The following is a 144,179-nucleotide window of genomic DNA, read 5'->3' as shown; positions in this document are numbered from 1 at the left end:
ACCAGCAATCAAACATATGAATGAAGGTCGACAGCACAGCCATAATAACCTCACACTTTGACGATGCTCTCAGAGTTCCCTTCATCTTCCGTCTTTCTTCTTGTATCTACCGTGTTTGCAATTTGTGTTTCTAACCGGGATCTTTTGTTCATGTATGTTGTTATCAAGGGGTGTTGCATTGAGAGCTCCCTCACAGAGCAGAACCTTTTGTAAAATCAATGTGTTGACTTAAATGTCTCTGACTGAAATAAAATTGAGATGTAATATGTAAGTGGAGGCGTATTTAAGAAACAATTGTTGAAAATAGTCCGTAATGCTTCGTGTTCTATTAAAAACATTTCAATTGTCTTTCACCCTATATGCAAGGCAAGGCAAGTTTATTTGTATAGCACATTTCAACAACAAGGTAATTCAAAGTGCTTCACATAAAACCATTAAAAGCATCAAAACATAAGGCAGAAGAAAAGGAGATTTAAAAACAATTAAGAGCATTCATTAAAACATTAAAAAACAGTGCAAGAAATAAAATGCAGTAGTAAAATGCAGTATATGGATTTTTTCATATGAACTGAAACTGTACACGTGCAAGTTAATACTTAATTCACTTCACAGACAGCATGTGCATTTGGGAAAAATAACAATTTAATAATAAAGACAGGAACGAGAGAGTGAGACAGAAATACAAGAGGTAGCTTACTGTTGAGGGACTTCCTTCACATGGAATGTACTGCAATATGCCCAGAGAAAACAGAAAAGCAAATAACGCTGTATTTATGGATCACTGCAGAGAATTCAGAGAGCAGGACATGGTGGCTTATTAGGCCAGCACTGTGCAGTGCTGCTTCCTGCTTCGGCTCTCTCCAAGGTAACTGTGGCAACATCCATTTGAACAGGAAGAAGCCTGATGCCGGCCAGCGCTGAACATTCTGTGTTTCTGTGTTGCACCTTAAGGGACAAGGCAGAAGGCGCTCTGTTGCTGTGTCAGCGCCTGATAGAATGGGCAGGACGAGAGGGGTTGTCTAAGATGGAGTTCAGTTCAGTCCTCCGCCTCTCCTGTGCTAAGGCCTCCAGGGCGTTCAGCCTCAGCCCTGCAACAAAGACAGCCTTTATCCCCAGCTTGTTCGTCCTGTCTGCATCCCCAGCATTGATGTTTTCTCCCCAGCAAACCGCTGCACGCAGCAGTGAGCTAGCCACCGCAGACGAGTAGTCTGAAAACCCCCAGCCTCTTTGAGAAGACACACACCGTGTGCACAGTGTCCTCCATGTTATCTGTGCCATCCAGAAATGTGCTGAAGTAAATGGAGAAATGCTGCAAGACCACCGTTTTGTATTGTGGTTGTGTAGAATAATATGGATCATTGGGATTTAGCGGGAGTTATAATTAAGTCGTATCGATGCAATACTGAAATGAAACATCGGGTTTGAGGATTATCTGCGAAGGTCAAATATGATTAGCAGGAGGAAACAATAATCAAGATAAAACAATGCACATTGCTTCAAAACACATTATAAGGACTGCCCATGTGTCCATTCCATGAAAACTACTGCACGACTACTACGTCTGTCAAAGATGTCGTGACTCATCTGTGCTAAAGTATAGCATTGTGATTGATACATCGCTGACATATTTGTACACATGATTATACACCAAATGTTTCGAGAAAGTGGAGTTGTTTACTTGAGAGAGTATATGTACAGTATATGTAAGTATATATATTGTATTTCCTGGTAATTGAAAGATACGCCTGAGTAACCATACTGAACTTGTGACTTTTTATGAGCAGGTATTTTTTTTCCTCATTCGAGTAAGTATCAGACCTTTTGAGAGAAAGGTGAATGAGGTCAGTATCACAGGGCGATAAGTCACTGTTCACAACAATACAATTCAAAAACTGGCAATATTTCCTATGCGATGCCATCCCAGTACTGTTGCAAGGCCTTGTCAAGCTTGTTACTGAGTTCAACTATTCTCAGTCAATGGGTTTGTCATTGTTTTAATTGGCTACATTCGACTGGGATGGATGTTAATGAAAGCCCTTCATCAATCATTCTTTTTTATTGTTTGATATTACATGCAGTGTTTTAAACTCTTCATATTGTCACGTTTTTCCACTATATGCTCCACAATGGGTGTTTTTAACTGCAAGTATTGCGGCGGTACTACTCCATTTACAAAGTGTAAAAGACGAGGGCAGAGTTCATGGTAAGAGATGGCTGTCCTGGTGTGTGTTGTGTAACTAACGCCTGTAGAGATGAGTGGTCCTGTGATGAATGGTGCCGTCATGCGCAGCTATAATCACGCCTACGCATGGCTTCCTGCATAATTGATTTTTAATCCCCTAATAGAAAGTAAATCACACTCGCAAAGCCTGCTTCAGCACTGCTCTGGAAAAAAAAGAGTGTATAATAGCAAAGAGAAAGAAAGTGAGGGAGAAAGATTTTGGAGAATGAGATGAAAATGAAGAGTAAATGTGCGTGAAAGCATTAAATCTCTTTTAAAGTTGTTGCATTAGAGGTAAAGAAAGAAAGAAAGATTTGCTATATTTGCCCCTACACTGTAGTTGAGGGGAGCTTTACTAAAGTAGCCGTACATGATACCCCTGGGACTGAATTTGTTTTGATGCCTTGTGAATCTCAGCCAAGATGATATTGTTTGGGAAGAGTAATGAGATATAGATTAACCCGTCAGCTCACGGAGGGACAGATTGCATCTGTCATCCAAAATAAACACGGCAGACACACCACTCGTAGGCTGGACAGCACACGGCCAAGGAATGTTTTGTGTTTGAAGGGTGATATTTTAGAGAAATATTTGAAATGTGCAGGTGTCACATGAGCACTTCTGTCAAGAAATGGTTTTCTACTGTTTACACAATGTGTCATCATGTAGTTCACTGGAGAATTGAAAGAGGACAAATGCTTTACTACACTCAGCCAGAGCTTTAGATATGGAGATGAGCTGGTATTGATTTTAATGGCTGCCCACTTGGGATGCAGATTTACATCCAACACACTTGTTCGCTGCTTGTCCTATTGCGGTCGCGGAGCAGATTACTTAAATTGACAAACTGCTCTTACTGTAAGCAAGAAGGCAAGGAGGAAGAACGGAGTGCAAACACAGCTCTGATAATTGCCAGCAAGCGCTCGGTGCTACGAAAGGGAGAGCCGGTGTGAGATGGAGCCAAGGACTTGCTGTCACCAGACGTGCCAGCCACCCAGCCTGAGGAAGATGGAGGACAGAGGAGGAGAGAAAGACAGAGAGGAGAAGGGAACGAGCGCAAGAGATAAGAATGAAACGCTTCAACAGCCGTCTCTCGGACTGTCTCCCTAACTGATGAGATTAGGGCGGCCGTGTAATTGCCTCCAAAAGGTGGGAATTACAGACGGTGTTTTATTGTGAGCAATGTCAGGACAAGTTACGGAGGCGCCAAAAGCTACATTCTAAATTAAATTTCAGGAAATAATGGAGTAAAATAAATGTCAGCCATACTCTATGTACAAATAATTCAGATTTGGAAATGCATGTTTGTAAAAGAAAACAAAAATCCAGCTGAATAAAGTACATGATAAAGAATACATTATCGCAAACAGAGAGTTTGGGGATCCTGTGGAGAGTTTTCCTCAGAGGAAACTTGTCAACCTGGACGTGCAGGGCTTCAAAATACAGCAGCTCAAATATGCTGCCAAGAGAAGATGACGTCTCATTCTAAATGTACTTCAATTAGAGATCCAGAGCAGAACAGTGCTGACAGAGCTACATTGCGGTCTACTTTCTTGCATTTTGTATTCTATATTTAGATATGACAAAAATAATTGCTATCAATCTGGGAAAAAATATTCATATTGTGACATGAACTTGATCCTGGTAATGACCCAACATTAATCATTGTTTAAAAACACCACTATAACATTGAACAACTCTTTCACATCGTTGCTCATCACAACCACACATCGAACTTTATTTTAACAACACACAGATTTCTCTCCACAACACTTATGTTACTTTATTGCTGCTCTTTCTGAACAGTAAGTAGTTTTGACCTCTGTGACGAGAAGACAACTCCACTCGGCTGCTTTGTGTGTTTGACATCCTGCATAATGGTTCGTGACCGCATATGCCTCCCCATATTCACCACTCTGCCAATGAGTACAAAGATGTTTATTCACTTGGATGCGTCACGTAATAGAAATCCATCATTCGAGCAAGGGTGTAGCTTTATTTATGTCAAGAAAAACACAAAGTCCAGGCACCAGGTGACATATAATACAACACATTTAGGCATTCTGTGTTGTTGATTTAATCTCTTGCAGACCAATTTTTCAGATGAATGTCATCTCTGCTGATATAGACTCTGGCAACAATTATGGATGGTATACGAACAGCACCATTCCACAGGATGGATCAAAGACATCAATATTAAATGTAGATGTCATAAAGAGGCAGTGCTAACTCTGAGCCCTTTGCATTTGGGGAAACGAGGGAGGTTTCCATCCATCTTGTTTGGGTTTAATCTTGATGTTGACACTTTGCCTTCAGCACCCAGATTAGAATAAATAGCCCTCCGAACCAATATGCCTCAAATATAGCAATGGTGAACTGGGCTGGTTGGATCAAATGTAATGTCATATTAATAACTTCCCTTGTGTACACTGCTCTCTGTAAGTATGGAATCACTTACACTTCCAGGAACTTTATAAATGAAAGTTGTGCTTTATTTGGAGTTTCATCCAGAGTTACTGTTCTTTATGTTAAACATTTGCACATAGTCACACATTTCTGACTGTTAGGCTGGCACGCAGCGCCGGACTTTGGAAGTAGGAGGACGGACACAGAGAGTACGTGTACCCAACCAGGTGTTTATTTCACCGACAAACAAAGACATGGCATAACTTTTCCAGGGACCACGGGCAGCATGTGGTCCTGGCAGCAACAGACTAGATGTAATCATGGCAGCCTTATATAGCCTGCCACTAACGAGGACCTCCACATCACTTCAAGATAGGCCACTCCGCCCCTCACTCTACCACACAATCCCCTAATCTACAACAATACATGAAAATAGATGCCTAACATTCTAAAGGTCAATTCTCTATCTGATCTCTATTGTGGTAAAACTTCACCATAGAGATCATCTCTAGCCCGAACAGAGGATTCAATTTTCCTACCACCCCTCTAGTAATTCCCACATGGTACATTCCCGGAACTATAAAATGGTGGTCTTGTACCCTGGTGACTCTTTTAGGACGAACACCCTGGAGAGGAGACACAGCAGAGATAAGTAAGAACATGCATGTTATTTGACAGCACTATTCCTATATTCAATCATTTAAGTTACAGATAAGCAAACTAATAATATTAGTGATGGTGAGATGAAGCCTCATGAGGCATCGAACCACTTCAGCCAATTGGTTCGAGAAAGGGTTCATTTCTCGAAGCTTCATGTGCACACGAAACCACCTACTGGCCAAGTGTATAATCACAGGCAGCTGTATCTGAACCACATAATGTGATGCATTGCATTTTTGTGTCTGTTATGGCTGTTGGGAATGACTATGAATTACAAAAATGTATGACCAAATAATTTCTGTACATAAATGATCACACATGTGCATAATAAAATATTTTTTGAATGTGTTCTGTGTACATTTTCCCAAAATGGTAGTATCATATGCTATGGCAGGTTGTGTAATGATGTTATTATGTCACTTTAGGAAAATGGCATGGGCTTAAGCAGGCAGAGGACAGTGAAAGTGCTTGTGGAACTAGGAAGAGGGGACTGAATATGCTTGTGTAACTTGGACAGTGATGTACAGGACACGGGACATTTTATTCATTTTTATTCAGAAATAACAGTTTCTCAACAGTTTTTGGTTTTAAACTATTTTTGACACAACCTCGCCGGCCTTTGAAAACACCCTTTCACAGGGTACAGAAGATGCTGGCGTGCTCAAAAACGCAAGAGCAAGAGGGGAAATCCTCCTCTTCCTAGCTGGCTCCATCTTATCACCTATCCTTCCCTCCTCACTCTCCTAACACTCCAAACTAGCTCTCTCTCTAAACTCTCCAAACTATATATAAACGCCATCCAAACTAGCCAAACTCTCAACTGACTGCAACTCTCCACCAACAACCCACATTTTGAATGGAGCCTGAGGGGTTTATATTGCTGTCAAACCTCCCGGCAAAATCTGTACCACTTCCCGACGCAGTCACGTGGTACAGCCGCGCAGCGAGGCTTCGGACAGCATCATTCCACTACTCGGCACACGCTTCGAAGCCTCTGCACATCTCGTAACATCACGAAATAATATGTTTGTCTACAGGCCCGACCTTCAATAATTACTCCTGAGACCATATCAGAACCTTACAATAAACATTCAACTCAGTGTGTGAGTCTCTTATTGTCTTGAACAGTCAACAAATGTGTGCAATGGAGAGGGTCTTTGTCACACTGACCAACGGTTTGATTTACTCTGTATTTTCACATTGTCCACACAGGCTACCGCAACACAAAAGAACTGCCGGTACTATTGAGACATTTTCAGCTTTCTGCAGTAACCTGATTTTTTTTTTTTTTTTAAACCTGTTAACGAGAAACTATATCAGGAGAAGTGATAGAAGCCCAGTTAACAAGTTCTATTTTTCTCCGTCATGTGTAAGTCCTTAACCAGGCTTGAAGACTTGTTTTAAAAGACTGCGTCTGACAAAGACTTGAAACACGGAACTCTTCACTAAGGTGTTGTCAAATGAAAAGAAACATTGTTCAGAGTGCTGAATCCTGATGTCCAAATTACATCCAGAGCCAAACTACAAAGTGAAACAGGCTAAAATAACACCAAACGAGTTACTAGAGTACTATATGAAAATATTTGCAACTTTGAAAAAAGACAGGATGTTGTTGCAGGCTATGGTGGTAGCTATAATTATAGTTCAGATATTATCACAGCAACTGTACTTTTCTTTTCTCCCTGACTTATTCTCACACAGATTCTCGTTTATCCAAAAGCTTCCTGGAGCAATGGAAAACATTGCAGGAGATGATATTACAGAATTACATAAATACATTCATAGCGTAATCGCTCCTGCAGGAATTTGAATCCTGGTGATCCAGTTTCAACTGCAGGGACTTCCAGTCGATTTACGTAGGGCTGGAGGATATGGAGAAAATCAAATATCACATTATTGTTCACCAAATACCTCAATATCAATATTGCGGGGTGTAGGGTTGGCCATTGGTGCTTTCACTAATGAGCTTACACAATGAGATTTTTGATCAATAATTATGGGTAATATGCATATAATGACTGAGTGGCTAAAGGCAAATAATAGAACTGCTTGAAGAGTCTTCAGCAACTTGCATCACTTTACTGTAATGCAGCCCTTAAAACCAGGAAAGGCAACACTTATGCTGTATTACAATGTTACCATAGCTAAAATCTAAGACGATATATATGGATGTAATACCCCAGCCCTAGCTGCTTGGCTAAGTAGGTCTTAAAAAAAAGCTACATGCAGATTAGTAAGACTAAAATGATAGCGGCCTTGGTTATTGAAAATAGGGGGGAAATGACAGGGGAACAATCTGATTGCTGACCATCTGTATTTTATTCCTCCAAGCATCCTGGTTCTATTCTGTTCACACTATGAATCCCTTTGTTAACATCCTCACTTCATAGGACAGTGGTGCAAGGTAAAGCCAGCCTAATGTGAAAGCCTTGAATTAAAACTGACATAAACCCAATGGAACGGAGCTCCAGTGGGTCCCTCCCACTTACTGCTGAACCTGGTTAGTCGTGCATGCTATGGGGAAGGGAACAGAATGCAATCACCTTCTCTTTTTTTAATGGAGCTGTCAAGGCAATCGCAAACCTATACTGGCCGGAGCGGCTGAGGGTGTATGAAGAGGCAGCTAAGCCAGCTGATGAGCCCTGCAGGCCTGATCACTTTGCTTACCAATTCGGCACGCATGATGTTACGCATATCGGGAGAGTCAGCGTTGTGAGCCAGAACGTGTGCTGCATGTGAACACTTGGTTGAAACGCGTGTGTATGTAATGGAGGGAATTCACTAATGTTTTGCGTGTACTGTATGCGTGCCTATTTACACACACACGCACACCTATAATACTTAAATGCACATCTGGAAATGTATATAAAAAAGCCGTCAGTCAAATGATTGACTTCGCTGGCGTGCGGATGACACCGACTTGTCACTCGTGGTGGTCTCGTGATAGAGTGGCTGAGGGGGATTCTGATGAGATCCTCGGACGAAGAGAGCAGCATCTTCCACGATCAGCCTTTCAAGTCGAGGGCGGTTGGGTCACACAATGGAAATTAGGCTGGAAACATGAGCGGTGGGGCATGCTGTTACGGATATGAGCCGACATTACTGAAATGTACGAAGAAGCAGAGCCATCACCAGGGGAAAATGCCTCTCAGCTCAATATAACATGGATCAGATTATACAGTGAGGTTGGATGGTATGAGATCATGTGCAGAAGATGTATTTGATTATTAGATTAAGTGTTGTTGATAAGCTATGCGGTCATCTGGTTTACTCTCTTGCAAGCAACAAAAACAATAATAACTGTATTTAAAACTGCAGGATAAATGAGGGGGCTACATATAGAGATACTGTATATTACTGAGAAAGACACAGAGAAGATGGGTGCATGAATCACATTTAATAAGGTTAATTATCAATAATTGAAACCACTGGTGATTCGATAAAAGGACAGAACCTCGTATAACCTTGATTACAATATCCTTGCTTCAGTGAAATAATTCATTTTGTGCAATGATTAAATCACAAGATGGGCTAGGAAGTATTATAATGAAAGGTTGTGGCTAGAATGTTTCATCACGTTTATTCTATTGTTTGCCAAGTAAGGTTCCTGTTCAAGTCATTGAAAAGATGCCAGTGTCATTTGTCTCTGTATGAGCCCTGATTGATGTGAAACAGAGAAGAGACACCGGCTCATTATTTCTTTAATCGTGGAAATGTTGAAAACCGCACTAACGACGGCTGACTGGTTTCTGCACTGGATATTGCAACAAATTGAGTAATTTGTGTTCAAGGCAAGAATAAATTGTGCATCTCTTTCTATATTACCAAGCTAATTTTCATATTCACGCAATTTCTACATGTGTATCATTTGAATGATAGATCTAAGCTTAAACGTAGTCATTAAGTGACATTGTAGCTGTTGGTGTGAATCATTGTGTGCTCTTCGTCAGTGCAAAAAGTCAACATGCATTTCCATAGATGTAGTTACTTGGATGATAACACCAAAGCTCTTCCCAACAGAGAGCTGGCTCGTCTGAATATTAAAGCCGGAATATTAAAGCACAGTGTTTTTCAAATGTATTCAGCACATGTTGTTTCCCAGTGTAGCTCTGACCCTGCAGTGGAAGCTGTCTTTGAGGATTCACACAACCCCATCGCAGAATTCAAGCAGATTGCGCCCATGGGGACCAATATCAAAGGCTTTAGTTTCTGTTACCAGATTGCATGTTTGTGCTGTGCTTCCTTCCCTTTGAGCTGATGACCAGCATTTGACCGAAGAGAACACCATTCTGTTGTCACTTGCTTTAATTGAGGAACCTAAAACAACAACAAATATTGTTCAAATGCAAAGGTTACAGTATAATCATGAAGTTGCATCTCTTTCATATGCTGTTTGATATCAATATCCCCCAAGATGGAAACCGAGTAACCAGCTGAGGATTGGACACTATTGCACTCACGATTTCTATCTGTGTTTGTTTGCAGTTTTACACAGTTGTATGATAATGTGAAGTGTTTTATGAATATATTGGTGTAATTTGCACTGTTTTCAACTGCCATGTGCACCTTGATTTGACAAGGGTATTGAATAATGTACTACTGTGTATGATTTTACACTAAGTCTAAATCTGCTGAATACATCCAGCTCCCCTGAAACAAATATGGATTTTTATTGGATTTTTAAAAAGGAAGCACTCCTTTTTAATCTCCTTAGTTTTTAACACAAAACCTACGTGACAAACTCGGGTGTGGGGTTTGAAAGAAGTGGGCTTTTAAACGGCAGAGGGGATCTGATGAAATATCTTATCCATGTTGCAATGTGTTTCCAGAGCTTGACCCATACTGGAGATGGTCAGGATCTTTTGCATTTATTTTGATCATTCATTTTCATGCCTCCGCGCTAGCGTCATCTATGTCCAGAGGTTTTCTTTTATGTTTTGGGGTTATTTGGCCGTTTGTACGTCGCGTATATTCTCGGGAACACGATATCTCAGGAACGCCCAAAAGGGAATTTCTTCAAATATGTTACAATTGTCCACCTGGATGCGCGGATGAACTGACTAGAATTTGGAAGGCAATTTTATCGGCTTTGACCTGGTATTTTGTACATCATAAGCCATCTAAATGTTATTTCTTTCTAATGAAAAAACTAACGATTAATCCAAAGGAAGTCTCATATGTTGCGTGTACCGCCAGGAGAATGAGTTCTCCTTCAAACAAACCCACTACCTTGAATCATCCATTATAATACAGTTCACCTCAGATGGCGCCGGACCACAAGTCGAGGGAAAGATTAGTTTTCCTCCCCATAGAAGTGTGGAACAGAATGATGCATGTCTACTCGTCTCCTTCTCATCCAAAACTTTTTGGCCTTATTCAGCACAAAGTGTTTCACTACCTGTCAAAATGACTTTCGCAGAACTCGCTCCCATGACGATGTTCCCTTTGTGGCGTTCCCTCTTATTCACCTGATAACCGCTTGCAGAACTCTAAACTGAAAACTCTTGCTGGTGCCTTCACTACATCTCTCAGCAGCAGAATCAGAGTTTAGCCTGTGGTTAAAATACAGAAATTGGAATAAATCACATTTCAAGTTAACTTAAGTGTGGTGGTATACAGATAAGCCAGTACTACCATTATGGATAGTGGATGAGTGGATATTAAATGTATTTGAAGGAAAGGAAGGTATTTTTCTTCCATGTATTTCTATTACTCCATGTTCTAATTCAAATGAGAAAAGAATGCCTCTATGTTTCTCTAATTGACTCCACATGCTTTTCATCTTGGTCCCCATTGTTTTCTCATTATATTTACATTTGTAATATCTGATGGTTGAGCAGCTTTCCTAAGCATTTGCCTTATGGAGCTCCATCCTCTGTGACACAGGGACACAGAGACAGTTGGCACATTATTTGACAGTCACAAACCGGTGGATCCCCGTGTTTTATTCCAGTGCATTTAATTTGATTCACCCTGGGAGACGCAGCAGCAGAACACATGCTGTCCACCATCTCAGTGAATCAGAGTGAAATGCAAGCTTGAAACACAACAGGCATGTATTTGAAAACAGTTGTTCTAATAACAGAATAGACTGTTTGACTTCATATATACTTTTGCAACTATACCAACATCCACTGAACACCCGCTCAGATAAATGCATGAGCAGAAGCCAAAATATGTTTTGTAAGAAAGCTAACGACGCTTTTTGATACGCGTAACGGTGGCTTTGTTTATTTTAATCCACTAGAATATCTCAGATGTGAGGAGGTTTAGTGCATTCGATGTCACTGAAAGATGACTAATACCCTGGCTGATCTGATAAACAACTGACAGGTGTTGCATCAAAGCATGCGCTTTTTAACATCTCCTGTACTTGTAGCTCAGACCATCAGCTCAGACAAAAGCGTTGATACATGTGATTGAAATGTTAAGGTAAAAGTCTTTGCGGTGATCATTTTAGCTTTGATAACATTGCCTTGGAAATGTTACTACATTTCACAGAAATACAAAAAAACGAAAAATGATTTATACTTTTTATTTGACAGTTTCATTTTCTTCATTAACCAGCCGTTATGCAAAGCTTAGGTATGTCAGCGGTGTTAAAATATATACCAAGGTTCCCTCGTACTGTATTCATCCTTCACATTTTACTCTGAATTACCTTTCTGATTGGACTGATGAAATGTGGCCTTGACGGAGGAGGCAAGAGAGAGAAATATTCTTTGCAATGACAACACAATTTTTATTTCACCCAATTAACAATGACCTCCATCCATCAGTGAGCGTAAGCCACACTGGTTCGTGATGGGAGGAAGAAAGACTTATTCTGGTCTTGTGTAGTCTCTAGTATTTTGGCTGTACTACATTAAAAGTCTTCACACATTTTAATCCTGTATTTATATCATCATGTTGTTGTTTTTTTAAATGGAAGAAAATGTTGATTAATGTTTTCCAAGTCCATGATGACTTCCTGAAACAGTTTTGTCCGCAACTCAACGATATTCAGTTTACTGTCGCAGAGGAGTAAAACAAAGAAGAAAATATCGACAGATATTAATATCACACGTTTGTTTAGTCACGCTGATTGATCAATTGTCAAAATAGTTGAGGGTTAATTTAATAGTTGCAGCTCATCGATTAATTGTTGCAGCCCCTAATCCAGTGAAGCACAAATCATACTCCAAGCTGACTGTATTAATGGCCAGAATATTTATAGGTTCCAAATTTCGATATATTCATATAACAGCAAACAACGACTGGATATGTAAAGATATAGTGAAGAAATGTGTGACTGAGCTTCTCCATAAACAATGTGTCAGCAGCACTGCTGAAGTTGTTTGCACTGTTAGCACGGTTACCATCTTTAGCTGCATGAGCCGTTGCAAGGGAGATGTTCCCAATCTCGTATTTAGCAGCTGTAAAGTCCAATTCAAATCACATTAAGTCACCCATGCCATCATGAAGCCTAAAATTACAAAATAAAAATTTCTCACCTTTGGTTTCTGTTTTTTGTTTTCCTCACAGGAGTACAAAAGATGTGTATGCTATGGCAGATAAAAAAATGAAATCTTTCCTCACCAAAATGCTCCTTGCTTACTGTACATTCTTTTCTACCATCTCTCAGAAACTCATAAAAGCTATATCCTCTTTCTCTGCCTCCTCCCTCACACACAAACTGAAATAAACATTTCCATTATATATCTTCCACCCCATTGTTGTTTAATATTGTTTAAAACAATCTATCCACGTGTCCAATCGAAGCTCTCGGCTTCCACTTCACTATCCTGACAGTGAGCTTGATTCGTACCGGCAGCCATGTCATTGATTCCTTGGCAGAGGCAGAACTATGGCATCCATCTAGGCTGCAATATCATCACCTGTAACGAGACACCTCTGCTTTTACTCTTTTCATATGCATTGCCACACACACACACACGCACACACACACACACACACACGCACACACATACACACAAACACTTACATTTGCCTGTCATTCAAAGAAGTCTGAATTGAAAGGCATATGATGTGGATGGGTGCTTGCATGCTTGAATTATTGATTAGAAGTTCATTTAAACATTATCAATGACAGAAGCCCCACCGTCCCAATGGTACATTTATAGAGAAGAAGCTCAAGGAATATATTTCCCCTCCTTATTCAGTGAAATATGTTTCTTCCATTGGTGACAGCCTTTTCTTGCTGATCTTTCACAACGTTCCACTCATTTTGTATTGTGCATGAGCAATCAGTGCTAATTCTTAAACCTGCATCATGCAAAATTGCATCCTTGGCTGAAACCTATAAGAGGTGTTGAAGTGTTGTGGGAGATATAATTATACACCATAAACCTTTGGCTGGTTTATGCTGAAGTCTGTTTCATCTGGATGATCTGATTTTCTTTCTGTCTCACTCCCAACTCGTCAAATACCTTTGATTGGTCAGTGGCCTCTCCGCATCTGATACCAAGGCACGTAGGCACCCTGTAGTGTCTATATGCGAAGCACTGCACTCTAAACTAACGCCAATGTAAACCCACCTGCGTCATTATTAGACACTCAGAGCAAGATAGTCCACACAGGGCCACACAATGTTCATCTCTTGTGCGCAACAAAAATGAACTGTTGACATTTAGTTATGTAGGTTGTTAGTCCTGTGAGTCCTTGGTGGGACACACGTGTCACGTGACTGATGTGAGTTGCTAGTCACGTGATTAAGGAGTCACAGGAGCCATGAGCAGCGGCAAGTCAGTCAGGATATCGTCAACCATGCTGTTTTCCGAAACCTAACTAACTGGTGTTGTTGCCTAAACCTAACTTCCTGTGAAGACAGGAGTTTATTTTGAAAAAGAGGGTGATGCAGAACAGTAAGACTTTCTGAACAGAGACAATGAGTAGAAGTCTGTGCGTGTGCGGGTGTGTGGGTGCGCGCGTGTGTGTGTGTGTGTGTGTGTGTGTTTTTTTGCCGTCAGTGTCGCCAAAAATGCCTTCAAGAAACTATGATGAATCTGAAAAAAAAGAAAGTTTGATAGTTTTGAGGGGACATTTCACCACCTATAAAATCACGTAATGATACAAAGGTAGATCAGTGAGTGATAGATGGGGGATTGGTAGAGCAGATCCACTGGTAGATTATTTATTGATTAGATATCAGAGACCCAGGGTGAGGCAGTAGGTGTCTTAACAGTGACCTCAATGTGGACATGGAATAAATTGCTCGCATAGCGATTCAGACAGAAGTTTGGTCTTGTGTGTTTTTTCAACACAGAAACTGGTTTTCTAAAACACATGCACGCCACGTCTTTAAGAGCTTAGTCTCGGTTAGTGTTTGAAGTTGGGTAACAATGAATCTGTAAGAATGCCCTGCATTAATGTAGCACCACAGAAAGCTTGACCGTGTGGGGGGCACATTTTCCACAGTTGACACCAGAGTATTAAAATCACGGAAGATTTGCGACATGACTAACTAGGTAAGGCACAGCGGCGGCAGCTATGAAAATGACTATGTGATACTGGGCCAAGTGCTGAAGCCCCATCAATTACTCCTGCTAATGAATTGATTTGCGTATTTACCGTCTTTCTCGGCCCATCCTTTCCTCTCTTCGGCGCACACGGCAGAGACACCCGAGGCCTTCCTCCTCTGCATCCATAATGCGTGACCTCTTTCCGTCACGCTAGCTATACACACAGAAATGGGGTCTTATGTAGCTCACGATGCACCGAAATAACACACGACGCAGAAAATGTATTCAGTTTTCATCAAATTACTGTCCTCAGCATTAATGAGTGCTGGACATTTGCATCACCCCCTGATGCGAACATAGAGTTCCAACACCATCTGCTATTTGTTATATTGCCTGTTACCATGCCTGTGCTCCTTTGAAGAGGTCCTTTTAAAAGGCATTCAAATATAAAAGGCATTCAAATATAATGCTAAATAGCTGTCACTGTCGGCGCTCAGACACAACCAGAATACAAATGTGCTACACAGACGAGGAGAAAAAACTCTCACAGAATGAGTTGCAGCAGGGCCAAGTCCTTCCTGGGTGATTCCCCGGGGGGGTCCAGGGACCCACAGGTTGAGACCCTGCTGACCTGTGGTGCCACAGCGCGTGAACCACCCTCCCCTGCTTTAAAACAGTGCATGCATGCATTATGAAATGGTAACAGAAGTAAGGAATATTGTTTGGATCTGCATAGCGTCTGGTTGAATCAGATGATCAATATAGATACGACAAGGTTCTGATTAATATGTACAAATTGATTGATAAGAATTCCAAGTTATGTTTTGTTTACTTGTGTCAATTGTGAATACAAATCAATATCTTCTGAAGTCTGTGGCCTGTTCTGCATGCAAAAGAGCTGTTGATTCAGCAGAATAAAACAGGCTGACACTAAAGAATCTTTGTGATGCAAATTATATCTGTAGCATTCTGCTTTCAGCCACAGTTTTGCATTGTTGATTTTTTGTAACACTTTACTCTGAGACTTTGTTATTCAGCAGTAGTATACAAACTGCCATAACTGTATTATAACTTCTCCTATGAAGACGCATTTCATATTAATACAAAAGTGTTTTGCTGTAGATGAGTTTTAACTGTCATTGCACTACAGGTACTGAGACAACGCAATGCATGATGTTGTTTATTATCTGTTTATATCCAAGCCAACACTATTCAATTCCCACTTATATCTCTGCTTTAAATTGCATTATCGCATATTATAAGCCATTTATTAGATACTGCTTACAAATGCTATGAATAGTTCAATAATTTTGAGTGAAATAGTGCCAATTTTAAATGAACTTCAAAGCGTTTTTTTTTATATAAACACTAACAAAATTAGTTTTTTTAAGATAATAAGCCCTGACATTATCAAAAGCGGAATATTGAACCATTATTATTCATGGAGACTACAGAAAGCCAGTAAATAATCTTGCAACCTATGGTAGCTACACCGACATCTCCAGTATCTTGCTGAAAAAAACTAAATAGCAACGCTTTTGAGGCCTCGCGTTGGCTAACTACGTGCCAGACCAAGTGACAGGAGAAGGTGGAGTACAACAGAAAGCTGAATATGACATGTTCAGGTGACCAAAATGTTACAATTAACTGTCATGTACTGAAAACACACTGTGATAGGGTTCAACTTTTCAAACTCGGAGGCTGCCGCTTGATATTTCACCATCTCTGGTGATTAAACCAGCTTCCTCTGGTCTCATTTGAGGATGATGATGATGATGAAGTAAAACACATCTTAGCACATTTGTTAAATGTAATTAATAAGTAGAATATGTACTTTTCTACAACAGGTTAAAAAAAACTTCTCTGGCATTAAATAAACAAGGTGATTTGTACACAATATAGTTTCTCGGGACAATGAAGCTTGATGGAGGGGCAGGCCAAGCGTGACATTTGTAATTGGGACTGGCTGTCATTGTCACAGTGATTTATGATAGTATTAATGATCAATTAGGTGACATATTAGGGTGGTCTTCTTTGTTTTTGCTCAGAATTTGTTTTGCAGTTTTTTCTTTCACACTAAGACTGAAGACTGCAAATGCATACTGTAAATGTTAAAAGCATACACGAGTGCAAGTCTAAACAAAAATAAAACAAAACTGTTTTCATATACTTATTTATCTTTTGGTTACTCGGGGCAAAATAGCAACTATAAATGTGTTGGTTGTTTAAATGTTTTTCTTGTATACAGTGCATAGTCTTCGTGTACTTAAAGCATCTAAGACTTACGACACTGACATAATATATTTATTAATATATTAATAATTGAATATATTGCAATTTCCTGCAACCATACTGAATTAGTTTGTAGTTTTTTCATCCTATGAATAACTTGTGCCTATGTCCACGTGTATGTTGTTTCAAGTTAATTAAAACACAAGTAAACCAATGCCCTTGGAATTTATCCACTTTGGCGCCTTCAAAGCACAACAAAACTGCTTTGTCTCTTTGAACCTGTGCTAAGGAGTGCTGCAGCTGCATGCTTCATCACCCAGGCTTTCTCAGACTTGACAGAAACAGCGGGAGATATCGATAAGCTTTCCCACCACCTCCAAGAAGATGAACTTGGAGCGTACCTCAGAACATGCAGCCTAAATTTCTCTCACGAGGTTCAGCTCATTAGATAATAAACCTTAATACTCCTTCCACAACCGCGATACAACACCAACATCAAAAAACAACAACCGGTTGTGTTCTTTACTAATGGCAAAATCAGCTCAGGTTTGTTAACCGATCAATCACCGAACTACCAAATCAAATAGACTCCACACGGCCAGATACGGGCCTCAGGTGTTTGAGCAAGTCACCTTTTTACTGGACTGCACTTGTTTGATATTGTGTTATGTCCGGTAGAATTGACAGTTCCAATTATTGTCCAACCCACAACTGGTTAAATCAGCAAGATACGGAACACATGAGAGAGAGAGAGAGAGAGAGAGAGAGAGAGAGAGAGAGAGAATTGGAAGATCAGCTTTGCTTCTGTTAAACATTGTTTTATCCCTCACATCCCTTGTTTCTGGCCACAATAATGAGAAAGGTTTCTGCCTGAACATTGACAGTCCTGCTGCTGTGAACACAACTGAGCAACAATGAGCATAATGCAGCATATCACTCAGGAAAAATAAATACTTTTTCTTTGTTTTTTTATTACATGTGACGCAGTAGCACTTCACTGGCAGTACTAAAGAACCCCGGGTGGATACAAAATGACGGGTTCTCTGCCTTTCTCCGTACCGATTCTCACTCGGGCACTGTGATATGCCTCAAAGGATCCCTCCGCCACACTGTGGTTGAGAGATTAATCGGTGGTCACCTGCTGTGGGTTGTCAATTGAACGCCTCAGGAAGAGCCATATCAGCATAACAGGAACCCATTTTCAGACATATGTCATATTCTATGAACGCAACCTGCCCTTGCTTTTTCTTTTCAAAGGGGATCTCTGCCTCTTTGCTTGTTGTGTTTTAAGATTAGAGTTCGCATTAGGGCCTCATGAAGCACAATGGCAATCTGGCAGTGCAGGCAGCGGGGGGTGGATGAGCTTTGTTTGAAAGGGAAACTATCGATAAAGAACAACACACAGCAAGAGACAACAGCTACCCGCCGGCTATCGGCTCATGACAGGCGAAATATAAAGGACTCTTCAGAATGCATTTGAATTCTTCTCATCTCGAGGGAACACAGAGATAGACGCACCCGGGAAAAAAACCCCACTTCATACAGCCACCCTTCCCCCCCCTTAGTTTTTAATACTGGTAAAAACAATTGTTAAGTACTCCAGATAAGGTTTAAGATAAGAAGTTGATTTGTGTGCCGCCACATCTAAAATGCACCGTGGTACCATTTAGATGTGACTGCATCTTTTTCAAGGAACACAGCTTCAAAATATATTTTACTGAGCTTGCATTTGCTCCAGGGAATGCCTGAGGATGTGCCAGCAGCACTTCATTCATGACTAGATACATTTAATAAGGGTAAGAAATATCATGGTTATCATATTTCCTAACGAGGCCTCAAATGTATACAGTCATGTCATATTCGCTGTCCATTACTCGACAATGAAGTCTTCCATAGACACCTGCTGGTAAGTCAGGCTCCCTGTGGATATGATAGATGTGTCATCTATAAGCTGTGTCATTTTCTAGAACAGACAGGATGTGGTAGAGCTTTCAGGTTCTATTTAATCAATTTCTCATTATCAAAGGAATGGAATGTTATTAACCTTTTTCTATTGCATATATTCATGTGTCTGCTTGAATCATGCTACATCTATCCTTAATGCTTGTAAAGTCTTATCATACCAAGAGATAATTCCATGGTAATTAAGTAAGAAGTTGTGAACATTAATAAAGCAGCAAACAACTATACGCTATGTAAAGATATTGTGGAGTAATGGCGTCCTGAACAGGGGTGTGTAGTCCCAGATTATCTGTTCCTTGTTTTGTATACTGCCGTGCAACTATATTAGTGCATATTAGTACATGCGAGTCACTGTCTGTGACTCCAACGGGCTACCCGATCGTAGCTGCTCTGCATTACGCTCCTACGGTGGAAGCCTGTTTGTGCTGATAGCTGACTGCTCAGCTACCTCCATGTTGAGAGCCGTGTGGAGGCAATCTCTAAATCATAGACATTCTCTGAATGTCATATGGAGCTCCTTTAAATTGAGGTCATTCACTGCTCACATGATGTAAAATAACTCTGATGATACAACCTACGACATACATTTTATTTTTTTCGTCATGCTTTTTGATGTCATTCAAAGAAACGAAACCCTCACATGTATCGAAAATAGTTTCAACAATTGAAAGAAGAAGAATTACAATGAGCATGCTGATGCAATGTTTAATGCTCACGCTTGGATGTTTCAGAAATTGAAACTGTTTTTTTGTTCTTTTTTGTTCAAAGAACGTGAAATAAAAGGAATTGAAAACCACAGAGCTCACACACATCAGGCCTCTGGCTTCAACGCTCTGTTTCATCTTAATAAAAAATTCTGAAAATGTTTTCTTCTTGCTACAACTTCTCATTCTACAACCCGTAAAAGTACAAAACTGTGGTCAAGTGAAGCCCCTTTGATTGCTTCCAGTGTGCGGTAAATGCACCAAACCCACTGCTTACAAATGATTGTAGTTTAATGAATTCGTCTTGAACAATTTTCTGTGATCAGAACAGAGATTTTTCTTTTCTACATTTACAGTACTGATAAGATGTTGAAGTTCACCGTTTTCATTCACGTTCCAAGAAGCTTGTGAACAAGCAGGGGAAATGAACTTGTACTTGTACAGCGATATTCTTGTCCTGCGACTCGTGTTCATTCATGTTCATTCACACACTGAGGGCTACCATGCATGGAACCACCACCAACATACATACATACTATGTTAGTTAGTCCGTAGGCACAGCTACCCGAGGACACATCACTCGCTCTACCAGCCGAGCCACAGCCGCAGCAGAGCTATCGGAGAATATTCAGTTATTTAGGGATTTTGAAATGTTTTAAATGTAATGAAAAACATCACTGTTATTTCAAAAAAACTGTATTTTTAGTGCATTTTTATAAGCCGATTGGTTTTGGAAATGTCACTGGCCAAAGAGGAGCATTTTCTTTTTAAAGAAAAAGAGAAAAGGACTTAAATCAGTGGTAGAGGGCTTTTATAGTTCCTGTTCAAGCAGCCAACAGAGTGCATAAAGTGCTCCCCGGAACAAGGAGTTCTTCCCTTTCACCACTTCTACGAGCCTACGCCCTGCGTCACACACACACTGTGGATTATACATGTGAGATATAGTACGTGATGTTGTTGCGTGGAAGTGAGCGAGCAGCAGAGTGAGATAAAAGTGAGATATCACATCAAGGAGATACATATTTAATCCAAAGCAATAATGTATTATTAGCTTTCTAATGTATTATTTTTCTTTCAGTGAAGCTTGTTTCAAATTCAGCCACACAGGGAAGGTTTGATATCTGATTTTTCCAGCTGCAAAGAGAAGTTCAAGAGTATGTGATTATATTGTGGAAGTGTATCCACAAAATGCTGATTTGATATATTTTATTGGAGTTTACGAGAGGAGTTCCACACTGCCTTCATTTCATAGACGTATTTTTTTCAATTTTACAGCTTTGGGAAATTAGATGGAGGCCTGATCTCAAATCTCGCACTCTGATACAGCATATTAGTGGTACTGGTGGGTTGTTCCTGGATGATGTGATGAATGCCGACACTCAGCTGAACAGGGAGTTCGTGGAGAGAGAGAGTCCTTATTGCATGATGAAGAAAGAAGAAGAGAGAAAAGAGAGAGAGGCCGTGGACAGAAAAGGATATATATATATATATAGTCGAGGAAACGGAGAGGAACGAATTAAAAAGATGAAAAAGAGTGTAGTCTTTAAATTGAATTTCATTTACAAAATTGCAATCAGAAGAAAACAGCAAGCAATATGCATCATTAATAATAACAGCGAGATAGAGGGCGGGCACGGCTTTGTGCTCGGCTGTGACTGCAGTAATTGCATCAAATCCTAAAATAAACCAACTGTCAAGAACAATATGTGTATGTTACAGTAGATTTAAATTATGTTTGTTGGCATGTGTGTCACGCAAAAGGGCTTTGAGTCGAATTCATGCCCTCCCTTGCTCTGTGCACGTTTGAGGGTAAACTGAATGAGCGGCTAAATGGCCGTGTTCTGAGGTTTGTACCTGTGAAACCTTGGGGAACTGCCTGAAAAAACGATTTCACCAAGATTGACTCTGCAGAGAGGGATTGGGAGGGGAAATAAAGTTAGTTGTATTGTTGTGCGTGTGTATATGAGGGGAGGATAGTAAGAAATGGAAAAGCATCTTGCTTCTTTCACGGTCTTAAAGGCACAGTGCCACACACAGACCTTTCATTCTCCCTGGGACTCGGACCAAAGGCTATGTCTTTATCTGGCACACACTGAACACCATATTTGATCAATGTCTCCACAGGAGGCACTTTTGCCCACTCCCACAGCTCTATCGTTGGCCCCAGTGGCTCAGCACAAAGCCCACATCAAGAAGACCTCATCATAACTGTCATTGTTTTCACTCCGTCGCTCTGACTTTCAAAGACTTTCCCCCGCCTCAATCACTACCTTTTCCCCCCACACACAATAAGCCCTAAATGCCATAATCAGGGGGTATCTATCTGCTTCTGCCTCTTCTCGCTTTTGCCCTCCACAGTTTTTCATTTTTTATATTTGTTCCCATGTCAGGCCACAGTTTCTGGTGGGGTAAAGTAGGAGAGTAATAAGTAAGACTGTGCTTCCACGCTGGGCTAATGACAAGGGCACGCCGTCCTGATGGTCTGTGTACTCGCTGAAGAACAACTGTCCAAGGAACAGGAGGTAACAGGGTCTAATCAGCAGAAGATGGCACAATGGTGATGCTATTTCATGCCTTTCAGTGAAACACACCAAAGGAGAGGTTTCAATCCAGTGTCCCACATGATAATAATCAAAGGCAAACATCAAATTTCAGGCTTTTGTCTCAGTTAACTGATAACTGTGTTTGGGGAAAACCACATTGAATCTCTGTAGCAAAATGTGTTTGATTTCCCCCAACATGTGTCTGCTGCTTGTAGACACATGTTCAGGTTGCTAAGCAGCAGGCAGAGAGAGGGAATGAAGTGACAAAGCATACAGTGGTGAAGATGTATATGGTTTGTAGCTCCTTTCGAGGCGATAAACAGTAAAATTGAGTTGGTCCTTGCAGGATGTATTTCAAGGTATTCCTGTTCAGATATTCAAAATACGAGAAAGTGAATGAGAATTTATACAAATGCAGACAAAATTGGAAAAATAGCCAATTGTTCATAGTACTTATGAAGGCCGTTATACTATTTGTTAAATCTGTTTACAGATATAATCATGTCAAAAGAAAAAACAGTTTTTCGAATCATTGATTTGTCGTATCTTATTCAGTCACTGGTCTTTTTGTTGAGCTGACAACATCAGGCTATTTTACCATTCCCTCATATACAGACTTCCTATTGTAAGATGAAAGCAAGCTGGCAATTCTTATAAAGTATTCTTTTCAACCAATAAAACAGCCCGCGCGTCATCACATCTCTTATAGCGGCACTTCATGCAAATCAGATAATATGCATCTGGGCTCATTTACATCTCTAGTCCTATAAAGAGCCATGTAAATCAAAAGACTGTGGTGATGCAAAACTATGCACCCCGAAAGTTGATTTCGTAAATATCCGTGAGTGGGCATTAGGGCCGTCTCACACAGTGTCATTAAGCCACTTCAGTCACAGTCGGTCCTGCTTGCATCTGGATAAACCTCCAGCATGTACTATATTGTCAAGAGAATCAATTAAAATGAGATCTGTGTTTCATGCTGGAATTTCTCCATTGGATCTTAAGTCATTAAACCCACAGACAGTAAATCGGTGTGCCTCTGCCCCTTTCAATACTGTGCTGACACTAAACGTTTTGTAGTCGACACCGTATCCGCTATCTGTCAAAGCAGTGCTCCTCCACCAAGAGAAAACATCACATCGAAAACACCATGCGCATGTGCTAACCTGGAGGGATTTTAACTGCTCTTATCGTGTTTCTATACCTATACATACAGACACAGAATTTATTTTGTATCTTGTGCCTCTGAATCCCCCTGGCTAGGTCGCATTGTATTAAAAACAGCATGAGGTTGTGTTGGGGGGAGGACCTCAGTCTAGGCTGCCCCCTCCAGTGCCCATGTCATGTCTGGTACTGCCTGGGACAACAATCAAATCAGACAGATGGAGGGGCTGTTTGAGGAGCAGAGAGAGAGCCCCCCCCCCCCTTGCCAGTAAATACTGGCAACTCTTGGATTTAATTACATTCACAGTATGGTAAACAGAACGGTGCCACGGGCCCCAGAATACACCTCTGCTTCGCCCCTCAACAGCCAAGTGAGTGACTTCTTTTCATGAAAAGACTAATGAAGAGGTATGCATGACTGCAGGTATGCTTCTCCAACACCCACAGCTATGACGTCGGAATATCAGGGTTTGTAATGTGTGCTCAAAATAAAAGATTCATAATACAACTGCCCGGTGCAGACTTTGTCTGATACCTGTCATGCTTTTAAGTATAAGGGCCAATGAATGAATAACATTTTCTGCTCCTTCTAAATGAGCCAAAAGTGGAGTTCAGCATGGGTTATTCTCAACCTGACCTATGACTTTACGCTCGAATGGCAGTGCACGCTCATCATGTGCTGTTAGTACGCACTCTTCCCTCACCCCAGCACGACCCTGACTCTGCTCGACAGGCTCAGGACCCAGACAAATGACTGTGTCTCCAAGCTGCTCTGTCCTCTGGGCCAACCATTTCCTCTTATTCATACCCCATTCCCTGAAGAGGTGTCTGTCTGTCCGCTAATATCGGTGCGGCAGCAGCTTCCCACCTGCAGGGTCATTGGAGAGGTTCCCATGAAGGCCACAGCTGCCGGATCATTACATGAAAGGATTGGGTCCAGGTTTACGTTGCTGCCAAAAACAACCACTTCATCACCACTGGGGATGATGTGAAGGTGGCACTTTGAGCATCACCTACATTGGATCTTCCTGTAGGATGGAGAAGAACTGGATATGTTGGAAACACAACTACCGGCTCCCTGGCTCCGCGGTGTGCTGACATGGCTGCACTTCACTCTTCATTAGGGGAGCCTCCTTGTGTGTTTTTTGGCAGAGGAGAATTTGAGCCGTATCTGATTAGAAGGGGGAAATCAGAGCAGAGGCCTTGAAAGCCTAATTGATTACCGTCTTCTTCTTTCTTATCCCTCTGCTCCCCTCTCTCCACGCACCTCCTCTGAAATAAAGTGAGATGGATACATATATAGGCGATGCAGGACCACACACCTGTCACCTCTGAGCTGCTAATTTAAACCTTGCGCTCTGCCGCTCACCAGCTCGATCGTGGGCAAAGTTTTAAACACTAGATTTGTAAACATTTGCCTTCCGGCAAAAACATTTTCTGCAGAAAGACATTGCTGAAGAAGACATGGGAAGAAGAGGAATATTTCTGGCATTATATTCAAAATGACAGACATTTTAATGGAACAGCTGAAAGAGACAGGCAAACCAAGGCCAGCTCAGTTTAAAGTAGTTTTTTTAGAGGAGGACATTGATTCTGGACAGACATTTTGTAAGCAGCATCTACAGTAAAGCTAGCTAAATCAGCCATGCTCACATGGCTGCACAGAACTGAATGAGCCAGCGGCTTATCGGGACAAACAGACATTTTAATGAATAATTAAGGCACGTGAAGACATTGGGGAGTATCTTCAGCAATTCTGCTGATGTTGTTGCACTCTTAGGGAAACTTGACACCATATGCAAAAACAATCCAGTACATTGATTGTAAGTTTACAAGAACGGTGGCAGTCATTAGCAAGGTTAAGGCACCAACAGTAGGACAATATGACCCGGGAGAATTCTTGTTGATGATTTTCAACAAGTCAATTAAAATAGTCAGCTAATACTCGGCTAGAATGTTAAGCCCAAATCCATTTGCTGCTCAGTCTCTCGCTCTCTCTCGCTAATAGCACTCTGTTGTTAGCTCTGGAAATGAAAACAATTTGTACACTTGTTTTTTCGGCTCTTCTTGTTAGTAGTCGCCACAGTAGTCATCTATTTCCATCTAATTTAGTTGGTAACCCGGGCCTCGACTAATCTGGCATCGAAATCTGACTATATCTGCATGTTTGATTTGGCATAGGATTAATATTTTTAACTCTGAGGAAATGCAAACACAGGGAGAACATGCAAACTCAACTGTGAGGCGACAGTGTAAACCACTGCACCACGGGGCTGCCTGGAAACAACTATCTCTGTATTCATTAGTGCTACATTTGATCAAATCTGTTAGACTACCGGGAAAAATAAATACAGGATATTTCTCATGTAACACACTAGTTGTGCACACTGATCAGAAGGGAGTAAAAAAAAAACATTGATGAATTGATGTAATCAGTGCACAGTGCATTGACCTGAAAGGGGGAACATATCTAATCACTTAATGAGGATGGCTGGGGGCATCCTGGGAGCCTTGTGGTTCAACTGTATACTTAAAACAGCAGCCTCTAGTTAAATTCCACACAGGCGTCTTGTTTCCTGTGTCTCTGCTAAATTAAGGCTAAATGCAGTAAATTATCGAAAAAGAAAAATGTGTTCCTCTGGCATAGACTTTTAAAAATGCGTTCAGAATAAAAAACATTTTTTAAATTGTTTTAAAATAATTTATATTTATTTTAAAAAGTAATTTGGAATGTAATGAGCTCCTGTATGAGTGCACAATCATTTGTGTCAGAAAGAGTGAAAATATTGCAATTTGCTTCCTTGAAAAGTAGACAGTCAGAGCAGTATGGAAAAGTCTTATATAAATGGTTTAGTCCTCGTGCTATTTATTGACACACTTAATCATACAGTTTCTGTGTTCTCACCCCAAATTATACACTGCAGAATTCATCTTTGATTTCTGCTGTGATATTCCTATCACATGTGGGGATAATGTACAAGCTAAGTATTATTATGACATATAATAATCTAAAAAATGAGAAAAGCTGTTCAGCATTTCCCTCTGAGTTAAGTACATTTTTTACAGATGTTTGCATCAACATTATGCTCATAAAAGGAGCCTAATAATACACACTGTTTGCTCTCCGCTAACAGTGACAGCCATAAAACATCAATCATGTTCTACTTAGTGATTAAAGTATTTTTAAATGTCAACATATCATCAATTATTAACACATACTATTATCCCTGTTGTTTGCGCTGCAAGAAACCATTTCATTTCTGCCTCTCTGTCTGCGTTTGTGTGTCCTCTCTCTGGCCTTTGGCTTCTTTCTGCTCTCTGAATGCCAAAATTTCAGCATTGTTTTTCTAGTGCAGGGAGCATCCCACTGAGTGGGAAGGTGACCATCCCTTGTGTCTCTGAAGAGAGTGTGTGCGTGTGTGTGTGTGTGTGTGTGTGTGTGTGTGTGTGTGTGTGTGTGTGTGTGTGTGTGTGTGTGTGTGTGTGTGCGTGTGTTACTCATGTTGTGAGGACATCAATCTGTTTACACAGTCACATTGTGGGGACTCGCCTTCCTTTTGGGGACAAAATGCAACTCCCAATGACATCAATTGTTACATTTTAGGGTGAAGACTTAGGGTGGTTAGGGCGAGGGTTAGCATTAGACAAGTTGCGGTTATGGTCAGGTTAAGTCCAAAGAAATGAATGTAATCAATGTGATGTCCTATAACACGACTGTGTTTGTGTGTGAGCAACAGACACAGTGTGAACTTGAGGTGTGAAGGACTGTGTGGTTTGCTGTGTTGTGTTATCTACATTTCAGATTGTGAAATGACTAAAGACGCGCAAATAATGTCAATAGGGATAAAAACAAATCTGCCTGCCACTGACTGTATGCATGCTTAAGGTAGATTCACTGAAAGTCTCTATGCAGTCGTATTTTAGAGGCTATCTTCAGTCCTGTTCCACATATTTGATATGACATCACTCTCGCGTAAAATATCCCCAATGAACAGTTTGACAATAAATAAAAGTCTTGAGGGAATGCATCCGTAAATGTGATATACTGTTGAATTGTGTAGCTTGTACATCCAAGGACTCCTGTTCTGACTGCAGATATAAACCTTTACCGCCACTTTCCCACTCAGTAGGAGAGAGCGCTCTTTCTCCTCGCTTCTAATTCTGTTGCAGAATGCTCCAAGAGGCCACGTCAAACCTGGTTGAAGGATAATCAATGACAGGTACGGACGTGCATTACGATGCACATGCTTTTGAATTGGAAAGAACAATTTTCTGCAGCACTTAGACGTGAACAAAGAAGACAAATAGTGACTAGGTTTCCCGTTCACCAAAGGAGATGGAGAAATGAATCAATGAAGTTTGAATTTGAATACAGATTGACCACAAGCGAATGTGACTTGTGTTATAATTCAAAAGATTAAAACCCACCACCATGTCATCATAATTTCACCACTTGGACATGCAAATCCTCAAGTCAATAGCTTGTCACAAATTACTCTGAGCTTATGTTATAGCATATCTCACAACAACCTCTTCCATGCGTGATCTTTAAAAACTAAAGTTTACTGCTTATAAACTTGTACTGTGTACATTTGGTGTATAATTTCTTCAGTCCATCGTCAATAAAAGCTTTGACACTGATGGCGTAATAATGGTGTTTGGTTCATGTGTCAAAGACGTCGTCTCCCGTTTAATTTGTAATATATATACAAAGCCTCCTGCAACACATTTATTTGTGCTGGAGCATCTAAAAGTGGGACTCTTTATAGACGCTTGCCTTCCTTCTCTTTAGCCAGTCAGCAAACAAAGGGCTACAAGCTAATCTTATCATTACATTATGTATTTGTGCAGCTGAGATTAGCCACATAGCCCCTATAGCTTCCAGAGGATATACATGTCTAAGATAAACACTCCTTAAACCGATGCCTTAGACACAAAAACACGCACATTCAGAGTAGCTAGACAACAGCCATGCACAAACAGTAGCCCTATGTATATATGCAAATTTTCTGTTTGCTGCTGCCTTTAATTGAACCACATTCAATTAATATATTAATCAATTTCCTGCATTTCTGCATTTTACTACTGTATTTTATTTCTTACACTGTTTTTTTTTTTTAAATGTTTAAAGGCAATGAATGTTCTTAATTGTTTTTAAATCTCCTTTTCTTTTGCCTTATGTTTTGATGCTTTTAATGGTTTTATGTGAAGCACTTTGAATTACCTTGTTGTTGAAATGTGCTATACAAATAAACTTGCCTTGCCTTGCCTATATTGTGTGTTGCATGCATACACAAAATACAATGTCAACCAAAGCAATTTAATGCAATATAAATGAGCTGGCTATTTACACAGTAACGACTGTGATATGGGAAATGCTGCGCTCACACAGTTGATACACTCTAATATCGCTCTTGTACTCAGGCTGTCGGCATGCAAGTGTAACAGAATTAATGATTCCACTTGCCATCACTGGCCATTGGTTGCTAGTATTACTATATTATTTAAGTTATTGCTAATCCTTATCATTTTCATATTATTTCCTTGTTTAAATATCATTTACAACGTGTCATTAGTTCCCCATGGAGACAAGTGGGTTGTGTGTAACAGCGCCCTGTGCTGGCTGCTTGCAGACTCTAGTGGTGCGCCCAGCTTTCATGAACTGAAGCAAGCTGTTTTCATGTGTTCCGGAGCTTGTGACCACAACGTTGTCTATGAGAGTCACTGAAGCTGTTCTGTCTTTTACCAGCTATATTCTGTCCGATGAATAAACGTCTGGTTGGAGCCATCAAAAGATATCGTGTCCTGAATTAAACACAACGCAACGGAGAGTACGCAACTGCTACACAAGGGCAAATGCTGTGGATGCATGAAAGACAGTCACACATAGCACAGCACAGACCTACAGTTTGTCTCTGAGATAAGCACAAGTCGACTGCCATCCGAGCGAGAAGTCACTGCAAAAAACACCGAAATAAACCAACATATATAACATGCAAAGCAAACCACTGCCCTTATCGTAAGCTACATTGTATTCCAATAACCTGGTCCTAAAATTGGCTTATGCTCATTTTAGTGCCAAACATTATATTCATCCATTTCATTTTTGACATAACGCGAACATCAAACTTGTGTCTGCTTTGCAGCAAGTCCTCCAGACTACAACCAAGCGTGTCAGTGTCCTTCAAAACGACACATCTCACCGCCCGAACATGCAGGTACTAGAACTACTTGGTTTCGGATGGAGAAGGATAGGTGTAGGTATAAAAACTTAACTTGTTGTTAAGGTTACAAAAAGATCATGATTTGGGTTTAATCAAGACTCAGTGTCTATGGCTACGCTAGCAGCTCTGTGAGGAGGCACAGAGGCACTTTGAACTAAATTCTTATTTCAGTATGCAAAAGCTTAAATATTATTCATTGTACATCCAGTACTATGTCAATGTAAGAACAATTCCAGCCTGCACAGGTATGCCGTCATGGCGGCTATGGACACTGGATATACAGCATAACCTGTTTTTATGGGGTATGTTGGTGGGTGTATCAGGGTTGGAGCCTGTGCGTAGTTTCTGTTTTTGATTATACTTCTAAAAGTTTAAAATGGAAAAAAAACATGCGAGTTGGGCATTTTCCTACCAATAATCAATGTTGTTTTAACGACAACCATGATCTTTCCTTTATCTTAACCAAAACGTTTTTAGTCATTCTACCAGCGGGACTCTACACATGAGAATATTGGATAGTCTACCACTTTAGTCCACACTGAAATATCTCAAAAACATAGGAGGGATTATTTTTAAACTTGGTACAGATAGTCATATTACTTTCAGGATGAATAGTAATAACTTGGTGATACCCCGACTTTTCATTTAGTCCCATCATCTGGTCAATATTTAAATTTGTCCATGTACACAGTCTGGGTCAATTTGTTTCCCAATAATTATACTTAGTCAGCAAATGTTTTTAACTTTAGGGGCAGGCCCAGGAAAGATGAGTCAAGGACGCCTCGCTTGATTTACATTTTTCACACACTGATAAAACCGTATGCATGAACATGAATGTGATGCATGACATTAACTGTATAACTGAGGTCTAGCATTAATGGAAAACTCTTTGATCAAGTCACACACGTTTTTGATTAATCCACCCACCCTGACCCCCTCTTTATGAGGTGTTGTGGCTCTATCACAATATTACACCACTTGCAGCTTCGTCATGCATTTCTTCGAACAACAAAGGCTGTTTTCTTGTGAGAACAGTCTGCTGCTCAGAGTGGAAATTTGAAGATTTTGGAGACGCATAAATATTAATGAACTGTCTGGAGTTAACATTAAACAATTTCCGGTGTTGAACATAATCCAGGGTTTTGTAGAATTCAATATGTATGTTCTGTTTGGCAATGTGGTTGGTCTACAAGTATGAATATATATATTTTGCAGAACAGCTTCATACAAAACAATTATAATATTGAAGCAACAAAATATTGCCTGTGTATTCGAATATGTTCTCTGAGTACAGCACATCTGCAAACATGGCTCACAGTAACCTACTTTTTATGGTGATGGGCAGTTTTTATTTCTGTCTCCAGGTGTTAATGTGATAATGCCCGTGTCTGTCAGTCTCTGTGGGGCATGCGTTTTACAAGGCTGTATTATACCCAGCATAAAGCCTTTCCACAAAGGACTCACACTGCCATTCTATGGAATTGTAAGGAGGGGAATTGCAGGCTGCACTCCACTCCTATGTAATAATTGTATTCAGCTGCCCAGAGAGCACCCCACCTGGTTTTCAAACAATGCTTACAGCAAATGGATTCAATTGAGCCAATTCAACAGCACAGAGGACGCAATATACTGCAGCAGGGCTGGTGCCTAAATAATAGGAACAATCTGTGTCGCATCGATAGTGCTCGGTTGATGTCAATGATGATTTGCATTTAAAAACTCTGGGTGTAAATGTACATGAGTCGTCAAGTGGACACATTTAGGCAATAAGGAATTTGACTTTTAAGTGACATAATCCTTGTGTGTGAATGAATCTTGTGCATTAATAACAAGGTCTAAATCTGACAGAGTTACAGCACCAGACAGGTCTGACTGTACCTGAGGGTTTCTAAAAAAGGCAAATTAGATTTGCTTTTATCAATAGTGATATCATATTTATGAACAAAAAAAATGACTCCAACAGTTTCAGAAATCATCAACAACAGACAAAAGGCAGCAGATGTTGTTTTTCATTCTGTCACTGCTAAAAGGTGATGATAGCTTTTTAATTTGCGACTTCAATGACTCAGCTGTTTTACTATATTTACAGTTTCTGTGGATTGGAGTATACAAGTTAGGTATAAAGGAGTAAATTAAAGGTGCTTTTGTGTTTTTCAAAGAAATCATGGCTGGTTTGAAGATGCAATTATTTCAAACAAAGCCATTCTGGATAAAACTAATTTAAAATGCCTTCAGCGCCCTAACATATTGGCCCAGGGATACAAAGCTGGAAGGAGTGCAGTTATTATGACCACAAATGAGTCTCATAGACGGACAGAGACAGTACGTGGCTCCAGCAGATGACTACGCCCCTAGAATTAATGCCGTCAGATACGCAGAGCAGGTCATTGCAGCAGTGTTTGGTGGACTCTTATCCGATATCACACATTCATATCATTTATCAGCTCATTTACGATAGATTGGAACAACAACAACACGGGTCAATTAAATTCAATTTATTTTTGTACAGCCCAAAATTACAAATTTGCCTCAGAGGGCTTTACAATATGTACACATTTGACATCCTCTTGTCCCGGGACCCTCACATCGGAACAGGAAAAACTCCCTTTAACGGGGAGGAAAGAGGAAGAAACCTGTGGGAGAGCAACAGCAATAGAGGAGGGATCCCTCTCGCAGGATGGACAGAAGTGCAATAGATGTAATGTGTAGAACAGGATAGTAAATTACAATACAGTCAATGTAATTACAGCACATTCAATGTAATTACAGCACATTCAATGTATGACACAACCACGACAGGAGGCAAGACCTGGTCCAGGTCTAACCCGGATACACAGGAACCTGTGAGGCGAGAAAGCACAGAGACTCTGGTGAAGAAGCAGGTCAATAATGTGCATTAATGGTATCGGTAATATGAAATAGTAATGTGAGTAATAATAAAAGTGATATTAGCAGTGGGTCACCCACTACCCAATCCGTATATCCTATGAGATCAGTACTGATGTGCAATTCTCAACAAAAAAAGCACGATAGCTCACTTGTTACTACCTCCATCATCAGCTCCCGGAAAAAAAAGATTGCTGTGGTGCAATCAATGGTGGTAGAAGCTAAGTAACCATATAGTTTAAAGTTGCTGGGCTCGGTTTAGGGAAACATGGTGATATTGGACCAAATTAATACTTTGGGGAACTTCATCTTCATGGTAAAAAATAACCACATGGTTAAGATAATAAACAATCTTGGTCATGCTTTAAAAACAAAAACATTGTCGGTCAGAAATGGTTAATTAACAGCAGTTTCCCATGTTGAAGTCCTATGTTTCAGCTCACCAAAACATCCCTTTGTCGCACCATAATAACCGTACACTTCCTCCTTTGCGTCGTAATTACAATGGCCGCTATGGTCTTTGTCACTTGAAGACACTCCAGTACATCGTTTTGGGAAGCTGTCTCTAACAACTGAGTTTTCTTAGCAATTCTAGGTACAACTAATGCTAAAAATGGCTTTGAGATATAGAATAATCGCCATCTATTACAAAGACAATTGGTAGTATGATAAATATCAACTAGACAGGAGGAGTCAGGGGTGACGGAGGGAGAAAGTAGCAGGTACAGAAGGAGAATGTGACATATTCTGGCAGCAGCACTGTTACACAGGGAGCAGCTGGTGGAAAGAATGAGGAGTTCCCAGTTTAAGCTGACTACTTTGCTTAAAATGTCAATTCATCAGGATCAGCTGACAGTCAGCTTGTGTAGCACATATCGACCCTGCTTGTATTAAATATAGTATTATATTTAGTTATAGGCTTGTAAGAATGAAACTCAATGTTCGGCACAGCCAGCTATTTCTGTACAGGAAAAGCAACCGGCTGTGATCACGTGATGACTCCTGTCGTGAAGATCATGAATGGCATCCGCTCCAAAGCCAAACAACACAGGATATTCAGAACTGATCATTTGTATAAACATGGGACAGAGTTGATTTATTGATCATGATTTGTTCAAAAATGTTACAAAAGTGGTTAAACAAGACATGATTTGAAGATATGATCGTTAATGATTTCATAAAAAAATGTTAGAAGTGATAATTTGTACAAAAATATAACAGGTGTGATTTATTTTTTATCCAATTGCTACAAATGTGCTGATTCATACAAAACTGTCAAGAAAGATATTTACAAAAATATCAGAGATGTGATACCTCTGACTTTCAAATGTTGAAACAGAATAACAGAAATAAATGTTGCTTGTTTAAATAGATCTGCTTCCTACCATCATTGTTGTGGAAGTCATTGTTAATAACTATTGTGAGGAATAATTAACATTGACATATGATCTCTTCACATATATTATGATCAATGTTCCCTCTAATTTTTCATGTGTCTGGGCATACACACAAGCTCCCTGAGCACACTGAGGACCACTGTGAGCAACATCAGATGTGCACGCTGTGGCCACACACCAGTATCACACCTGTTCAAAACCTTGGATCATAGCAAGTTACATGGCTTATTAAAATAATCAAATTACAGCAGCAATTTTCACTAGTTTACTTTTAATATAAGTGATTTGACAAACTTTAAAGGAAAAAGACAAAAATCTTGTTGTTCATGAGATGTGTAGTATGTTTTATGTGAGAGTCCTGCTTGGCCATGGGAAGAGTCTTGCTTTGGCCTGTGTGAGGTCCTGTTGTGGCCTGTGTGAGGGTCCTGTTCTGGAAGAAATGATACATATACACCTTTCAGACATAACATTTTGTTCACATTAAAACATTCACATTTTGCACAATGACGTGTGCTGTAGCTTGTGATACAGTGTAACTTCCTGTAACTCTGTCTGTAAAATATGTAATTACTCAGTTTTTTATTATCATTTCTACTACCCATAAATTATCTAGTAGTAACATAATTTAATGATTAATATCCATAAGTAAAAAATCTTAATAAATGTCACTAGAATATGCACAAATCTGACTTAAATTTTACCTTATTTTTCACGTCTGTCATTCTCACTTCTCCAATGGTTGTACACTTTGTCCAGGTTGATGGCTTCGTCTGCTTCTTGCTTTGACTTTATGTCGCTGCCCGTTCGTTTCGCCATGATAAGGAGTTAGCATTTGCAACTGGTAACTCCGCCGCACTGTTGTTAGCTAGCTAACCTGCACGGCGCGAATGGGCAGGGCAATAGTGTCAATGCTATGATTGGCTGCGTAGCGTAAGTGAACCGAATCGTATCATTGGCTGGACACCTGTCACTCACTGAGTTACGTTGCAAAATAGTACAGAAAACAAAATTATTATTATTATTATTATTATTATTGGTTTAATTGATTAGATAACATTAGGACTAATATTAGATATTAATTAATACGTTTATGTTGAATTTTATTTTATGCGCTGCATAGATTTTCTTGTGCGCTGAGAATGTGCGAGCAGTGCGCGATTGCTCAAGCGCGCAGCTTAGAGGGAACATTGATTATGATTATTATTATTAAAGGGTGATCTGTGCAACTTTGTTTTTCAGGAAGTTTGAATCAAACGAGTGGCCCTTCGTACTACTCAGTACCCTTGAAGTAGCTCTCAGTTTCAAAAAGGTTGGTGACCCCTGCTGTAGGACATTCAACTTATTAAAAACGTAACTGAAATCTGAATATCAGTCGGATTAGATGTCAAATGGTGTGGTCCTTATTCATCAATGGCACTGCCAACAAAACGCTGCCTGTCCTTGGAGTCCAAGCCAGTCAAACATCAATCCACTTACTCAGAGGCATGGAGGCACAAAGGCATTTCCAAATATCTGTGCTTCTTTCATTTAATAGCGTGAAACACATTTTACCCTGACTTTGACTTGTTTTCGGACTGAGAAAAGGGCTGGATAAGCTTTTTGAACCCTTACTGAAGATATAATCTTACCAATACAGCAAATAAACTCGATGGCAGCTGGCCATAAAATGAATAAGCTACTATTATGTGTGATTTAGTTTGACATTTTTTATTTAATTTTAATTTATTTCTTTAAGGAGAGCAATGCTACTTTACTGCCTTTGAAAGCAAATAAATATGTTCAGGTCTAGTCATTGTGTCTATGTAGTAAGAGAAACGTGTGAATAGCGATGGTGTGCGTACTGTGAATAAAAACCACAAAGCATCACTCCACGGTGACCCCATGCCATGTGTCATGAAACTTATCTGCACCTACTTATGTAAGTCAATTGAAAAACGACCACCTCTTGCTCTGTCATTCACCTGGGCTCTGCTATTTCTGTGTGCCACTGCAATAAAAACATCCCCCCTGACTTTCTGAAAGTGACTTTCAGTGCCTAACCATGTGTAGGCCATGATAATGTTGGCTATTTTCATAGGGGGGGGGGGGGGGGGGGAGGGTACTTGGCTTTTTCAATAAACCTCTGATGTGTTTTGTAATGCATTGGTTATACTTCACAGTAAAAACCCATTCTGTTCCTTCGCCAGCGAGTGCACTTCTCCCTAAATTGCCTTTTCTCCAACTGCCATTCGTTATGCTTTCCACTCCGCTGCTCAGATATCATTTATTTATTTTATGAAACAACAACCCCCGTCAAAACAAAACAACCTCACCCCCTTACCACCTACAGACTGACAGTGGGATGGATGGACGGACAGACAGACAGATCCACGGATGGATGGATGTTTGATGGATGAACAAAGGTGTTATTGGACTGGATAATAGGGATGAATGAATGGAAGAATGGAAAGATCAATGGCAAGAGGTAAGAAATTAACATCCAGTCTGTTTGCGTATTTACCAAACTCTGCATAGCAGGATGGTGGAAGCGGGAGAAAATGGAGCGGGAAAAGCAGTGGTCCCGAGTTAGTGATTCTCCATTTTGTGAAACTCAATTTTCCCTCCTGCTTCTCTTTTATCTGGTGCCATTATGTAGACGGTGTTTGTCTGGTGGCAGGGAAATAGGCCTGCTTTGTTCAGACTAGTGTCAGCAATAATGAAAAAGCACCATCAACTCAGAATGGGGGCTCTGTGCAGTGTCTATCGCGACACTCAGCAGATAATAACTATTGATTGCAATCGAGGGACTAGAAAAAAGACAGAGTGGAAGAAAGAGCAAAGGAAGATAGACATGGGAGAGAGAGAGGACGTGAATCTTTTTTTCCCCTCTTTCATCAATTATATCTTAGCAGTGAAAATTAACTTGCTAATACATGAAAACCATGCAATAAAACGAGTTAGACTTCGAGGAACCATCATTCACAGTCCTCTAACAGATAATCAAACGCACGATGATGATGCCACATTTTTATATTCATCAGAAATCTTCAGCAGGGACCAGATGTCACTTTATTCAGGCAAAAGTGTACAAGATAGGCAAGGCAAGGCAAGTTTATTTGTATAGCACATTTCAACAACAAGGTAATTCAAAGTGCTTCACATAAAACCATTAAAAGCATCAAAACATAAGGCAAAAGAAAAGGAGATTTAAAAACAATGAAAGAAACAGTGTAAGAAATAAAATGCAGTTGTAAAATGCAGAAATGCAGGAAATTGATTAATATATGAATTGAATGTGGTTCAATTAAAGGCAGCAGCAAACAGAAAGGTCTTCAATCTTGATTTAAATGAGCTGAGGGTCTCAGCAGACCTGCAGCTTTCTGGGACTTTGTTCCAGATATGTGGAGCAGAAAAACTGAACGCTGCTTCTCCATGTTTAGTTCTGACTCTGGGAACAGAAAGTAGACCGGTCCCAGACGACCTGAGGGGTCGGGATGGTTCATAAGGTAGCAGCAGATCAGAGATGTATTTTGGCCCTAAACCATTCAGTGCTTTGTAAACCAACAGCAGGATTTTAAAGTCAATTCTTTGTTGGACAGGAAGCCAGTGCAAAGACCTCAGAACTGGAGTGATGTGATCCACCCTCCTGGTCTTAGTGAGGACTCGAGCTGCAGCGTTCTGAATCAGCTGCAGCTTTCTGACAGACTTTTTACAGAGACCTGTAAACACACCGTTACAGTAGTCCAGTCTGCTGAAGATAAATGCGTCGACAGGTTTTTCCAAATCCTGTTGAGACATAAATCCTCTAATCCTTGATATATTCTTCAGGTGATAATAGGCTGATTTTGTAATTGTCTTGATATGGCTGTTCAGGTTGAGGTCTGAATCCATAACTACACCTAGATTTCTGGCTTGGTTTGTGGTTGAAGCTGAGCGGTGATTTTCAATTGTTCGTCCTTGGTACCAAAAACAATTACTTCTGTTTTATCTTTGTTTAATTGAAGAAAATTCTAGCACATCCAGTTGTTGATTTGTTCAATGCAGTTACCCAGCCCTTGTATGGGATTATAGTCCCCTGGTGACATAGTTATGTAGATTTGTGTGTTGTCTGCATAATTATGATAACACACTTTGTTGTTTTCCACAATCTGAGCTAGTGGAAGCATGTAGATGTTGAACAGAAGAGGCCCCAGTATTGAACCTTGGGGAACACCACATGTCATTTTAGTCAGCTCTGATGTGTAATCAGCTACAGACACAAAGTATTCTCGGCCCTTCAAGTAGGATTCAAACCAGTTTAGTGCTGTGCCAGAGTCCCACCCAGATTTTTAGTCTTTCTAGGAGTATGGCATGGTCGACCGTGTCGAATGCAGCACTGAGATCCAGTAACACCAAGACTGAACTTCTGCCATTGTCTATGTTTAAGTGGATGTCATTGAAAACCTTAACAAGAGCAGTTTCAGTGCTGTGGTGCTGTCGAAAGCCTGACTGGAAAACATCAAAGCAGTTATTTACTGTCAAGAAGTTGGTCAGCTGTTGGAAAACCGCTCTTTCAATTATTTTACTTAAAAATGGGAGGTTTGATATTGGCCTATAATTTTTCATCGTTGCGGAGTCTAAACTAGCCTTCTTTAGGAGTGGTTTAATAACTGCAGTTTTTAGGGCTTGTGGGAAGACACCTGAGAGAGGGGATGTGTTTACAATTTGTAAAAGATCAGTGGTCATGTAGTTTGAAATATTTTTGAAAAAGTGTGTTGGTAGAATATCCAAGCAGCAGGAGGATGACTTCAGATGTTGTATAATGTCTTCTAGGCTTCTACGGTCGATTTAATGAAATTGTGTCATGATATTTGAATGGATGTTATTCAGAGATCGGGACAACACATATCCTGTGGTTGATGTGGAGGCACTGACTGCTTGTCTAATTTTCAGAATTTTGTCAGTAAAAAAGGAGGCAAATTGATTGCATGCCCAGGTGGATTGGAGTTCAGCAGCTACCGACACTGATCAACGTAGCATTTCTCCAAGGAGATCTTTGCTTACCCGAGACAACCTTCACTTTAGTGGGTGCAATTGCATCAATAATATTTTTAACTTTAAAATTGAAGCCATCTACAAGCTCATTGACTGAGAGACAAGAGAGGGCTGGTGTGGAGGAGAACGTCTGAATAAATAGTTCACTGGTGTTTTCAGAGATGTAACGCTTTGTCACAACCTTGGTTTGGACATTTGTGTGCAAGGAGATTGCACTCTCAAAGAAAACACAGAAATGATCAGAGAGTGCAACATCAGTCACAGCAACCTTGGAAATGTTTACACCTTTGGTGATGATTAGGTCCAGAGTGTACCCCCTGTTGTGGGTGGGTCCTGTCACATGCTGAGTCAGATCATAGTTATCAAGGACACCACATAGTTCTATAGACTCTCTGTCCTGGGGATTATCAACATGGATATTAAAATCACCAACAATAACAACACAGTCAAAATAAATACAGATTACAAACAGCAGTTCAGTAAACTCATCAAAGAAGGTTGCACAGTATTTAGGCGGTCTGTAAATGTTTAGGAATAAAGCTTGATTGGAATTCAGAGCCACATATTCAAAATAACTAAAATGACCAAAGGGCATCTGCTTGCATTGAAGAGAATCATGAAATAAAACAGCAACTCCACCTCCTTTCTTATGCGCTCTTGTTTCGCTCATGAAACTGAATTTGGGAGGTGTTGATTCAAGAACAGCTGCACTGTTATCTTGATTTAACCAAGTTTCAGTTTTAAAAAAAATGTCCAGTTTGTGCCTAACAATAAAATCATTGATTAAAAATGTTTTTCCTGACAGAGACCTGACATTTAATAAAGCTAAGTTTAATGTGGTTAAAGCTTTCTTTGCCCAATTTATTTGGACAGGCTGACGAGGAATGTATGCTAAGTTTGATAAGTTTGCATGTTCACTATTGTTTCTTCGCAGCCTCACCTTTCTTTTTCTATAAACTTGCCGGACAGGAATTGAAACGGCTAGCTGCATACAGGGCCCCGACTTTTCCTGGAGAGAGTCATTGGTATCATTAGCCTTGTAGCCTGGACCCAGAAGATATCAATTATTTAGGGGAGACAGAGGATGGTTGTAGTACCGTCGAGGAGTGGGGACCCGAATGTAGGTGCTGGGGAGGGAGGTAAAGACTCCTCGTCTAGGAAGGGTGGGGAAAGTGGGAGTTGCAGTCCAAAGTATGGACCTGAAGTAGGTGCTGGGGAGGGAGGTAAAGACTCCACGTCTAGGAAGGGTAGGGAAAGTGGGTGATCGGAGGCAGTCCCTGATGATGAGGTTGGAGACTCCTCCTTTTGGCTAAGATAGGTAGTGTTTGACTTGGCAAATCATTTCAGCAACACTGAAACCCACATAAAAGGCTTATTGCCGTAGATAACGGTGACACTCTATGAACTCGTTTTTTACGTACGTTAGAGGCGGACTCTACGACAACACAATAAATCAACCTGACCATACTAATTATTTGTGATCACTGATTTTCCATTGTTACAACCCGCTGTGCCTCCATCGATCCCGGTGGTTTTCATATGTAGACACGAGGTGAAGGTGGAAAGTGTTAAACCGGTACGACAGCTGGACATCTAACTGTCACAAGATTTGCAAGCAGTTCACGTCAGTTCAACATCAGAACTCTTTCAATCAACAGCAACAGTACTCAAATCGTTTTTGTGCAATGGTTCAGCTAACTGCATGCAGTGGGCTCTGCTTAACTGGGTTTACAGAAGTGACTTCCTCATCAGAATTTTCATTTTTCATCACAGTGTCTTTTATTACAACGATTGTAGGTGCTTAACAAAGCATTACCTCAAAACAGTTTCATAAAAACATTTATTAATTTCAATGAAGCTGTTTTTGCTTCAGCATGTTTTGTATTCATATATATGTGAGCTCAGCTACACCGAGGCTTTAGATTGTTTTGAGCATGTATCTGCATGTGTTAATGCTATTTTGCTGGGCCTCAAATCCAGACACCGAATCCTGCAGATTACATTTAAGCAGCATGTGTGCAACCTGACACGTCCACTACCAAATGCACTGTGAGCCTTTATTTTAAATTAAAATAAAATAGAAACCAAAGGATTGAGAGATGCAATGCAGATTATTTACATAATTACAGTTTCATTACATTAACATAAAGGACAGGGACACAAAAACATCTGTTTTATGCTTAATTGAACCATCCTGATATCCACTTTACTGTGTATACCATTTGTCATGATGTTTATATACAGTAACTGTGCTTTAATTGAGGATCATCTGATGACTAATTTAAATGTATTTTTTCCGTGTTATTCAGTGAAATATAAATAATAATTATCTTATAAAAATATATTTCTAATTTGCATGTACTGGACTGAAAAACAAGTTGTGTTACACACAGGCTTTTGCCTCCAACAGTCTCAATATGTTTGCCTACTCACTCCTGCAGTTGAGGGCGATCTGTCACTCAGAAGCAATCTCATATGTGTGGTCAGTTGCATTTCCTGTCTTGCTGCTTCACAACCGCTACAGGTCATGTCTTAACTTTGATCACTATCTGCAGCACACAGGTTGAGCTAAATATCACCACCCCAGAGAGGAAAGATATGAACTCCTCTTTCTCAAGGCACATCTGTGTGATCTTCTCTGAGGATGCAATATGGTTTTTCCAACATAAGGAGGAGGACTGAGCCCAGTTTCAGTCCCGCAACCTACTGCCATACAAATCCACACTTTAACCTTCATCCATCGCAGGCTGACACAGAGATTTCCCCATAGAGTGGGAACGTTTTGCAGAACTGAATTTGGCATATCCGCGGTTACATAATGTCACAGTTTCATAACCGAAATCATTGCAGAAGCTACGATATCTATGGTGTAACTATTCCTGTATTGTTGGCCTGGGAAAACAAATCTTGCAATTGACTTTGCTTGTGTGAACGGTGAAATCTCCTCTCGCACAAATCACGTAAGGTGTCCCTGGCTGTGTTTTTCTTTGTATATAAAAGAGTCATGCTGGCTCGTGCTGCCGCTCACCTGAAGCAGCGAGAAGAGGAGCTGTGAAAATGTCAGACAGAACTGAGATTCCAGCCTTATAGCCGCAAAAAGGCACCTTAAATCCTCAGTGTGCAGCATTTTGGATGTTTACAAAACGACAGAGGAAAGTGCTTCAATTTGCTTCCTCATCAAAACAAGCCGAAGAGCTAAACCATGCTGTGGCATATTTCCAAGGACATGATGCCATTTCAGATTGTGGAGGAAACTGGATTTCTTCATATGATGAAAAAAGGCATCAACCACGATACAAAGTTCCAGTGAGAAGTTACTTTTGCACAAATAAAATCCCACCGATGTACAAGGACTTGAGAGCCAGTGTGGAAAAACAGCTGGAAAAAGGTGAATGGTTTGGTGCAACAACAAATGATTGTGGTGGCTGGTGGAGCACGATATAACCTTTAAGGCAGTGATTCTCAACTGGTGGGTCGCGGACCCGTTTTCAGTGGGTCCTTTGCCTGACAAAAAAGAAAGAAAAAATAAAGAAAATTGTGATTTTATTTTGAAGGGCATTTTTTTTATGCAGCGGAATTATTCCAGCATTTACGACACTTGTTCAGCGGTGCAGGAAAAACACAGACCAATGCGTTGTGAATCACATCACGTGATGAAGCTCAGACAATCAAATATGAGTGTTCTGACAAGTTTCCTGACTTGAGTGAGATGTACACACACCGTGACACACGGGGAGAGACCCTCGTCTCTCATACAGAGAGCAGAGCAGGACTATTGAAGTGTGAGTCGTGAAAGTCAAATCATAGAACGATTTCCAAAAGAGAGAAATATCCAGAGAGAACAGAGTCATTCAACTCTGACTGGACAGACTCATAGAGGTGAATTCTTCAAACACTAATTTCTCTTTTTAGAAGATGATAAAAATATAATATTGTGGCTTTTTCACTTCACACTGAATGAACTGAATTTAAAGCTGCAGGGCAATTTAGTGAAAATAAGTTCTCGAAATTGAATTTCGTTACGTAATTTGTTTTTTAATCCAGCCGTTATTTTACTTGAAATGAGAAGAACATTTATTCATGTATTTCTATGTATTATTTATAATCCATCCAGTTGAATTTGAAAAGTGAAAATAATATTTGTTAAAATATAATTGGTGTACTTTCTTTATTTGATTTGACAGCTGTTTACTACACAGAGACGTTACTACTACACAGAGACGTTACTACTACTAGACTTCTTGAATATAGATATACCCAAATTATATATATATATATATATATATATATATATATATATATATATATATATATATATATAATTTGGATAGTGGGTCCCGGCTTGTCATTAAGGGGTGATGGTGGGTCCCGTAGCCAGACCAGTTGAGAACCACTGCTTTAAGGATCACTATGTAACCTTTGATTGGCAACTGTCTCACCGCCTTGAGACGCCGTAATCTACAGCTGGGAATATTGCTGAACTGGTGTAAAAACATTCCAAGAATGGAAGATAAAGACAGAAAGTCTCTCAGGAATCAAAACTGAGAATGCCACGAACATGAAAAAGCCCTTTGAAAATATCCCTTGCGTTTGGTTTTTGTTTTGTCCACAACTTTAAACCTACCAATTTTCAAAGTCCTCAAGGTCCAGAGGCTGGAATCTGCATGTCTGAGCATGCCCAAGTCTTGATCCAGGGGTTTTCTTGTAGCTGGAAATGGAAACAAGGGTTGAAGAAGAAGCAGGCAGACTTGAACCACCATCAGCATGCACTGATTCACAACATGGTCACATGGTGAAATGATCTGTATATTCTTGGAGCAGCAGCAGGCTGTCTGTGGAGTGTTGGATGGAGACAGGAGCACATGCAGACATCTCATGCCCAAAGACGGTGATATCAGGAACCTGGAGCATGTAGCTCCAGAGCCGTCTTCCATGAGTTCACTCTGTCCATGGCCTCTGAGAAACCAGTCACACTGTCCTCCCTTAAGCCAGTACCGGAGCAACACTGAAACACTCAGAGATCAAGAAGGAGACCCCTCTCTCGAACCCCCGCCAGTTATGAAGATGCCCGCTTACTGCCAGCCCACTTCCTTTCACTAACTCCAGCTTGGAAAGAAAGAAGAAAATCGGAGTGATGGTGGGAATCAGGACCTCCTGGCTCAGTTCAGCAGACTGGTACGGTCCATTTAGTAACTTTGCAAAGACATTCCTTCACCCTTGCTGCTAATCGCCCTTGCATCACTCCATTAAGCACCGTATCCCTGACCCTACATGACAGATCATGGCGTGGGAGAAAGCTGCTGATTGATTAGTGGTCTTATTCCCAACTAAAAGTGGATTTAAGAGAATCTGCAGTTTTTAAATCACTTATATCACCAGATAACAATGAGTGGCTTTTTTCCACACCATCAAGTGCAATCATCTGTATGGCTTTCTGCTTTATTGCAAAATGAGCATTGATATTACTAACTATTTATTAAAGTGTGACACATTATTATATTAGTGCTACAATTGGATTTTTGAACATTTACCAGTGAATATGAAGTTGACAAATATCTCCAAGAATAAACAGGTAGGGTCAATTATCACAGAGATCATCAATAACCTGGATATTTATCAAATATTTTTGACATTTATTCCATCACCAGTATCGCCAGCAGCAGCAGCTGGTCCCAGTTGCTCACCCCTTAGTCTTTTCCTGCCCAGGTGTCTGGCCTCAGGCCAAGGTCACACCAACAGGCCACCTGTCTTCCGTCTGCTCGACTGCTACGAGTCGTCACAGGGTTTAACGGGGGCAGAGCACTTGTTAAGCAGCCTTCTGTCGGGACCTTCACCGTACAAAAAACAGCCAATATTCTCCATCCATTGCATCAGAATAAATGTATTTCTTTCCCTACTCTTCCTGGGAGCAGTGCTTTCACACAAAGGGATAGACAGGTGCAGAAAATCTGCTCAGGTGGTCAATTGTGACCGCATCCATAAAAGGGTTTTTTTCTCCTGGAGTGGACAAAGACTGTCCTCCCAGAGGACCAGACACAGAGCCACATCCTGATTCAAAGACAGGGGGCAGTCCCTATTGTATATTTTATAGTTGGCCCTTTCTTTAGTCTAGAACTCAGTGCATGGAAATTAGACAGATTCAGGCACAGGATGGGGACCCAGCAGGAGCAGAGCTACTTGGCAAATATGATAAGCGCGAGCTGAGAAGCTGCCACAGACTCAGTGCTTCCTGCAGCTGACATGGTGCTCCTGTTCTGTGTACAGTATGTACTGTATGTTGATGCTCAAAGAACATCTCAGACCTATGGTCTCAGTGCAAATCCCAGGCAGTGCTGCTGGGCGCGATCACACAGGGCACACAGGGCATGTCCACTGATCTAATTATTAGGTGTGGTAGGGACTGGCAACAATCAGTAATAATAACATATTTATTCTGTCGTCCTTTAACAGAAGCACACTTTGAAAATATGTGTTCTGGCAATATTTTCCGAGACAGATGTGCAAAATAAACACGGCTGATTACACAGCACCATAATGTGTATTGGCTGATTACACAGCACCATAATGTGTATTGGCTTGAGAAGAGGCAACGACTCTCTCTTTTGTGTCACATGAAAAAAAGATTCAATGATATCAGGAAAAGCAACAGAAACCAAACAGAACCGGTAGCAGTCCACAGAGACAGGAGGGCATTCGCTAGATGAGGCCGCCTTCGCAATTCGCACTCTGCTGCGTGTCTTGGTGCATGCTGACAGCTCTATGTTGGATGACAGCACACCGCATGTTTTCACCAAATCTGATACCATGCTGATTCAATCAGAGATGCTTGGAGACATTTCTAAATATGGAGACACACATATGCAGGCAAGAGATGTGTCTAGACCAGGTCGGCAACCTTTCTAATATGACGTGCCGTTTTTAAATGTTCTTGTTTATCGGTGTGTCGTATCACATTGAGGTTATCATTGAGTTTAATTACGAAACCACGTCACACTTTAAATCTCGAACAGATCTGTAATTGTATTCCGTCCATATAGAGTGGTGCAGGGATGATATATTTTTGCATCGCACTGGTTACCTCGACCGTAAGCCAATGGGATCTTTCTATTGGAAAACAAGCTCTGTGGCAAACAAATGAACACCACTGTTGTCATTTCTGATGCATGAATGCAAGCAGCAGAAGTAAAAAGCTAACCTTAGGCTGTTAATGAACTTCAACACATATTTCATGTTGTAGGACAGAACTTAAAGTCTCTTAAGCGGGTGTTAACCACAGACCTTATTTTAGGTATCTAACCAAATAACACATTAAAAAAAACATTGACTTTGAGACGAGGTAAACGGAAGTTCCAAATTGTCAGCTCATTTCCGGGTTTTAGAGAACATTCTTGCACTACTCTATAGGCAACATGCATATCAACATTTTCATGAAACATTTTTCTCCAATAATCAGGACATTGTAATTGTACATTAAAGCACTAGAAGGCTGCCATCCTTATGAAAATCCCCACATCTGAGTTGAAATGATTAACCAACCTTCCACTAATCTTGTTCATCAGTAATATACTTTAACAATTCTGTGAAAAAGAGAACTATTACTATATTACTACAATCTGAGGCAGAGTAGGGCAAGTTTTCGTCAAATCAAAGGTAATAGCTTTTGAATCAAACTACCATAATAAACAACAGGTTGCGACCTGCCAATGGTTGTTTCAAAAACACGTAGTTAAACCTCCAATGCCAATGGTGCCACGCGTGCCTAAGGTCGCCTTTCCCCGCTCTCTAGACAATAACATGTCTTTCTCTTTTTGTCTTTCTCTCGTTTCTTACTAATCATATATTTATTTACTCTCCCTTATTTAGTCTGTCTGACCCTGAGTGATATATGCAAAGGTGATAGCTTTTGAATTATATATTTTAAATCATTATACCTTTAATTAAAAATGAGCAATCCTCTCATTTGTGTCTTCTTGCTTGTTTATCAGAAGTTAATGTAAGTCTACTGTACTGGGAATTTTTTAGCAGATAATTCTGCCACCTCTGGGGATCGAGTGTACATGAGCATTGCTGATTCGGCAGTGTTCTACTGTATATGCTGAGGTAATTGAGAAAAACACTGCAGCAATAGTCACATCTGTGGTCCATCTAAAAAAGCTATACTGCGTATCATGCTTTGCAAGCAAACGTATTAGAGATGAACAATGAAGATACCCATACCTTTCAGAAAGATAAAGACAGCAAGAAGGTCACGTATAAGTTATGGGAGAAGAAGTGCAAAGCCAACACCGGAAATGACGCAGTGTATTTATGTAACAAGGACATTCAGAACAACTAATATTACAATTTCAATGCAGTTTTTTTATTTCTATTTATTTAAACTTCACTGACCAATGATTGCAAAAATGTACTCCACGATTCATTGGCAATTAGAAAAACATTTTAAATTCGTGAATACATTTCATTTTTGATTTGGTAGTCTAAGTGACTGACTCATTTATTTTTAAGCTTTTGAATTATGTTCTGATTTTAGCTCATAGAAGAAAAAGAATGAAATGGCTTTCTGCATTTTCTTTTGAAAAATGTTGACCTTCTCCAAGGCTTATGAATGTGTGTGACATTGGTTATAAAGTTATAAATCAAACACAGTGGTCTCATTGGCTAAAGCGCATCAATCATTTAATGGTTACTACAATAAAATATGTTAAATGAATTTAGAAATGAATGCAGTTAGACTTTTATTACATTAATTCATGATTATATTCATCGGATGTTGGCTTTTCCCTTTGAATACGTCTCATCCTTTTTACATTTCTTAATCTATTCATTCATTTAAATTGCATTTTTAGATTAATTTCCTTTCATGAGTGTATTTCCTTTATTGTTTCGTAACTCATATTATTTTGCTACATTGCGTCTGTGGCAGAGAATATTTTGGACACAAGCAAAACAGACACGATATCATCATCGCCACCCGGGCCTCCTTCCCCTTTCTTCTTCCTAAGCACATATTGCCTTACAGGTGGATATAAAGCACAGGAGAGATTAGGTGATGCATGCAATTTTGATAAAAATCAGTGGGGGTGCAGCCTTGCAGGCAACAGTGTTTAGCTGTCATACAGCATATCAGCAGGAGAGAGGGCAGAAAAGATAGAGAGGGCACGGAAGGAGGGAAGATACTGTTCTATTCAGAGCAGAGAGGAAGCAAAGGGGACAAGGAGAGCAGCGAAGACACTTTTTAAAGACCAGCAATGTGTATTGTTGAGCGGCACTGCTTTAAAGCCTAATTTTGACAATTATATATATATATATATATATATATGGTGAAAAATTAACGAATTAATTAATCAAAATTAACTTTTATTATTTAATCATATATGTATATCTTGCATTTGATTACAATTAAATGTCATTGTTACTGAAAGCCAATAAAACGGGGACAAAAATATTATATGTACCATCCAGCAGACATGCTGCAACATTAGCATGTATTTGTAGTCTTGTCTTCTGTCATAAGTCATAGCTTATTAGATATGTAAGCTACACAATTAACAGGAGAATACATGTTAAAAATAAGTCATTCTCAAAACTTTGAAACAGAGTCGTCTTTCTGTCTTTGGGAAAACTTTACAATGTTACACCTGAGTGGTAAAAATCAATGCTGAAGCACTTGCTTGAATAAAGTTAACAAGCAGCTAACACATCTGACACAACAGAAAGAACAGCGTTGGTCTTAGCTCAAGGTTTTCAGAAGCCTTTCGTTGGATCTTCTTGGAGCCTTTTATTTTTTTCCCGACACTTTCACACATGAAGCAGTTCTCTTGTTTAGCCAAGGGGCTTTGAAGACCCTGAACTCAGCGTATGGTACAAAATCTGTGAAGGCCATGCTGCAACGGACACAGCCTGCTGCCAATATGTGTTGATTCATTTCAATGTCTCCCACCTGTGGCTGGCAGGCTCACCATGTGATGTCTTAAAGAGCGTGGCAGGGCTGTAAATAGCAAAACAACCTTGCTCCTGCAGTCAGTCACTCTTTCAATGAATTTATTCAAGAGTGTCTTTTCATAAGTCATTATTATGCAGTGCAAATCAAGTATCACGTTAAATGAAGTCAAGTATGAAGTGATCTCAATGCTGTTAAAGAAATAACAACCAGTAGACGGGAGGAAGGGAAAAAAAGACGTGACACAGTCTGAGAGCTTCAAGAAAAACAGGAAGACAATCCAGCATGCACACGTTTATCCATTGAAGGCAATGGATGAAGGCATGCATCCACTCAGTGGAACTTAAGGAGAGGACAAAGGGTCAGACCACTAAAATGGAAAAAGGGTGGTGATGTGGGGAGGTTGGGGGGGGGGGGAGCGGGAGAGAGGGGACGGAAGCAGGCAGAGAAAAAAAATCAAATGAGAGTTAGGAAAAAAACCATCAGCCTCTGACAGCCGCGGCCACAGCCCGAGACAAATTTGAGGCAGTATTGCTCCACCTCTACGGCACTTGATCACGCCAGAGGCTGCGGAGTGTCTTCAGCACTCTCTTATCATCAAACAATGCGACAGGTCAGAGACCCGTGGTGCTGCTCCCTGACGGGGCACATCAGTGGCAGTGGAGTGAAGGAGCATTCAAGCAGATGCAGCATGAAGTCACACACACATACACACACACACACACACACACAGATGCAGAATTCTGTATGCACACACAGAAAGTGTAACATAACGTATGTATAGTGATTGTATGAGTTAACATACGATTAAGTTTCTTTCTTTTGTTGTAATTACAATTTCCTGTTTGTAAATCCTGAGCAGTAAGCCTTAAATCACAGATAATTGAGAACACTTTCAGATCTGTGTAGGGAATCACTGCGCGCTGGTAATTTAAGCATTTTGTCTTACATTTCCTCCTCATTTCCTGGTAGATTTATCCACCTCTGAAAACACTCTGATACGCCTTTGAAGAGAACGGTCCGTGCTGTACCTGGCGTACAAGTGAAGCTGCATAACCTCGTTCTTGTAATTGTATTTATTGTTTTAATTTAGAGTTGGAACAGCGCAGAGGACTTGACTTGAAATTATTTACGAGGAGTCAGAATCAGAAACACATCAACAGGGTTTATTATTAGTCTTTTAACACAACGAAAACACAAGAGGCTTTTACTCTGAATAAAATATGACCTCAGTGTTCCATCTTTATTATTTCATAGACAGCCGAGCAAGTATGGCGCTGCACAGAGTCAGCATGCATTTGGCTTTTCCATTTCCTCTCCCATTCTCATCGTCTCAATTTCAGCCTCAGGAGAGTTATTTTGAGAGATGGGCTTGGCCAAGAACAAATTCTCTCTCATTGTTGCTGTTGACTTATTCAGTTATTCGACCAAGTGGCAAATGGACACGATCTCCACAAATGGAACCTTCGGGTCTGAATGATTAATTCTCAAACGCCTGGTCGAGGTTTTTAGCTGCAAGGGTTCTTGACTATTTCTGTGTCAACCGCAGAACCGTATGGCTACTGCAGGACACTCAAAAAAGATGCCGCAGTTATGACTGAATGTAACTTCACTTGATATGAACTATTTCGAAACAGCAACACATTTACTAATCACCCAACCTGCTATGAGTGCAGCATGGAATTGGACCTGATTGCAGAAAGAATTGACTTGCATTATAAGCCAGTTATCTAATTCTCTGAATGACTTTATGGAGGTATAAAAATAAGGATGAATAGTCCATACTGCTTTCTAATCACGTTCAGCAGACGCTGTCAAATCTATTTTTAATAATTCAGTGTATTTTAAATGCCTGAGTTAATAAGATTATGTTCGCTGTGTTTCACTGCAGCTCCAGGACAGTGCCAACGACAGCAGTGCACCACATCTACCGTAGTGAGTATTGACAGTGACGATGCACAATAGACTCGCACACAAACTGTCCATACCCATCACTCTTAGGGGCAAAAGTTATCTTAGAAGTAAGCATAGTTTTACTGTAACTGTCACTGTTTGATGATGCTTCATGGTGACAGATGTATGAAAAGGTGGTCCAAGACTAAACTCCATGTACAAATTTAGAAATATGCATGAGCTCTATTTTAGTCATACTACTCATAACCCCGTAGGAAAGCATATCGTTTTTTTTTCTTGCACAAACCTGATTCCAAGTCCCACAGCAGCTTGTCTCCATCAGACTCAACTGCAAAGAAGATGTACCAACAAATACCATTGACCAACGGCAATGGTATCTGTGTATGTACGTTGAGAACAATGTGAAAACCACAGTTAAATTACAGGTATGCGAACGCATACATGGCCAATAAAGCTGATTCTGACAAGGTACTCCAACAGTGCCAGCGCACGGCTATTAGCTATTTTATAGTACTAATAGTCCATTTGATTAATCCCAAATGCACCTTAAAAGTAGCAGTAATACTCTGTCTCACTGTCACACTGTCATCAAAAGATGGAAAGGAAATTAATAATTATTTAAACATCACATTATTGTACAACAGAAAAAAGTAACAAAAAGCATAATAATCAAAATTTTGAAGACTAAAATTGAGTACACAACTGCTGTAAAAATTGGTTTATAATGCCCATAATTTATATTATCATCTATGTATTGTGGTAAATATCTCAGCACTCTTGAAACTGACTAACAGCCTAAGAGGATAACATTGCATATTTGATTCGGTTTCTCACATTACTTTTACATTTCAATACATCACACTCTCCTGGCTCTACAAAAAAAACCTGTGTATGCATGATCTAAAGAATTTCTATTGCACATTCTTTTCTTATATCACTAAAGTGGTTTGTGCACAGGTTAGCATGCAAAGCACTTCCAAATCATTGCACGTACTGTATGTGTGAGAGTTTTGTACGTGCTGTGATCACAATGAAAGATCCTACAGTGTTTCCCCTATATTCATCCTGCCGCGGCGCAGACTGAAGAGAAGTTTACATGATCATTAATATCCACTGTTCTTGTGTCTTACCGAGTGCGGGGCTTAACCTCTCCACACACAGACATAGCGGAGCAGAGGAGAGACAGGGGAGGTGAAGATAACGTTGTTTGTAAAGGGCTACAAACGGGCTCGGTTGTGAACGACACGCTGATAGATTCTGTGTTTTTGTGTTTTTAGCTGAGCTAAAGAATATTTGGTTAAAAACAGATCGGTGATGTCGTTTTGCTGGAAATGATGTAATGTAGGCCCGATGTGTTTCATGTGGAGGACCAGACTCCGTTTGAAAAAAACAACAACTTTTAAATGCTACAGTGCTCGTGTTGGGGCAATATGTTGCTTGCGTGCTCTGATTACATTGGCATGCAGTCAACACAGCAGTCATACGCTTCAATGAAAACTCATTCTGGTGAAGGATTGTGCATTTGCTTCTGGTCCTCCCCCCACCACCACCCTAAAGCAGTCAACCTAGAAACACTGTCCTCTGTACTCTTGCCCCTGAGGTTGTGTGGTAAAAAGCTGGCACTGGCACACAGGGATGATGAGGGGGGGAGCAGCCTGCTCCACTGCCTCCTACAGTGCTGGGCGCCAGTATTTCCAATTCATAAGCCAGAGTAGTGAGAATGCTGGTGTGATTAGTCCGGCTGGGGGGTAAATGAAAACCAGAGAGGTGATTTGGATTGCTAAAGCTGCACTGGCGATGATCATTTGGCACTGGACAAACTCGATCGGAGGCTGCCTCTCTACATGCTGACTTTGTTTTGTTTTGTCATGTGTCTTGAAATGAGCATCATTGTTGGAATAACTATTGTTATCCTGTTTCTTTATTCCACTATTTCGATTCTTGTGAAAAAAACATTTGTATTTTGCCACTGTGTCCACAATCTTCAGTCTTCATGCATCATTTCTGGATGTAGAAGTAGCTAATCTTGTCCTTTCATAGAAAAATGACTGTGGAATCCCACAGATTTCCACATTTGACACAGAAGCCGTTAATTGAGAGGAAAACCAACTTTCTGCTCCATAGAGACCAATGTTAAATTTTGCTTCAAAAACATCTTCCACAGAACACGGTACCCCATTTCTAGATCGCCAGTTAACTGGTGTTTATCTAACATTATGATTCTGTCTCCTCTCCCCTTCTCCCCCACACCCCACACCCCATTTCAAAATAAAAGCCCCAGAGAGTGAATTCTAACTGAACTGCTTGTGATGAAGCCTGTCATTTAATAACCTCTGTTTATGTGTCAAACATGATGATTATGTCTCCTCTCCCCCTCCCTCCCCCACCCAGTCCCACCCTTTCAAAATAAAAGCCTCATGGATTAACTGTATTTAAACGTTGAGCTCAAAATTAGGCTTTTTTGTTGAAATAATGAATGCTCTTACTAATACTGCGACAATTACTACTACTGCTGCTAATATTTCTGGTATTACTACTACTACTACGACTACTACTTCAACTTTTGCTGTTGCTACTATTACTACTACTGCTACTGCTATTACTGCTACCATAAATATTATTACTACCACTACTGCTATTACTACCACTACCACTACTATTATTACTTGTACCACAACTGTTAATACTGCTATTCCTGCTACTACCAGTACTAATAATCAGTACTAATACTACTACAGCTATTAGTACGACTGCTACTGGTACTACTCCTACTGCTACTTCAAAAACTGGCTTTAGTATTACTACTACTAATACTACTTATTCTACTACTACTACTGTTATATTAAATACTACGACCACTACTACAGCTATTACTACGACAACTGATACTATTACTTCTACTACTTCTTCTAATTACTAATACTTCGACTACAACTTATACTACTACTGCTACGACAAATATCACTGATGCTACAACTAGTACTTATTCAAATGCTACTAATACTTATACTGCTAATAATACTTCGACTAAAACTTCTACTACTACTACAACAAATATCACTACCGCTGGAATTCTTTTAAGCTACAGAAACCGTTCGAATATCAAAATGTTCAGCTCTTTCAGGAGAGGGGTGATATGACTTCATATTTGTAATTTTTCAACTTTTTGAATTATTAAGCTTTTTGCAATTTTTTAAAAATTGGATATCTATTTTCAGCAATGTTTTTGAGAATCATTTCAGCTTTCAGCATTCCAATGCATTTTCAGCAGGAAATGCATTTTCTAGTTATCAACTGTGACACTCGATTGGCTGTTCTACTGGTTGGATCCTGCAGCGCAGCGGGCGTGTAATTTTGGTAAAAAAAAATATGACAGAGATAAGCCGTTGCTTCCCATTTCATTGAAGAGTGAGAAGTAAATGAACTGATAAAATGACACATTGTCAGTCGTAAAAAATACTATTGAATGCCGTTTTATGCTCTGGATGTATTTTTGCAGATTTTAAATGAATCAATCCTGAGGCACCTTGTTCTGGGACTAATGTCCATACATATTTAATGACCTGCTATCTGAGGCACAGGTTGTTAATTCTGCCCACAGACTGACTCTACTGTCCTGCAAGTTATCTCTGAAAAAGAGACAAATATAGAACGCCTGCTGCATATTTTCTTTGCCAAAAGCATCTCCCAGCTTATAATGAGCCGCATATTTGAATATGTAGTCCATTTCCTTAATATACCAGGCTCAATTACAATTGTAGTCCAGAAAATGTGTGAGGTGAATTCGAGTGTTTGACTGAGTGACTATCTCTAAGCATGAAACCTGCAGGAATAAAGAGCACACAACAAAACACACTGACAACAATGCCGTACAATGAAGTCACAAAACAAACTGACGTCACAGTTTCTCTGTCATCATTTCAACACAGCAAATGTAAATTTCATCGAATTAAATCAATGTGAAGACGCAACGCGTGCTTGCCTTTGACATTGAACTAAACTGAGATAAATCAGATGGTAAATTGTGCATGAATTGATTTGGTGCAAATATGCAGATGAAGGGCCTGGGTGGGAGAAATGTTACTGCTCGAAAGACTATACATCAATACCCAATACAATACAATTCAAAGAAAAGCCATTACCCATCAATTTTACCGACGACAGAGAACACAGAATAAGAACGTCAACAATAGTGGTATCAGCCGTTAAATGAATCTGAAGAAACAGAGTGAGTTTTTTTTTCATGTGTGCATAACTGCCAGTGGTTGCAGAGGTGTGATGGCAACTTATTTGCACAAAACTGTTCTGGAAAGTTCTAAAAGAGAACTCATCCAGAGTTTATTTGCCAAATAACGGTTTGGCTAATGTATATATGAGTATGTTATTCTCTTTTTATGCGCAAGGAAGCATGGTGTGTGCTGAGGAAAGCTTAATAGTCCAAAAGGGACCTATTTAGAATGATGAAAGAGACTAATCCTAGACACACTTCCAAAGAGAGAACAAAAGCTGGTGCATGAAGAAGCCTTTCTTTGGCAAACGTGATAAGCAACAATTTGGACTGTGCAAAACAAGCTCATTGTTAGCAGGAGAGTATGAACACAAAACAGCAACAATGCGTTGCGAACAATGTAAAACGGCAGAAGCACTGCCGCTGCCTGCTTTCAGCGGATTCCGGCTGGCTTCCCGGTGGTTGGCTACACCTGCTTTCTGTTTCATTGTCATGAGGCGAGGTCTCGCCCTCTTTCTCTTTCAGCCTCTCTCCTATTTTTACCTCCTTATGTTCCCTTGTTTTCCCCGCTCGCCAAGATGTCATTGCTGGCCATTCTCTCCATGTATAATTCATGAGTGACATGCTTGTTTCTACACACCACGTAGCAACAGCCATGTTGTGTCGCCCTGAGGGGGTCTCATCTATGCCAGCCTGTAATCTGCTTACACACAGAGCAACCAGCTCACACCTCTCCTCGCCAATTACACTCAATTCCTAGAATGGCCCTCTCGCTGACACGAGGTTCGTTGTGATCATCACGTCCTTCAGAGAGGCATAGACTGAGAGAGCAGCGGCACCGCATACATGCCGGGGAGGTAATTGGTTGAGTGCTCAGCGTTGCGGCAACGCACCAGGCCCGATAAAAGCGCCTCTCTGAATTTGACAGTTGGTCTACTCGACGCGAGGTTAGAGGGCCTCGGCAACATCAACACAGAGTCTGACCGCAGAGCTCGTTCACCGAGTTAGGGACTGAAAGCTAAGCAGCGACGCACCCTAAGAGTGCTGACAATTCATTGAGCACATGCAAAATAATCATAAACTGCGCGCACTAAGGCGCACACATTGATACACCAGGACACGCCGTAGACAGTGCAGGTAAATGGGGTAGAGTATAGTGCTATGTATTGGGTAATAAGTGCTGATTGTTTGTGACGGGGCTGTAGTAAGGCTGATTTCCCAGCTGAGGAATGGGGGCTTTGTACACATCACAGGGCTGTCAGGGAAAGACAGAAAACGGGCGAAGCCTCACCGCTCTTCAGAAATAGACAGCCAGAACCACTTCACTATTAAGCTTTAGAAAGCAGACACAGGCGGAGAGAGTGATAATGTGGATATTTTAAATATTTTGTGATGCAATTCGAGCCTATTTGCATGGAAATGTGCACTTGGGTGTCATACGTTTGAGATGCGGGGAAAGAAACGTGGCTCTTGTTCAAGGGCACGGTGAATTACTGTCACGAGGGCAGTGCTTATGCTGAAATTTGCATGACAGGTAGACACATATAGAGGAAAATCTTGTTTTTCTAATATGTTGGGGGGGTAGTTTAATTATCGCCCCTGTGATTTAAGTATTGATTTGTTTAACATCCCATGGCTTTAAACCACCACACATGTAAGGTCGCTTAAAAAAAATACATTGCAATTCCCAGTTTCCCAAAGTCTAAAATGCTGCTGAAGAATGTGTTGAAGAGTAAGTGCGCTGTAAAGATGATTTCTCTGTTTCCTCTTTTACTACATTTATATTTTGTCAGGTGTACTTCTTTTGATTAGTGACCATATAAAGTAAATGGATTTTGTTTGCATACTTTGCATTAAGGCCTGAATTTATATCGGTTTTTCATTCGGGGTTTCCTTACATGATGACACATAGTCAATAATTCATCGATCTTGATGTGTTGAGGGGATCATTAAAGACACTTTTTTCAAGATTTGACGACCACTAAATGTAGCCAAATGATTCCTTCTGAATATGTGATGAGAGCAGCAGCCTGTTTTACTTAAGATATCTATATCTACGCTGATATCCAGCAAGAGCTGTGAGTTACAGGCTAATCCACTGAACAAAAGTCAGCAGAAGTATAACAATAAAACTCTGTTGTTCGTTTTGAATTTATCTGATGACTCCCAAAGAGAATGGAAACAGTTCATGTGGAAACTTCTGACCAAGAACAAGGATGAGAATACCAGTGGGCCATTTGTGTCCTAAAGACAAGACATTTGAGACCGGAAAATCTAAACTGAAGTTTAGAACCAGCATGTTTTTGTTGAACTGGCGAATCAGACTGAAGGAGATTTACCAAAATAGGCCTAACCAGAATGAAAATGGAATAACACAGAGGAAAAAATAAAACTGCAATATAAATGAAATTATGTTAGCTCAGTTACTAAGTGACTACATCACAAATCTATTAGAATCAAATAAGCCAAAATTAAACACTTTCTTCTACCCTCACTATGTACACAGCTGTGCGAAGAGTGTATATAAAATATATATTCATTCAATGTTAAATAATATGAGCTATACTTGTAAGCTTATATTGCGGAGTTGTGAGGTCACTGTAAGTAGGTCAAAAACACTGCAAGCAGGGCATTCCGTCGCCTGTTCGCACGATAGAAACAGATACAGTGGCCCTGAAAGAAACACTTGCTTAAACCACCAGATTAGGGCAGAAACTGCCATCTTAGAGTAGGAGAAGAGTTCTCTTTATCTATTCACACAGAGACTTCGAAATAGCTTAGAACTGCACCCTTTTTTCGGCACCTTAAGTGTTAACAATATGCAGACACACTGACGTTCCAGAGAAGGCGGTCCCGGAACTGAGCCAGTGTGGGTGAAGTTGCCCAGAGCTCCATCAGGTCATCTGAACGCTAAAAAACAGATCCACCTCCTACTTTGTATTCAACCAATAGGCTTCCATCAGAAGAACCTTTAACACACATGCGCACTCTGTCTAAGCGCCTTTTAGCTTTTCATTCGCTCCTACAGAGTGCACTTTCTAGGTCTGTGCACGTTTAACTGCTGGACATAATACTTCTGTTACAAATAAACCTTATTGCTTGAATTGAGCTAAACGCCTCGACCTAAGTCTGTTCACCTGAGTTTTCTCCTCAACATGAGTTTTATTCATAACATGGTAGCAGAGTTTGGCTTTAACGATCAGTAGGAGATACATCTCGTGACGGACTTTTTCTTCTGTCCACAGACAAAACAACAGGTGTTTTCCCGAGAGGCTGGGGATTCCGGCTGCCGACCGGAGCAATTCTTATTAAATTTAGGAGCGAAGACAGAGCGGTCAGGCAGAGACACTGAAAAAATGGGAGTAGAACTTAGATAAGAACCAGGTGCAGCTCTAGGGAGTGTGAAAGATTGTAGCTAGGGACAGTTCGAGTCTCGTTCAAGGTCGCAAGGCAGAAGAAAATTTGGCAGGAGCTTTGGCTCCCTCTGGTGGCACTTCAGGAACTGCACAAGAAAATTTGGGAGAAGCTTTGGCTCCCTCTGTTGGCACTTCAGGAACTGCAAGAAGAACATTTGACAGGAGCTTTGGCTCCCTCTGGTGGCATTTCAGGAACCGCAAAGAACATTTGACAGGAGCTTTGGCTCCATCTGGTGGACATGATGGAAAGAGACAAGATTCATTGGGATAACTGTATGAAACGATGGAAAGAGGAGGGATGGTGGAAGGCGGCTAGTCCACTACCTCCGTCGGTCAGCAACCTCCTGCTCTTTACCAACGATTTGACAAAACGAGTGGCTCAAGCACAGACTGCAGAGAGAAATCAAACGACAAATCAAACCAAGCGATGGGGGTTCGCTAACCCACTGAAGCAAGCCCGCAAAGACAGAGAAGAGGAACAGCGAGTGGCAATGATGGCACTAGGAACGGCCATGATGGATCGGATGCAGGTGGACATGTCATCCGGAAAAGAAAAAACCAGGCCCCATCTGTCACTCGACATCACCCCCTTGTCATTACCCCCCTCGACATCACCCCTACCACTCAAGCCCCGGTAGGTCTGGAAAAGACTGCACAGGAACCGGGCCAGGCATCTCTGGCCTCGGCCCCTCCCCCGCCCTCAACTGGCCTGTCTCCAGCACTTCCTCCGGTTCCTCCCCCCCAGTATCACCTTCGGTCCCATGGCCCGCCCCCCAAAGCAGAAGAAGAGGAGCGCCTGGAGACAGAGGAGCATCCTATTTCTGCTACAACTGTGGGAAACCGGGACACTTCGCTAGACACTGCAGGGCAGCACCGCAGCAAACACAGAGAGGAAGAGGACAATACTCCAGAGGAGGAGGCGGACATGGCTATGACGGACAAAGACCACAGCAACGGGCCCATCAGGCTCCTTGGGACAAGGGACATGGTCCCCAAGGCGGGGCCCATGCCACACAGGCAAGTAGCCAACAACAATGGCCTGGAGGATACAACAGCCCTCCCTATTGACACGCCCCTCTCCCCATCACATTTCAAGATGCAACCCTCATGCACAGCTTTCTCTCTGCTCCAAACTGCCCAGTCAACCTGCTAGGACGCGATCTGATGACTCGCCTCAATCTGATCATCTGGATGAACCAAGACGGTGTCCATGTCTCGTCCAACCCACCAACTAGTACGTTGTCCATGCCAGTACGCATTCTCTCCCTTGCTCCCGTTACAGAGACGGTGTCCCCCACAGACGAAGAGGTTTTCTGGCTACGCTGTCTTCAAACTGGCCCCCAGACCCCTGCCATCAAATATTGGTTCAACATTCTCAAACCAAAAATCACTCAGCTTTTCCCGTACAAAACTCCGCTGGACCACGTCCATTGCACTCTAAATGTCACACACGCACAGGGTCACCATCTTGCAACATCCCCAACCGCTCACTGTTGCCGCTCTCCTCTCATTTCTGGGCTTAACCGGCTACTCACGAGCCCATATCCCAGACTACACCAACCACACCACCATTCTCAGAGAGATGTTGAAGGAAGTGGGCACAAGAAATCTTACTGCCAACCTCACATGGACAGCAGAGGGTGAAGCAGCCTTCACCCGCTTGAAGCAAGCACTTGCACATGCCGCCGCACTCATGTCCCCACACTACTCCCTACCGTTCCACCTTGATGTTTCCGAAAGAGACAGCCTACTCAATGCTGTACTCTTCCAGAAAAAGGGGGGTGAAAGACAGGTACTGATGTATCATTCATCAAAACTTGACGCTGTGGAAAATGGTCAATCCACGTGCGCAAGATATGTTGCAGCAGTGGCAAAAGCAATTGAAAAAACTTCTCATATTGTCATGGGCCATCCACTGGAAGTACACACGCACCATGGCGTGGCGGCGTTTCTGATGAGTAAAGAATTCACGTTCAGTGCCGCAAGAAAAACAAAGATTCAACACACTTGCACCATGCCACACATCACCTTTGTGCCAGCCACAAGAAATATGACGGCTAACTTTACGGATGGACAACCACATGTGTGCGAGGAAGTTGCAGTACAAGAAAACAAATTGAGACCGGATCTCCAAAACACTCCCCACCTCACAGCTGAAGCCTGGCTGTACACGGATGGTTGCTGCTACAAAGGAGAAGAAGGGAACATTGCATCCTATGCAGTGGTCGAACAGAAGAGTGATGGCTATCACCAAACAGTGGAGTCAGGGATATTGCCACAACCCGCTTCAGCACAACTAGCGGAAGTGGAAGCACTGATTCAGGCTCTGAAGTGGAGCACGAACAAAATTGTAAATATCTTCACAGACTCGGCTTACGCCCATGGAGCGGCCCTCATCGATGGCCCTGTATGGCGAAGACGGAACTTCACCACTTCAAATGACCACCCCATAAAACACGAAGCAGCTATGAGAAGGCTGGTAGAAGCAATCCAACTACCAAAGGGGGTGGCCATCATGAAATGCAAAGGACATGACACAATCGGATCACGAATCAGCGCCGGTAATGACGCGGCAGACAGAGCAGCCAAGAAAACTGGAGGCTACACACCTCGCCAAATGGTTATGAAGCCAACATCCGGCCCACCTGAGCTCACAATCGAGCACATCAAAGATCATCAAAAGAAAGCAGGACCTTATGAATGGTCCGAATGGACACGAAAAGGAGCCTCAAAAGACAAAGAAGGTCTGTGGAGAGCCCACGACGGCAGAGTGGTTGCCTCAGCAGAACTGTGTGCAGCACTCCTACCAGGGGCCCACGGACCTACACACGAGGGAAAGAAACGGACATTGGAAAATTTAAAACAACTATGGTGGCATCCGCACATGGAAGCGATATCTTTCCTCTTCTGCGATGAATGTCAAATTTGTGGAAATCACAACCCAAGAAAACCATTCAAGACACCGATGGGATCTTATCCCGTGCCCTCTGCCTGTTTCCAAGACATCAGCATAGATTATACAGATATGACCAGAGAACAGAGTGCAGGGAAAGAGTGCATTTTCAAGATGGGTGGAAGCAATTCCTACCAAGAGAGAAGACGCGCAGACAGTTGTAAAGTGGCTGCAGACAGAACTGATTCCCCGTTATGGAGTGCATCCGCTCCGATAACGGATCACACTTTAGCAACACCATGCTCGCACAGGTAGAGCAATTTCTGGGAATCACACACCGATTCGGGTCAGTCTATCACCCGCAATCTCAGGGCCTGGTGGAACGAGCGAATCAGACCCTTAAGGCCAAAATTGCCAAAGTTTGCGCGGGCTCCAAATTAACATGGGTTGAGGCCCTGCCCCTGGCCCTTATGGCCATGAGGTCCGGAAAAGGGGGAGAAACACATCTCTCCCCACACGAGATCATGACTGGCCGGCCGATGCCAGGTCCACCCAGAGATGGAGGTCATATGCCACCTCTGGATGTACAGCAGATTGAAATGTCTGACTATATGAGTGCCCTAACTTCTCTTGCTGAAGCTCTCTCCAAGCAGATCGAGAGGACTCGAGCAGTACCTGAAGCAGCGGCAGCTGGAAAGCAGATACAAGTAGGTGATTGGGTCAGGGTCAAGGTTCACAAGCGCAAGTGGACTGACCCCAGGTGGACTGGGCCGTACGAGGTGAAGGAGGTTACTTCACACTCGGTCCAGGTCAAGGGCAAATCAGGCGCCCCTTGGCAGCACCTGACACACTGTGTCCCACCACCGGTATCAACCAGAACACTGGGAGAAATTCGCATTAATTTGGAAAATGCATCGGGAACTTAGACGCTGTCTAGGGGACCCTTATGCAAACCCCGCCGACCGAGGTCGGCAGCGCTTCACCTGGAAAGGGGTGGGATGTGGGAAGAAAACTATAATGGGGGTGGGTATGGGCATACTAGTTGCCCTCTTGATCTGGGGACTAGAAACCAAGTATCAGACACACCAGCACCCATCTAATTCAACTGCCCCTCTTCCCTCTCCATCCCCGAATCAGACACACACCCGAACTAGACATAGCACCCCACCAGCTTCCGATCCAGACAAGTCAGAGGATAGGGACCTAAACATCAAGTTACAGCCATTGAATGAGTAGTTCCAAAACACAGAATTCACACCAAGCAGGTGTGAAAAGGGGGATTTGTAAATAAAATATATATTCATTCAATGTTAAATAATATGAGCTATACTTGTAAGCTTATATTGCGGAGTTGTGAGGCCACTGTAAGTAGGTCAAAAACACTGCAAGCAGGGCATTCCGTCGCCTGTTCGCACGATAGAAACAGATACAGTGGCCCTGAAAGAAACACTTGCTTAAACCACCAGATTAGGGCAGAAACTGCCATCTTAGAGTAGGAGAAGAGTTCTCTTTATCTATTCACACAGAGACTTCGAAATAGCTTAGAACTGCACCCTTTTTCCGGCACCTTAAGTGTTAACAATATGCAGACACACTGACGTTCCAGAGAAGGCGGGACCCGGACGTGAGCCAGTGTGGGCGGAGATGCCCAGAGCTCCATCAGGTCATCTGAACGCTAAAAAACAGATCCACCTCCTACTTTGTATTCAACCAATAGGCTTCCATCAGAAGAACCTTTAACACACATGCGCACTCTGTCTAAGCGCCTTTTAGCTTTTCATTCGCTCCTACAGAGTGAACTTTCTAGGTCTGTGCACGTTTAACTGCTGGACATAATACTTCTGTTACAAATAAACCGTATTGCTTGAATTGAGCTAAACGCCTCGACCTAAGTCTGTTCACCTGAGTTTTCTCCTCAACATGAGTTTTATTCATAACATGGTAGCAGAGTTTGGCTTTAACGATCAGTAGGAGATACATCTCGTGACGGACTTTTTCTTCTGTCAGACAAAACAACAGGTGTTTTCCCGAGAGGCTGGGGATTCCGGCTGCCGACCGGAGCAATTCTTATCACCTCGGTAAACTCGCTAAACCACTTCCACTTCACACCTGTCCTGCAATCAGTGACAACAAATTAAGTTCCCAAAGGAAATAATCTGTTAAACATAAGTCCACAAGAGTAAAAGTAAAAGTATACCCAACAGTGAATTGAAAGTTGCTTTGCAACACATAAGCCTCAGACAATGTCTACCGTACCGAGATACTTAAATCAAAAACTTATTTACCAGCAAAACATTTTCACTCATTTGTATAATACTGTGAATCACTGTAATTCACATTCCTTTTTGGTATCCAAATTAAATAATAATTGCAGTTCTTCCATTACTGCAAACGAGAAGACGATATCCTGTAGAGATGCCAATTCTCACATATTTAACATCAGACTCACACGTTGACTGTAATCATACGCACTGACACTACCATTTGAAATGTCGACTTTTGAGATTGTTTTTTTTGCAGTTTGCAGTAACTCGCAGCTGTTTGATCGCACAGATAGCACGTCCCCTCTACTGCATCCTGTCCCGTTGCATGCATGTTCCTTCACAGAGCTGCAGCAGATGGTGAGCAACCAGAGCAGCAGCAACATCGCATTGTATTCTATAGCGCTCCAGCTTCCAATTAGGGGCAGCGCGTGCAAATTAGGCACTCAGTCACCATTTCAACAATATAGTTCCTCTATCTTTCAAATCAATGCCTGAAATAGTTTTAGTGGTATTGAAGAGTACGGCCCACAGCAGCTTCTAACCTGAGAGAAGCCAATTAGCTATTTAGCCTGAGAACTATCATAATATGATCATTTATTTTCTTTCAATGCAACATATCGTGATGAAATCACATATCGACATATCGTGATACACAAGCAGGCAGTGATGGGTGAGTGGGTCCTACCACCCAGGTTATTTGTTCTCCTTCTTTGTCATGTTATATATATATTTTTTCTCATTTATTTGGTAAGGTGGTCTTTGTTTTTGTTTTTTACAATCAGAAGTTGGCCTCAAGTTACAAAAGATTGATCACCCCTGCCGTAGGGTACGCTCAATTTGAAAGCATCTTTTCTACATCAGTGACTTTAGTTTCAACTACCGTTCCAATGAGCAAATGCAGCTCTTAAAGTGTGTTGTTAGCTAAAAAAAAATTCTAATTATTCCAGTAGATTCTAACGAGCTATAATGACGAAAAGGCTGATGCAAATTATTGCAGCAATTTTTTGGGTAAACATATAGATATATGCCGCTTCAAGATTTCTCTGTTTTTTTCTGAGGTGGCATCTGTCTCGTGCTGACACTAGAATGAGAAGCACTTCCTCATGCAGTGTTCTGTGCCCGCTGTAAAGAAACTCCCATGTGCCCTCTTGCCTGGCTCCCTGTTTGGACGCCTGTATGCTGTTGGATGAGGCAAAATCGTGTGTGTGTGTGTGTGTGTGTGTGTGTGTGTGTGTGTGTGTGTGTGTGTGTGTGTGTGTGTGTGTGTGTGTGTGTGTGTGTGTGTGTGTGTGTGTGTGTGTGTGCGTGTGTGTGTGCGTGTGTGTGTGCGTGTGTGTGTGTGTGTGTGTGTGTGTGTGTGTGTGTGTGTGTGTGTGTCCAAATCAACAACCTGTTCACAAAACATATGGAGAAATCAAAAAGATTTCCACAACATAATCAATGGTACAAATGACTGAATATTCAAATCGATTTTGTAAAGCGTGTCACCATGCAAAATCATTTAATATGCAAAGTGCCCCACACGGGATATGGACACACAGCATCCACGGGCCATGTTCCAAGTAACATCCAGAGCAGATCATGTTTTGCATCTTTTGATTACATCTGCAAAGTTGAACACAAGAAAGGCATTTAGCTTTCTGCAACATAGGCTGTCAGGGATTGTAAGCATTGCTGCTGTTCCTTCATTTGTTGTTGTTGAAGCTATGAATTTGCATTCGTAATAATTCAAACAGCACAATGATGATGAAAATGAAGACGAAATGCTGAAGTGTAAACGCAACATTTCGTACCGAAAATCCCACCAATACAATCTGTTGTTATGTATTCAGTATAGATTTGTACAATTAAAATGAATGGACTGACGATTTCCGTCCAGAATGCTATTGATACATCCCTATGTTTCAGACAATCTCCAAACAAACTGACCCGTTTACTTGCGTGTGTCACTGTATCTATGAAGATTGTGATAGACAGAAAGGCTGCACATAACATTCCCCTTCAAGAGACAATAATGATTCGGTTTCTTGACATTTAGCTGACCGATATGCCTAAACAAGTTGGATTACCGTTACAGTATGTGTCTGGGCTGATAGCCAAAACAAAGACTGGCAGAGTGAAGCGCCACTCCCAGGTACAGTGCATTGCCTGCTGGCTGTATGTCCATTACGAGCCCCGCCTGGTTAGCTGCAGTGTCAACTGTGCTGTGTGGATTGTAATATGACCCACGTTGGAGAGCATGCTGATGGAGTCATCTATTAGCAAAAGAAACCGGCCATCCAGTGGAACTTCCAGGCCTCAAGTGCCATGTCCACTCACTAGGAGATAGTTTATGCCAAATGGCAATCAGTTATAATGAACCACCCTCTGACAAGCAAAGTGGAAAAAGTATTTTGGGAAGCATGATGTAAGCATGTTACCATTGTAAGCCACCAGAACATGATGTAAACATCTTTTAAATCAATCGTGGTAAAGTCGACTCCAATTAGTCACTGCCATGGTATATAAAGGGGGGGGGGGGGCTGTGTGGGCTGGTGATGCAACTGCTAATCTGTCATGTTGATGCACTTAAAACAATAAACAGAGAAATTAAATAATCCTCACCTGAGCCTCCTTGATGACACAACCACAATTAAAATGCACCATACAAACAAAGTTTCTTTAAGCTTTGGTGCATCCCATACATTTGATACAAAGAAACCTAGTCTCATGATCTAGTTAGTGTGCATGTCGTCCCTACCCGTCATCACAGGCTTTACTTTTTTCTGACATTTGCCTTTACTATGCTGACTTTGCTTTCTTTCCTTTGTTAGTGCCCAGAAGCTTTTGAGAATGGTTTCCATTTCCACACTGCGATCGCTAACCTTCTTTACAATCCCTGCCACGAGACAAACTGTCCTTGGGGAGGTGACCGGGGCAAAGAAAAGGAATGACCCTGACCTTTGCCACCATATGCCTCTCAAAGATATTAGTGATCTGCATTCATTCGGCGTGATGCTCCATGCCTGCCCACTGCGTCCAATCGTCCTTTAGCCGTGGATTGGCTCCACTCTCCCACTATCTCGCTTTTTTCCCCCATAGATCTTGGTCATTTTATACCTGAACACATTCATTAATCTGATTATGACTGTGTCTGGGTCCAGTTCATTAGTCTGGCACAGCTGTAATAGAGGCAGATGCCTGCTGGGCCATAAGGATTCATCACAGAGCTTTTGAGGCCTGAAGAACACACCACGGAGGACAGCACCACACATACACAGACAGACAAACACAGGCTTAGTGTTGAAACGTTTTCACACATTTTGGAAATTAGAAAAGGTTTTGGTTCCTGACAATTTATTTGTTTATTAATTGGAATCACCATTGCAAAGGTAACAACTACTCTTCCTTGGGTTCATATACAAATAAAATCCATTTAATCATCTTAGAATGTGTTTTCACTTACACTTACCACACTGCACTATAGAAAACAATAAAGCCACAATACCGTTGCATTAAATACCTACATATACATCAACATTAGAACATTTTCAATCTCAATCTCAGTTCATCTAATACGTCCATATCGCAAAGATCAAATGAAACCTTCTTTGCCACTCTTCAGATATAAAGCACAGCAAACTGTTCCAGTGCGATATGGCTCCATACACGTCTGATTGGTTGTGGTAGCCTAATGTGACCCCTCCTCATCGGCCTTGTTTGATAACTGTGTTACGCTCCAGATAAAAGTATTTTTGAATACAAACAATATGATTGTTTCAAGACAAGTATATTTGTTACCACAGTTAAACTATATCTGAACCTGTCCTCAACTGTCAGCCACTGTAACGGTGAGTTGAAATACTTTAGTCCATGATTATCTCCACAATCTCTAATGCATTCGAAGATAGTTTTATATTTTGTGTGTGATTAAAAATACACAAATTTGCAATTGCAACTCAATTGGCAATTTAAGATGATTAAAAGCTTGATATATCGTCATAAAAAAAGGCATGAACACAGCTATTACTTTTATGTCTATAGAGATCAAATGACTTGCAGCAATGGCAGAAACAACACCTGTCACAGAACAACGGGTTTATCTGAATCAACAAAACACATGTAGACAGAAAGAGCAGACGCCCTTGCTTATCTGTGAGAGGCGATCCATTTGGACAGAGTTTTCTACTATAAAGTCTGGCTTTGTATGAGATACGATGTACATTTTCATAATCGTCCTGTTAGACATGTTGGAGTGTTGTGCAAAATTGTGAATGCCCTCTATACACGAAATGCCCTAGTTATTAGGCGTGAACAAAGAGAGGCATAGAACGCGGTGTCGCTTTAAGATTGTACCTGTGCAACAGACTAGTCACACACCCTCTGCTGCACGGCCCTACGGGGGGTGGGGTGGGGCACACGCACACATTCCTGAGGCTGTTCGGGTGGCGGTTTATGATCTCCTTAGTAATACAGGGTTGAGACATATACCTCAGGGGGACGGGATGTGTGCACACATACACACACACAGTTTCACACAGGAAGCACCTGCTGAAGTTTGCATTCTGCATTAACCCTTTAGCTTGTCAAACATATATATGAGAATACCTTGGTATTAATCTGACGCTGGGCAAGAAGGTGTATTATGTTTTATATCATGTATTGTTTATCCTGTATCCCTGTAACCTGTTGAAAGATACGCTGATGTAGCTGAATATTAGTATCAGCCAGTCAGCAAGGGGTTACCATGACACTGTCATAACCCACAGAAGCAACAAGAAAGAGGGGAGGGATTACTTGCCCCAGGTGTTATTAACTGTATAAATATTGTCGGTTTTCAAGAAGAGACAGCTTAGTCGAGGGAGAAGCGGACTAGGTTAGAACCTGTGCTGGGTTAATCTTTAATTGTTTCTCCAGACAATTGTACCTGTGGAACAGACTAGTCACACACCCTCTGCTGCACGGCCCTACGGGGGGTGGGGTGGGGCACACGCACACATTCCTGAGGCTGTTCAGGTGGCGGTTTATGATCTCCTTAGTAATACAGGGTTGAGACATATACCTCAGGGGGACAGGATGTGTGCACACATACACACACACACAGTTTCACAAGGAAGCACCTGCTGAAGTTTTCATTCTGCATTAACCCTTTAGCTTGTCAAACATATATATGAGAATACCTTGGTATTAATCTGACGCTGGGCAAGAAGGTGTATTATGTTTTATATCATGTATTGTTTATCCTGTATCCCTGTAACCTGTTGAAAGATACGCTGATGTAGCTGAATATTAGTATCAGCCAGTGAGCAAGGGGTTACCATGACACTGTCATAACCCACAGAAGCAGCAAGAAAGAGGGGAGGGATTACTTGCCCCAGGTGTTATTAACTGTATAAATATTGTCGGTTTTCAAGAAGAGACAGCTTAGTTGAGGGAGAAGCGGACTAGGTTAGAACCTGTGCTGGGTTAATCTTTAATTGTTTCTCCGGACAATTGATAACAGCCTGCTCACTGAGTCAGGGGTTTTTAAACTGTCGATTTTTATATTTTTTTGTGATAATCACTTTTTCTCTGTATTGAACCAAGAGAATATACTTTGAATTGGACAAAAATAAATAAGTAACATTTGAACTTTTTTCGGCCGACTTTTTTCTTCATCAGTTTTGGAAAATCTGCGGTGGTAAGTTGAGAGCGGTCCAGCACGGCACATTACTGATATGCATACTTTATGCGCACACACACATTTACACACACTAGCATTAGTTGTCTATAGTTAAGTGACACCTGGAGAAGTCCCGCTTGATTTTGAAAGAGCTTTATATCTGCTTGGGCTAAATTTAAAGTTCACTAGCTTAGGGCCCCACCTCGGCGATTTGGCCGGCTGGAGAGTTTTAGGGATGGTTGGTGGAGGGTAGCCTGAGCGAAGCGGTTTGGGAAAAGGCTAGTTTGAGGGTCCACTGCGGCTCCCGGGCCTTGCACACCCCCCCCGGTCCATGTGGGACAGTAGTGGCTGTGGAGGCAGGTGGCCTTCCGGGAGTAGTTTTAAAGAGGGGCGGGAGGGTGGGGTGCGAAAGGCGTAGCAGGCTGAGCTATGGTGGCCGTGGGTATTTGTAGGGTGTGGCCGGGAGTGGCCCCGTGGAGGTGTGGCCCTGCTCCTGAAATTCAGCTAAGGTTTATCTCCAATTAATATAAACTTAAAAGACTTTATAAGAGAACGGCTATACCAGAAGATTGGCCAGATTGGCCACATCTGTAGGCTCGTCTACTTGCAGAGAGTAAACCTCACTCGTCACGCGACCGACTAATGTAGCCAGGATGTCTTCGGACAAAGCATCAATGCGGCGACACAGTGTTGTTGGTGTTATGTGGTAGTGTAGTTAGTGGACACAAACGCACGCACACAGCAGGTTTACTCCAGCCAAGACTTTATTTAACGGTGCAGGAGGAGTCACAGAATGAGCCAACAAAAAACCCCAGACTGCAGGACCAGAGTTTATATAGTGACAGGGGAATCATTAGTAGGACCTGAGTCTGGTGTGTCAGGCTGCAGGAGGTGATCGGATGGAGTGTCCTCAGCTCTGCACAATCAAGGGCGTGGCCATGGGAGGTGTCTGGAGGCAGAGGACAAACACAGAGCACATGGCACAGCGGCAGCCACTCTTTCCCTAAAGTCAGGTGAGCGACAGCTCGAGTCTGTCCGTCGCCGGCAAGGGTCCTCTCAGTTTGCGCATCCACAGCTGAGGGCCCCCCTTGTTCCACTTTTATTCGTTTCAAACAAAAGGCCTCCTATTTGTTTATTACTTCTTATTTTTTGATAAATTAAAACATTTTGATAAGAAATTATTTTTAATGAATCAAATAAAAAAATAAAAACATTAATACATTTGTTTTTATTATTAATAAAAAATTCAATTGAGAAAGCGTGCGGGGACACCGCGCGCTACAGTCCACATGAATATGTTCTTATACCTGAGCATACTTTAGCCTCCCCCAGGTTCTCTTCCCCCAGAGCATTGTGATACTTGGATCCTCCATCACTTGTTCTAACAGACAAGGTAATGTAAGGAAGACCAACAAAAATATCCCATGCCTTAGATATTCATGTTAGCTCTTGGGACTAGAATATTCCATCACTATCTCCTTATCAGAAAGCATGTCAGTTGGTGTTAAAAGCGCCTCAAAATGTTCCCTCCATCTTCCAACTATAGCCTCTCCAAATAGTCTTAGTATTGCACGATAATGGTGTAAATGTCATTCAGTACATTTGCACGTTGGTTATTTTGTTGAATGAACTGGAAAGCATATCTGCATTATGTAAGGTGTTATGAATTACTGAGAGGTTACGTCATTCTTGTAAGATTTTATAACATGTCTGCAATACAAAGTTTTTGCCATTAGAAATCATTTAAAAATTGGTCTGGATGGTTGTGAAAGCACCCCTTCTTCTTCGCTCTCTCTCTGAAAAGGCGGTAGTGGAGAGGTACGAGCTTTTTCCTAACGTGCCCGGAGTAGGGGGCCGTTCTCATGGTTAATAAGCAGCCAGACAAAATAAGTGTCTTTACATGAAACAGAAATAACCAAATATCCTACAGGTTACTTTTGTCTTCATTCATGTTTTTCAGTGCCAAAATGGTGTGTTCGTTACAGTGCGTTACAGTTACAGTGCGTTACAGTTACAGTGCGTTACAGTTCGTTACAGTGCCATGAAAACTAACGATGAGGAATTTGGTATGTTGGATGCGCACTTGGGGTCCATGTCCATCTTTTACTACTCAGACCATTCCATCTGCATGAGGAGTGACCCTCGAAGGCATGCACACAGCACCTATGGGCCTCGCTGGAATCAGTTATGACGAGACTCTGAGAGATGCTCTGTTCACTCACAGAACCACAGTTGCATAATAAACCTGTGTTTTTGCAGTGATCACAATTTTCCTCTAATCTTAACGAAGTAGTTTTAGAAATATGGTCACATGGTATTTCACTGTACTATCAATTTGTTTCTCTAAACCTGAATATTACTCATAACATATCAATTATCAATCATTCATTTGATCTAGCTCTGAAACAGTCAACGATGCAAGTTTCAAAGCGCCCGCGGTTTATTTTCATCCTCCTCAAATCACCTGTCAGCGACAAGCCTATTTGGCATGCCGAAAAAGAAATAGAGTGAACAGAAACTAAAGGCAGAGACTAAAGGTAGGGGGACTTTTATTTCATAGCCAGAAAGGTAATGGAAACAAGCATACCCAACAACACGGTGCAGGAAGAAGAGAATATAATGTTTGAATCAGTTTAAGTGCATTCTTTGTTTGACAAATGTAGTTAGTAGACAGTAACCAAGGGACTTTACAAGAAAAAATTTACAAATTGGAATCATTTTCATGAAAACCCGTTTTGATTCTTTTAATCGGTGGACCCTTACAGACAAAAATAAATATAAATAATCAAGTAATGGACACATTCAGACTTCATGACAGCCTCAATGGTACGGAGTTACCACCTTTTTCATCGCTCTTGTTTACCATTAGGGCCGTACAGAATAGTTTGAGGATTTGAGTTGTCATCCATATGACACTTTGACATTCAAATTAATAATTTACAGAAACACTGTGACACAGTCCTCATCTCTCCAATTGTCCTCAGTCCAAAAAGTCAAAATGTATCGATAAAAATATTCTAATTTCCAAAATCCATTACATGTTTACATATTTGTTGGCATTTAGCCTTTCAAACACTTAAAAAACGTTATTTTTTCTTTAAGGTCAAAACTGCAATGGGAGGCACGCACCTGTATTTACGGGGGAGGTCTAACAACAATCCAACACCACCATAAAGTGCATTTATATAACCACAACAATAGTTTATTTCCATTTTTTTAGGGAAATGACGTCATATAATATGACCGCAGACATTTAAAGCTTCATTTGAAAATTCAATACAAGCTTTGAATGTAATAAACAAAAAGAAGAAATTCAGTATTCTCCAACCCTATAAATCTGAATGAATTGTACGAAACTATTACACTCATAGTTTCTGTAAAATGACTGAATTGTGGAGAATCTAGCCGGCCTGAGGATGTATAGCGTGTCCATAGTAAGTTAATTATGACCTGTGTATATTTGTCGAAACCCGGTGAGTGAAAGGGACTCTGTGTCTAATTGTGGCTCGGCTTTCAATTCAAGTCTTACAGGGTGTGTTTATGTTAACATCTAGATGTACTGGATGAACGTTTTTCTTATTTTTATGTCAGAGGAACATAGGAATATGTGGTTTGAAAAAAGATGTAAGGGGACATAGGACCATAGAAATAAAAGAGCTTGCCTTGTGGGGAAAAGGAGAGAGCTGGTAGTTGCTGGGGATGGAAGGAGGGGGATTTTGAGGATGGGGGATGGGTGGTAGATGAGACAAGGAGATGATTAGAAGAATGGTGGTTGGACTGGTTGAATAAAAGCTACTGAGGGGATGAAAAGGACTGGCTTGAGCAGACATACTGTAAATACACCGTATAAATGGAACGACACTGTTGTCCTTCTATCTTTCTGTCTCTCTCTAATCAGCAGATTCATTTCTGTTTTATACTTGTATACATTGCTATTTTTGACTTCTCGTGTTGATAGTAGATCGAGATTATTGCTGTGATTTTGTGGGAAATAATAACCTGAAGGGGCGACTTCACAAAAGGATTGTGCGGCTACACAGACAGAACTAGACAAAAAGAAACCGTGTAAAGGGTGAAATGCAGCCCTCCTGCGCTGCCAAGCAAATAGTATTTCAGTGCTTCTGTGCTATTTGTGCATATTTAAATTAGGTAATGTGTATACATTTGGTGGAAAATCAGCCCATATCTATGCAAATAGGCCCCATCGCAAAAACAGTCCAATTCAAGATCAACGCTAATAGCCACACACAGTTAGTGAAATTATTAATGTCTGCCTCTGCACCCTGTCCATCAGGACCTGTAGCTCGCGGTCTAAAAAATATTTTTTTCTTTTTCTCACTGACATTACTCTGCCTATTGTATTCTTGGCACAAATGCAACATATTTACTTTTCCACATGAATAATTGTAATGAGACACAAAAAGGGCAAATTGGACTCAACTGCAAAACATTATTGCAGTGTTATGTCATAGCGCAATATTGATTGTGACTCAGACCTTCAGACGGTGCCCACGGTGGCTAGGAGTGTTGGACAATTCACGACGCTATCAGCGGCCGCAGTCAACTCTTTGTGAATTCGCCTGTGAGTGTTTTGTTTACGCCTCCACACTTTATTTTCACAAATTGCACACTTCAAACTGTTGCTATTTTAGTTTCCTTTACTGCTTTTCATACACTGCAAATATGACTTGAAAGATTTCATGTGTCATCCTGCAATTTCCTAAATAACCGTAGGCCTTACGACCACTTTTGTATCCAAGATGGAAAGGAGTCCATAAATTGGGCATGGTGGTCAAATGATGAGCCCATTTTGAATCAATAGAACACTGCACCCTTGCAACAGCTTTTTCATTTGACATTTTAAAAGGACGTGTTTGCTGGGTGGGCAATAGAATGGTAGCTATTGTTCCTTTGTGGTGCTCAGATTGTTTATCGACTCGGTGGCCGCGCACCCGTAGCCCTCTGTCAGTGTTTGAGTCCTCTGGAGACAACTGCAAACTCATTGCGCATCTCCGCATCAACACCCGAGTTGCATCAGAGAAGTGAGGGTCAAACAACTTTTACCAGTAATGCAAACATACATGGTGAGTGCCCAGCCAAGGATGGAACAATCTTTCTCAGCCCATGTAGTCAATCTGATGCAAGTATAGAGCAAATCATTGTAACAACCCTGAACGGTGTCTATTTTTGAGATAGGAATTGTGAATTCAGAAACACATGCAGTGCTCATTCCCAATGATCATGTTGTCTTTGATGGCAGGTCTGGCTCCAAATCAGTGGCTACCGAGCCTGATAATGATGTACTGTGGGACACCTGAAATGACTCAAATACGGTAGATCATTGTGCTAGATTTCTGGTGTTGTAGCATCCCGCCCTTCACAGACGTACTGTACTCTCTAGTAATTACCGTCAGCATCTATAGATGGGTGCTGTTAGTTATTCACTGAGGGGATGATTAAAGAAGATTCCAAACATGCACCCACTCAGATAATTACAAATTAGCAGTGCATCGATTATTAAAACATACCTCCAACCATTCTGTATGCATCTCTTATGAATTGCTTTCATTTTGCATTCAGTGCGTTAGGCAACTTCAAATGATGCCATTCAGTTCCCAAGTCTAATCCCCAATATCATGATTAAAATTCCCATGGCTTTTGTTCACCTTATCAGAGTTGCTCCATGTTGAGATGAAGTGCGTCTTTACGACTCTGACAAAGTTGCCGTGCCATTTGTATCTTCTCCTCTGATATTTGTCGGTTGACATTCAAATGCGGTCCTTTCTACCTGGTTGCGGCTGCTCACTGTTATCTGTTTCAGCTAGGTTGAGCAAAAAGGGTGCATAGGTTGGGTGCTGCAGGCGAAGACGGAGCTTCAAAAACATAATGAGGGGTTTGCCAGGGCGCCTCTGTGCCTGCTGCCTTTACAGAAAAGGAGAAAAATACTTTTATTCTCCCTGTCAGGGCATAGAGGCCCTACCTTGGGCTAATACACTGTCGTTTGAATATATGCAGATCACTCACAAATTAGAACACCAAAGGTTTCATATTTTCACTGTTTTACTTTTACCTTGTTAAATGAAATGAAAGTGCTGTTCGTCTAAGTCCTATTGGCTGACCATTACAGACCACAGCCGCATATTTTAACTCGTGAAAAAAGGTAAGAAACAGAAAGGAACTCAGGCACAACAAAGAAGCTGTACAAAGAATGTTTGAGCGTGTGTGCGTGTGTGTGTGTGTGTGTGTGTGTGTGTGTGTGTGTGTGTGTGTGTGTGTGTGTGTGTGTGTGTGTGTGTGTAGGTGTGTGTGTGTGTGTGTGTGTGTGTGTGTGTGTGTATGAAAGCTTTGATTGTCCCTATATGCTCGACTGCACAGGATTTTGGCCAGGCAACCTTTTTGCTTGAAGCTTCAAGACTTATTTCCCGTTATCTCTCTCTCCTTCTCTCTCTCTCTCTCCTTCTCTGTCTCTCTGCCTGTTTGTCATTCTCTTTTTCTCTTTTCTTCCACCTTCTCTCAGTGTAGTAGTTGTATGCCTCAGCTAAGGTGAAACAGCATGGATGTGATTTCTAAAGCTCTGTTGGAGACCAGCATCTCATCACAAACTGGTCTCGGGTGGTTGGGTGAGCGAATCAAATCCTGGGTAGCACGATCAAAACGATTTCAGTTTGAGACTGGAGACCCTGCCTCACATCTCAGTCATTGGGGCACGTTCAATTGGATGCATTCGATTCAATTCAGCTCATATATGGGGAAGGAACAGGGAGAGCGGTGTCAAAGGACAGCTGAGGTTATGAACAAAAAGCTCAAGCGGGGCATCGAAACGTGGAATTTAACCTACGGTATCCTCTCCGTTGAAGTTGCTGAAAATCTCCCCTGACATATGCAACTACCAAACAACACAGGATCACACTATCAAGCCCACTGAGACAACAATTTCAAAAATGCAACAAATTATACATTTGCAGTGCAGTCACTGTTGTGACCGTACACAAAAAAATGTATAACTGGCCAATCATAGGCCCAATGGGGACATAAATAAATACAAATTGCCTCTGTTTTAGATAAGCACAACTCAAAAGTACAGCCTGTAACACATTCTCCATGTTTCTATGGCAATATTACTGACAGGTTATCCAAGACAGAATGAGTCATTGGGTTTTACCAATCCACTGTGTGGGCCATTCCCACAACTACTCCTATGCACTACTGTGTATATATAAGGAGACCTCTTAAATGGTTAAATGGTTAAATGGTGGTTAAATGGCAGTTAAGTCGTCTTGGCTCCTCGGCAGTGTTTTCTCACACACCTATAACTAACATTGCTTGCAGTGCAACAGAAGGACTTCACAATTCTAGCAGAAAGCAGCCGCTGAGTTGTTGTGTTTGGAGGGCAGAAAGTGTCGTCACAATGACATTGGCCAGTTAGCTCAGTAAACTACAGCTACTCTCTGTGTATGTGTCTGTGTCTCTGTTGACCTTTTGCTGATTGTGAATTAAGTGTCGGTGAGTGCTTCAGGTTCCTGGCCTTTGAAGGTTATCCGGACTAGCTCTGTTCACTACGGGGCCAATAAACAACAAGTACACAGGAAATCTAGAATCTCTCCGTCTCGTGATCTTTCCCATGTTTTTTTTTGCCCCTAGCGACCTCCTGTAACCGTCTATCTCTCTGAACAAGGGATACCTTCACACCCACGCCCTGGGAGAAAATGAAAAGAGAAAACAATTAGTAGTGCTGATGGGCCTGTGTGAGGTAATGAAATTGCGTGTCTCATTGTAGCGTGTAATGGAGAGCAGTTTGAAGTTAATTGAGGGGAGATAGGACACTGGGCTACTGTCTGCCGGAGCATTGTGGTCGGGCTTAGGGTTTATCACTGAGAGAATCACTGAACCCAGAAAAAACAATTCCTTATCAGACCTCATAAATGGGAATTATCTTGCTTTAGCAGATTAGACAGCGAGATCAATTGTTTTTATAATTAAATTCATATTCTTTTCATCTGTTTCTGGGTCAGGTTCATGGGCATTAAAAGCCTGGCAGAACCCCCTTCAGACTACATCATCCAGCCAGTCCAGGTACAAATCTGACTATATTTCTGTTTCATTAATTCTTATAACCGTATTTCGGGTTCTCTCCTTGTATGTAAAATTAACATCCAATTCGGTTTAACATACGCATTTCCATCAGCAATAGAAAAATCAAAGATGTTGTTTTCATAACGCAGTCTGGAGAGTAAACCTTCAGAAGCTTCACAGTCATGGCTCTGATACACAGGTAGTTTTCAGATGGCAATAGAGTGCCACCTTCTGGTGGAATGATGCATGGTGTAAATGTTCTGCTCCACTAGCTCGTATAAGTGTCCTCATGAATGCGGCTTGTAGAGAGAATGAGCTTAGCAATTTGAAAACGGCCATAGGATGGTTGAAATAGCTGAAATAAAGTGCATGAGTGCTTGAACCAGCAATAGTCCTGGTTTGACATTTTATAAAACTGCTTTTTTTTCTAATGTCAAAAAATATTGAACTACTGATGCTAATCTTGAGCATTTCCTTTTTCTCATGGCCCTCGTGGACTTTAGCGTTTCTTTTTGTGACTGGAGGTCCTGCTACATGTATCATAAAGCCTGATAAAGGATCAAAAATGACATAAATACTGGATGTGGGGGTGGAGGGTGTTCCTCTCGCATCCTCACACACAGTGTTGACAGAAGACAATTAAACGCAGCTTGCCTACAGTATTGATCATGTCTCCCTGATAGACAGAGCAGAACCACAGCACCTGTATTCATTAAACAACCTGATTAGCAACCATGCGGTGGAAGGAGAAATCAAGCTCTGTTTGCGAAACAAAGCGCCACAGGCCAAGAAACACCTGCACGATTGCACGGAAACTTTTCAGCAGAGCGTGACGGAAAGAAGGAACAGAGAGGAAGGAGAGGACAGCTCGTGACCTTGTCTTTGGAAAAGGGGAAAAGGAAGGAAAGAAAGAAACGAACCAAGAACATATACACAAAGAAACTGTGTGTGTTTATTGCGGTAATAATTGGAATGAGACAGAGGTTATTTATTGCTTTATTGCTTTATGAACACGTGTTCCCTTTTGGGGCCTGGGGTAAAATGTTAACAAGTTTGACTTTTCCCTGTGAAATTAAGAAATGCTTTGGCAAGTCAAATGATTCAATGAATATTAAACAGACGCTGCATATTGAGGTCTAATTTGTTTTGATAGACTTGTTTTATTTCGGGAGACTGAAGCGATTGCTGTAACCTATAGCTTACCTACTTTACATTCCGTTCGCTGCTTCCTTTCACCCTTCAGTGGTAACTCTTCATTCTAAAAACCTCATTGAAACTAGGTCATTTTCCAGCCGACAGATTATAAATGGCAGCTCTTGTAAGCATGTGGCCATAAATAGTCTGTGGATTTAAAATGCAATGTTATAGATCACCATCAGCAGTTACTTATGTCCGAAACATTCATATACCGGTGTAATTGAGTACAATAGCTTTCAATTATATTATGATATGTTATATATATATATATTGTTGAAGTTCGTAAGCCCTGGACATGTACACTGCGTAACGGTTTACCAAAGGCAAATCAAATTCACTCACAGCATTTTGCTGACAGGAAACAAAATAAAATAGTTTACAGTATATAAACTTTGATTTTGATTAAAATATTCTGCTAATTTATTTGGCGACCCTAGTGAATTCTCCTGCGAGCCACCTGTGCATCCCGACCCAGTCGTAGGCTTAGGCTACACAATAATTGACCTCAGAAGAACTGCCAGGCTGTTCTGGGTCAATAGGATCCTGATAGGCCCCGGGTGTAAAGGCCTGTAGACTGCAGAAATGGGGGCATCAACAGAAAAGCTCAAAGATTCCTGTTCAACCTTGAGACACGAATGAGAATCTGTTGTCTGGCCTGCTTTCCATCTGGTCTCCATCTTTGATGACCTGAACCCTACATCAAATCATTGGACATTGTCTCAGACAGCAAAAAGAAGAAGCAGCGTGATCCCCAGTTGTCCTCATTTAATTCCCACATCTAAGGGAAGGGAATGAGTATTTGAATGAAAGCCCAATAAAAATAGAGTGCTGAGGCTCTGACATGAGGGAGAGCTCAGTGCTTGCCCTGTCTTACCCCGTGTTCCATGGCCTTGACCTGCTGCTACAGCCGAGGATATCTCTAGGGACTGCAGACATCGAAGAAACAAGCAAACTGGAAGGAAGATTTTCATATGCCATTGACTTGTCTATTCGTAGATGAAAGGCTGCACTGTGGATTGATTTTTTTCTGCTTTTCAGCAAGGGTTACCTTTGGCTGCAAGTCTGGTATCAACTGAACTCTGACAAAAGGTCGAAGAAATGCTTGGAGGGAAAAAATGTGAGGGACAGTTTTCCAAGATGCATGGGGCAAAGGTTTTCCAAGAGACAAAGAGATTCAGGGTCAGGTGTAAGGGTTCGGCTCAAAAAGAATGGGCTTTGTTGTGCTCGTAAATAACTAGTTTCTATGACATGCATGCTTGGTTTTGGCTCGACTATTTTCAACATGGCGGCTGGGTCACAAACATCCTCACTATACAGAAAAAAATGAGTTCCTGAAAACATTTGAAGCGAGTGCGCCTGACATTCAGGAGGTCTGTCTGTGTGTACAACCATGCCCTGTTCTCCTCCTCAAGTGACATCACAACCTTAAAACATATCAGTAATTAAAAAATGCAATCAATTTAAAATAAAAAAACGAATGAATTGCTATGGTGCCTGTTACACATGTCCGTGAAAGCCCAGACCCAACATCATCAGCGGAAGTAACAACTCTGACAAAATCGGTCCGCCTTGTCCCCGGTAAGATGCCTAATCCTATAACCAGAGGCGCCGGATTCATTTAAGAAGTGTGTGTGTGAGACACTGTATATTTAAAAACACTATACACCTTTACCACTATACCTTCTCACCGAGCTGATCTGCTCAGTCCCTCAACCACACACACTCGCTATGCACTCATTACGCTACTCTTATAACAACGTAATATGTAAATATCTGGATTGTACTTAAACCTGATCTTGGCCACTTTCACAGGATAGTACTGCAAGCATCAAAGCTCGGCGTGGCGTTACATTTTACACGTTGTTTTCTTCATTTACTCTCATTTGCAATTCGGGACAGGGGTGTAAATTGGAGGGGGCCACTGCCCTTTTGAACCCCCTACATGTGGCTCCCTTCTGACCCAATATGTTTGGCAGGGGCGTCCTCATCTGACTCAAAAAAAACATTTATCTGCACCTTTATTCCCGTTTACATAATGTGTTAAAAAATGTACAAAAATGTAGCAAACGGAGACCTTATTTTGATGCAGCCAATCAAATCTGTCATAAAGCAGTAACGCCAGTGTTATATCATAGGAAGGCTGTCTGATAAGCACTTTTGAGGCATACTGGCTCCCCAACTCACACTCACAGATTGCAGACGGTTCATCATTCATCAAAACTTTTGTAAATATGGCAAACAATTGCTGTATTGAAAAACGAATTCACTCGTTAATAAGTATGAACCCTGACCTTCCCTATTTGTTGTAATTGTGTCAGCTGCTGATGTCACTCTTGGAATATTCCTCCGCCACAGTCCATACCCCTTATTGTCTTCCTGTCCACCAGTCCTCACTCTCCACCCACTGCTGAGGTTACCTGCTCACCCACTCCTCTGTGTGCTAGCGGTTTAAAGGGTCACATAAGCTGCGTTTCCACACAGAGGCACCACAGTTACTGCTCATCGTTCATTCTTCAACTTGTCAAACAGAGAGTATTAGCGACGGGAGAGGAGCTGAGACGCTGCCGTTACAGGATCAGCCATGCTTGGAGGAATCCCCACAAATGTGTTGGTCACAGTGACTCTACTCTTTGTAACCCAGACCAGGACTCAGTGCAGGTGGGTGTCAAGATAATTCAGCTTTCAACTGTCAAAAAAACTGTAGCCAATGTGTTACTTGAAATATTGTGATACTGATGATATGCATTTCATAATGTGAAACTGGATTTCGATTTGTGTTAAAGTTTTGTTTTTAGGGCAATAAGACATTTGATCAATTATTGGCAAAAAATAAAAGGAATCATTGTTTTCCTATTTCAGGGCTGAAATTGACTTTCCATTAGTTACTTTACCAGATTGGAGGACAAATTCAGGTATGAAGTTTTACAATTACTAAGACTTGTAGATACTCCATAATCACTACAATGTCTTGAATAAAAATGTCCAAGAATTAAATAAAGAGACATACATAGACAAAGACACATGCATACTGTACAATACAATATTAAACCCATTATTTTCCCTTTCATAGAATATGTTACACAGTGTGTCTACGACAGACACAACAATCTGATTTGTGACTGGAACCAACGATCAGGTAGAGAAGATTACTGCAAAACATCACAGTGATTGATTTCATTAATTACATCCGATCATAAAATTGAAAGCCAAATGTGTTTTTTTAAAGTCATCAAGATAGGTGAGAGTTCAGTTCAGAGAGACTTCGCTTTGACACAAAGAGATAACTTGATTGTAGGAAACTTTAATTGTGTCCCACCCCTTCGAAGGGGATTTGGAACATCGGTCCACAGTTCTGTTTTAATCTACAGACAGGCTGTGACAGGCCCCGTATCACAAACTGATCGTAGGCAGGCTAATAATGTTTTATAGTCTGGTGCTCTCCCAGGGGCAATCGAAGTAGAGGGCCTGCACTAAAGGCTTAAATTTAGCAGAAAGCACTCTAAACAATTTTAGAGTTTTTTAGAGCAATTTTGCATTTTTACGATGATTGCGCCACAACAGATGTGTGCTTCTTGTTTTACTGCAATAACAAAGACGAGGGAATGGTTTGCTAGTTCTGATGTGATTAAAATTATGATGCAACATAAAAGCTCATTCATAACCTGCGCAGTTAAAAATGTATTTCATTGTTTATACTGTGTGATTTAAAAATAAGTGGGGTGGTCATTGTCATTGAATTTGTACCGAAGTGTTACATTGGACCTATTTAAAAAATGACTTTGGTCGCTTTTTATTATGTGGATAAAAGCATTTCCGTGTATTACATTCTCTTATTGTCCTTTTCACCAACAGACGATGGCGTAGGGACTGTTTTGGAGAGTGGCCCACTGAGGCTGGAAGGCGAGGCCTGTCTGGAGTTTTGGTACTTATCCCCAGCTGCAACTAATGGGACAGAACTTCGTGCTCTGCTGAACAGCAGCGTTGGTCTGATAGAAATCTGGACCTTGCCTGCCCTCCCCAGGGATGCATGGAGACAAGTGTTTGTTCCCTTAGATGTCATCGAATCAGGGACTCGGGTAAAATAGCCAACCACATATACCTATAATTAAACTGTATTGGGGAATTAAAATATAACATTGTTTATATTTAAATCGATAATCTGCTTTTACATCAGGTCGTAATCGAAGCAGTGTCCATGGAGGGACAGTTCACATTCAACCAGATGGGTGTAAGGAGAGGCTCATGTGGTAAGTATTCTTTTGCTCTTTTTTTACTACATTAAGAACAATTTGTTCAATTTAAGTATCATTACTCTCGTGACACTTATCAGGGAAACTGCAAAAATTTTATATTTCACAAAATCCTTTTTAAAGCTTAAATATGTAAAAACAAAAGTTGACAATTTTGCTAAGGCAGTAAGAATGTGTTTCATTCCTTTGATTGATAACGAATAATGGGTTTAATAACTGAGGTAATGGTTCATATATTAACACCAAACAATTAATCAGTGTTACTAATCAGCTATTAATAGCCATTCCTAAGTGATAGTTTACTCAGTCACATCCCCCACAGGACCCCAGTGTGAGTCTGACACAGAGTTATGGACGGATGAGTCCACCCGCTGCCTCTGTCCTGGTGGCCAGCTCTCTTGCTTTCCCTCTCAGTGCCCTAAGGGCCAAATCTGCGGTCCACAAATAGGAAGATCCGGTGGGATTTTCGCCTCTGGGACTTGCAGTATACACAGTCACACAGACTACAGCACCTTTGATGGAGAGGTGCTCCGCTTCATGGCGCCCTGCACCTACACGCTGGCTAAGACCTGCTCAGCCTCCGAGGCCATGCCCATGTTCACTGTGGAAGTGGTCTATGAGCAGAACTGGAACTCATCTCTGCCGACTGTTCAGCAGGTCATTGTGGACATGGGGACCTTCAGAGTGTCCCTGCTGAAAAGGCAGACACACCGGGTTGTGGTGAGTCACTCTAAAAGGGGGATAGAAATTTAGGACAGAGATGCTGTGATTCATTTCTGATGCCTGTAACATCTGCCAATACATTATACAAAACATTCTCCTCAAAAGCTAAAATATCACGGCCAATTACAAAGGGAGGCTAGTTTTCGCTTGTGTTTATACAACAATAGTTCTGAGCATAAACGTCCAAATAAGATTTTTTTTTTTAAGATTCTGCTTTAAAGACTACAACAATGCTGCCTTTAACACATGTTTGACACTGGTTTATGTTCAGTTTACTCAGCTAAGCTGTTTATCCGATTGACATCCCACATGGAGTGTTGACAATGAGTATTTTTCATAGCTAAAGGAGACAGTATTCTTTTGTTTTTTAAAATGTACAGTATTACCATCCCCCTAATTACCATCATTACTAAAGTTCTGTCTGTACAACTTCAGATTTGCGGCACCTTGCCTTAATGATGCAATGTGTGTTGAGCTACAATGTAATGAATCGAGGAGTTCCCATATCCGCCCATACTACAGAGAGTGCAGAGTTAAGTGGCATAATGTCCTGGACTTATCTGCCTTATCAGTTCCCAAAGATATAACTAGCTCCAGAGTGCTGCGTTTGTGCAAACTGTCTTATACAGCCAGTGAGGATGTCTAAAACTGACACTGTTCTTCAGGTTAATGGGGTCTGGAAGAAGCTTCCACTGAGACTCGGCAGTGGCACTGTCAACATCAAGAGCAACCCGGCTGCCGTTGAACTGGGCACCAGTTTCGGTCTTTCGGTCTCATTCGACAACGCTGGTGCCGTCCATGTCAACCTGCCGTCCACTTACTCTGACAAAGTCTGTGGCTTGTGCGGAAACTATAACCACGTCAGGGGAGACGACTTCAGAAAGCCTGATGGAACGACTGCCCAAAATGCTACAGCTCTGGCTGAGAGCTGGCAGTCTGGGCAAGCCACCTCCTCCTGTGAAACCATTCTACTACCTCATCAGTGTGACCCACTGGAGAGGGCCAAGTATGCCAGTGAGCTGTACTGTGGAGGTCTCCTCTCTAGCACTGGGCCCTTTGCTGCCTGCCAATCAGTTCTGGGGGCAGAGAGCTACTTCAGGGGCTGTGTGGTCGGCATGTGCTCTAGCCACGGTGACCCAGCGGTACTATGTGAGGCATTAGAGGTGTACGCTGATATCTGCCAGGAGGCTGGAATCTCCATACCCATATGGAGGAACTCTACATTCTGCCGTATGTAGCTTTATTGCTTCCTGCTTTTATTTCTTTGCCCAATGTCATTAAAATATGGAAAATAGTGGCAAATGATGAATGTAATAATACAATTACAGGTAAGTTCATGCCCTCTGATCTTTCCACCCTTCTCTTGCACTCCTCTCAGCCCTACAGTGTGGTGAGAACAGCCACTATAACTCATGTGCCGATGGCTGTCCCGAGGTATGCTCCAGTTTGGATATAGTCGGTTCCTGTGGAAGCTGTGAGGAAAGATGCGAGTGTGACTCTGGCTTAAAGCTCAATGGGGGGAAGTGTGTCCCAGCAGAGGACTGTGGGTGCTGGTATAATGGAAATCACTATGAGGTAAGTGAGTTAGATGATTTTATATTCACCTCTTCACTTCCACAGCGCTGGAATTTATTCACACAACTCCCTTTTGCCTGCAGAAAGGGGCAACATTCTCAAAGGGAGAGTGTGTGCAACGGTGTCAGTGCATGGGCAATAATGACATGCAATGCACCTCAATGCAATGCGCAGAAAACGAGGTTTGCAAGGTCAAGGGTGGCGTGAAAGGCTGCTTCCCTTTCAAACCCGCCACCTGCAGCGTGGATGGTGATCCGCACTATATCACCTTTGACGGGATGGCATATGACTTTCAAGGGGGCTGCAGTTACACGCTGACTACCATGTGCTCAGCAGAAAGCCCAGTCCAGTTCACTGTGATTGGACACAACATGCACTCCACCCTTCAGAACTTCACCCGATCCAAGCTTGGAGCTGTGGCTCTTCAGGTTGAGGATCTCTACCTCACCCTGAATCAGAGTGGAGAGGTCTATGTAAGCATGAAAACTCTTGTAGTTACACTACATATCAAACAATCCCACCTCTTTTATAGCATGTGAATCAGAGGCTGTTTTGCAAATGTTTTCCAGTTCATACAAATTAGTCACCAGACAGTGGCCCGTTTACTGGATTCGGAGTGTTATTGTTCTGTATTATCTACTGTAATTCATTAATGACTTTAGTATCAGAACACCCATGTTGATAGGTGTCAGTTATTACTCTGTGTCGGGTCATTGGGGGAAGTAACTTGTTTGTCGTCTGGTATTGTTCTCTTTTAAAGGTGAATAATGGCACTGTCCAACTCCCCTATTCCACCAATGGTACATACGGCTCTGTACGGGTCTACCTGAAGAAAAACTATACTATCCTGATTACAAACTTTGGCCTCAGAATGGCGATAGATGCACGGAACAGACTCGTCCTTCACGTGGATGAGCGCTACAAGTATGAACTGTGTGGGCTGTGTGGCACCTACTCTGAACGCCAGGACGATGACTTCATAGCACCAGGAGGCCAAAATGCTACTGGGCCATTTGAGTTTGGCGATAGCTGGAAGGTGCCAGGCAATAATGAGTAAGCTATTCTACTATAAAGGGTAACATTATACCTGCTAAACATCAGCATGTTAGCATTATCAATATGAGCATACTGATGATAGTATTTAGCACAACCTGGTAGACCCAATATTTATTTTCATTTATGCATTGAAAACCATTTGATCAATAAATAATTAGGTATTAATGCATGGATTACTACACATTAATAAACCTTATTATGTCTTATTCTGAAGTGAAACAATACATTCAAATGTCTAGATGTCTATTTCATTGTCTAAACTTTTTTCCTCCAGTTGTATTTCCCATCCAAATGATCCCAGACTCTGTGATTGTGATGAGGAGAATGACGCCTACAATGAGTGTTACACCTTACTAGGGGATGCCTTCAAATCCTGCCATGAACTCATTCACCCAAACATCTACCTCAATAGTTGTGTGTGTGACTACTGCGCCACCAATGGTCACCAACACACCCTATGTGACTCTCTCAAGTCCTATGCAGCAGCATGCCAGGTTGCAGGAGTGGAGCTGCCCCACTGGCAGACAAACACAGCCTGTGGTGAGTGTTTGAGTCAGGCATGGGGATGATGATGATGATGATGACTGTGTGGTGACTCAGTAAATATGTGTGATATTTTGTTGCGACTAAATTGTTAGAATGTTTTTACAGAATAAAATGTGTTGATCTATTTGCACTAAAAGTCATAACATCTATTGCTGTAAAAACATCAAGTTCCTCACCAAAAATGTGGTTTTACAAGAGTAAGTGCACAGGAAGCTATATTTTATGGGCCACTTGTTTCTCCATCAAAAAGCTGAAGTGTGGTTACAAATTAACATTGATGTCAAGTGACTAGTGCAATTTCTCATGGTAATTGAAGTTAAAGATTGTCAACATTTTTAGGAAGTTGCACAAGGGCCTCAACATTTAATTCATGTTCATGCCTTCAAAATGAGAAGGGAAATTATTACTGCCATTCGACAGGTGCTGTAAATGTCAACATTTAACTCTGTGATGTATCTAAACCATGTTATATCGTGTTCACTCATTCATGAATCGCTCTACACTTGTTGCTCTACAGGCTTCGGAAAGTGCACTATCAGGGGAGACTCCGAGTACAGAACATTTGATCAAATGAAGCATGAATTTAACGGTCAGCACTCGTATGTGCTGGTCCGGACCAACATCTTGCCAAATAACCTTCCACCTGTTTACATCAAGGCCATCAATACCGTACATGATGACGACGATAGTCAGCATCACGGTAACAGTAGCAGTGAAGAAGACGACAGTGACGAGCATGAGGAAGACCATGAATTGCAAGAGCTTGAGATCAGAGTGTATAATCACACTGTGGTATTCAAGAAGAATCGGATGCTGGTCGTAAGTATCAAGGGCCTTTTAACAACACGCTGCCTCCATCTCATGTTCCTGTGGCTCCTTTTCAGCAGACATACTATTATGTTCACGGGATAACATCCGCATATTTTGCCCACCCACAGACATTTGTGAAAGCACTGAGGGAGATAACCAGTGCTCCTTCACATTTCTTTCTGTGAGGTGTTACGACAGCAGTGGGGCTGATGATGTGGCGCTAGATTATGCTCTGTCATATGTTATTTCCCTATTGGCACTTTACACATGTTTGTGTGTGTATATGAGAGCAAGGAAATAAAAAAGAGAGAGCAGGTAAAAAAGTTGCAATATTGACAGATTTTTCGTCTGAGCCATGTACATTTAAGAAGGCCTACCACACAGTATATTGAATTCAATAGCAGAAGAACACTCAAGCTTTAGCATAGTCATGCAGTAACAATTTTTTTAATTGTTATAGCATATATTTTACAAATGTTTCATAGATTATGAATTAAGGCTGGCCCGAATGCTCTGAAGCTTTGATAATCAACGCCCAAATCAGTATTTCTTTTTATGTGCATCACACTCAAAATCCCCAACAGCACATGAAAGAAGGAATAATGATCCCACATTATTCATTGTGCATCAACTTTCATGATTTTGATATATTCTCAGACTGATATTTTAGTTTTAAAAAAAGGAAAATTGAAGTTCGAATTATATCCTCATCTCAAATTAGACAATAATAGCAAAGTTGAGTACAATGTGAGTTAATAATGACTACAAGTTTGACCATCCCTAAAGACACGCAGATAGTATGGCTTGCACACAATCATAGATCATAAGAGTTTACTGAAACATGATACATGTCATTGACACATACCCCTTCTGTCTTCCTCCAGGTGGATGGAAGGAAAACCAAAACTCCTGCCTCACCGACTGCTGGTCTAAACATCTGGATGAATTCCTCTCGCATCTACCTGAAGACCGACTTTGGCCTCTCTGTGGAGTTTGATGGTCGCAGCAGTGCAGGTAGCTCATCTTCACCTTATTAAACGATAGAATTCACTGTTGTCCTGGGATTTGTAGGATTCATCAACAAAATCCTCAAATCGCAACTCATCATTCTATCCCATGTCAACACCTGCGTTATTTTCTCTAGGAGAGAGTTATACACTGAATTAAGTAACACTGTATTGTTGATGTTGTTTCTACAGTGATCAGTCTACCACGCTTGTATGAAAGGAAGGTGGGGGGTCTGTGTGGGAACTTTGACGGTGACAAGGGGAATGACTGGATGAAGCCAAATGGTACCAGGGCCAGGAGCATCGACGAGTTCGGACAGAGCTGGAGAGTGTGAATATCAGATGATGTAAGGATGAGACATGGCACATAAAAATACCCCGTGTAGGCTTTGATCACCAGCAGAAACATCATTGTGGCAGTTAACAAGAAATCAGACAGATTAGACAACATATACTCTCCCAAACCGAAGCTGCCAAATACGCCATGGCATAAACATGAACAGTGGCAATGATGTCCAGCTTTCATCACCTCCAGCTCTTAAGGACAATAAATACAGGACGATGGAAACTTTTCAACTGCTTGTATAGTGAAAGCTCTTAGAGGGCTACGCCTATAACGTTCCATACTTCACTCACATCAATCAGGGATGGTGCGTTGTTTCCGGAATCTTTCAAATCGTTTTTTTAAAAAGTAGAAATCTCAAACATCTTTGCTTATTGTTGGAATGCTGTTAAGCATTCCAACTATTGTTATCCTGTTTCTTTATTCAACTTCTTCTATTTCTTCCGTCGCAACGCTTCTCCTCCTTCATTTTTTGAGCTACAGAAACCGTTCAACTATTAAAATGTTCAGCTCTTTCACCAGAGGTCTGCTATGACTTTTTATATTTCTTACCTTTAAACTTTTTGAATTATTAAGCTTTTTATTTTTTCAATAGGATCTCTATGGAGAATATTTTCAAATGGCTTCAGGCACACAGGTGTTCGCGATTGAGCCAATTAGTGATGTTGATAAACACACAGACTCACAGACACACGCGCACATACACTCCTCTCCCTCTCTCTCTCTCTGTGTCTCTCTCTCAGTCAGTCATTCAGGTCTTAGGGATCTTTAGAGGTCTTTCCCCCCTCCTCCCCCCCCCCCCCTACACACACACACACACACACATACACACACACGCCATTTCAAAATAAAATCCCCACAGAATGAATCCTAACTGAAATGCTTGTGATGAGCCTGTCATTTAATAACCGGTTTGTGTTTATCTAACATTATGATTCTGTCTCCTCTCCCCTTCTCCCCAAACACCCGACACCCCATTTCAAAATAAAAGCCCCAGAGAGTGAATTCTAACTGAACTGCTTGTGATGAAGCCTGTCATTTAATAACCTCTGTTTATGTGTCAAACATGATGATTATGTCTCCTCTCCCCCTCCCTCCCCCACCCAGTCCCACCCTTTCAAAATAAAAGCCTCATGGATTAACTGCATTTAAACGTTTCGCTTAACTTATTCAAATGCTACTCATACTTATACTGCGAATAATACTTCTACTACTACTACAACAAATATCACTACTGCTGGAATTCTTTTAAGCTACAGAAACTGTTCGAATATCAAAATGTTCAGCTCTTTCAGGAGAGGGGTGATATAACTTCATATTTGTAATCTTTCAACTTTTTGCAATTTTTTTAAAATTGGATATCTATTTTCAGCAATGTTTTTGAGATTCATTTCAGCTTTCAGCATTCCAACGCATTTTCAGCAGGAAATGCATTTTCTAGTTCAGGATATCATCTAACTCTGTGGTAATATATCAGACTACTGTTTGTGTCATTGCCACGCAAACAGCTGTGCACATGCTTCATAAAAAGTAATGATTATGCATCACTTAACGGGATTATTTATCACTATCCGTTAATGTTAGGAAGACACTCAATGTGCAATAAATGATTATACAAAATGAAGCTCGCACTTGGTCATAATGTGTATTGGAATATCAGTGCATTGGTAGGTTTTCTATTGAATCTTCATTTTTATAATACATATGCACTGTGGTTACATTTGTGTTGCCATTATTCTAGTATTTTCAGTGTAGACATTCTTGACATTCTTGCATTCTTGACATACAGTAAAGATAGTTCTGCTGTAAATAAAAATTTTAAATACAAAAAAGCTCCTGCTGGCTCAGGTCATCGTCCTTGGGTGCTTCATTTTAATTTTGTTTTAATTTTGTTTTCAGCCAACACACATACTTAGTTTAGGTTATAAGCAATTCAATTAAACAGCATCCTCATATTACATGTTGGCAAGAGGTAATTTATCAGTGCTAATTGTACTGACGTCAGTGTAAAAATGACTCACATGGATACGAGATGGATCCACTAGATGGATGAGGCTTAATTATGTCACGGTTTTATGTAGCCTAAATATTTGGTAAGGTCTTGATGAGGTGAAGTGACACAAATATAAAACTGCTATGTATACAGTAACAAAAGATTTACTGTGGTGAAAATTGGTTAAATGTCAATTAAACCCCTTTTCACTGAGAAAAAATACAAATTAAGACAAAGTTGTAATTCATAAACAAGTATTGTTCTTTGGAAGAGTCTACTGGGATCTCCTTTGTCAAACCTGGAGACAGACTGTTCTCTACCTTGTGTACAGCTGTGCTGTGTGTGCAAGTCCCATTTTCACCAGCAGATGGGAGCAAAGCGGGATTTTTCAACAACAAAAAAAGGACTCCAGCTCAAGCAAAGGTGCAGTCAGCACCATGGATTTCTGAACTTCAATTAAGCATTTAACAGTTTGACTGGCAAAAAATTACGACCATTCAGCAAAAAAAAATAAGTTTTATCCAAATAATGAGGGAAATTGTGTGAGCTTTAGCTCATGCTAGTAAACAACCTGGCCTATTTAAACCGCAGGGTTCTGTTCAATTAACTCTAAGACCAAGTGCTCATTTTAGCAGTTCAGGAGCCAGCAGCAGGTTATCTCAATGAGAATGTGTAATTTTAACAAGAAATGTCAACAAATTCAGATTTGTAGTGCCATTCCATTGTGGTACAAAAAACTACAGCTGCAGCTAAGGATTATTTTCTCAATCGATGAATCCGTCCATTATTTTCTTGATTAATCGATGAGTCATTTGGTCTAAAAAGTGGTGAAAACAGGCCCATCAAAATATGGCAAAGCAAAGGTGAGGTTTTCAAATATCAAATATCTTGTTTTGTCCAACCAACAATCCAAAACCTAAAGCTATACAGTTTATTTTCATAGCAGATGATGTAAATCTGAAAATATTCACATTTGAGAAGTTGGAATCAGAGAATTTGACTTTAAAAAAAAAAAACTACATTTTTCTTGTGTATCCTTTGGCATACCCTTTGTACTCTGACATATATCACAATTGGCCACTATATAAAAACATTGACGGATTAAAAAGTATCAATGCATGTATCAAACACATTACACGGTCTCTGCGGTAGGATTCATTTCGCAGCACAAGAAAAAGAGGAATCAATTCTCAGAAGCAACTGGCAGGCCTCCTGCACAGGCTGCCTGACAAATCACAGCTATAATATATATGCAAAATTGGGGGGAATTCCAGCATATTTGGGAGCTCTCGTGTCCCTGCTGACTGTGTAGAGAGCAGCAATAAGACAAAAGCGCCATTGACATGCAAGCGTGCAGAATTTGGCCACCACAACATCAGCAAGTACACATCAGCAGCAGCTTCAGAGTGCAAACAATGTAGACAGAGGTTCAAGTCAAACAAATAAATACGCACAGAAAGCCGCAGAGACACGTTTAACCACCGGGGGAAGACACGCGCGTATAGTGAACTTACTTATCTAACATCGAGGCCCATTCTCCTCTATCCTGTATCCAGCTATTACCCCACTGCACGTGTTGTTGTTGTGGTGGTCGTTTGTTTGTTGAACTCCTCGTTTCCTCTCACCATCGCTGCTTACGTTAACTGGGATAACATAAACATAACGCTAACTCATTTAGCAGGTAACGTTCAATTGTGTTAACTTACTTTTCTTTGTCGCGAGGCCAGGGAGCATCACACTCACTTTAATCTCTTCTCCAGGTAATGTGTCCATTTTCCGCCAATGACTTCCAGTTGTTTTTACGTCTTTCTTTATTTTTTACATACACTGACTTGATATTTATTTCTCTGGGCTACCTCGACTGCACGGGGGCATTAACATGTACCAACCACCACCACCCGTGGCGCTGTTTCACTCGCTTGAGGCAATTACCAGATTGCTCTATTATAATTAGAACATGTCCTTCTTTGTTCCTGCTTTGATTAGAAAATGCCCCTGCGCTGTGTTCAGCTCGATTAGTCTAATCAGAACTCATTTAAGAGCGGGTGTCGTTTTGTTGAACTCCAAAACATTATGTGTGTGCATTAGACCTATATTCATATGTGTGCTAGTGCCATGCTATCTATTCTAGGGTGATCATCTTCCGCTGTCCATAAATGTCCGTAGTGCTGATTGCATCGATGCTTGCACATGCACGTGACATTATGACTCCAAATGGAATATGCACTGATGACTTTGGTAAAAAAAAAATGTAATGTGCAAGAAATGGTGATTAAAATGTTGCCAGTCGGTCATAATGTGTGTTGTAATGCTTATACAAAGGATGCTCTCTACTTTGAGGAATGGCAACGCTTTACAATGTGGTTACATTTGTGGCAACATGAGGCGAGTCATGGGACACTCAAGAGTAGCTCCAAAAACACTTCTGTCTGGCTGTCGCTGTGACTCATTGTCAATCAGTGAAAACACAGCAGAATAAAATAAAACAACCATGGTTTTATTTGTTTTGGCCAACAAGGGGACCGTTGCTGTCATGAGTGTAGGCTGTTGGCCGCTCTTTGCGCTGTCCTTCCTGCTCCTATAGGTCTACTTCTCTACAATGATGAGAAAAACATCACGGCATTGAATTCTGAACATTTGAATGAAGCTTCAATATTAATACATCAGCATGCCATCTTGTTTTTAGTTATCAATCTAAACAAAAATAAAGCCTCTTGGTAACCTCTTGTCGTTTGTAATTGCAAACTTGATCAAAGTTTAACAGCATATAGTGCATACAGAAAGACAGAAGATCTGCAGTTGTATAAAGGTAAGATAGAAACACATATCTGTGTGTCGTAAACCTTTCTTCTTGAATACAGCTTTCATTGCTGCACTGCCAAATGGATCCAGTCAAACAAAAAGCAGTGCAACATCTACACCAGTAGATGGCAGCAAAACCACAGTATCAAAAGAGATGAGAAGAGATGACAGCAGGACTTCAACATCCAAAGTCACCACTATTACATTTGGGAAATTTAGATTTTCTATTCTGAAGCTCTTTCAAAAACTCACATATGATGAAATACGAAATGACATGAAATACATATATCCTTGCTGCTGGGAATGCATTGTTGTTCTCAGGTTCTGAGTCAAAACTAATTCTCATAGCTGTTGCTGCCACACCTGTGCATGCTCAATAACACGCCGTGCTGTGGGCATGCGTGTAAGTGCAACGCTAGTGTCACATCTTCACCACCAGATGGCGGCATACACACAGAGTCCGACCAAAGGCCGGACTTCAGGACCACCGTCAGCTCAGGTACAATCAGCGAACCAGATTTTTGTGTTACCCAATTCTGTAGTTCACAGTTTTGAAAGGTAATATGTGTTATTTTGTGGCACCTCTCTATCTCTCTTCCGATCTCAAAACAGGGATTTGTGCATTATGAAGTCTCTGTTTTAACCCAAATAAACTGTGGAAGTTGTATCAGGCCCGCGCCCCTCTCCGTGAACTCTGCATCCTGAAGATGAGACACATCAAACCAATCTGAGAAATGGCCTATTTTGTTTTTTGTTTTTTTCCCAGCTGAATTATCATTTAGTGCAGTGTTCTGTAGTCTTTGTCTGTGGGACTTTTGATCTGTTGAGGCAGGTTTGGTCCAGATTCAGACAGCCTCTCTAAAACTATATTTTGGCTAATTCATATGGAACTTTTAACCAACAGCAGCTCTTAAAAATGAGGTTTTGTCTCGAGCGTGCAGTCAGCATATACTCACGACTATCGCAGCCTATTCTGCGTTTCCATGTTGTCATATATTTGTTTTTGCAGTGCTGCAGTTTCACTGGCTAAATCCCAAATGCATTGAATTGTGAGTGATCATAAAGATGCAACAGCCTCTCACAAAATGAAATCAACTGCATTCAATCTTCCAACAAAAGGCTAAATATATATATATAATAAAAAGCAATGTGTGGAATTGAGAAAATAAAGCAAAAAATATAAATATCGATGCCATTATTTCCCATTATCTTAAAATAAGGAGTTTGTTATACAATATGAACGATCATGTCCCACTCACAGCTCCCCATTATTCAGTCAGCACTATCTGGTCAGAGTTAAGTGTTTTGAGAAGCTCGCCCCAAAACTTCAAGGCAAGTGTTGTTTGGCTGGGTAGATCTACACGCGGTGACCCCGGCACTTCAAGGGGAGGATGAGACAAAGATTTAATTATGAGGGAAGAAGAAGAAACAGGTCCACATGGCCTCGGGGACCGGCATAACCTCTCGGAGCGGATAGTTCAAATTAGACCAGCATTGTCAGTCCAGACACACATTTTGACTCCGGATGTTTTAATTGAATGCAACAACAAAAAAATCCAAAGGCGTTCATGTCTTTCTCTCTTTCTTCCCTCCACGTGCATCTGCGCGAGCACACCGTATACCTGCTCAGCGGTCGATCTGCTAACCTGAAGCGTCCTCCCCCGTCTCCGCCGCAATGGGCTACAGCTCACGTTAGCGATGTGTGGCGCAAATCAGAAGCGGGTGTGTTCCCTGGAAGCTTCTCTCCGCGATCCCGCAGCAGCGCAATTGAAGTTAATTCCGCGGAGTGAGTCTCGGGGTTCACGTTTCGCCACAGCTTGGTAAACTTAGATCATGTGGGGTCACCGGGAGGTTGCAGCGGCCCTGTAGCTGCGCGTCCAGTCTCCCGAAGATCAGTTACAATGTAATGGCAGAGGAATGTCGCTCATGTGGGGCCTTTTAGCTCTAATTAGGACCAATGGGAGAGAGTGAGATGTCACTTTATTTATTTTATTCAGGAACATTGTTTGCATGCATCAATATTTTGCCAGCACAAGATTGATGCTGCACTAACTGTATACACCTTCAAGTGAAATTACACATTGAAACCTGATTTAATTGATCTATTCATCAATTAAATACAGTCTTAAAAGAAATGCATTAAAAAAAGAATGTATAACCCTTATCGAATCTTTCAGTGTATCTTCAGTTAGGTTAAACTAAATTCAGAGAATGGAAAATACACACACACACACACACACACATGCACAGTGTCCATGATGTCCACACCATCAGTCGGCCGAGTTATCCCTGGTTCCCTGTGGTGTGTGCATGTCGAAGGCCCCGGTGTTATTGATCCTGATTGGGCCTCACAGGAGGAGATTCCGGCCTGCCATTGACCCACACTTCTCCATGTTTCCACCCTCCTCTCAGATCATCAGAGGCAGCCGCCTCCTCCGGCCTGCCTGCTTGCGTGAGATTTCTGATTGTCAGATGGAAGGGGGAGAGGGAGGAAAATTAACTTACTACAGTTTTTTTTTGTGAAATCACTAGCAGGTCTGGCCTGAGTAGTCGGCACTGACGTTCTTCTGGCTTGGTGACTGTCAAAACATCCCCCCCCCCCCCCCCCCACCCATGCAGTTCTTACCCTCCCTCCTTCTGCTTAGAAAGCCTGTGGCTCACAAGCTGCTCTCCTCTTCAAAGTAAAACTTGTCCACCATGCGGTCTGTGTTGAATTTCCGTGTACTCATGAACTCCTCGGAGGGGTCCTTTTGCTCCTCGTCGCCGCCTGAGCACTTGAAGAGTGTCATGGCAAGGAGGGAGTAGAAGATCATGACGAACAGGATGTAAAAGTAAGCATTGTCGTAAGTCTTCCTGGAACTTGAGATGGTGGACACTGGACCGGTGCCGGACAGAGGACTCGCCATGGTGCCGGATGTTGTCATGTTGATTTGCCGTTCATTGACGTCCATACCGGTGTCCTCCAGAGCCTGATGGCATCTGGTGAGAAGAGACAGCAGGAGGGTCCGGTTCATGCGCTTCATACCAAAATTTAAAGACTTGGAGAGTCTTGGAGAGAGTGGAGAAGTTCTTGACAGACACAAAGTAAATATTAGCCAGAAAAGGGACCAGGGCGACTGAGAAGGGACTGCAGATAGTGTGAGAGGCAGGCACTCACCACTTTAGGAAAGGCACGCTGTGAGTCATCCACCCACTCTTCAAGAGACTTGATAAGGCGGCATTTCAGAGATAAAGCCCACTCCTTTTCTGTCCTGTTCGTTTGGCAGTAAAAGCACAACAATGACCTCCTTTTCAGAATGAATCCCACAGAATTGTTTGCCATTTTCATCAGAAATGATTGTGAGTCAGTCACACACGCCGTGAATACAAGTCTCCGAGCACATTCCGGCTCAAAGTATTTTCAAAAGCTCCCTTTTAACTCTATTTTTTCCTATCCTAGACCGTCCTCTTTGTACTCCTTCCTTCACTTTCAATTTGGGGTCTTGGAAGCTGCAGAGACGCTTGGATTGTTGTCAGCTCCGGTCAAGTAGTCTACTCATTTCAAAGAGTGTTGGGGTCAGAGGTTAAGTTGTCTCCAGTGTGTTGCTGCTTGACTGACACTCCGCTCCAAAGCAACCCCTTTGGCTTTTTCACTCATTGTGTCTTACAAGTTGAGCACTTGTAAAAAAAAAAAAAATTTAAGTTTAAAAAAAAAAGAGTTTGTAGAGAATAAAATAAATAGTGAAATGTGATTATCGCCTTGATCTTATCTGTCGACTGTGTTGGACACCAAGCATAAACATACAAACAAATATGCTAACACACAAATAAATGCATACAAAGTAAATATTACTCAAACACAAAAACAACAGTCGGTGTATTCTCGTGCATGCAGACTTCATACACCATGTATGGAGAGGACAGCTGCGTACCTGATCCCTGAACCTCCAGAAGAAATGAAAGAAAAAAGAACCGTCAGGGAGCGATAAAAATGCACCGGTGGTATCTGTAACCTTTTGAGGAGTCTGCCAACTGGGTGAGCAGTGTTTTCATTTCTGTGTGGCAGGGAGAGCAAATAACCCTTCTGAAACCCCGTGCAGCCATGTCAGTGACTGATGTCCTGGTGTGACTATGTGCTTATATAATTTACAGCAGCTCTGCTTTAGTCATTACGGGGTGTGAAGGAGCCCCTCGGGAGCAGGAATTTGTTCAAAAGGAGTGTTTATGAAAGGGGATATATTTATAATTTAGTGCTCCAGGAGTGTGCACGAGGGGTGCAGCTATAGCTACTGTCACTATCCTGCTCATCTGGATTTAGATGGGAGGCGGGGAAACAGCTGGCATGTTTGAAATGGAAAGAAAGAAAAACATTCTCCATTAAATGAGAGGATATCAAGAGAACACATTTGTGTGATCTTTTTGACTTTTTCCTTCCTGTTCCGATTTTACTTCCAGTCAATTTAATTTCAACGACTAAATTCTGGAGAGTTAATACCGAGGGATTTTTCATTAAAATCTTTATTTATTTACGTATCGATTTTTTTGTTGGCCTCTTAAATCTAATTTAAAGACACTGGAGCTAAAAATGTAAGAATTAGTTTATTAATTAAATATCCACCAGCTGTAGGTTTTAATTATAGAATAGATATTTCCAACGGTTACTGGCCTGGTATCTCATAAATGACAGTCAAAGTCACAACGTTCTACATTTTTATATAGTTTATTATAAATAGTAAATAGTGCTGTATTGTACACAAAACTTCTCACAACAAAATCATTTTACACCAATGGAAATGGAATCATACAAAAGAAAAATCATGTATAATGAACATTGTGTAGGATTTAAGCACTAAAGCGCACTTAATACAAAACATACAGAAGAGACAACAGTTGACCAACACTAAATAAATAAGAAAAGGAACTTGTGTTTGAAAGTTCCTGGTGAAATCTAACTTAACACATGCGAAATAAAAAAATTACCTGTCAAACTGAATAATGTATTCACTGGCAGAGAATTTTTTTTGGCTTAATGACATCACGACTACATGTTTCTATTTTTCATCGCTTGATGATTTCCCCTGATTGATCAATGCACACAACCCAAAATTAATTACATTAAAAAGAGAGAGCATATTTTTTGAGGGTATAATCGGGGACATTTGATCCGTGTTAATGTACATCACATGAGGTATGAATGTATTGCACTTTCTTTGGGTTGCAGTGGTTTCGCAATGACTCCGCTCCGCCTGGTTTCATGCCTTTCTGCTGTTTTTTTTCCGGTGTAGTCATATTTTCATCTCCAAAGTCGTATAAGAGAATCGCATCAATGAATATTATTTTCCTAGGAAATTACGATGAAGGGATCCTTAGAAGAACATTGTGGCTGAGTGCAACACGTTATCATCATCCGGCCTTTTGATAAGCATACTGTAAGAATAAGCCCTTCCTCTATCAAGTTGGGCCCCAGAAGCACAGGGGGGGGGGGGGGGGGGGGGCTTCCCCAGTCCACCTCTCTGCCACTTACTACAAAAATCAAACACAGAATCTTGAATGTATTTACTCCCCTTTCCCCACCCCTGTCTTCTTTTCCTCTTTAAGCATGGACAACGAGCGGCGCTTGGTCCTTGGAGCGTGACATGACGCACGAGCAAAGCGATTGCCAGGTAACAGGAGAGGCTGCGCCTTTGGTCCAAATTATTCCAGTCAACCCCCTCCATCGCCATCACTACACCTCCTCCACCACTGGTTCCCTTGCTGAAGGAGGACACCTCAACCCCTCTCTCTCTCTCTTGCTGTCCTCTGGGCTGCGGAGCTTTGGCAAAGGCAGCGAGCGGGTGGGGGTGTTCTCTGGTCGATGGATGTCAGACTGGCCCGGGAAGCCTCCTGTTCGGGCCATGTTGGGGGCTTCATATAATGAAAGGCACCTGAGGAGAGCAAGGAAACACAGAAGGAAGGTTGAGAAGACTCTTTGAATTGTATTCAGCTTCAGCTGCTTCAATTCTCTGATCGCTAACATCATGTGAAGTTAAATGAGATGTGTAATGTTGACAGGAGGAACTGTGTAAGAAGGAAGAGGTGTTTATGAGCCCATGGGAGCAGGTGAGAATGGAAACTGGGGTTCCAGGTTAAATGAAAAGACAGGTGATCGGCTTTGGGAATCTCCTTAGATATTCTTTGAAGCTAATGTGGTCGCTAAAACTAGCCCGAGACTGAGCCTTAGCCTGGATCTGTGGCTCTGCTCCACTGATCAATAACAACTCTAAATCTGACCTCCAGTGGGACACATGGTTCTAATCTTGGCCTGCCAAGGGCCATAATCGCCCCCTGTGAAAGAGCCCCTTACCCTCCATTTATACTCACGCACACACACATACATGCCTGCGCTCGCATAGGCCTTATACACGTAGACGCACACATTTCCCCAAACCCCCCCAAAAGCTACATGTGGGTCTCTCCCAGGACTGGCTAAATTAATGAAATCAAGATGTTGCCACTGATGGGCCGGTCAACATGTGGTAGTGTACCTCAGATCAGGCCCCCGCAACACACCGCACTCTCCCCTCCCTCCTGTCAAACACGCTTTGGGAAGTGGCTCCTTTCATTTGGGCGGCTATCTTCCTTACACAGGGGTCATTACATGGCTAGGTGCGCTACTCGGAGGGTTTGATGGGCAAGCTCATCATACGGGGTCATGAAAGGACAGCGAGTGAAAATGCGTGTGCATGCCTCTGCGCCCGGCCACGTGAACACTCGGATGATGGTAATGTAAACTGAGGTAGCCGGGCCACTCGCGCTCTCTTGTCACACACGTAATTTCAGCACAGCGCAGGGTGATTTGAGAAGGCCGCTCATCAGAGGGGTCTGCGCAATTAACGTGGGTTGTGAGTTGGAAAATACAAACTAAATCGCATAGCTAGAGCAGGGGTTACAGAGCAACATAACCTCCAATCAATTATAGATCATCCAAATTCAAATATAGGAATGAAACCCGTATGAAAACACCAGTTAACACCTCAGGAATGAAGTGTATTTCAAGCATACCTTGCTCTGACCGTACTGTCCATACTGATAGGATGGATGGTGGTCCATGGCGTAGGCTTGGGTGGTGTAGGAAGGTGGGCAGTAAGACTGGGTGCTAGGCAGGGTGGGCATACTGGTCAGGCCTGGTAGAGCCTCCAAACGCTGGGAACCATGACAGCTGGCAGCCATGCCACCGTTAGGCTCCAGGCCTCCGGTCAGTGGGGAGAGGGCGAAGTCACTCTGGGCCTGGTGTGGCACTCCACCTGGGTTCAATAGGCCCATCACCTGAGGGGAGAAATGGAGGGAAACCGGGTGATGAGAACAGAAAATCATAAATTAATACTTTAGAATTTAATCAGCCAAGAAATTTCAAAATGAAAAATACATTTTTTTTTTACTTTTGTTACACCATTCAATCAACTTTTTCACTCCACTCAGGTGGCCTTAAGTGTAGGCCCTCTCCTTGTCCGTCTGAAATACATTATTACTGGCTTCCCTCACACATATGGTTTCCCTTTACTCTGCTTGACTGATTGGGGAGCTGATGGTGGCTAAAGAGTTCAATCCTTTGGCCCACTAGAGGTTTCTGTTAGAATTATCCTGTCAAATTCATGTAGGATATTTCTTCACTTTTATTTGTCCTCATCGTGACACTCGTGGGCTTCTAGCATTGTTTTACAAATGGTATCGATAGAAAATGACTTTGACTGATCATAATATACGAAATCTGTGAGAATGCGATGGGTTTTAAGAAGATTTCCAGCAGATTTGTGTGTCTCCACTGATGTATTGGGTCTCTTTTCTTCTTCACTTTCTCTTGATGCCCTAAAATCACCGTGTCCTTGTGAGGCCAGGGTGAAGAGGCCAAAGGGTACGTGGGAACAAGGAGTATAGGGTGTGTGTATGTGTGTGAGAGCTGCCTCTCCTACGTGTGGAATTGTGTATTTAACAGTAGGCGTGTGTGTGTGTGTGGGTGTGTGTGTGTGTGTGTGTGTGTGTGTGTGTGTGTGTGTGTGTGTGTGTGTGTGTGTGTGTGTGTGTGTGTGTGTGTGTGTGTGTGTGTGTGTGCGTGCGCACGGTCATGTGTAATATAAGCATTTTTTGCTCTGGTGTGTAGAGAGAGGGTGTAGGGGTATCGGTGATACATCGTGAACAGCTGCACGTAGGTTTGCGTGAGAAGCAAAGTCACAAAAAAGTCAAAAAAGTGAAGTTAAAGAGCGAACAAAGGGAGGAGAAGAGTTACAGTCTGTGAAGGAGAAAGTAGATCTCAAGCCATAGCAAAAAAAAAACACAAATACAGAGACAATAAACGGAAAGAAATGGAAAAACAGTCAGGCATAGAATAAGAAAAACTGAGTGATGTAAAAAAAAAAAGGATCTTTTCCAGCTGACAACCAGCTGGCACACACACACACATGTACATGCACACAATACTGAGGCAACCTCAGGTGTCTTTAATGTATGAAATTTACAGTTGGTCTGTCAGTGATCTGAGCTTGCACATCTGACGAACACCAAGCCATTATTCCGCCTTCTGCTAAGGATGTGTGATATACTGTAAAATACAAAAGTCGGTCGCACACAGACTCCCATCAAAATGTGAGTATTTATAGATGTAAGGAGCATGGACTCCAGAGAATACAAATCCGATTCAGCCACCCATAAATCTTGATGCTGCTTTAAAACAGTCAAATATGTCATTTCGGAACATTTTGTATTATTTATTGAAATATTGAATTCAATTATTGCTAATACGAACTTAAACATAACGGGGTTTTTTTAACCCCCCTTTGTTATCGAGTGGTGTTCAGCCATAAACACAACATCACACATTAATGTGCGGTGTGTGTCTGTGAGTACACGCCTGTGTCAGAGGGTTTGTGTTTATCTGCATGCACGTGTGTTCATGCACTCTCTGTCTGCGACTGAAACGGCAGCAGTTCCCGACGGTGTCTGTTTTGAGGTTGTTCCGGGGATTAGGTCTCAGGGGGGTGCAAATCCCGGCCGCTCGCTCGCTTGGTGAGAAAGGGTTCCTTTGGTATGCACCAGACCAGCGGTGAGACGCCGGAGACCCCCGCACCACAGGGAAACCACTGGCCTGACTGAAGCTCCAAATACAGAGCTAACTGCTCAGACAACAATATCGGCCATCTAAAGTCAACCTTATCCATATCAAAACCCAACAGCGCTCTAAGGTGACCATATCTGGAGTTAACTGAACCTCTGAGTCTCCTGATGGACACAGTAGCAGATAGAGTAGCTTGCAAAGACAGATTGAGTTGAGATCTCCGGATAATTCCAGGGAGGATTTAACACAAAATAGACCAAGCTGTATAGCTATTTGGGAGAAGAAAACTGAAGCTGTAACGTTTTCCAAGTGCAAAGGTCTTCATGTATTGACTATGAATGTCATAGAATTTAATCAATCCTCATTTCCTCCCTCTTATTAAGTTAAAATCAGGGAATTAATTCTATCCTCGTCTGAAATAGAGTAAACTGTACTGCAGTATGCATTCACACAGCTGCAATGAACACATGAATTAAAACAAATTAGCCAACAAAGTGAGTCATTTGCATAAATTACACACTTTGTTACAAGGGGATAGATTACTTCATTCCAATCAATTAAGACACTGGAACATTCTGTGATTGCTATTCCAGACTGAGAAAACATTCCAGGCCTGCCGCCGTCCCCTTTTTCGCAAGACGAGACGTCCATTCTGTACAGAGCTGCCCACTAAGGTTAATGCTGAAACCATGCATGAGGCCACAGCACCTTTGGCCTCTTTATTGGAGTTAAAGTCACTCGTGACCCTGTGGGTGTGTGAACTCACACACCCACAGCCATGCGCTCAGCTACAGGAAGACAGATACCAGCAGGTTTTCATCCCACTTATGTTTCAACATAATTACGAGTTTAAAACCATCAAATGCTGACACTCGCATTTTTTTCTCCTGTCAACTTCACTCTCCCCCGTCTCTATAATCTGTCCAGTGAAAATAAAAAACACCCAAAAGAATAACGATTTAAAAGTACATGTGGCAAATTTTTGAGGAGGAAACAACTAATTATAGTCCATCACTAGAGCTCATATATCAAAGCAGCCAATTATGCTGAGCCACAATGGTGCCACCTACCACTCTCTGACCGCGCACCCTGGCAGCCACAACAAAGATCTTCTTCTTTTTAACATACATACAACCTTAGGCATTCACGTCGTAGCAAACCTGCCCGAGGCCGTTTTTTTTATCCGTGCCTGACAGGAGTCTGAGATTCTCTCTCATGGGAATTAGTACCCATCATGCATTGCATGTGGGCCGGCCACCCTTTGTGGCGGTTAAAAGCTCGTTTTCCGCCTGTTAGTCCATCTTCTGGGCTGGTAGGGAGCCACTGATGGCCACTGATGACTGTGTAATCGACCATAATTGTCTTTTCAGTTTTGATTTGTGTCATCTTCCGACATCCATACATCCTTCCTCGTGTCTGGTCCTTTTCCCCCTCCCCGAAGATTGACGTTTGGCACATTTTAAATTCATCAAACAACCCATCAGAATAAACAAAAATTAAAAGCTGCCGTATTTCTTCGCCGAACAAGCTTTTCATCAATGTCACTGCAATGACACCTCATAGGTCAATCACACAGTGTGTGTTTGTGTGTCTCATTATTCTTCCATACGGCGCAGCTCATAAACGCCATGAAGAACTATTAGCGCCCTGTTTCCTGATATGACAACATGTGTGTGTGGATAGGTGTGTGTGTTTGAGACAGCATCCATGTGTATATATATGAGTATGTGCTTGTAAGCAGGTATTCATTGTGTTTCTACATTTCTATGTTGTATTGTGATAATGGATCTAGAGACAAACCTGTGGTGAGAGGCTGTTGGCGATGGTGGGGTTGACGGTGTTGCCGTGTCCTGTCGGGGTCACAAAGCTGTCCGAGTATCCTGAGAAGCTGTGACGTCCGGAGGACAGGCAGTACGCAGAGCTTCCGTCCTGGGAGCCAGCTGCCGAGCCGAGCCCACTCTGGTGCACGGAGGTGGGGGGCAGAGGCTGCGGTCTGTGGACTGTACTGGGCTGCTCGGATGCTGCGCAGAATAAAAACGTTCTGCTTAAAAATCCCATTTTGCTTTCAAGCAGAATACTTTTGCTGCTGCTAGAAGACGATTCCAGATGATGTGACTTTTCTAAAGCACACGTTTTAAGTATGTTTTTGAGTGTGTTCCGCTCAACTCACCTATAGAAGTCGGAGTGTAGGGGCTGTCTGACAGCTGATACGATTGCAGGCCAGACATGGCTGAGGGAGGGAACCCACCGGGGATGAGGTGGTTAAACGCCATTAGCTGATTGGCTCCCGCCTGCTTCCTCCACCGGGCTCTTCTGTTGCTGAACCACACCTGAGAGGAGAACGGAGACAAGAGTGCTTGATGTTTATTCATGTGTCAACCCAAAAGAACAAGTTAATAAATTCAGTGTTTGGTGCCTTTGAATGTATGTATGTATGTGTGTGTGTGTGTGTGTGTGTGTGTGTGTGTGTGTGTGTGTGTGTGTGTGTGTGTGTGTGTGTGTGTGTGTGTGTGTGTGTGTGTGTGTGTGTGTGTGTGTGTGTGTGTGTGTGTGTTTGAGAGAGGGGGGGACACATGTCTAATGGCTGTGAGGAATGTGTGGCAACAACCCACGGCATTTTAATGCCCACAAGACACATACCCATGACAGTTCGACACATTTCTCTGCTGTCAAGACATGGGTCTCGGGAACTTTGAGGTTGAAGAGGGCGTCCGTGCATGTGTCTAACCTGAACTCGAGCCTCCGTCAGTTTGGCCCGCTGAGCCAGCTCCTCCCGCGTGTAGATGTCGGGGTAGTGCGTGCGTTCGAAGGCCCTCTCCAGCTCCTCCAGCTGCTCCGCGGTGAAGGTGGTGCGACTGCGACGCTGCTTCCTCTTCAGAGGCAGGCCTGGCTCTGAGTCCACGTCGGAGCCCTCGTCTGAGTGACTGGCTGGAATTGCAAAGCAAACAGTCTGTTACTTTCGACATTCAGGGGACTCGGGCTCAAAAAAGAATAAAACTTTGGTCTGAATACTAAGCTGGGAAGGATTTGAGACAATAGGTTGTGCTGAGTACAACACATGGCACAGAGCAAATTTTGATTGTGTCCTCCTGCTCCCTTAAACTCCTCAGCGGTTCCTGAGGCGATCAAAAGCCAGAAGCTGCTTGAACATGGATTAGTGAGGACTAGATCCCTCTGGGGCATCTATTCCCTGGGACACTGTGTCTCTCCCAGCCTTAGCCATGCTGTGCGCTATGACGATAGGGTCCCATAGCAAAGAGCAGGCCGCCTTTTGCAGGTGCTTCTTAATCTGTTTGTTCGGTTGAAGGCAGGGGAGAGCGACTGGGTAACTGTGAGACAGCCATTGGGATCTAATTCAGCAGAAGAAGGGAATCAATGAGGGCTTGAGACTAGAGACAGAGGACTATTGCTGCCTTTCGGGGGGGGAGGTTACCCATCTATTAAGTAATGATTAGGCTCCAAAAACTAGCGTGACAGCCTGCCATTGTCCGCCATTACATGTCTGCAATCCCCCCATCTCTTTCTCAGTCATACGCACACTCACAAACATGCATCTGCTGCGTCTCGGCTAGTGGCTTTCACCCAGTGAACGCAGTCTATGACAATGTGTCAAACACAGATGGACACAAGACAGAGAGAGTTAGAATCCACTCCCAAATCCAACCCCAGGGGGACCTCTTAAACCTCACGAGGAAGGTTCACTGCACCTTTTTTGAAACTCAGACTTTGCAGCCAACACCAAAAATAAGAGACTCAAAAGCAGACAGACAGGTGTAAGTCACAAATAGGCTTCAGCAGAGGACTGAGGCTCGTCTGTTCCTCCAGACTGCTCATTCTCCCTCTGCCCTCCAGATTCAAAAGCTTTAATTAAAAAGTGCCAAGTCAGACATGGAGGGGGGTAGCAGGGATCTCCCCTTGCCTCTGGAGCCGCTGGAGCCAAGCAGGAAATGTTTGTGCCGGTTGCCAGTGTGTGTCTGACCAGGCATTACACACGGATTTGCTCCCTGGGAATGCTGCTGTGCTCCAGGCCGCCAGCACACAAGATTCTGATGCTGAGAAGAGCTCTTTATTACATTCGAACCCAGGGTGCCACGCTGGCATCAAGTCTCACAGAGGATCGGCTGGATGCTTAGATACTCCTGGAACGTGCACCGCGAGTCGGGATGTGGTTTCTTTAGGTAACGATGTGGCCCGAGGCCAGTTGGAGCTCATTTCTAAGCGCAACAGGCATAAAGAGAAGGCCAGCAGCAAACAGCAAAGCAAAGTAACACGCAATGTCATTTACATTTTAATGACGGAGGAACGGAGAAAGAAACAACAAGACGGAGAACCAATGACGGCGCAGAAACGAAAAGATTCCTGAGGGAGGGAAGGAGAGCTCATAAAACACAGAGGAGAACGCTCCCCATTGGCACTGTAACTCATGTTAACTGCAGGGTGGGGGTGGATCTCTCCTCCTTTGCCCCCTTTATTTCTGTCTTTCCCTCTCTTTTTCCCCTCCCTGTTTTTATTATTAGTAACTACAGAGAAAACACTCCGTCACAGACTCTCCCTTAATGGCAAATGACATTGTTGCCTTTGTCATCCTCTGGCTTGCACTTTCTCTTTTGCTCTCTTCCTCTCTCACTCGCTGTCTTTTTTTTTTTTTCTTTTTTTTTTTTTTTGGAAGTGATGAAGCCAAGCCTTTGTATCTTAGCAGGGAAAAGCCTGTGGCAGGCCTCTGTTGGACCGATTACCACGCTCCATCTGTAGGAGCCATCAGGGACGCCCGGGCACGCATTCAGGGGTCTGTCACCTGCCCAGCAGGGGAGTGCGGGGCGAGGGGGGAGGGGGGGGCTATAGGGTGAGATGGGGGCTGTAAGGCCAGGGGCTGAGTGGGGGAATGAAGGGTGGGAGGGAGAAAAAGGGGGGGGGGCACAAAAGGGTCCAGAGAAGGGCCACTGGGGGCTGTGGAGGGGCACAGCAGGGGAGCACCCCTTCATCCCCTCCCTCCACGGCCCGAGGGGCACAGAGCTGGGGGGGGGGGGGGGGGATGGGGGGAGTTGAAGAGGTTGACATGGAGAGGAGACGTGAGGACGAAGGCACCTGAAGAAGATGCTGTGGAAGGGGTGTGGGGTGCCAAGCTAAGGAGAATGGGGGTGCTGGTCATTCATAAAAGCGAACCTGTCCTTTCCATCTCATCCATTCACTTCACTTCTCTCTTTCTGTGCGCTCACCCGTCGCTGCATCCACATCTTTGACATCTTCAAACGGGGCTCTTATGCTGCGGTGGATTGATGTTAAGGCAAGCCGATGCAGAAGCGGACTCAGACAGGGTCGTTCCCACACATTCCCCGCGACAAATGGCAGAAGAGGATACTAAAACACACAAAGGGAGGCCTCGACCTCCTTACTTAAACACCCAAATCAAATTTTACGCTGCAGCTAAAGCACTAGGGAGCTGAAAATACTCCATAGCCGCTCACAGTTTGGCCGTGGTCCTGACAAGAATCTTAATAGAAAGATAGATTATTATCCCTCAAGCGGAAATTGGGGCTGCTGGAGAGTTATCCATAAAACAGACGTTTCAAAACAAAGTAAGGTGTAGACTAATCACAAGCTAGTTTAGATAGAGTAGTTTAGAGCAGTAGATTTATTTAACTTAGCTTGGAGGTTATAGCGGAGTATTCAACAAGTGAATTCAACAGGTTCCTTTCCCTGATCAGAGACTCTTAAATTGCATTAAACAAGTGCATTTACAAGTGCGTATGTGCACACAAACACAATGTACACACACTCAAAGACCAGCAGTACAAAGGACAGAGCTACCGACCAACCGCTCGAGGTCAACAGAACCCTTTATTGATCAAGAGAGGAGACTGACATGCAGGGAAGATAAACTCCAGAGGGTCACAGATGTGAACGTCCAGTCCCATTAGCTTCACCTGCCCCGACAGTACTGCCTCGAACGGGCCAAAAAAAACAAAAAAAAAACAAGTGAAGATTCCAACTGCGAGGATAAAGACTGCTCTTGTTTACTGCGGAGTCTGCATCAGCCAAGACTCGCCTTGCCAAGCATTCACCACCCCCTCCCATGCGTTCAAGTGACGTTAATACGAAGAGGCATGCACAGACGCACACATCCATGTATATGCACGCAAATCCCGTACAGCTTGAAATGGCACAAAAGTGAACGGAGGTGGAAAGAGTGACAGAAAGTGCGAGAGAGAATCAGAATAGGTATTAAAGGAAGATAAAGATGCAAGAAATCGGGAGAGGAGAGAAGGAATGAAAGGAGAGGAAAGGGATGAACAGCCTCAGTGGGAAAGAGAAAGAGAAGCGGAGCATATGGGGCAGTTTATAGCCTTGTCTTGGTAGGGGCTGGCTCGCCCTTCCTCCGGGGGCTGTTAATAGAGAAGGTAATTGAGCTGGTGACATGTGTTCGCAACACAAAACAAAGGGCAGAAGAGACAAATGAACTAGTTATTTGCCCAGGGAAGTAGATCTGGCCCTTTCAGGCCACAGAGCAGAGTGCGAGTGGGCCACTGAATAAAATAGTGGCATGCTACATAGAGCCAGATCGAGCAGATGCACTGGAGGAAAAGAATAGTTAACTGACAGCTTATGGGCTCAGCTGGGGTTAACAGTTAAGGGAAAAATGGGAGTGAGTGGGCTGCTCACTTGACTTGCTAAAGAGACCCCAGGATCCCGCAGCTGCCTGTGAAAAGAGAAGGGGGGGGGGGTGTAGATATAGAGAAAGAGAGCCGGGGATGATGATGGGATGGACCGAAAAAAAATGAAGTAAATAAGCGCAGGAGGTTGGCACTTACCAGACAAAGAAAGAGCTGGCGATATGACTTTGAAAGATGTATCTCTGTCTAATATCGGTGACGTGACAAAAAGCCTCAAATGGCCGTTCATGGCTATTATGAGTGCCCAGTGTGCGGTGGTTATTATTTAGTTCCACCGTGGTGCAGTTAGGTGACAGTTTCACGGTGGCATTTCCACCCTCGGGGCACGGACAAAGCAACGGCACAGAACCCACGCAGGGACAAAGCAACAGGCCAGTCTGCCGCACGTTCCAGTCAAACGGGCACTAACCAGCAGAGCTCCGACCTCAGCCCGGCCTCGTTTGGGCCAGACAGACATAAGCAAGCCGATGACCTTGCTCCGAGTAACCAGCATACTCTCTGAAAACTGCAAACGCCTGGACTTGAATTCACGCAACAGATACAAGCCTATGGATCCTAAAGTGGAGGTTATTAAAAGCACTGATGATTTGCTGATGTGGGCTCAGGGAGTCTGTCAGTTGTCATCTTTTCCCAAACATTATTGTAACCTCCCTTTCCTGGGGCCTGATAGTTTTACCAGTCAAGTGACCCTAGGTTAGCCCCTGACCTTTTCACAGCTACTGCACAGCTGTGCGGTAAAGACGGCCTCGCCACTAAACGTGCAACAAAACTTCACACACTCAACAGAGAGAAAAGCCCTCCTCACATTCCACACTTTCATTTGATACCTTATACAGTCACTCATTAAAAGGTGCGTTTCGACTGGTCATGTGAGCTTTTTGTGCACATTTTAAACTTTATTTGTCGCTCTAATGCCTGTCAAACAAATGTAGGAAATAAATTCTGGAACTTATAACATATATATTGTTAAAATATCTTATATCCTACATTTCTGTTGTTTTTTTAGTGGATTTCTTTGTTCAGAGAGGGGAGAAAAAAGACATTAATCAAAACAGAAACAGGGTTGTGCTGGCGTGTCCATAATGTGCAATGTGCTGGACGAAACAGCTCCACAAAAACTGAGGCTAAACAAAGTTAAGTGATTGACAACGCTGTCTGGCTTTACTCAATTAACTATCCTATTGTGCTCCTCTTTGCAGAGTCCCCTCGCCCACGACCCTTTTCTCCTCGCACTCCTTTATCCTCCCCATCACAGAGTTTTGCTTGGCTAATACTTCCAAGGAAATAGAGAGCTCTTTTTCCTACTGGGGCTCCTCTCCTTGACCTTCCATTGCTCGCTGCTTCTCTTTCAGTCACTTCACAGTGTCTCTGGGGTTAGTGGGGAGAATGCGGAGAGTACATCAGCGCCGAGGGGCCGGCTCAGGGCAGGACCCCGGCCCATTACTTCAAAGTTGGCCTGCATTCATTAATTGTCCTTTGAATTAATATTGGAGGATCACAATGCGGGTGCCAACAGAGAAAGAGGCTTTAATGAAGCATAGAGTCTGCATTCAGTTGCAGATCAGCCGGTGTGGATTTTGTCTCTTGCCTTTTGAGTCATGCCAACACAGAACGTAAAAGTGTTGAGTATTTATATTTGAGAGGGGTGACAGAGAAGGGGCTATGAGTTATCTATCTGTCTATCAAGGGAAGAAATATATACATATGTATAGAGTGAATTTTGGTTTGTTTTTCACTTAACAGTCCACTAGGCTAAACCGGCATTATATGCACTATTAACACAGGAAAACACAGAGTGAGGCCCACATACATAATTCTCTATTTTCCGGCCCTGAGAGGAAAATGGAGACGTGGCTGTAGCTGTAACATTCCTCTGGTTACATTGAGGCTTTCTGCCTCCTCTAAACCTCCAATCTTCAACTCAAGTCACGTGGAAATGCAAGGACCCCTGACAAAGACACAAGTCATTTCACATCTATCTCTCTGTTTACAGTTGTGGGTTGTTGCCGTGCCGCTCGGTCGGTTTTCGCTCCCTGCGTGTGAGAGAAACCGTATCTGTTTGTATTCTTAGATGTCTGGGAATATAAGTTATGAAACTTTAAAATTGGATTAGATGGCTTGCATGTGGCAGCTGCTCATGGAAGTTTGCTGCCGTCATCATTTTTTCCCCCCCTCGGAATATATTCGCAACAAGTTTGAACTGCTTTGGAATATGGTAAACTCTCGAACACAAATATGTATCTTTCTGCTCTCCTGTTACTCCCTAAATTTCCCTCACTCTAAAGTCACGGGGAGCCAGTAACCCAGTTTATTTACACAAACAAAGTCCAACTCAGCTCCTTTGACAAAAGCAGCTAAATCTTTCATGTTTTGTCAGCACTTGATTCCTCCTGTCCCTCTGGCTATTTGCCTGCCTGCGGACAATAGAGGCGGGAGAATGGCAGCAGATTGTTGGAATGCACCTCAATGAAACCAATTATTACATGTTGACTGCGTTCACCATGGCAGATTTGAAAGAACTAGGCTCATTCAATTTGGCACCACAGGATTCCCTTTAAAGAAAAGTTATCCCTTTGACTGTTTGTATTTCTGAGCTTTCTTTTTCTTCTTCTTCTTTCTCCCTTTCACCCCCACTGCCATAAATGGATCCTGCGAGAGTAGCTACTCCTCTTTCATGACTTTGGCTACTTTAATTAGTTAAATGAGGCTAAAGTGCTAGCAATAATAAATAGTGGAAAGGATGCTATCTATTAATTCAGTACCACTCGTGGCAAAAAAAGAAGAAAAAAAAAAGAAATCTTGGCATCATTCAATCTTCAGATTAAAATGATGTACCAGAGATACACTGTGCACTGCTTTGTTATGGCCAAATGTGATAAATGCCACGAATAATTATTCTCAAGCTTGCAGCTCAACCATGCGTGCTGTTTAAATTCACGGGAGTAGATTCCACCTCCATAACTCAACAGTTCAAGGAGTAAACAACTTAGCATCAGATTCATCCCAGCAAGCATCCTTTTCCCACAATGCTCCGGCCTGCTAATGCCATGCAGACCCGGGGCTGCCCGTATACTTTATCCCACAAACCTTAGCGGTCCTTTTCCCAGACAAATAAATCTAAATGAGTCAGCTTTGATCTTAGCACTTAAGGAAAGACAACAATAGTGGTCGTGGAGAAAGGGGCAGAGAGCAACAGGCCTCTCTCCACTACAACAATAGCCTCTGCAAACACCTACTTAATCAATATTTGGCCAGAAGACACTCTCTCGGTCCCCAAACCACCCTTTTCTCATTCTAATGAAGAGCTATAAAAGAGAAAAACAACAACTACTTCCACAAAGAGACACAAGAATGAAATAGTGCTGCTCTGTATATCAATGGGGGAAAGTGCCTCAGAGCTGTTTGCATGTAGGATGTCACCTATTTGATGTAAAATAGCTAATGCTATTTGTTTTCTTTCAAAAAATTCATACCAGCCATAAAGTATTAATTATTTATATATATTTTTTTTAAGATTTTTTCTCATGTTTTCTGAGGTTTGTGTCAAACACACTTGGGGTTTAGTTTGTCAAACAAAAAAAAATTGTTCAAAGGACGATAAACAAAGGGTCAAAGCAGATTCATCTGAGAAGCATGCATCCTCATTATCGATTGCAGTAATCTGATTATTAATAAAAGTTGTTTTGTTTGTCAGAGAAGTCCACCGGCTGATCCTGGAGATGTGTCTCCCTGAAAGAAGGAGAGGGAAGTGCCCACAGATACCGCATGAATGTGTGCGCCCTGGGCGGAAAGGAAAGGGGCGGACTTTGTCTGAGATGAAAGTGGAGAGAAATAAAAGGTTTGGATTTAATCTAGTAGAGAGAAGGGTTTCCCTGCGCTCACTGGCTGAAGGCGTCACGCTCACTGCGCAAAGACTGTGAGACAAAAGCTCTGTGCGCAAAAGTAACGGCACCGTTCAATTTGATAACGCGAGGGACGTGAATTCAACCCACTGCAGGCAAACGACCGTTTTGCTGCCAAAGTGCGTTATAGCTTCATGCGCATTTTTCTGTTGTCATATCTTAAAAAATTGAACAGTAAAACAAAATCTAAACAAAGCTACAACAATTGGCACCATGAATGAATCTGCGCGTCATTCCACGCTATCACCAAAACACTACCACTGTTTCTGGATGTCTATAGTCATCAATAATTAACTACAGACTGCAGTATGTCTCCAACAGCAACCTCTCCTTTTGCGGCAACACTCCTCAGACCCCAACAGGTCGTAAATCAACAGGTGTTTGCTTAGTCGGCGCGGTTTTTTTCCCGTATTTTTTTTCTCAATGAAAACCTGACAGCAGTGGGGAAAAGCTCCCAAAAATTGGCACTTTTTTTGAGCAGTCTATAAACCAGGTCGCACCGGGCCTATTGGTGTATCTGAATAATTCATCGCTCATTGCGGGTTCATAATGTCTTCTCCCGGCCTTTTGTCAGCGCAGTTTTTTCTCCCTTTCTTTCCCGTTTTGAAAGGCCCTGGCGTCTTTTTGTACACCACTGAGCCGCTCACTGGAGTTTGGCTTTTGTGCTCGTCAAACTGAGGTGTGAGTCTCAATGGACTCTCCCTGCTTTGTCCCATGAAGTTCATCCTCAAGTGTCCGATTGTGTGTATAAAAAAAAAAAAAAAAAAAAGTTTCTCAGGCTTGGAAGTTAGACAAATGTTTGATTATCCACTTAGAAAAAAAAGACCCTGCACATTTGTTCAACCTCAGACGCCTAAATGCATGCGTAAACACCTGGGACTTTAATGGATTGAACGTTTTTGTGCAGGTTCACTAAAAACAGTTGGCTCCGATAAATTCCATATCTATAAATACCATTTGAATTGCCAATTATTTTTTATTGTTATTATTATCATTATTATGATTGTTATTAAAAGTGTTCTGTCTAAGCTGACAATTAAATCGCAACCATCCACATACGTCCTCGTTCCTTCAGTTCGCCGCATTTCTTTGGGATCGTAAAGCTACAGCAAGACGTCCCTCTTATAACGTTACAATGCTGCACTTACATCTGTCTCCCAGGATGCCATCGATGCTGTGTTTGGTCCGTGGTTCGTTCTCCTCCATCTCCCTCTTCACCACATCATCATCCTCCTCTTCATCATCACCGGCTCCGCCGAATTTAGACCTCATGATGCGACTGATGGCGCTCACTTCGAAATAAATTAAAAAGATGAAAAAAAAATGAAGTTCCACAAGAAAACAAAGGATGTCCTGCATGCAAACAATATTAAAACGTGCGTTGATAGCTATGTTCACATGTATTCTAATTGATATGGTATTAAAAATGCTTGTTTTTTTTTTTAAATGTAAGTAAAATATTTGTTATTTCTTGAGGCTCCAGAAACTATCGCCTACCTGAGGGAACGTTGTTCCTGTCGCAGACCCCATCTTTCAGTAATTTGTCCCTGATTTCCCAGCTGAACATGCCCGGGTTTTCTCTCTTGTACTCTTCGATCTTCTTGTCAACCTCTGGAGAAGAGGTTTGCTTTGATGGGAGGAAGGAGAGAAGAAAAGTTTGTCATTTTTAATTATTGTTTTAGGTCCAAGGTTTCCATTACAGCCAAGACAGAAATGTTTAATTCTTTTTCACACATTTAAGAATTTGGATAGAGTTGTGACACAGGAATTCAGAGAGATTGTTTCACTTAGTAGAGGATCTTAAAGTCAAACTTGTTCAAGTTGCAATATATCTACAAAAAACTTTTTTTCAACAAAGGTCTCGATAAACTCCATGACTTTCTTTAGTTTTTTAAAATATATTATTTAGCTTCTGCGTTTCACATTGTACGCTTTTAAAATGTGATTATCCTACCGAGTGAAAACCTGGAATTTAAACCACAAACAAGACACAAACATTCCCCAAAACATCACCGGCCGGGCCGTATATCTCTCACCTTGGGCTTGCTGCCTCCGATGGCCCCCGGCCTGATGGAGCCTGTCTCCTGGTACCGGCACAGGATTTTGGAGACGCAGCCGTGGGACACGCGCAGCTGCCGGGAGATGACACACGGACGGACACCGTGATGTGCCATCTCAACAATTTTATGTCGGATGTGGTTGGGGAGAGGTCTGCCGTTTATGAAGACACCACCGAGCTGGTTGACCCGACCCTGTCCTAACGGAGTGGAGACTGCACGGGCGTGCATGGGCTTCAGTTAGTTGAGTGCTCATAACATGTACTACAATGTGTGTTGTCTTCAGAAACTGGTTCAGTTTTAGTGGTGAGAAACAACTCTCAACCTGACCACTACCTGTTGGAAATCATCCACGAGAAGTAACACTTTTAAAGTGCAATCAAATCATCTTAGAGGCTATCTATAAATTACATTTTCCGAAAATAAATATATTTGTATAGCAAGTGGCATGAGAAAACAAAATCATTTACTTTCAAACAATTGTCAGTCATGTCTCTCCCAATTAATGTGATACATTCAGACATGATACCACTTTAAAAACAACAACAAATACTGGCATGAATAAATACAATTTTGTTTTTATTTTTAAAAAGGCACATCGTGTTGAAACTGGAAATATCGACTTATCCCGGGATCGTTTTTATTTGGTTTTCAAACAGATATGTATGCTCAAACGTTTTAAAACAATAAGAATAAACAACAAGTTAATAATAACATTTTTTTTCAGAACTCGAGTTTGGCAACTTTGCTGAAGTTTTCGAAAAGTTGGATTTTCTTCAGACAGCGAGCAGCAACTGGTGGTGGTCTCTTACCTTCCAGAGAGTATCCTCCCCGCGGATAGTTCTGGTGAGGAGTCGGTCTCATCATTCTCGGTAAACCTCCTGCAAGCGCTGTCATGATCCCTGACTCTCTGTCAGGTAACAGTTTAAACGAAGCTGCCTTTGTTTGTCCTTTTTAATCCCACAAAATCACCCTTTTTGTTTGTTGTAATACCTCGTCTTCTCTGCAGCCCGCGCCTTTTCCTTGAGTAACAGGTTGAATCGAGAAGAGCAACACCCCTCAGAAATGTTGTTGACTGGTATCCGGTGGCAGATGTGGGCTGAGGTGAGAGTTTAAAATCAAAGAGCAGGTCGCTAACGGTCCTGCGAGGATTGAGAGGATGGATGCAAGTCAAACATTTTATCTGTACTCGCTGTCCCCTCTGGCTCCTGCGCTGCGCCTCCCGATTGGTCAAAGACCCGGACGTTCGGAGGCTGGGAGAGCGTTGCGATTGGCCAGCGGGAGCTCCTCTTCTGTCAGGGTTGACCTCACGAGGTCAGTTTGTGGTGTCACACGCTTCTGCTGCTGCGCACGATACTTTTCACGAAGTGAAACTTTGAATAAAACCAATGAAATAACTATTATATTATTATGTACGATGATGTGTCCCTGCCTGTGCTGAAATATGAAGTATGCTCCTCATAGGCTATGGTGGTAGCGGGACACATGGGCGTATATGTGGAATAAAGTTGAAGCTGGACCAAAGACAACAGTGCATGTTGGTTGTTATTTGTATAAAACAAATAAAAAAACTATCACCCGTTAGAAAATACGCACAATATATTGTATACAAATGTTCTTATAGCCTTCTGCATTTATAATTGGACCAGACTTCCCAGATGCACACACACAATCTTTCATATTATTTCCCTTACTCAAACAAATGAAGAACAAGTAATTGTTGACACTAGCATTATTATGATAAATAGTAGTAGTAGTAGCTAGTTGTTCAAGTTGTAGTTTGTATTAGCCTGTGCTCTTTTTAATTGTTATTATCATATTATTTCCGTTAAAAATGATAAATTAAATGAAATAGGCTAATTGACAAATGTGGATTTTCTTTCTTGGCATGGAGTTAGACTTCATGGACAGGACGTTTACGTGAGGATATTTCTTTACAGAGAGAAGATATGCACACACTGAGCAGCATTAGTGATACAGTTACTTCTATGCGCACTCATTTCTTTGCGCAGAAACTGCAGCAGCATCTAGGAAATTGTTCATCATCGACTTAAATATTTGATCACTCTGCAAAAGAGAATATCATAACGGTGGGACTTGACAATTATTTTACTGTGGATAAAAGTTATTTTCGTATGAGTTTTTTTGTATTTTTTTGTATAATCCTTATTATTATATAGCTATTACTAATCAACTTTCGCCCACACCCTGATCATCACGTCTAGAGTCAGTTTGTATTGAGACGCATTAGTCTGTAGCTTACTGTAAACATCTTTGTATTTGGTCACTTTAGTAACCAAATGTGTGATTTATTTTTCTTTAATCAACAAGAGTATAGATGTAAAAGAGTTTCCGTCTCGCAGACACCACACACAGTACACGTTAGGAGAGAGATATATGCATGGATGCGGCAGAGAGGAGGATCTATGTTTTCTTCGAGTTCCACCACACCCCACGCAAAAGCTCTGCACGGTCATCTCGCAGTTGTATGAATTTAACAATAGGTGCCGCGCGGACCCGTGGCTCAGCCACACGGCAGTGTAACACATCCGTGCAAATGGCCGATTATAGACACAGAGGACCACATGACGGATCATTTGACTTTTCTGAAGCTTGTGGAGTTGTGATAATTATGATAATTAGGCGTGTTTAATAGACCGATACATTTTTTCTTCTTCTTTTCCCCCAGGAATAAGATCATATATATATATATAGGCGACCGGCTGATTCGGTTCAGAGGCCTCCTCAAGCTGCACACCATGAGTGACTGGTTGGTCACGACCTCTCTAAGACAAACTGATGCATCATCAGCGCTGATGTCCTAGCAGGCAATTCACTGATCACCATCAGATTAGTCACTACTTGCTGCCTTCTTGTCTAAACACAACAATCATGAAGGAACGACGTTGTCACAACCTCATGTAGAGGATGAATTTAACATTATACACATATAATATAATACAATATAATATAATAAGCAAAGCCAGCTGTTTGGTGCAACTGTTGTGACAGATTGTTGTTTGCTAGAAAGTGAATAAACACCAAATATTTATGGGACGCAAGGGTTGTTTGATGACATTTGTTTGTCCATGTTTTACTAGAATTTGACCCAACGTCAGCAGCAGAGAGTCATCTTCCTGTCCCTTTAATTGCTCTATGTGGCCCAATGTTTTTTTTTTTTATTCCTCCTGTAAGACTTCATGTAAAAACAAAAAATGGTGCAGTTGACACAGAACATGTGGAAACATTATACGTCCATAAAAGAAGGAATGGGGAGCAGGGAAGAAAGTTATCATACTAAAGTTTGACTATCATGAAAAGGATATTGGATCTACCGTGTCAAATCAATTAGTGGGGTAAGCTGAGTCAGAAATGCACTGTGGTGGACAAAATGCATCGGAAATAAAGAACAAAATGGCCCCCGAAAGGAAATACTGTGTTGAATTTGCTCCGCAGACGCATAGAATAAGCCAGGGGCTTTCGAGGCTGTATTTCTGAAACCAAAAAACCTGAATAATTAGCTCTGCTTCCAGTAAAGATGAAGTTAGTCTAACAGCCTAACAACCCATAGGCCGTATTGATCTTGGCTGTGGCCCTAAAGCGATAAGGCCCTGCCCTGCATCAGACTACATGGCCTATTTAGAGCACTGGAAAAAAATCTGCATTCTCTCCAGAGCTATACGACAATACTGCTCAGTATTCACGATAAACACCACACCACCAGATCAAAAACAGATAGACATTTGTAGTCAATCAGATCTTCACAGTGATAATCTGACCATAAACTAGAGGGAGCAGACGTCTGACTGAAGGAACTTCCATTTATTCTCAACATTGTCACTGTAGCAGGAACATTACAGCTCTAGCTCACTGTGACAAGCCGAATGACAGATACCTTGATGCTAACCCTAATTTGCATTATTCATTGGCTTTTTATAGAGGTTTTAGAATGTTAGAATGAGAGTCAGTTGTAAAACAATGCGTGCTTAACCTGTGTTGGTCTTCAGAGAATCATGCCACATGCTGTGAGGGAATTTTGAATAATGTGCCATAATGTCTGTTTCCATACTGCAGTCGCCCACAGAGATCAAACTACCGTAGTCGAGGCTTTGACACAAGAGCATTACTTCTGCCAATTCTCTCTTTGCTATAATAAACACAGGTTTGGAAATAGTGTATTATACTATTTCTTGGCCACATGTTACGCAGACATAAAGCTGCAGCCCCTCACTGTATACTCGTTGGAATACATTTCATGAAACAAGTTTTGCATTTGTAAATGTAAACGTAAAAGATCGTTTCTGCATTGCTTCACGTATTACATCTTAATGCGACACACTGTGTTTTATGTTAACACTGGAAAGAGGGGAACAGAAAGTGTGGTTAGCATGCCCTTCAAAAATAATTGGTGTGCATCTGATTTTAGTTTTACCAATTGTGATATACTAATTTATGTTTGATGTTTTGTCTTTATCCCCCTGCAGCAGTTCAATGACTATTTAAAAGAGCTTTGCATCACAAAGACTACAGAGCAGACATTGTGTGAAATAGGAGAAACAGATTAGAAGAATGGCCAAGCCGACATTTAGGTAAGCATCTCAGAAAAAAAAGTTACATCTTCAGAATAAGGAAGTCCACTCTGTGATTAGTAGCCTTGGGATGTTACTGTTACCAGGTACTTCCAAAAGACGCACTGCTTTTCTCATGTGTTTGATCTTATCAAATACATATGACCCACAACACTCTATAGTGGAAGCTCAAACTGAGGGCAGTTATCATAACAAAGAGCCATAAGGTGCACCCAGGTGAGAGAGAGAAAAGAAAGCGATAAGCAGAGCATTGGTTAACCAGGCAGCCTCTGGGCATGCAGGGTTACGTTAATAGTTCGGTGAAGTAAATAAATAGTGAGCGAATAGTTTACGGTCCCATGATGAACATGCAGCGGTACCTCCTGGATTCTTTCTGTCCTTCTAATACACTAGGCCTTTACTCTAGTGTGTGTGTGTGTGTGGTTGTGTGTGAAGGAGAAAGATAGTTAACGTGAATTTCACTTTCCCTAAGAAACTGGATGCATTCTGATAAAACACAATGTAATATGTTAGACCTCAGACATATCCAGCACAATATTATGTAAAGAGTGAGTTTGCAAGTGTGAAAGATACTGCATCTTTCACACTGATGGGTTGAAAATGTGTGCAACTTGCCATTAGTCAAGTACATATTTTCAAGGATCACACATTTTATGTCCTTATGTTTTGTTTATTAAATACATATCAGAAAATATAGCATTAAAAAAACAAAATAAAATATGTAAATGATCTCCTGACAACTGTTTTCATAGCATTAAACATCTGCAACATAAACAGTTTGAAAAATATTTCTATTCAATCAAACATTCCCATTCTACACGGCATCCTGGATTTCCAATTACATCTGGTTAATTGTGAATTATTTAATTCATGAAATGTAGATTCAACATTGATTCCATGATTAACATATGATGAACATTACTATGTTGTCTTTCTCACTGACTCTTCTCACCATGCTTTTTGAAGGAGTCCTAATGTAACAAGTGCCGTCAAAAGCATCTTTAACGTGATTATTGTTTTTGTTAATAACTGTAACTCATTACAGTTGCTACACTGCTAAAACGAGCTGCATGTAATTGTATGTGACTGTAATCCAGTTAGACACAATATGCTACTATACCCAGGCATAATCACTGTACAAACATGCATGCATAAATTCAGCCACAAGAGGGCGCACGACAGCTCAATTGACTGGGACGCCATGAAACCCACCAGCCTCCTTTTAAAGGCATATTTATCTAATCTGACTAAGTGAAATTGTTTAAAAGCAGAATACTTCACTTCGGAGATCGCTCATGTGTGATGAAATGATGCTATTACAGCAGGGTTTTTTTAATCAAATATAAATCCACAATTTCTCTGTACACAACCTATTATCAAGGTTGTAATTCTCAGTCAATCAAGAGCAGAGGATGTCTGACAAGAGAAAAGTTCCACACTTCTTGACCACGACTTGATCTCCCAAGAGGAATACATTTTTAAGATTGGTTCTGCTCTCGCTAGAATATTTCAGAGTGCATTTTTATGGCCCACAAAGCCATATCCAGATGTGATAGTGATCGTGAAATGTGATAGTGGTTTATTTATGATTTGAATGCTGCAGATGTTGTCAAAAACTTTCTGGACATGAACAGTTGTGTCCAACCGTGTCATACCAGGGGTGGCTTGCCTTGGAAAAATGGGGCAAACACTGTACGTATAGGGTTTCCAAAATCTTTGAAAGTGTGTGGAAGATGAGGCTTCATAGCAGGAAAGGCTGAGACAAAAGCCTTTCCTGCCTATCTTAAAGTTAAGCACGAATCACAGAAGGACAGCACATCAAACACACACTGATATCTGGCATGGTATTTAGATGCAGCGGAGGGTGTCGCCGCTGATCGCACTGCTCGGCGCTGTCCACTGCTTGTGGTGCTGAAAAGCAAAGGGACAAAAAAACTAAAACACGATGCTCTTTATTCTCGCTGCGGGCGCTAAATTGTAATTATACGGTTAAATAGGGCCAATAAATCCACTTTATACACATGACCCACACTTGTGACAAATCGACCAGGTGACACAGACCAGATTAGATAATCGATTTGAACAAGTCTATCGCCTGGATGGTTTTAGCGGTAAACTGGGTTTAGTTATGGTATTCAGCCTATAGTCTGTCCCTGTTCACGGGTTGTGCCCCGGGCCGGTGACGCAACAAGTCTCGGTGATCGCACAACCGGAATAATCCACGTCAGCTGACTGGACTGACTCAAACCGGGAAATCCATGGAGTTTTTTTCACTTTACAACGTTATATTGCCATCCGGAAATAGTCCACAGTATGCTCATTCGTGTAAAAACAACAGCGTAGTGAAATACTGTTTCTGTATACCCAATTAGACGCAACATGGCGGAGGCGGTCGCTGCGGGAGGCGAGCGTGACTCGTCCCCCGGCGAGGACTACGAGTGCAAAATCTGCTTCAACTACTTCGACCTGGACCGCCACGTCCCCAAATTGCTGAGCTGCTCCCACACCTTCTGCATCGAGTGCCTCGACGCTCTGCACTTCCGGGAGGGTCGAGGATGGAGAATCGGCTGCCCCGTGTGTCGCCGCAGAACTCCGGTGCCGGAATATCGGGTTCGCAACCTACCCGACGACAGCGCGTTGACCGAATCGCTCCCGCTCGAAACGCGCGAGGCTGTGGACTCATCACACACGGCTGTGCAGACAGGCTCGGCCGGCGTCTCTTCAGCCACTTCCACAGAGAGCGACGGCGGCTGTCAGACGTGCAAACAAGTTGCGTTCATGACCGGCTGCGTGTGCGCCATCTTTTCTTTCCTGTCCATGGTAGTGCTCTTATTTCTGGGCCTCATCTTTGTGCATAACTTCGATAACACCGCGTGGCCCGTGGGCCCCATCTGTTTGTTTGTTGCCAGCGTCCTCGCCCTGGTCTCGCTCATTCTCACTTGGTTGGTGTGCACGTTTAGGTACCGGCCTGAAACTGACGCAAGCAACTTCGGTTCCTTCACTTCTATGCAATGTGATTCTCCGGCTGCAGAGCTGGGATACACAAGGTTAGCCTCGTCAGCATAATTCAACTGAAATCTGTTCATTTATTTCAGTGTGCACAGGCATCCTCGTGCCTTAGTCAGTGTTCGTGGACGAATGTCTTTGAACTTCTTGATATTTACTCCCTTTAAATGGTACGCAACTGTAATGTGCACATGCAGGCATGTCATGACAAATGCTTACGCTGACTGCTTAAAATCATTGAAAGAGCTCATTGACTTGTCTTGCTAATGGAAACGTTAGCAGACACTGACTTGAATAATTGTATCTCACCCTTCTCTCCTCCCACACTTGTTTCCATGCGCTGCAATTACACGACAGGCTTCATAAGGTGCTAAGAAACTGTGCACGCAGGTGTGTGTCTGTGTCAAGCTGGGTATGTGACTGATTCATTTTATTCTTCTTCTGCCACCGACATTACTAATAACAGGACCCATTCTGCCGAAGACAGCACCTGATTACACCATAACCACCTTTGTGTGATTACACAGACTCCCCGTGGTCGACCAGGTCAGCAGGGGATCCCGGGCCAATGACCCTGAGGGGACATGAGCCTTCACAAGATGAGAGAAATAACTTTGGGGTAGAGGGCCAAAATAAGCATTGTTGTAAAGTAGTGAGACAATGGAGGTGCGGAAGACCTCCTGGTCTTTAAATCATATGATGGGCTTAATGTTTGCTGCAGTCATATAAACTGCAAGGACATATAAACTCCACTAACGACTTGGTCCACGCCCAAATCACTCTTAAAAAATAAAAGGAAAAAAAGCCTCCTCTCGGTGATCATTTTCTATGTTTGAGAAAATGATGATGAGGCTAACACTGCTGTCAATTCTCTATAGCTTTGGGTTATTGGATCAGTTATGATACAAGAAGATGTCTCCATTATTTAGCTGAATGACAATAACACAGTGGGTATTTATCTCCACTTAGTGTTGTTTTAAGAGGCGACACTGGTCTGAGGAGTTAAAATCCATCTCTTTCAGGTCTCTCAAAGGGGCTCCTTCACTTGGCCATCCAGTCGGTGAGTAATGCCACTTAAATGCCCCCCACCCCCGTGACAAAAGCTTGAGAAAAAAAAGAGGGGTGGCAGGCTTCCACTGGGAGCCACAGGCAACACTGTGTCTGGGGCAGGGGGCTTCATTTCACAGGCACTGCAGGGCTTAAAGTTAAAGATTACTTTGAAATCTGCATCCCCTGCCATCAAACTCTCCCGCTCTACAGCCCTCCCTCCCCCCCTCCTCCCTCCAGCCGTCACTCCCTCTCCCGGAAAAAAAATGAAAAGCTGTCGCCACAGAGCAGGGGATGAGTTGTGAGCAGATCCTCTTTGATGACAGAGAAGGATCCTTTTGTTCACTAATCCCCAAACAATCCCCCCCCCCCTCCCCCTTTTCCCTATAAATCCAACTGGACGTCAAGGGGCTTCATAATCAGCCAAGGGCTCAAAAGTTATTAATGTAGTTGTTTTACTTTCAAAGATTGGAATGTAGTGACGTCTTGTCGAGACACCTCTGTCAAAAGATCTTCTAATTTTGGTCTTTTCAGAGTTTGGAAGAGTCTTTGAGAGCAGTAAGAATTCTTAAAAGAAGCATATCGTCAAGTAAACACCCTAACAAGTCACATGACACTGGTCAGTGGTTGTCATAGGTGCATCCTAAGGGAACAGCCATTAGCCACTGTGCATGCTGTCAAGAAAGACGGGGTCACCCCAGAGACAGACGGTTCCAGGATATTTCCTTTCTTCCCGTGTCTTGCCTTTAAGTGTGTGCAAAGTGTGTCCTTGTGTAATTATCAGATTGGACACAGGAATTTCACAGAGCAGATGAAAGTGTTCCTTTTGCTCATAACATCTGCCCCCTGACGGGTTTGTGTCCTATCAAGATGACCTCAGACATAGCCTGAGGAGAGCGATTATCACCACTCTGTAAGCGCTCATGGCTTCGGTCATGTGATCACATGATGGCGTGGGTTTATGAGGAGGAAAAGGCATGACCTTGTGGGTTTGCATGCATGTATTTGTCGCACTATGTATGCACAGACATATGGCCTGACAAGCATGAAAAACACTCAGCAGACCAGTGAGAAGGGATCAATGTGCAGGGTCAAAGTGTCAAACATGGCTTATAGCCGTTTCACTTCTGCTGCGTCGCTCTTCAGATGTCAAAGAAGACTTTCCTCTGTCTGGAAGTGTTGGATCTTCTGTCTGTCAAGTGTGAACAAATAGCATTAAGATAGAGTGCAGTGCAAAAGCCCTCATGAAAGAAATGTGCAATGACTCCCTCTGGAGTATAAAAGAGGGATTGCATAAAATGAAAATACGAACCCTGTTTACATTTTTAAATGATGAATTCTGTGTAAAAATCGAGTTTGTTTGCTTGTTGTTTTTAAACCGCAGCCTCCTGCTGTGTCTCTATTCAGTACGATTAACTAGTTCAGTTATAAAGTTGAGGTATGGGCACAAAAGAAAGGAATAAAGCAAATGTAATATATTTTTAAATGTCCGTTTATCAGACATGGCCAAAACACAACAACGTGCATTAAACCAAGAGATATTTCGACGGCCAGTTACTGTTAGGGGACCAGAGTTCATTGACTTTTCTACCGTAACAGTGTGACGAGCTGCAGATGGCTCCATCAGCGATTGCAGGGAGAGAAACTGTTATTCTATCAATCTGTGTATTCGATTTGTTTTGGTGGATAAATTAAATCGTTATAGCTTTATGGGTTATTGAGTTGGTACGAGGATCGTCCTCCCCCAGCGTCTTCACTGGCAGCCCCTCTTCCTCCATCTGTCTCCACAGCCCTCTTCCTCATCTGGTGCGCTGTCTTCTCCCTCGTCATCCTATATTTCATCCATTGTCTACGCGCCAAGGCCAAAAATAGTAGTTTGACAGACAGCTGGGAAGAAGGGAAACTTTCACCACATTGTAACTTCACCAGCAAATTGAGTGACAGCAGTGCAGATCTTACATCCCTGGAATCGGTTACTCGTTTTCATAATGTTTGATTCAAATCACCACAAAGCATCTGTGTCTTCAATACAGTATATAAAAGTTATTGGCAACGTATGAGCCATACATATTACTGCAGTTTTGGACCTATAGGTGAGAAACTGAACTTCATGACAACACAGTGAAGTTCTTCAAATCTGGCACTCCTTTTTAAGACTAAAGAGTGTCTTAAGTGGTCTTCGAAATAACTTTTAATCCATCTCAATGAGTAGTATTTAAGTACTATCTGACAAAAATTCAAATCTTGATAAAAAATTTAGATTATAGTCATGTCTGGTGGTTGCAGTAAAAACTAACTGGAGCTGAATTGTTTTGTAAATAATATTTTCTTTTGTCTGTTGTAGGCCTACTAGTAATTCAGGTATTCAAATGCAATAAACTTATATTTAGACATGTTGGTATGACGATGTCTTTTCATTTCTGATAAAGTTTTTGGTAACTATTGTTATAAAAAGAACCACATTCATTAAAACAAAATAAGTATTATATATGATCCTATCTGTCCTCCTATTTCTTTCCCTTCATCACGTTGGTTGTTGAAAGCAAGCCAACTACTGGGCTGCACCTTTCTGCAGTTTCTCACGGCCGGTTATATTTATAAATAGTATGCCATTCATAAATATAATGTGGGCAATAATTCAAGGAGCATTGCATCGGTGAGGTACTTCAGGTCTACAGGCTGCAACTTTGGCCACTATGGCTAGCTAGGCTATAGACTCTTTTATAAACATCTATATAAATAGAGAGAAGTCAGAGTGGAGGTGTTTTTGCTCTTAAAACACCATCACGCCATGTTTCAACAAGGAGACGCGCGTGGGAAGACCCGCTGCCTGGTGACTGTTCACGGTCTGCAGTCCCACACAGACAGCTGAATTAGACGTAGCCTGAACTATTTTACATATTTAGCTCGGCTATAATTTTCAGTTGCAGTTAGTCTCTCCCCTTGTCTCGTGAGCACACGTGTGCGCTCTGTCTCGCTCGTCCGTCCAACAAATGTAGTTGATGCTCAACAACTTGGAATAAACACGGAAGCGAATCCGAATAAACCGCATTCAAACCTGGTCACGCTGCCAGGTCGAATAACGGTTGACGTATACGGTGCTGAGGTGACACACTCAAACGAACCGTCAACCCGCGTGTCTCTCCCAAACTGACGGGCCCCGACAGTTGTGAACGCTAGTAACCTCACTGACGTCCCCGCGCACCCAAGCACGCGCCACCTCAAGCGCTCCAATCGGTGACCGAGAAGTGCCCTGACGTCACTCCAAAGCTTCCGGGCTGTTTGCGCTGGCCAGGTGATGGTCACATTTCGAATTACACTTAATTTGTATCTACGTTTAACAACAGACCAGCAGTTGTAATTTATAACCAAGTATACCCTGTTAACAGACTACCTCAACACAATGTCAAATCACCGGTTACAAGGATAAAGAGACCCGATCCGATCCCGCAACGACGCAGGCGTAGCGGCTGAGAGAAGAGGTAAGAATGTATTGCTGCGTGAACGCTCTGCAGATGTTTAGAGAGGGACTGGTTGTTACCGGTATGCTAACCACCGCGACACGTCGCCTTTAATGTTCCGTACGTTAGCTGCGAGTTCCACCTCTTGGTTCTGAACTGAATTTGGACAAAGTGGCTGATTTGTAGCTCACTAGCAGCGGGCCAGCAGCTGCAGTGGTTAGCCGAAGCCCGGTATGCTAGCTGCTAGCGCGTCTTTGAGCTGTCCTCTAGATGCTGATGTTGATGCTGCTTCCCCGCTACCCTCGTAGAGCCTCAGAAACTCATACTGCGGAGTGAACAAAATTCTGGCTATTAGCTGGTGTCTTCTTGCCCGGTTTGGGTTTGATGGCATCACAAATGATGTCTAGAATGATGTACAAGTACTGTGTTGTCTTCACCGCAAATCAAAGATAACGATACACAAATCAAAACAGTGTCAACACCACACACGTCTCCAGCGCTTCTCAAAGGACCGACACGGATAACATATTATAAAGGTAAATAACATTGCAAGTAAAAGTACAATATGAAGCCTTATTTTAACGATGTAAATGATGAGATGGAGAAAATGCGTGAAATCATCACAAGATTCACGTCATACACATCCTGTTGTCCTGATTCTCATTCAGATACTGGCAATGTGGAATAAAGTGTATTTAGTATCAAATTACACACACACGCCATTTTAAAATAAATGCCCCACAGAATGAATCCTAACTGAAATGCTTGTGATGAGCCTGTCATTTAATAACAGGTTTGTGTTTATCTAACATTATGATTCCGTCTCCTCTCCCCTTCTCCCCCACACCCCATTTCAAAATAAAAGCCCCAGAGAGTGAATTCTAACTGAACTGCTTGTGATGAAGCCTGTCATTTAATAACCTGTTTGTGTGTCAGACATTATGATTATGTCTCCTCTCCCCCTCCCTCCCCCACCCAGCCCCACCCTTTCAAAATAAAAGCCCCATGGATTAACTGTATTTCAACGTTTCGCTCAAAATTAGGCTTTTTTTGTTGAAATAATGAATGCTCTTACTAATACTGCGACAACTACTACTACTGCTAATATTTCTAGTATTACTACTACTACTACTTCAACTTTTGCTGTTGCTACTATTACCACTACTGCTATTACTGCTACCATGAATATTATTACTACCACTACTGCTATTACTACCACTACCACTACTATTATTACTTATACCACAACTGCTAATACTGCTATTCCTGCTACTACCAGTACTAATACTACTACAGCTATTAGTACGACTGCTACTAGTACTACTACTGCTACTTCAAAAACTGACTTTACTATTACTACTACTACTACTTATTATACTACTACTACTACTACTGTTATATAAAATACTACGACCACTACTACAGCTATTACTACGACTACTGATACGACTACTTCTACTACTTCTTCTAATTACTAATACTTCGACTACAACTTCTACTACTACTGCTACTACAAATATCACTACTGCTTCAGCTAGTACTTATTCAAATGCTACTAATACTTCTACTGCTAATAATACTTCTACTACTACTACAACAAATATCACTATCGCTGGAATTCTTTTAAGCTACAGAAACCGTTCGAATATCAAAATGTTCAGCTCTTTCAGGAGAGGGGTGATATGACTTCATATTTGTAATCTTTCAACTTTTTGAATTATTAAGCTTTTTGCAATTTTAAAAAAAATTGGATATCTATTTTCAGCAATGTTTTTGAGATTAATTTCAGCTTTCAGCATTCCAACGCATTTTCAGCAGGAAATGCATTTTCTAGTTATAACTATGTGTCACAGAAATGTTAGTTTCTTATCCAATCAACTTTTTGTAGTTCTCATCATGTGGCACGTTGCTGTTGGAGTAGCTGTTGGGAGCAGGCGTGTCTACTTCATTCAAAGTAAAGTAGACAATGGCTGAACCTGTGTGACAAGTGTTCGTTCTTACCCTCCTGATGTGGCTGTTATTCTTTGTGCGTTTTCAAGTACAATAGAATTGTGTCAGTTGGTTGTGGTATTTGAGTTGCTGCAGACAGATGAAACATGTTCAACCTGCGAGACTGGCACGGTTCATGCAATGTGTGTCTAAGCACTTCATAGTGAAGGCAGTTGCTGTCTGCATTCTTATAAAACACCTAACGAAATGTACAGAGAATCAAATTGCTTCTCTTACCTATTAGCTCTATCTATATATACATTTTGTTAATAGATATGGGCAGACATACTCTTTGATTGCATCAACATCCACGTGCACACACAAACGTGCTGCTTCGAACAGTGAGACGCGATTGCCTGCTGCGTCATATTGTCACGGCCATAGTGTCACAGTCCTTCCTGGAGCAGCACAAGAGCGTGGTGCAGTGCAGGTGACCAGTGCTGGGTAGCCTAGTTTTGACTCTCACTGAGGATTCACGCTCTAACTGAAGTCAAATATCTGCAAACACGTCTCTTTTTACTGTAGAAGTGTAGCATGTTGGAAGGGGGAAAAAAAATTAGTTCCTCTCGATAAGAGCTACTCGATGACTAAGTAATATTGTGTCTTGTAGCTTGTGTTTGCATAAGGCCAGGTGCGGCCCACCTCGTCGGTCAGTGTTGGATTCCTCTCAGTGCTGTTACGCTAACCTCCCACATGACCTCTGGCTCTCTCATTGGAAGCAGCAGACTGACAGTCACTGTCGCTAGTTCTGGCTCACTGCAAATCACAGGGTGCACTACGAATAGCTGAGAGAGTCCATCCAAAGGTTTTTGGTAGTATAGCCAAACAAATTAGGGCAGTAACTAGTTTAACATGTGCTGTACTACTTCATTTGCACACATTCATACACCTCGGGGTGTAGGGGTGTCACGGATCACAAACCTCGCGGTTCGGTTCGGATCACGGTTCAGGAGTCACGGTTCGGATAATTTTTCGGATCAACAAAGAAAAGGGGAGGAGACAAATATAACTTTGCTTTCCATTTATTAATTAAAGAACCTCAAGAACACTTTAAGCATAGAACTTTGGGCTGTGGTCTTACATGAAAACAAAAATATTGAAGATGTCCAATTTGAAACAAAATGAAATAAATAAATAAAAATAATACATTCAAGAATTCTGTTAAGTTTAAGTGCAACATGAGGTATGTTGATATCCTCGTCCTTTGATCAATATTGAAAGAAAGAAACAGCCAGTGAGCTAGCTTCCACTGTTTACACTGAACTGAACTGCTCAGCAACAACTTGGGTCTGTGTTTACTTCCTGTCAGGTTATTCAAATACACAACAATGTTTACCATTACTGTGACATTATTTTCAAAAATATGAGAATATCTCCATTGTCTGGGGAGAGGGTCGACCTTTCTGTGGTGACTGGAATATTATTGGGCCTGTCTAGCTTCACTCTGATACTTCTGTCAGCACCTGAACCAGGTGTGTGTGTGTGTGTGCGTGACTCTCACAGAGGGGGCGTGTCTACAGCGCCGGACTAAGAATCACTCCGCCGTGGTGAAAGCGGTCTCTGCAGTCTTTTCCTTCTCATAGACGTCTGGAACAACTTCACACTGAAGTGGGTGCGTGAGTGGATTTCGTAGCGTGGCTCAAGTATTTTAACCAGATTTAGAAATCCTTTGTTTTCTACACCGGAGTGTCCCCGTCGCTGACAGACGGGATGGTGTCTCTTCATATGTGTGGACATGCCGATGTTTTGCCGTTGTCGTGTCTTTCTCTTTAAATAACGCCTACATACCGTAACGGTTTGTCCACCACCCTCATCCGTCATTATACGTTACAGGCAATGTTCCCTCTAATTTTTCATGTGTCTGGGCATACACACAAGCTCCCTGAGCACACTGAGGACCACTGTGAGCAACATCAGATGTGCACGCTGTGGCCACACACCAGTATCACACCTGTTCAAAACCTTGGATCATAGCAAGTTACATGGCTTATTAAAAGAATCAAATTACAGCAGCAATTTTCACTAGTTTACTTTTAATATAAGTGATTTGACAAACTTTAAAGGAAAAAGACAAAAATCTTGTTGTTCATGAGATGTGTAGTATGTTTTATGTGAGAGTCCTGCTTGGCCATGGGAAGAGTCCTGCTTTGGCCTGTGTGAGGTCCTGTTGTGGAAGAAATGATACATATACACCTTTCAGACATAACATTTTGTTCACATTAAAACATTCACATTTTGCACAATGACGTGTGCTGTAGCTTGTGATACAGTGTAAATTCCTGTAACTCTGTCTGTAAAATATGTAATTACTCAGTTTTTTGTTATCATTTCTACTACCCATAAATCAGGGGTGCCCACACTTTTTCGGCTTGCAAGCTACTTTTAAAATGACCAAGTCAAAATGATCTACCTACATTAAAACTGCTGAATATCTATTTATATATATATATATATATATACTGAGTATACTTTATATTTACAATATATGTTGGCGTACCTTGCATAACTGCATGAACCCTTATGGCACAATACAATTCTGTACATTGTTGGTCATTACCTTACTCTGATAATTGCACTGAATGGGATTGGCCAGGGTTGCATAATCCGGACAGTAGCTGCTGGTAGCCGCCTCAAGCAGACTTCAAATGATCATCAGTCATGGTGGAACGGTGTATGGACTTAATGTTCTTCATGTATGAAAAGGCTGACTCACATAAATAAGTAGAGCCAAATAATGCAGTCAAAAAGGTATCACATTTCCTCATGTTTGGGTACTTTTCCTCTGTGGGAAAACTGTCCATGAGCCCTGGACTTCAGCTGAATGTTAGCTTGCAGTGTCAGAATCTCATCCTCCACTCCAGACGAGTTCAGGTGAAACAGCGTTGCAATTTTTGATGAGAGTAAATCAACCTCAATATCTTCCCGAAATGTGCAGCACATTGTTGTAAATTGTTTGAGTTGCAGGTTTACTTTTATTGTGAAGTGCATGAAACAGGAAGTGCTTTTACTGTGAAGAGTGAGAAGTAGCATGGTAACGTTACGTGTCTGCTTCACGCTGTGTGTGCGCTGTTTACTCTGACAGTTTCAGAAGTAAACGTGTTCCGTTCAAAACCAGACGTGTCTTGGTCGTCAATTAGAAGCTCCACTTCACAACACACATAAGTGTAGCAACTGGCTCGAGTAAAGCAAAGCCTTGAAAGCGTTTGTCAAACTCTGACAGACGCTTGTCAATCTGCTCTGTGTAGCGCGCACTGTCACGTTACGCACACGCCTTCCATTGAGTCTCCAGTTCTGACGCGAGGTTTTGGAAGTTTCCCAAATCATGGCGCTACAGCTTTAGCTTCTTTAGTATAAATAAATTGGAAGGCTAACTAATTAGCTCGCCGGCGTTTTGCAGTAGCTCGCGCGGTTGACTGCGCATACGTGGTGACCCGTGTGTTAGAAAATAAAGTGGCAAATGCCATGAGGACATCTCATTTCTTTTTGAATGGCATGCGATCGACCCGCACTACCTCCGCGATCGACTGGTCGATCGCGATCGACGTATTGGGCAACCCTGCCATAAATGATCTAGTAGTAACATAATTTAATGATTAATATCCATAAGTAAAAAATCTTAATAAATGTCACTAGAATATGAACAAATCTAACTTAAATTTTACCTTATTTTTCACGTCTGTCCTTCTCACTTCTCCAATGGTTGTACACTTTGTCCAGGTTGATGGCTTCGTCTGCTTCTTGCTTTGACTTTATGTCGCTGCCCGTTCGTTTCGCCATGATAAGGGGTTAGCATTTGCGTCTCGTAACTCCGCCGCACTGTTGTTAGCTAGCTAACCTGCACGGCGCGAATGGGCAGGGCAATAGTGTCAATGCTATGATTGGCTGTGTAGCGTAAGTGAACCGAATCGTATCATTGGCTGGACACCTGTCACTCACTGAGTTACGTTGCAAAATAGTACAGAAAACAAAATTATTATTATTATTATTATTATTATTGGTTTAATTGATTAGATAAGATTAGGACTAATATTAGATATTAATTAATATGTTTATGTTGAATTTTATTTTATGCGCTGCATAGATTTTCTTGTGCGCTGAGACTGTGCGAGCAGTGCGCGATTGCTCAAGCGCGCAGCTTAGAGGGAACATTGGTTACAGGGAAGACAAAATGTTCCCAAACTTGCGACTGAAATGACTCCGCGGCTTCTGACGTTCCTCCGCTCGCCATGACTTCACCGTTAAATGCTTCTAAGCTGCTCCGGTCACGTGAACACACTACTGCTTTATATCTGTTCACTGACACTCTGCACTGATATTCGGGGACTTGTTACTTGAAAAGGAACAGCAGCAGTATAACTTTAATACACACTATGATGATTAAGCTGTAAAAATAAAATACTCGATTGATCCGCGGTTCACAAGTGATCCGAACCGTGAGGGCTGATCCGAACGGATCACGGATCGATCCGAACGGATCACGGATCGATCCGTGATCCGTGACACCACTATCAGGGTGTGAGTTGCAAGCTACTGAAGAGGCACAGGGAGAAGGTGTATAATTCCTGAAAATTAGGGGCAAAGTTTTCATGGTTGTGAAACAAAATGGAAAATAATAAGCAGAAAATCTTCACATATCGGAGGCAATTCATGGTTTGTCTATCAACTAATTAACTAATCATTCCAGCACTATTATTATATGTTGTTGTTGATAAGTGTCGCAGCGTAGGCCAGCGGAGTTGGTGAAATAGATGGTGCTGACTGACAGCCGGCCTAAGACTAGACAGAGATGTTGTTCAGGCAAGCTGGGATTCATTTACCAGGAGGCAGCAGCACACATTTGATGCTTGCGCAATATTGCCAAATGTGCTGATGCATCTTTTTATTCCAGACTATCCTTCTAAAATTTCACTTTGTGCCTCTCTATTGCAGGTCTGGTTGACTTGCTGCACAAAAGAACCACCTTCAGCCAGTCGCAGCGCATCATTGCGTGTCCGGTTTGATTCATCTCCACCACTGACTTCATCCTCCCGAAGATGAAGCTGAAGGAGGATATGAACCCCCTGCTGCTGCAGGTCTTCCGCTCCGTCGTCTGGGTGTACTCGGTCATCACCTTCATACCCTGGTACTTCTTCTCCGGAGCCGGCAACAACTTGGAACGGGCTCGCCGGATCAAGGCGTGCTCGGTCAGCGGACACCCGGCGGGGCCTTACAGGGCCGTCAACAGCCAAGACAAGCTGGCGGCATGGCTGCACCCCAGTGTGGACACGCTGGACAAGATGTTTGAGTACGCTGCGAGTCGGTTTCCGACGAGAGACTGTCTGGGCACGAGGGAGGTGCTCAGTGAGGAGGATGAGCTCCAGCCCAACGGCAAGGTCTTCAAGAAGGTTAGAGACCTGTTCCTGTTCCTTTGGCAAACATGCAACAGATTGTGTATCACCATCATCCTCTTTCTTTTTTTTAAATAGTTTGGTCTGTTGTCAGGATATAGCCAAATCAGTGGGTGGTTCCGCTCATCACACGTCGGTGCAGAACTGTATATGAAAAGCTTTAGGTGAATCCGAGGGACTGCAGGGTGTTAGCTTGTGACGGAGACGTCTGCCACTGTGCACAGTGTGAGAGGAATGTGGGTGGAAGAGCAGCAGCAGCGTTACCGGTGCTTTTGTCTCACGGCTGAAGAGTCCTCATTAACGCCTGTTGTGGCTTCAAAAGCCCTGTAGATGGCGCTAACTGACTGCGTATGAAGAGCGATGTGTCGGACCTCTTTCAGATTCAACAGTGCATATTGCACATTACCTTTATTATATTGTGACACAGATAAACAGTGCTCATATTCATCTCAAATTACGTAAATACCACAGGTTCATAAAATCATTTCAGCACTCTCTTCATATTGACACATGCCAGGCCTTTTAGAATGTACGTACATGCATCAGCGTCCATGTTGTTTGGTGTAGTATTTGGAAATAATCCTGAACACTGCATATCACCTTTTGTGTGTTTCAGGTAATACTAGGAAACTACAACTGGCTGTCGTACGAGGAAACCTACGAGGCGGCAAAGAATTTCGGCAGCGGCCTGGCAGCGCTCGGCCAGACGCCTCAGTGTAACATCGCCATCTTCTGTGAGACCAGAGCAGAGTGGATGGTAGCAGCACTAGCCTGCTTCATGTACAATTTCCCACGTGAGTGGCAGGGAAGACAAACACATGTGTATTCATGCGGTCTCCGACCTACAGTAAAGGACTTGAGACTTAACCGGCTTTACATTTGACAGTGGTGACCCTGTATTCCACTCTCGGACCCACGGCCATCGCGCACGGCCTGAACGAGACGGAGATCACGCACATCATCACGAGCAAAGACCTGCTCCAGAGCCGTCTCAAGGTACCTGCTTTGCTGTCGCCATCGGTCTCCGTGATGTGCTTAAAATTCTCTGAATTACCGGTTGTTCATTGTGTGTAGCGTTAGGGCTTGATCGTGAAGCTCGGTTCTATTTGCGTGATTACTTTTTTCTCCCTCCCTCCTACACCCAACTCCACCAGGCCATAGTGTGCGATATGCCGAGACTGCAGTACATCATTGTAGTCGACACTAAACCCACAAGCTGGCCGAACATTCCCAGAGGCATCATGGTCTACAGCATGGATGCTGTGAAGGAGATGGGATCCAAGCCTGACAACAGTGAGTGTCTGAGCGCTGTGATTAAAAAGGTTTTTCTAATTTTGTCGGGGAAATGAGAAGTGGCGGCTTAATACAAAGCCAACACCCTGATGTGTAATTGGAGTGATGCGCTGTGCATAACAGAGTCAGCAAGAGGTCGAATAAAACACTTCCCAACGTCACAATGACATCGGTCGACTTTTTGGGAAAATCAGTGGGAACTGAAATTCTGTTTACATGACGACTACCTCTTGAGCCACGTTGATGATTTACCTCTTACCGTATTTAAAAGAGAAAACACTGGAATATTATAGAAGATTGGATGCTGCAAATAGAACACGCAATATAGCGCCCATGTGAAATATTTTCTCAATTCATTTTAGCCAAGTTTCCTTTCGCAATCACATAGAAAACAAGACTTGCATGGAAGATATCAATAATTTCCGTTATGATTAATTGGAAGAGGGTCTCAGGCTAAAAAACAATCCTAAATCATCTTATGCTTATTTGATAATTGGTTATAGAATCTGTAGAAAATTTAAAATTTTAAATATAAGGATTTGCTTCTTTTAGTTTTTTATTTCACTAAAATTAAAATATCCGTGGCTTCAGGACAGTTTGTTTGAGCAAAACGAGCATCTTGGTCTTCATTCCTCTCATAAATTGAGAAAATAATCAATACATAAATTGACAATTGTTCAGACCCTGTCACAGCATACAGCTGTTTGAAAAGCATCTTTTCTTCACATCTCTGTACTTTAGTGAGCAGAGACTTCGTCATACGAACGTATTATTGTGGTTGATAACGGTGTTATTACCGTGGGATCCATTCCCTCTGTTCTCCTGCCTCTGCAGTAGCTGTAGACCGCAGTCAGTCGGCGTCCTCGGACATCGCGGTCATCATGTACACCAGCGGCTCCACGGGCATCCCCAAGGGTGTCATGATCTCCCATGGCAACATCATTGCTGGCATCACTGGCATGGCTGAGCGACTCCCTAACCTCAAGTATGCCAATACCAGATTCACTTCCTCTCCTTTCCCCGTGTTCTGCAACTCTCCAAATATCTACAAAATATCTCCTCCTGCTTCTGAAATACATACAATATCACGTCTTTCCTCACACACGTAATTACCACCACCTACCTCACTGTGTTCTCTTCTGCGTCGATTGCGGAAACTAACCTGCGATGTTTCTGTGCCGGCAGTGAGACGGACACGTATATTGGCTACCTGCCGCTAGCGCACGTTTTGGAGCTCAGCGCTGAACTCGTGTGCGTCTCTCACGGCTGTCGCATCGGCTACTCCTCCCCTCAGACTCTAGCTGACCAGGTCAGTGTATAAAAGCACACACACACACACACACACACACACACACACACACACACACACACGCCTCATGGCTATTATGTGTTGTACGCGGTGCCTGATTCGAATGTTGTTGCGCAGTTGCTCTGCAGTTGACTCACCAGGAGGTGTCAGTGCGCAATAAGAAGTAAGGCTACTCGAGGACAAGTGCCGGTACCGAACCCATGTCAGGCACCGTGTGTCACATCTATTGCTGAGACTTAGGTGCTCTGTATATCCAGCTGAGATGAAAATGATCAATCATGTATTTTGGCTTTTTATAGTACCCTCTAAAAAACTTTGTCAGTAGGTAACTGAGAGTTGACAGATGTTTTTATTTATTTTTATTTTCACAGTCTACCAAGATAAAGAAGGGCAGTAAAGGGGACACCAGTGTGCTGAAACCGACTCTCATGGCTGCTGTACCAGTAAGTCCTTTATATTCCAAAAACCCATCAGTCCAAATGTATTAGTAACATGGCCTCCAACTTACATTTCTAACATTATTATTATTATTATTATTATTATTCTTATTAAACTACAGTAAACTCTAAAGAGCCACAGAGTACGGACTTAAAGTGTCACTGAGAGTTTTCCCACCTGATGCGTTTAGGACATCATGGATCGAATCTACAAGAATGTGATGACCAAAGTCGAGGAGATGAGCAAACTCCAGAAGACGCTCTTTGTGCTGGCGTACAACTACAAGATGGAGCAGATCTCCAAGGGCTGCAGCACGCCTCTCTGTGACAGGTAAAACACCTGTTATGTTCCTGATGACGTTGGCGAATATTAACCTCTGTTACTACTCGGCTAAACATAATCTAGTGTGAACTTCCTGTCAACGCCGAGTCTCGACAAAAGGGTGTAGGAAACTCCTCTCTAGCATATGTGAATCACTGCATAATATTGTGCTTGCACGGGGGATTCTTCAAGTAGAAGTCAACATCTGGATGCTATGTAGATTTATCAACTTTATAAAAGTCAGAATGGCTTTTTTTCTCTCCAGTTTGTTGTTGTTGTTGGAGTCTCCGCCACCCCTTACTCACCATCTCCTCGCTGTGTATTTCTGTTTCCGTCCACCTCCTCCCCCACAGTCTGGTGTTTAAACAGGTGCGTGCGCTCCTGGGAGGGAACATGCGGGTTCTGCTTTCTGGCGGAGCTCCGCTCTCCGCCGCCACACAGCACTTCATGAACATCTGCCTGTGCTGCCCTGTGGGGCAGGGCTACGGCCTGACGGAGACCTGTGGAGCCGGCACCATCAGCGAGAGTAAGAGTGCTGGATATCCAATGTCACCCTTTGGGGGAAATTAACAGACTAGCAAAAGAAGTTGATTTGTTGTCATTCCCTTAATTTATCAGGAGTCTCTGCTGGTTTATTTTACAGTTTGGGACTACAGCACGGGGCGGGTTGGTGCTCCACTGGTTTGCTCAGAGATTATGCTGAAGGACTGGGAGGAGGGTGAGTCAACTGGCAACCACCCAACTTCAGAGAAGGCAACAAGTGCATTGATATTCTAATCGGGTCTGTGCTCCCCTAGGTGGTTACTACAGCACAGACAAGCCCAACCCCCGGGGGGAAATTTTGATCGGCGGTCCGAACGTAACGATGGGTTACTACAAAAACGAAACCAAGAACCGGGAGGATTTTTTTGTGGACGAGCGCGGCCAGAGGTGGTTCTGCACGGGAGACATCGGAGAGTTCTACCCTGACGGATGCCTTAAGATCATCGGTACGAGATCATTCAAACGAGTGCAAGTGTGTTGTTGTTGCACAAGCGTGACATGTATCAGGATGGTGACGCGTGTTGTCCCCCCTACAGACCGTAAGAAGGACCTGGTGAAATTGCAGGCAGGCGAGTACGTCTCTCTTGGAAAAGTGGAGGCTGTGTTGAAGAACTGCTCACTCATAGACAACATCTGTGCCTATGCCAACAGGTAGAATCCTCTCTCAATCAATGTCTTCCAGACTTCCAGTTGCTATTTTTAAATGCAGCCTCACCAAGCACACCAACATTCCAGCCAGTGTTTCTGTTTTCTCTCTTGTTAATATTGACAATAACTAAAGTTGTGGACTCTTTTTGTGCTCATTCTTCAGTGACCAGTCGTACGTGATAAGCTTCGTGGTGCCCAACCACAAGCAGCTAATGGTGCTGGCGGAGCAGCTGCAGGTGAGGGGCACATGGGAGGAGATGTGCAACAACTCCCAGATGGAGAAAGAGGTCCTACGCATCATTACCGAGGCCGCTCTCTCAGGTAGGGGGGAAACAAAGCCCGTCCGTCCTCTTTGTCTGATTTTAAAGGCTTCTCAACGAAACCAAAGCGGTTGTTTCCTCTCCGTCACAACTTGACAGTTCAGATCGGATGCGACGGCGTCTGCCTTGCACCGGTGTTAACACTGTAAATGTCACTCTAACGTGTGATTCTGCTCTCTCTCTCTCCCGCAACCAGCACAAATGGAGCGATTTGAGATCCCCAAGAAGATCCGTCTGAGTGCTGAGCCCTGGACGCCGGAGACCGGGTTGGTCACCGACGCATTCAAACTGAAACGCAAGGAGCTGAAAACACACTACCAAGACGACATTGAGAGGATGTACGGTGGAAAATAACACACACAAACGCACTCCAAACAACGTGTGTGTGTGTGTGTGTGTGTGTGTGTGTGTGTATATATATATACATATACATATACTTGCACACATACACAAGGAGCTCAGAAGCCACTATACTTGGAATACTTGTAGAGCAGTTATACTTTAGATACAATCACCCATCATTACAGTAAGAGCATCTCATGCACAGCCTCCTCAGCTTCCATACGACCGGCTTCGATCAAAAGAGGGGGTAAAAAAAACCACTCTTCAATCTAGCTTCATACTCTCTGTCGAGACCAGAAGGCAGAAGGTCCCTCACAGACAACTGAACCAGCTGGACGTGGACACACTCTCTCTCTCCGGTCCCCTTTGATGGATTTAGACCCTTTGAGTTGCTACGACAACCGTGAATGGCGCACAAAGTCGGACGTCCGCGTGACTTGGCGCGAAATAAATGTCAGGCTCGACGCATATCTGGATCAATGTCAGCGCGCCCTCTTTGTTGCTTCTCTTCTCCCACCCCCCCACCCCCCTCTCCTCTGCTTCTTGGAGCCTCCTGTGCTTTCAGTAAACGGTCAGGTTGGAATCAATGCAGGGATCTCTATGATATATATATTTTTTAATGTTGTCACTATGCTTTCTTCATGTTTGGTTTGTCAGCTTTGAAACCCATTGACGAGTATTTTTGTGTGTGTGAGTAACCGTTGTTGCCAAGCCACGAGAGATTGAGCATCAAGATGTTTTAATGTTATTTTATGTTTGTAACATTCTGAGGGTTTTTACTTCTGTCATCGTCCTGTTTTTTTATTATTGCCAATTCGTTTATGCTAATGTACTTCAATGAGCTTTGTTTACAAGCTTCTTTTTTTTTTTGTTATCTTTTCCTTTTTTTTCTGTCCGTTCCAAAGTTTGCACGTTTTATTGTGTGTTTACTGACTGGACTCGTAGAAGCGATCCAGTCTTCAGTCCCCTCTGCTCAGTCGTAAAAGGCATCCATTGGGACTGTTTCCATCCCCGCTCTTTTGTTTTTCTCCCACCTTCGCAGCCCCTGGATGCATCCTAACCTGTGTCTCATTGGTTATTTAGTTGGTTCGTTGACATGCCGTAGCCCTGCCACGTATTCCTCCAGTCATCACCAATGCACTGTATGGATGTCTCCAAGGAAACTTTGCCCAGCTTAGAAAAACAGTTACACCAGTTCGCCCAGTTACATTTTTGGCACAACTGTACGCGTTATCTTTTCTTGTTGCCATAGGTCTAGTTACTGTTACTTTTGTCTTTTTTTTTTAAACTTATGAATATGAACTACAAAATGAATGTGCAATATTTATACACACATTTTAAACTCAACTATATAGGAAGGAAAGAAAAAAAACCCCGCTTACAGCCGCCCCTCCGTAGTGTATGAATGTTTAGGCCTTTTGCTCGTATGGGACGACCTGTAGGAAAACAAGCATAGGAATAAAGAAGGTGGTAGAGAGACACTGTGCTTAACAATGTAACGTCCTCGAATGATGTAATGCTTTTTAATAAGACTGTAAAGTGGAAAGAAAGAAAAAAACATACTTGGCATTGTACAAATTGCATGCTGAAAAGTGTGCAACAGCACCAAAACACTTGAATATGTATTAGAGAGAGAAATGAGTGGGTCGCACTCCAGTCGAACTGAAGAAATTCCTTATAAATACACTTCCTGTTGAATTCTAAGTACATAGCATAAAAGTCACCGGACCTCATAGAGAGCAGATTACATTTCTGTATCTTTAATTTGGTTTTGCTGTATGATACTGTGCCATTCGTTTGATCTCCTGTGTGACGTACACATTAAGTACTGTATGTTTTACTGACTGAACTGTTAGATATTCTCTTTAGGTTAATGGGCAGAAGATTATAAAGTGTTTTGTAAGGGCGACGTCTCTCACAGCTCTTAGAATGCAAGTCTTGCATTGCTTGTTCTGAAGGCATTTAGCGTTAATAATGATAGTCAGGTACTCTTAACTACTCCTCTCTTATCAGATGTCTACTAGCTCAATGTACAAGGGTTCATTTAGCATTTAAGGAAAAAATGGACGGCACTGTCATGCCGTTCCTCCCTTCCGGCTCTTTCTCCTGACATTTCAGTGGAAACTCGGCAGCTGTACTGTGCTGTTTGCTCTCCTCTGCCTGGCTAGAGGTGGCTAGTTGCCTTCAAACACACGTGAGCTGTCTTAAGAATGTGAAGCACTCCCCATGTTTGTTTGATCGCACACAACGCCGCATCCTAGAGGCAAGGCCAAGACAGTGGGCGGTGCAAAGACCACTCCTGTTGTAAATAGGTGGGGAGGGGTGCAAGTTCATTCATACTACCAATAATTAGGTGTGAAGTCTCCTGTCAGCATATTTAATAATCTGTTACCGACCATGTTTTTTGTGGTTAAGTGGCCCTGCGAGCAGGACTATTGCAAGTGTCTCCTTCCTTATTTATTTGTGATTTGGCCTTGACGATAATGTAATGAAATAAAAATGAGTTTGTGTTGTAATTGCTGCTGCTTGTGTGTTCGACACCTGAACGCAGACTGCGAGGCACAACGTGTGACTGATACGATCAGCAGCGTGATTAGAATTATCCTGGAACCAGAGTTTCTATGGCAACGAAAGGCCTGTGTGTGTGTGTGTGTGTGTTTTTGAGTGGCTGTGGTTTGTGAAAGACTTGTGCGGTTCGCTGACGCATACAGTCCTTGGAGTCAACCTTCAATCACAGCGAGTAAACAAAGGATTCTTTTTTTTTTATATCCTCTCAGAGTCACAGACTATCGTTCACAACATGTTGACCGTCAGACGTGTGAAATCTTTCGATTTATTAGAGGAAGAAGCCTTCCATGCACACCTGCTATCCTGCCGCCATGCAATATGAATCTGAGTGAGCCGGAGTCGAGCATCTTGGCAATGTGTGTGAATTGAACTAGGATGGAGATGATCAATTACATTTGAATGTTATGCCCTGCAACTAACCATTCTCATTATTTCCTCCATTGAATGTTTTGGTCTGTTAAATGTCAGGAAATAGGGGAAATTGCCCATGGCAGTTTCCCAGAGCCCCATTTGACATATTTACATTGCTTGTTTTTTCTGTCCAAGGTCCGAAACAGAAAGATATTCAGTTTACTATCATAGAAGACCAAGTAAACCAGCAAATATCCACATTGGAGAAGCTTGAATGAGAGAATTCTTGGTATTTCTAACCTTCAAAAATTACAAAAGTGTAAGATAATTAATTGTTTATCAAAATTGAGCAGAACTATAGTTTCCTTTCAATCGACTAGTTGATTAATGGACTACTTATTTCAGCTGTAATCAGCAATTGTTCTCACTTTGACTCTTTGATTTGTTGTGTCATCATCTGCTTCAGTTTGAGGCGAGAAAGGGTTTGATTAACCAGTGGACACAAATTAATATGAATACAGTATATGTATACAAGTTGTATAAGTTACATCGTGAATATATAAAGCTTACAATGCCGCATACATTCTGCACTTGGGCTTGTAATGCAGATTACCATGGATATATTAAACTGCAATACATATTAAAAAGAAATCAAAGCTGAACTGAACATTTACAGTATTTGAGAAGGAAAACATTATCGAGAACAACCAACCTCTCACATAAAAGCAAACTGAAAAGACATGGTTGTCCTGCATGACGGTTCTGTTTGATTTGAAATGAAATGCAAAAAGCGGTGCAAACAGCAGCCGTAAGACCACAGAGAGATGAGCGATTCTTCTAGCCCCTCCTCTCCTCTCCGGTCCATCCATCCAACCCTATGGGACCGGAGAGTGCGTCAGAGCATAATGCTCCCTTCATTAGCCCACTGATTCTGACGCAGACACATACACACTGAGCCTCTGCCACAAAGACAACAACAGCAGCACCGAGCAGCCAGAAACTGTGAAGGGCATCTTCTATATTGTTTGAATGTGGTTGTGTGTGTGTGTGTGTGTGTGTGTGTGTGTGTGTGTGTGTGTGTGTGTGTGTGTGTGTGTGTGTGTGTGTCTGTGCTATCTTTTCTTTGCTCTCTGACACTTTATTCCAACTTTTTCTGTCTCCTACTCTCTCTCTCTCTCTCTTCCTCTCGCACCTCCCTTTTGCCTCTTCCTGTCTACTTATGACTCAGAAGTGCGCAAAAAAACTTTTATCTGTGCTTGTGCTTAATGCGCACACTCCGGTGTGAGCCAATAAACCATATTGGAGTTTACCCAAGGATGAGAGGAG

At 42.2% G+C, this 144,179-nt stretch overlaps 4 protein-coding genes across 5 annotated transcripts; 3 read left to right on the top strand and 1 right to left on the bottom strand.

Moving 5' to 3' along the window:
- Nucleotides 1-68,945: 68,945 nt before the first annotated feature.
- On the top strand, nucleotides 68,946-89,889 carry LOC306789314 (zonadhesin). 2 transcript variants are annotated; one of them, XM_079285204.1, is made up of 16 exons: nucleotides 68,946-69,187; nucleotides 80,969-81,097; nucleotides 81,299-81,351; nucleotides 81,510-81,575; nucleotides 82,292-82,515; nucleotides 82,614-82,686; nucleotides 83,012-83,409; nucleotides 84,078-84,642; nucleotides 84,791-84,987; nucleotides 85,071-85,460; nucleotides 85,748-86,040; nucleotides 86,318-86,583; nucleotides 87,107-87,408; nucleotides 88,284-88,413; nucleotides 88,599-88,753; nucleotides 89,741-89,889. In XM_079285204.1, the coding sequence occupies exons 2-15, from the start codon at nucleotides 81,021-81,023 to the stop codon at nucleotides 88,739-88,741; spliced, it is 3,177 nt and encodes a 1,058-aa protein (XP_079141330.1). In that variant the 5' UTR covers nucleotides 68,946-69,187; nucleotides 80,969-81,020; the 3' UTR covers nucleotides 88,742-88,753; nucleotides 89,741-89,889. The 2 variants fall into 2 exon arrangements, with proteins under 2 accessions (XP_079141330.1, XP_079141329.1); XM_079285203.1 differs by having other exon boundaries at nucleotides 88,599-89,889.
- Nucleotides 89,890-99,236: 9,347 nt separating this feature from the next.
- Nucleotides 99,237-116,138, bottom strand: pax3a (paired box 3a; the record flags this gene model as incomplete). Its single annotated transcript, XM_079284969.1, has 9 exons — nucleotides 99,237-99,447; nucleotides 100,565-100,828; nucleotides 104,412-104,632; nucleotides 104,782-104,941; nucleotides 105,340-105,539; nucleotides 114,333-114,476; nucleotides 114,682-114,811; nucleotides 115,221-115,456; nucleotides 116,054-116,138. 9 exons carry the CDS (start codon nucleotides 116,136-116,138, stop codon nucleotides 99,430-99,432), a joined length of 1,458 nt encoding a protein of 485 aa, XP_079141095.1. The 3' UTR covers nucleotides 99,237-99,429.
- A 4,846-nt stretch (nucleotides 116,139-120,984) lies between these two features.
- LOC306789838 (RING finger protein 228-like) lies at nucleotides 120,985-123,424 on the top strand (the record flags this gene model as incomplete). Its single annotated transcript, XM_079285905.1, has 2 exons — nucleotides 120,985-122,877; nucleotides 123,364-123,424. Exons 1-2 carry the CDS (start codon nucleotides 122,210-122,212, stop codon nucleotides 123,422-123,424), a joined length of 729 nt encoding a protein of 242 aa, XP_079142031.1. The 5' UTR covers nucleotides 120,985-122,209.
- A 3,757-nt stretch (nucleotides 123,425-127,181) lies between these two features.
- On the top strand, nucleotides 127,182-142,450 carry acsl3b (acyl-CoA synthetase long chain family member 3b). Its single transcript, XM_079285596.1, has 15 exons — nucleotides 127,182-127,365; nucleotides 134,263-134,717; nucleotides 135,337-135,514; nucleotides 135,607-135,716; nucleotides 135,875-136,013; nucleotides 136,848-136,998; nucleotides 137,199-137,322; nucleotides 137,694-137,765; nucleotides 137,951-138,090; nucleotides 138,435-138,607; nucleotides 138,725-138,799; nucleotides 138,879-139,070; nucleotides 139,161-139,275; nucleotides 139,436-139,593; nucleotides 139,789-142,450. Exons 2-15 carry the CDS (start codon nucleotides 134,367-134,369, stop codon nucleotides 139,944-139,946), a joined length of 2,136 nt encoding a protein of 711 aa, XP_079141722.1. The 5' UTR covers nucleotides 127,182-127,365; nucleotides 134,263-134,366; the 3' UTR covers nucleotides 139,947-142,450.
- The last annotated feature ends 1,729 nt before the right edge of the window (nucleotides 142,451-144,179 follow it).

This window comes from Melanostigma gelatinosum (assembly GCF_949748355.1).
Source record: "Melanostigma gelatinosum genome assembly, chromosome: 15".
Classification (NCBI taxonomy): domain Eukaryota; kingdom Metazoa; phylum Chordata; class Actinopteri; order Perciformes; family Zoarcidae; genus Melanostigma; species Melanostigma gelatinosum.
Note: the sequence above shows the minus strand (reverse complement) of the source record. Positions and strands in the feature narration are given on the sequence as shown.

Bases quoted from the DNA above. Each gene is read 5' to 3' on its own strand.
- LOC306789314 (XM_079285204.1), top strand. From the start codon at position 81,021: ATGCTTGGAGGAATCCCCACAAATGTGTTGGTCACAGTGACTCTACTC. The intron at 81,352-81,509 runs GTATGAAGTTTT...TCCCTTTCATAG, and splicing joins AGATTGGAGGACAAATTCAG to AATATGTTACACAGTGTGTC. The intron at 88,414-88,598 runs GTAGCTCATCTT...TTGTTTCTACAG, and splicing joins TGATGGTCGCAGCAGTGCAG to TGATCAGTCTACCACGCTTG.
- acsl3b (XM_079285596.1), top strand. From the start codon at position 134,367: ATGAAGCTGAAGGAGGATATGAACCCCCTGCTGCTGCAGGTCTTCCGC. The intron at 134,718-135,336 runs GTTAGAGACCTG...TGTGTGTTTCAG, and splicing joins ACGGCAAGGTCTTCAAGAAG to GTAATACTAGGAAACTACAA. The intron at 136,999-137,198 runs GTATGCCAATAC...CTGTGCCGGCAG, and splicing joins GAGCGACTCCCTAACCTCAA to TGAGACGGACACGTATATTG.